Here is a 144,179-nt window from a genome sequence, read left to right as displayed (position 1 = left end):
TTAAGTGAAGACGTATAATTCCCCAGTACGTTTTCCCTGCACCGAAAGCGTATTCGTGACTGAAACGTTTTCTTTTTGTTTTATTAAAAAAAACAGATTTTGACCACAACTTTGACTGGCTATAACTTTTTAATTATAACTCCAAATGAATTGATTCTTTTTCCTACATCTCTCAAATTCTGTCTAGTTTATTTTAAGATTTATTTGAAAATTTTCCAAACACCTTTTTTGTACTGTTTTTGAAATATGTGTTATTTGCATATTTTTGAAAATAGGATTTTTGAAGAGAAGAAAGCTTTCAAAAGATTTGGAGTGCACCCTGCCTTTCCACACCATGAAGGCAAGCATCTTGAACCCTGGCATAATATTTTTGATGTGTTGGTTGACACGATTATAACACCACCTTATTTCGGAGAACTCGTTATTTTATGTGATGATGCGATCATTTGCATGAATGCATATTAGTGATTTCCTTGCTGTTGGAAATGAATATACATGTGATGGTAATCATCCTCATGTGCCTTGCATGCATGCCGGAAAGGAACCCGGGAAAGCCTCTGCCTTGGGTAGGCGTGAGCTTGTCGCCGGTCTCCGTCGGGACGGTTATGTCCGGTATGGCATAGTAAGGTATAATGGGTGGCGATTCTGTTGGTTGAAATATATTTGTTATACATGTCATGCAGGGAACTTATGAGCCTCCAGAGTCGGCCGTAGATCGAGTCTTGTTCCGGTAACCCCCATACTTGTTTCGTACTGCCACTGGTCCCTACTGTAGGTGGGGTATGGTTCAGTAAGTTGTTAACCCTTGTCTTGGCACACACCGTACAGAGAGGCCATGGTGGAAGATACCGGTTGTAGCCGGTAGGCATGCCACCTGGTCGGGGGCATGGGTGTATCCGGTTGGGACCGAGAGGGGGGCACCCCTTAGAGCGCGCGATAGAAATTTGATCCCATGCTACGCGAGGTTGTAGCCTCCCCACTTAGAGTTTTGCTTAACAGGTGTCATGGGTGATTCCAGACACGAGTAAAAGCTGGTGTGTGCAAGTCAGGTGTGTTTCAATTAAAAGACCGTAGACGGAATTAGTCCGATGGACTAAAGGAATCCGTTACTCGTGGGTAAAGAGTACACTCTCTGCAGAGATATTAAACCTATTCGAATAGCCGTGTCCATGGTTAAGGACTACAGTCTGGGATGGGTCAAGTGTCGGTCTTAGTGTCGGTCTTCGGAGGAGAAACTACTAAACCCGAATATTGATTATGACTTGTGATATATGATGGTTATGATTATTATCATCATGGACTAACCGTTTGCATTGTTTGAAATAATGAATATCCCTGGGACGGTACCACCCCCTGGATATTCACTATGATTATGTTTATATATATAGGCCCTTTATGTGGCGTCGCTCAGACGCCCGACTGTGGCAGGTTCGTTATTTCATTTACTTACAAGCCCTTTATGTGGCGTCGCTCAGACGCCCGACTGTGGCATGTTTGTTATTTCATTTTCTCATAAGCCCTTTATGTGGCGTCGCTCAGACGCCCGACTGTGGCATGTTTGTTATTTCATTTTCTCATAAGCCCTTTATGTGGCGTCGCTCAGACGCCCGACTGTGGCATGTTTGTTATTTCATTTTCTCATAAGCCCTTTATGTGGCGTCGCTCAGACGCCCGACTGTGGCATGTTTGTTATTTCATTTTCTCATAAGCCCTTTATGTGGCGTCGCTCAGACGCCCGACTGTGGCATGCTTGTTATTTTATTTACTTTATAAGCCCCTTATGTGGTGTCGCTAAGACGCCCGACTGAGGCATGCTCACTTTTACTATCCTTTCGAGACGTCGCTTCAGGCATCTGATCGGTGCATTTTATTTCTATTCTGTCATTGCATATTCCGGTTGCATATAAATAACCTGCTTGCATGCATCAAGATTTTATTTATGACTGACGATGTGATCATAGAATATTTCAGTGTATGTTGATCAATTATATTATACCTGTGTTCTTAATGTTTGCGAGCACATTCAAAGTACTCACTGGCTTGTCCCTGGCTATTGTCTTGGCCAGATTGCTTGCTTGGAGAAGAGCGTGGCGATGACAGCCTCGGGACCTAAGCAACCGTGATAGCAGCCTCGCGAAGATAGGAGTTAACCTGGTCAGCTGTTCCTGTGGGAAATGGAGTCCCATAGACCGTGGTGATCCACAAACCGCTTCCGCCCTCAACCACTAGAAACCATTTGATGTACTCATAGGCCACAATGGTCTTGTACTACACATTTTGTATTTTTGCTTGGAATTTCTGTATCAAGCTGGTGCCTCATCAGCTAACAGTAATCCTGGGGCTGGTGAGCACAACGGCCATTTTCTGGAAATTAATACCCGGAAAACCGGTCGTGACAATCAGCAGAGCCTAGAGAGAATCATGGAACAGAAGTTCTATGACTTGGATGTCAAGGTAACGGAAGTTCAGTCTGCAGTGGAGCAGCTCCAGGAGGACATGAATGAGAGGAGAGGTAGGACCACGACTCATGCTTTTTCTAGAGTGCCACGAGGCCCGAGGTCGTCTGCCGTGCCAGTTGCTGACACCAGAGCCACCACCTCAGCACCAGCTACAGCCTCAGCTCCAGCATCTACTTCAGCTCCAACTCCAGCGACTACTTCAACATCTACAGAAGCCTTCGTCCTTGGAGTGATCCGGACTCCACCACCACCTGAAGATCAAGCCTGAGCGTCGATCTAGTGCTATGCATTTTCTAGGAACTTTTTGGTAACTTGTTGCCAAAGGGGGAGAAGATGTATAGATCATAGGCTTCGAGAGAGAGAGAGAGAGTGTTGCTTTTCTCTCTTGCTTTATTTGGTGGTTTTTCGAACTTTGTTTGCTTGTGTTTATGCTTGTGAGACATCGATGATCATGTGTTTGATCATAAGCTACACTTAATGATTGCTTAATGCTTGCTTAAATATTATCATTCTATCTATCGTTTGTGACCATCCACTATTCTTGGTGATGAGTGCATGTAATTCATTCTTATCATTTTGAGCGCTCCACCAAGATGTATGTGACATGGAAGAGTAACCCATGACTCTAACTCTTTGTGCATTTGCAGTCCAAAGAAAATTTTAAATATGCACAAATTTAGGGGGAGCTCTTACTTATCACATACTTCTCAAAGCGACGATATATTTCATGCTTATTATCATTTGTCGAAGCTTTGATCTATATGTTGTCATCAATTACCAAAAAGGGGGAGATTGAAAGTGCAACTATCCCTAGGTGGTTTTGGTAATTCATAACAACATATAGCTCATTGAGCTAATGCTATTCCAAGATGATTATTTCAGGAAAGCTCAATGATTGGCATGGCATGGATATGAAAGTGGAACCCTCAAAATGCTAAGGACAAAGGATTGGCTAAAGCTTCAAGCTCAAGACTCTTCATTTCATATTTTAGTGATCCAAGATCACATTGAGTCTTTAGGAAAAGCCAATACTATTAAGGAGGGATGAGGTGTTGCTTAATGAGCCTCTTGCTTCATGTGCTTAGTGATATGCTCCAAAACCCTCAACTACTTTCCCATATCCACATATGACCTAAACTCTAAGCCAAACTCGGTCCTACCGATTCTTCCTATCCGGCGCCACCGAGTTTCACTTGTCATTAGCCACTGCCAAACCCTAGAAAATTCGGTTCTACCGATAAGGATCTCGGTCCCACCGAGATGGGGTTGCAAACTCTCTGTTTCCCTTTCGTAACTTTTCGGTCCCACCGAAAGAGCGAATCGGTCCCACCGAGATTGCAATGTAAACTCAGTGTTTCCCCTTTGTAACTTTTCGGTCTCACCGAGTTCCACTCGGTCTCACCGAAAGAGAAAATCGGTCCCACCGAGTTTGCCTGACCAACTCTCTGGTTAGCTAATTACCAAATTCGGTCTCACCGAGTTTGTGTAATCGGTCTCACCGAGATTACGTTATGCCCAAACCCTAACCGAATCGGTCCTACCGAGTTGCATGTCAGTCCCACCGAAATTCCTAACGGTCACTAGGTTTACTATTTCGGTCAGACCGAGTTTTCTGATTCGGTCCCACCGAGATTGGAAAACTGTGTAACGGTTGGATTTTGTGTGGAGGCTATATATACCCCTCCACCTCTTTCTCATTCAGTGAGAGAGCCATCAGAACACACACATCATTCCAACTCATATGCTCCGAGAGAGAACCACCTACTCATGTGTTGAGATCAAGACATTCCATTCCTACCATATGAATCTTGATCTCTAGCCTTCCCAAGTTGCTTTCCACTCAAATCTTCTTTCCACCAAAATCCAAATCCTATGAGAGAGAGTTGAGTGTTGGGGAGACTATCATTTGAAGCACAAGAGCAAGGAGTTCATTACCTACACACCATTTGTTACTTCTTGGAGAGTGGTGTCTCCTAGATTGGCTAGGTGTCACTTGGGAGCCTCCGACAAGATTGTGGAGTTGAACCAAGGAGTTTGTAAGGGCAAGGAGATCGCTTACTTCGTGAAGATCTACCGCTAGTGAGGCAAGTCCTTCGTGGGCGATGGCCATGGTGGGATAGACAAGGTTGCTTCTTCGTGGACCCTTTGTGGGTGGTTGCTTCTTCGTGGACCCTTCGTGGGTGGATCCCTCCGTGGACTCGCGCAACCGTTGCCCTTGGGTGGAGCCCTATGTGGACTCGCGCAACCGTTACCCTTCGTGGGTTGAAGTCTCTATCAACGTGGATGTAGGATAGCACCACCTATCCGAACCACGGGAAAAACATCCGTGTCTCCAATAGCGTTTGAATTCTCCAAACCCTTCCCTTTATATTCTTGCAAGTTGCATCCTTTACTTTCCGCTGCCCATAAACTCTTTGCATGCTTGCTTGAATTGTGTGATGATTGCTTGACTTGTCCTAAAATAGCTAAAATCTGCCAAGAACTAAAATTGGGAAAAGGTTAAGCTTTTATTTGGTCAAGTAGTCTAATCACCCCCCTCTAGACATACTTTCGATCCTACAAAGATCATAATCCTTGACTAACTCAAGCCATCTTCGTTGATGGAGATTTAAATCTGGCTGAGTAAATATATACTTGAGACTTTTCTGGTCGGTAAAAATTTGGCACCTCTTCCCGATGAGGTAGTGTCTCCAAATTTTTAGAGCATGAACCACCGCGGCCAATTTCAGATCATGAGTAGGATAATTTCCCTCGTGGGGTCGTAGCTATCGTGATGCATATGCTATGACCTTGCCATCTTGCATAAGTACGCATCCAAGTCCTTGTCTGGAGGCATCACAATACACATCAAAACTACGGTAGATATCTGGAAGAGTCAACACCGGTGCGGTTGTCAGCCGTATCTTTAGCTCATTGAAACTTTTCTCACAGTCCTTAGTCCATTCAAACTTCTTATCCTTTTTGAGCAGCTCCGTCATGGGTTTAGCAATCTTAGAAAACCCTTCAATGAAACGACGGTAGTACCCGGCTAATCCAAGAAAACTCCGGATCTGTGATACGGTTGTGGGAGGCAACCAATCGAGCACATCCTTTACCTTGCTCGGGTCCACGACTATACCTTCGGCGGATAGCACATGTCCAAGAAATCCAACTTGCTTGAGCCAAAACTCGCATTTACTGAATTTGGCGTATAGCTGATGGTCGCGGAGTCGTTGTAGCATTGCTCGGAGGTGTTCTTTGTGAGCTTCTTCACTTTCTGAGTAAATAAGTATGTCATCAATGAAAACTACCACGAACTTATCGAGGAAGTCCATGAATACTTTGTTCACCATATGCATGAAGAAGGCAGGGGCATTGGTGAGACCAAAGGACATAACTGTATATTCATAAAGACCGTATCAAGTGGTGAATGCGGTCTTAGGAATATCTTCCTTTTTAATCTTGAGTTGATGATATCCTGTTCGTAAATCAATCTTGGAGAATACCTTGGCCCCACTGAGCTGATCAAACAAGTCATCAATCCTTGGCAGCGGATATTTATTTTTGATGGTGACATCATTCAGCTGACGGTAATCCACACACATGTGGAGGCTGCCATCCTTTTTGTCCACAAATATAGCAGGTGATCCCCATGGTGAAGAGCTGGGACGGATATATCCTTTCTGGAGCATTTCATCAAGCTGTTTCTTTAGCTCCACTAATTCTGATGAGGGCATCCGGTAATACTTCTTGTATAACTGTGCGGTTCCGGGCACAAGATCTATTGCAAACTCGAGCTCTCGATCTGGTGGCATGCCTGGCAGTTCTTCTGGAAATACATCAGGAAACTCACTGACCACAAGAATTAATTCCAACTCAGCCACAGCGGTGAAGACCATTTCTTTCTTGGGTATGCTTTTGCGAGCATAAAATTTGGTAGTCTGCCCCTTCTAACTGGTCAAAGTGACTTCTCGAGTTGCGCAATTTATGCATACTTGACAGTGGGTCAACCAATTCATACCCAAGATAACATCCAACTTTACAGACTCGATGATTATTAAGGAAGTTGGAAAACACACTCCGTTGATATTGATTTCCAGATTACGGCAGACCAGATTGCTCTTGATTAAGGATCCCGGGGTTTGTACCAGCATATTCTTGCCCAAAAGCGAACAAGGAAATTTGTTTTGGGCAACAAAACTCTGAGAAATAAAAGAGTGGGAAGCCCCAGAGTCAAATAAAATTACTGCAGGTATGTTATTAACAGAAAACATACCAATGACGACTTCGTGGTTCTCTTGGGCTTCATCTGCGGAGAGGTGATGAACGTGCCCATTGATGTTTTGCTGGTTCGGGCATGACTCCATAAAGTTGACTTGTGGCCTGATTATTGCACTTGCCTTGCCATTATTGGGACATTGTCTGGCATAATGTCCGTTTTGCCCACAACTGAAGCAAGAATTGTTGCGCTGGCGCTCCTCGTGCATAGGGTTGGTCACGACATTCTTGACTTGGGTGGTGGTCTTGTTAACATTCTGTTGCCAATTGGGCTTGTATTCCATCTGAGTCTGCTGCCAGGTACGAGCCTTTTGCACGGGTTGCCCTTCCTTCCTTGGCTCAAACTTGCGCTTGTAGTCGTTGTTAGCAGGCCTCTTGTCCGATACGAGCTTGTGCTCCCGTTCAGCAATGAAAGCTTTGTTCACTAGAGTTTGGAAATCTGGGAAATCAAACATACTGAGGGTACACCGGAGTTGCGGGTTTAATCCCCCAAGAAATCTGTCAATCTTTCTTTCCTCGGTGGCCACATCATAAAGGGAGTAACGGGCGAGATGATTGAATTTTTGCAAATATTCACCCACAGACTGATTTCCTTGGAGGAGTTTGAGAAATTCACGCTGCTTAGTCTTCATAATTCCAGTAGGGATATGATATTTCCGAAACTGATCCTTGAATTTTGACCAGGTGATCTCCTCATCAGCAGGCCACATGGCTTTTGCATTTTCCCACCATATGGTAGCAGCGCCTTCAAGATAATGAGTTGCAAATGGAACTTTATCATCTTCTTCAGTATGAGAAATCTCAAGTTTCCTCTCAATGGTTCGCAACCAGTCGTCTGCATCCAAGGGATCAATAACCTGACTGAAATTGGGAGGCTTGGTCCTCTGAAACTCTGACAACTTGGAGTGATGACTGTTCTGATTTCCATTCTGTCCAAGCACAGCTTGCACACTTCTTAATATTTCAATCAGATCATTATTCCGCCTTTCCTCAAACATACGCAGAATTTGCTCAGTGGAGGGCGGATTTGGCGGTGGAGGCGGTGGTGGTATGTACGGCTCGGGAGAGGGTCCTGCCTGTCGTGTGGAACGACGAACAGGAGCATCCTCATGAGTGTTGCTACTGCTACCTCCCCGCGGCATCCTATTGTGGATTTTTCCCAAGACAACACAACCGAGATGAGAAACATCCAAAATAAATTTGGGGAAAAGCCAGCAACAAAGCCCGAGAAAACCCGAAATAACGAAGAAATTGCGGCGAATGAAATAGAGTTCCAACATAATTATACATAGACACATACATGAAAGGTAAACAACATGACAGGTTCAGCTACTCTCATACAAGAAACAAAACATCATGACTCGTACGACTACATCCGTACACCATCCGGACGACTGCGAATACTCAGAAGCTCTACTGCTCTGCTGGTGCTGCGGGGTCCTCTCCTGAAGCGGACTCGGATCCTGAACTGTCAAGGTTAACCGAGACCTCCGGGTTAAAGGTAACACGACGGCGCTGCCTCGAGGGCTCTCCCTCCGGGGCAGGTGTAGGGTGAAGCATCGGGCCTACATGAGTAGTGAGAAGTGAAACCCACTCAGCAGGAGCACTGAGAGGATTCACGGTCTAGGCGGCCGAGCTACTCGGAGTAGTAATCGGTGAAATAGGGGAGCTAGAACTGGCTGGAATATAAGGAGTAAATCCCAGGGAGGATGGAGCAGTGTCAGACCTAGCAGAGGCTAAAGGAGAGGCTAAAGCAGTACGAGCACGAGTCAGCTCTGGAGCCAGCTCGTGGATCATAAGATAGCTAGCAGTGATATAACGGGAAAGGTGGCTAGCAACACTATCAGACTCTGGATCAATGATAGGGAAATGGACACGACCATTGTCGTGCAGAGAAGGGTAGTAGTAGAAACCTGGGTGGTTCTGCATCCGGACCTCATTGTAACGAAGCTCGACAAGGACCTCGAATGCAACAAACTAGACAACCTGAGAAGCGGTAGAAGTGAAACCGCTCCGAGAGGTACGAGTGTAAGTGCTGGAATTGGAACTGGTGCGCAGAGTAACCACTGTGTGGTACTCATACACTAAGTCTGCTAGACGCTCCCGGTACACACGAGAGACTGGGTCATCATCGAGGGGGTACAACCGACGCCACACGTTACGAAGGAGATGCGGCGACGTGTACGGCATCAGCTGCAACTAGCACAGATACGGCACCGGAGCCATCTACACTCACAACCATTAGTAGGTTAGCATAAAAATAAAACAAACGCATGCAATGCAACAACCAGCTACGAATGCTACCGACACTCAACTTTAAACTCGTATCTAATGTCCAGTTACACGTCGTAGTCTAGCGTATCCTATAGTCAGCGCGGCTCTGATACCAATCGTTGTGGCACCCCGACTCAGAGCGACCGGTTTACCATGCATTGTTAGCCCAGAGATCATGTCTTCTGGCAACACACAACATATTGGTACAGAAAACAACCGCTTTATTGGTGCTAGCGGACCAAAGTTTATATTACAATAGGTGGCAAGGCCAAGCGGCACACACGGTGCGGCTGAACAATATGTACATTATTTAGTGAACATAAAGGGGCCTCGATCATAACAACTACGCGACAACGGGACAATGTCGTAGCAGAACTCCATAGCACAGGGACACCGATGTGGACACGATCTAGACGCGAACAACACTCCTTTCCAACGAGACTTTCCTGAAATCTGGCATGACACACCAGGTCAGTACATTGAATGTACTTGCAGGCTCACAACAAGCATAAACATAATGACAAACAATATCATGATAATTAACCAATTATTAATCATGCAACAATATATCCAACATGCTGTGATTATGCTCTTGTGAGAAAAATCCCTCGTACTATCTTACCAACGGTGATCTCTTGGATCACGAACATACCAGCATTGTGGTCTTAACTCAGGTTACCTCGTGATCTTACCGGTGATCATAGCCACGACCAACACTTGGTCTCAAACATCAAGATGGCCTTCCCGCCATCAGACATAGTGCAAAGTTCATGACTTACTGTGCAAAATTTATTAAACATTGACCCATGGTGTGACCTACTTTCGAGCGTGTCCGTAACCGTGGACTCGGCTATCGATAGATTAATACACTCTACAGAGGTAGTGCACTGTACCCACACCACGGAACCCATGGCCTCGCACTCCCATTCGGGTGGACCAACGACATTCAGACGAAACCCCTCCATTGCCATGACACTCTCCCGGCCGCTCCGACTCACTCCCCACTGGGCTAGTCCTGGGTGGCCCCGTGTCTACCAAAGACACCAACGATCACCGTCGTGGCCAAAACATAAACGTCCCACACGGGGACACGGTACCATAATCTCAACAACGGGCACACAAGGTTATGTATGCTTACCGGGCCAGGGTACCGCACGCCCATAACCTTCCCTCGTTGGAGGCATCGACCAGAGGCATGACAACGGACCGAATAAAGGCCTTCCCATAAAGGCAAATGTGGTTGCACTGGGAAAAACTCGATTCAGTGGAACCATGACCCGGTCAACGATATATTCAAGTTGGGTTATTAACAGGTTCAACTTAACGTGAAAGTAACTGGTGTCATAACATGCCATGCAAGTGCAACACAAACATATGCATCATATATCATCGGAAATAACTGGGTCAACTATATCCACACTAAGCATAAACATCAACAACTCATGACACTTCTCTGGTTAGAATTAAACCTCACGTTAAACAGAATCTTTTCTAGCAAATTTTATCATTTTTCTCATGCAAGAATAATAAATCCAAATAATTACTTATATTCATAACTATATTACTTCTTCATAACAAAATTTACTTCTGGCTACTTTACCAACTTAGTTAGCTTCAACCTTTCTGTAAACTAAGCATGACAACTTAAACAAACAACCAACCGAATATAAATAATATAATAGTGATTTAAATGCATGGATTAAATCATTCATTCAAGTTGTAAAATCACAAATATTGTAATGACACCATGAAAATGTTGTTGTGGCTTGCCTTAGTGCAGATGAGGTTCACAAGCCTCCTGGTGACCCTCAAGACAAGCTTCACTCTCTGAAAATATTTACAAACACCAAAAGAAAACATCAATAACCCTTCTGAAATTCACCAGAAAAATCTAGACAGCAGAGAAAAATCTCATTTTTGGTGAGCTGCTAGATTTCTTCACAAAGAAAACAATGCAAAAAGAATCAATTCATTTGGACTTATGGTTAAAGAGTTTCGCTTGTTTGAAGCTCTCTAGAAAAATGAAATTTGAATTTAAATAAAAGCATACTGGGGGGGGGGGTGGTGAGATCGAAGGCGTAAAGCGTCGTGGGCGCCACCACTCGTACTGCTTCGCGCGTGTACTGGGTGGCTGACTAGAGGACCCGACTAGTCAGGTGAGAGGGAGGGTGAGAGAGAAAAATAGGATGGCGCGGCTCCGCTAGAGCACACGCCGGCGAGGAGAGCTTCTTGGCCAGAACGAGAGGGAGGGATTGAAAGAGGAGACGGAAGCGCACCTGCCCGTACCCGTAGAGTAGCTAGGGGTGGTCGGACGGCGTCGGAAACAACCTCTCTAGCGGAGACAGAGAGCAGAGGTCGTCGGAGATGAAGACGACGACGACCAGAGGCGACTCCGGGGGCTCCAACCGGGCGGAACAGCACCACCGAGGCACGGCGGAGGCCCTGGACGGTAGGCCCGAGCCTGGGAGGGGCTGGAGCTACGGAGACGACCCGAGGGGATCGCCGGCGAGCTTGAGCTCGGGGACGGCAGCCCTCGGCTGATAACCCACAAGTACAGGGGATCACAACAGTTTTCGAGGGTAGAGTATTCAACCCAAATTTATTGATTCGACACAAGGGGAGCCAAAGAATATTTTCAAGTATTAGCAGCTGAGTTGTCAATTCAACCACACCTGGAAACTTAATATCTGCAGCAAGGTATTTAGTAGCAAAGCAATATGATAGTAGTGGTGACGGTGGTAAAAGGGTAATGGTAGCAAAAGTAATATTTTTGGTGTTTTATAATGATTGTAACAGTAGCAGCGGAAAAGTAAATAAGCGAAGAGCAATATATGGAAAGCTCGTAGGCAATGGATCGGTGATGGAGAATTATGCCGGATGCGATCGGTCATGTAACAGTCATAACCTAGGGTGACGCAGAACTAGCTCCAGTTCAGCAATGTAATGTAGGCATGTATTCCAAATATAGTCATACGTGCTTATGGAAAAGAACTTGCATGGCATCTTTTGTCCTACCCTCCCGTGGCACCGGGGTCCTATTGGAAACTAAGGGATATTAAGGCCTCCTTTTAATAGAGTACCGGACCAAAGCATTAACACATAGTGAATACATGGACTCCTCAAACTACGGTCATCACCAGGAGTGGTCCCGACTATTGTCACTTTGGGGTTGCCGGATCATAACACATAGTAGGTGACTATAGACTTGCAAGTAGGAACAAGAACTCTCATACATTGATTAAAACATAATAGGTTCAGATCTGAAATCATGGCACTCGGGCCCTAGTGATAAGCATTAAGCATAGCAAAGTCATAGCAAAATCAATCTCAGAACATAGTGGATACTAGGGATCAAACCCTAACAAAACTAACTCGATTACATGATAAATCTCATACAACCCATCACCGTCCAGCAAGCCTACGATGGAGTTACTCACGCACGGCGGTGAGCATCATGAAATTGGTGATGGAGGAAGGTTGATGATGACGATGGTGACCGATTCCCCTCTCCGGAGCCCCGAACGGACTCCAGATCAGCCCTCCCAAGAGAGTTTAGGGCTTGGCGGCGGCTCCATATCGTAAAACACAACGAATCCTTCTCCCTGGTTTTTCTCTCCCCGAAAGTGAATATATGGAGTCAGGGTTGAGGTCAGTGGAGCGTCAGGGGGGCCACGAGGCAGGGGGCGCGCCTAGGGGGGTAGGGCGCGCCCACACCCTCATGGACAGGTGGAGGCCCCCCTGACGTGGATCTTCCTTCCATTATTTTTTATATATTCCAAAATAATTCTCTGTTGATTTTCAGATCATTTCGAGAACTTTTATTTCTGCACAAAAATGACACCATGGCAATTCTACTGAAAACAACCTCAGTCCGGGTTAGTTCCATTGAAATCACGCAAGTTAGAGTCCAAAACAAGGGCAAAAGTGTTTGGAAAAGTAGATACGACAGAGACGTATCAACTCCCCCAAGCTTAAACCTTTGCTTGTCCTCAAGCAATTCAGTTGATAAACTGAAAGTGATAAAGAAAAACTTTTACAAACTCTGTTTGCTCTTGTTGTTGTAAATATGTAAAGCCAGCATTCAAGTTTTCAGCAAATATTATGAACTAACCATATTCACAATAACATTTAGGTCTCATGTTTACTCATATCAATGGCATAATCAACTAGCGAGCAATAATAATAAATCTCGGATGACAACACTTTCTCAAAACAATCATGATATGATATAACAAGATGGTATCTTGCTAGCCCTTTCTGATACCACAAAAACATAAATGCAGATCACCTTTAAATATCAAGGACTGACTAGACATTATAATTCATGGTAAAAGAGATCCAGTCAAGTCATACTCAATGTAAACTAACAGTAATGGATGCAAATGACAGCGGTGCTCTCCAACTGGTGCTTTTTAATAAGAGGATGATGACTTAGCATAAAAGTAAATAGATAGGCCCTTCGTAGAGGGAAGCAGGGATTTGTAGAGGTGCTAGAGCTCGGTTTTAAAATAGATATGAATAATATTTTGAGCGGTATACTTTCATTGTCAACATAACAACCAAGAGATCTCGATATCTTCCATGCTACACACATTATAGGCGGTTCCCAAATAGAATGGTAAAGTTTATACTCCCCCTCCACCAACAAGCATCAATCCATGGCTTGCTCGAAACAATGAGTGCCTCCAACTAACAAGAGTCCCGGGGGAGTTTTGTTTGCAGTTATTTTGATTTGATTTGCATAAAGCATGGGACTGGGCATCCCGGTGACCAGCCACTTTCTTGTGAGTGAGGAGCGGAGTCCACTCCTCTTGAGAATAACCTGCCTAGCATGGAAGATACAGACAACCCTAGTTGATACATGAGCTATTCGAGCATACAAAGCAGAATGTTTATTTGAAGGTTTAGAGTTTGGCACATACAAATTTACTTGGAACGGTAGGTAGATACCGTATATAGGTAGGTATGGTGGACTCATATGGAATAACTTTGGGGTTTATGGAATTGGATGCACAAGCAGTATTCCCGCTTAGTACAAGTGAAGGCTAGAAAAAGACTGGGAAGCGACCAGCTAGAGAGCGACAACAGTCATGAACATGCATTAAAATTAATCAACACCGAATGCAAGCATGAGTAGGATATAATGCACCATGAACATAAATATCATAGAGGCTATGTTGATTTTGTTTCAACTACATGCGTGAACATGTGCCAAGTCAAGCCACTCGAATCATTCAAAAGAGGATACCACCCTATCATACCACATCACAACCATTTTAATAGCATGTTGGAACGCAAGGTAAACCATTATAAGCTCCTAGCTAATTAAGCATGGCATAAGCAACTATAATCTCTAATTGTCATTGCAAACATGTTTCTTTCATAATAGGCTGAATCAGAACGATGGACTAATCATATTTACAGAAACAAGAGAGGTCGAGTTCGTTCATACCAGATTTTCTCATCTCAATAAGTTCATCATATAATCATCATTATTGCCTTTCACTTGCACGATCGAATAGTGTGGATAATAATAATAGTGTACGTGCATTGGAGTAAGCTGAACTGCAAGCATTCAATTCAAGAGAGAAGACAAGGTAATATGGGCTCTTTGTTAGATCAACAATAATGCATATAAGAGCCACTCAACATTTTCAATATGGTCTTCTCCTCTCGACCCCCAAAGAACAAGAAAAGAAATAAAACTATTTACACAGGAAAGCTCCCAACAAGCAAAAGAAGAACGAGAAATCTTTTTGGGTTTTCTTTTAATTACTACTACTACAGGCATGGAAAGTAAACTAACTAAAAGCTACAACTATTTTTTTTCTTAAGGTTTATCAAACACACAAGAAGAAAACATAAAAAGGAAAATAAACTAGCATGGATATTACAATGAAAAAGTATGAGCACCGACAACTAGCATGAGTGTGTGAACATGAATGTAATGTCGGTGAGAAATACGTACTCCCACAAGCTTAGGCTTTTGGCCTAAGTTGGTCTATGGCCACGGCTGGCCTAGCGGATATCCAAAGTTGTAGTTGGGGTCGTACTGAGATGCTGCGGCTATTGCATCTTGGGCTGCAGCGTGGAGGCGAGCTGTCTCAGTCCTCCTCTCATACTCGTTCGCCTCTTCCCTGGTTATGACATATCTCCCTTTTGCCTGAAAGTCAAAGAAAGTAGGAGTAGGGAGAGCGACGTGATGGGTGCGTCGTCTGTCAAAGATTAGTCAGTATTGGAGAAACTGATTGTTCCTCTCAACAAACTGATGATGAACCACAGCCTCATAATCTAAATAAACAGGAGGCAACTCAATATCATACCCACGTATGGGTATATCAAGAAAATTAGCTAGACGGGTTGCATAAATTCCACCAAAGAAATCTCCATTAAATCTATTATTATGCAACCTACGTGCAACAATGGCTCCCAAATTATAATGTTTATCTCCTAATACAGCACTCTTGGGAACACTGAGGTCAGGGACATACATGTGACATGCTTCATCCTTACCATTTATGCACCTACCTATGAAGAGAGCAAAATAATGTATAGCAGGAAAATGAATGCTCCCTATGGTAGCTTGTGTTATATCTCTAGATTCCCCCACAGTTATACTAGCAAGAAAATCTCCAAACTCAGATTTGCGAGGCTCACTAGTGCTGCCCCATTGTGGAAGTTTGCAAGCAGTATTAAAATCCTCTAAGTCCATAGTATAAGAATTTTCATAAAGATCAAATAGGACAGTTTGATAATTGCGTGATGATGAAAATTCAAACCTTCTCACAAAGGAATCAGTGAGATAGTGGTATTGTCGGCACTTATCTGCCTCGAAGCTCTCAAGATCGGCATTACGCACATACACGTTAAATTCTTCCTTGATTCCTGCTCGATCCATAAAGTCCTTTGGTGGCCATTCACAAGCCCGCACCTGAGCTTCCCTCAGCGGTTCATCGTCAACATCGCGTATTGCGAGCCTGGGTCCTTGCTTCCTTGAAGGACCACCTTGGTACATTTTCCTAAACATATTTCTTCCTCTGAAAAATTTCTGAATTTTTTAGTAACTTCAAAATAAAAGTGAACCAAACTCAACAAAATTGATAACAACTACTCCCACAAGTGCGTAGAGGATATATCATGCATTAAAACTACTTTTGACCATATAAATTTGACATGCAAGCTCAAGAAAAGGGTCACCTAAGCAGCAAAAATATGCAATGAATAAAGCACTAGAACAAAAACTAATTGGACCATTGGAGGAGTCACATACCAAAGAATAATCCCCCAAAGCAGTTTTGTGAATGGAGCTTCGAGCAAGGAGATCGAAAATGGCAGCAAGATGAGCTTGGACTCGGGTTTGAGCTGGCTAGTGATGTTTTTGGGAGGAAGAAGGAGTGTGTGGTAGCTGGAATAAGTGGAGGGGAGCCACCATGGGCCCATGAGGCAGGGGGCGCGCCCAGGGGGTGGGCGTGCCCTGGACCCTCATGGCCAGGTGCTTGCCCCCCTGTCGTGTTCTCAGTGCCAGATATTCTCAAATATTCCAGAAAAAATCATATTTAAATTTCAAGGCATTTGGAGAACTTTTATTGTCGGGGTATTTTTTATTGCATGGATAATTCAGGAAACAGACAGAAATTACTATTTTGCTTTATTTAATATAAATAACAGAAAGTAAAAAAAGGGTACAGAGAATTGTGTTTTCTAAATTCATCCATCTCATGCTCATCAAAAGGAATCCACTAACAAGGTTGATCAGGTCTTGTTAACAAACTCATTCCGAATAACATGGAATCGGAGAATTTTCGAATAACACTAGGTTACCTCAACGGGGAATCGGGATATGCATGTCCCCAACAATAAGAATATCATATTTCTTCTTGACAGTAGGAAGAGGAAATTCAAATCCTCCAATAGTAATAGTTGAAAATTTTCCAATAGAATTGATACTATGGACTTGAGGTTTTTTCCTCGGAAAGTGTACCGTATGCTCATTACCATTAACATGAAAAGTGACATTGCCTTTGGTGCAATCAATAACAGCCCCTGCAGTATTCAAAAAGGGTCTTCCAAGAATAATAGACATACTATCATCCTCGGGAATATCAAGAATAACAAAGTCCGTTAAAATAGTAACGTTTGCAACCACAACAGGCAGATCCTCACAAATACTGACAGGTATAGAAGTTGATTTATCAGCCATTTGCAAAGATATTTCAGTAGGTGTCAACTGATTCAAATTAAGTCTACGATATAAAGAGAGAGGCATAACACTAACACCGGCTCCAAGATCACATAAAGCGGTTTTAACATAGTTTCTTTTAATGGAGCATGGTATAGTTGGTACTCATGGATCTAGAAGTTTCTTTGGTATTCCACCCTTAAAAGTATAATTACCAAGCATGGTGGAAATTTCAGCTTCCGGTATCTTTCTTTTATTAGTAACAATATCTTTCATGTACTTAGCATAAGGATTCATTTTAAGCATATCAGTCAAACGCATACGCAAGAAGATAGGTCTAATCATTTCAGCAAAGCGCTCAAAATCCTCATCATCCTTTTTCTTGGATGGTTTAGGAGGAAAAGGCATGGGTTTCTGAACCCATGGTTCTCTTTCTTTACCGTGCTTCCTAGCAACAAAGTCTCTCTTATCATAACGTTGATTCTTTGATTGTGGGTTATCAAGATCAACAACAGGTTCAATCTCTACTTCATTATGATTACTAGGTTGAGCATCAATATGAACATCATTATTAACATTATCACTAGGTTCATGCTCATTACCAGATTGTGTTTTAGCATCAGAAATAGAAATATCATTGGGATTCTCAGGTGTGTCATCAACAGGTTCACTAGAAGCATGCAAAGTGCTATCATTTTTCTTTTTCTTCCTCTTAGAAGGACTAGGTGCATCAATATTATTTCTCTGAGAATCTTGCTCAATTCTCTTAGGATGGCCCTCAGGATACAAAGGTTCCCGAGTCATTTTACCACCTCTAGTCATAACTCTAACAGCATTATCATTTTTCTTACTATTTAATTCATTGAGCAAATCATTCTGAGCTTTAAGTACTTGTTCTACTTGAGTGGTAACCATAGAAGCATGTTTACTAATAAGTTTTAGTTCACCTTTAACATTAGCCATATAATCACTCAAGTGTTCAATCATATAAGCATTATGTTTCAATTGTCTACCAACATAAGCATTAAAATATTCTTACTTAACCATAAAGTTATCAAATTCATCCAAACATTGGCTAGCCAACTTAGCAGGAGGGATTTCAGCTTTATCATATCTATAGAGAGAATTTACCTTTACTACCTGTATCGGGTTATCAAGACCATGTATTTCTTCAACAGACGGTAAATTAAGACCATGTATTTCTTCAATAGGAGGTAAATTCTTAACATCTTCAGCTTTAATACCTTTTTCTTTCATAGATTTCTTTGCCTCTTGCATATCTTCAGGACTGAGAAATAGAATACCCTTTTCTTAGGAGTTGGCTCAGGAGTTGGTCCAGGAATTGGATCAGGGATTGGATCAGGAAGTGTCCAATTATTTTCATTAGTCAACATATTTTTCAATAGAATTTCAGCTTCATAAATAGTTCTTTCCCTGAAAACACAAGCAGCACAACTATCCAGGTGGTCTGTGGAAGCATCGGTTAGTCCATTATAAAAGATATCAAGTATCTCATTTTTCTTGAGAGGATGATCAGGCAAAGAATTAAGTAATTGGAGAAGCCTCCCCCAAGCTTATGGGAGACTCTCTTCTTCAATTTGCACAAAATTATATATTCCCCTTAAAGCAGCTTGTTTCTTATGAGCGGGGAAATATTTAGCAGAGAAGTAATAAATCATATCCTGGGGACTACGCACACAACCAGGATCAAGAGAATTAAACCATATCTTAGCATCACCCTTTAATGAGAAAGGAAATAATTTAAGGATATAATAATAGCGAGTTTTCTCATCATTAGTGAACAGGGTGGCTATATCATTTAATTTAGTAAGATGTGCCACAACAGTTTCAGATTCATAGCCATAGAAAGGATCAGATTCAACTAAAGTAATTATCTCAGGATCAACAGAGAAATCATAATATTTATCAGTAATAAAGATAGGTGAAGTAGCATAAGCAGGGTCATATTTCATTCTAGCTTTCAAAGACTTTTCTTTAAGCTTAGCTAATAATTTCTTAAGATCACTTCTATCATTGCAAGCAAGAAAGTCCCTAGCAGTTTCTTCATCCATAACATAACCCTCAGGAACAATAGGCAATTCATATCTAGGGGGAGAATCTTCATCATCACTTTCATCAATATTATCAGTTTCAATAATTTCATTCTCTCTATCCCTAGCAAGTTGTTCATCAAGAAATTCACCAAGTGGCACAGTAGTATCAAGGATAGAAGTAGTTTCATCATAAGTATCATGCATAGCAGAAGTGTCATCATCAATAACATGCGACATATCAGAATTAATAGCAGAAGCAGGCCTAGGTGTCGCAAGCTTACTCAAAATAGAAGGTGAATCAAGTGCAAAGCTAGATGTCAGTTCCTTACCTCCCCTCATAGTTGAGGGATAAATCTTGGTTCTTGGATCTTTCAAGTTCTTCATAGTGCTAAGCAGATATAAATCCCAAGTGACTCAAAGAATAGAGCTATGCTCCCCGGCAACAGCGCCAGAAAATAGTCTTGATAACCCACAAGTATAGGGGATCGCAACAGTTTTCGAGGGTAGAGTATTCAACCCAAATTTATTGATTCGACGCAAGGGGAGCAAAAGAATATTCTCAAGTATTAGCAGCTGAATTGTCAATTCAACCACACCTGGAAACTTAATATCTGCAGCAAGGTATTTAGTAGCAAAGTAATATGATAGTAGTGGTGATGGTGGTAAAAGGGTAACGGTAGCAAAAGTAATATTTTTGGTGTTTTATTGTGATTGTAACAGTAGCAGCGGAAAAGTAAATAAGCGAAGAACAATATATGGAAAGCTCGTAGGCAATGGATCGGTGATGGAGAATTATGCCGGATGCGACCGATCATGTAACAGTCATAACCTAGGGTGACACAGAACTAGCTCCAGTTCATCAATGTAATGTAGGCATGTATTCCAAATATAGTCACACGTGCTTATGGAAAAGAACTTGCATGACATCTTTTGTCCTACCCTCTCGTGGCAGCGGGGTCCTATTGGAAACTAAGGGATATTAAGGCCTCCTTTTAATAGAGTACCGGACCAAAGCATTAACACATAGTGAATACATGGACTCCTCAAACTACGGTCATCACCGGGAGTGGTCCTGACTATTGTCACTTCGGGGTTGCCGGATCATAACACATAGTAGGTGACTATCGACTTGCAAGATAGGATCAAGAACTCTCATATATTGATGAAAACATAATATGTTCAGATCTGAAATCATGGCACTCGGGCCCTAGTGACAAGTATTAAGCATAGCAAAGTCATAGCAACATCAATCTCAGAACATAGTGGATACTAGGGATCAAACCCTAACAAAACTAACTCGATTACATGATAAATCTCATCCAACCCATCACCGTCCAGCAAGGCTACGATGGAATTACTCACGCATGGCGGTGAGCATCATGAAATTGGTGATGGAGGAAGGTTGATGATGACGATGGCGACGGATTCCCCTCTCCGGAGCCCTGAACGGACTCCAGATCAGCTCTCCCGAGAAAGTTTAGGGCTTGGCGGCGGCTCCGTATCGTAAAACATGATGAATCCTTCTCCTCAGTTTTTTATCCCCGAAAGTGAATATATGGAGTTAGGGTTGAGGTCGGTGGAGTGTCAGGGGGCCCACGAGGCAGGGGGCGCACACAGGGGGGGGTAGGGCGCGCCCCCACCCTCGTGGACAGGTGGAGCCCTCCCCCTGACGTGGACCTTCCTTCCAGTAATTTTTATATATTCCAAAATAATTCTCCGTTGATTTTCAGGTGATTCTGAGAACTTTTATTTCTGCACAAAAATAACACCATGGCAATTCTGCTGAAAACAGCGTCAGTCCGGGTTAGTTCCATTCAAATCATGCAAGTTAGAGTCCAAAACATGGGTAAAAGTGTTTGTAAAAGTAGATACGACGGAGATGTAACAACGGCCTGCCCGACCGGGCTACGGCTTTCTACAAGATCGTGGAGTGTGTGGGAGGAGTGGATGGTGCTGGAGGAGGCTGGGGATGGCTCTATATATAGCCGAGCGTCGAGGGGGGGTCGGGCTCCGCCGGTGGACACCTGGACACGGCACACGACGACGAATGACGCCAGTGAGAGGGGGAGATGGCGACGCAGCTCATGCGAGAACTGTGGGAAAGCGGGGACGAGCACAGGGGCACAGGGGTGACGACGAGCACAGTGTGCAATGCACTGTTACGTTGGCTAGACCGCACCCGTGCTCGCTGTGGCGAGCTCCGGCGTCGGCGAGCGCCATGAGGGAGTTAAGAGGGTTTGGATGAAGATTGTGGCAAAGTTTGGCAAGCTTAGGCAGTCGGGGCAGCGAGCACGCGCGAAACAGAGCGCTCGGCGGCACTCAGAGCGCGGCGACATGCAGGTTGTCATCGTGTACACGCGTGGTCACCGTGTGAACTCTGACCTCAGGCCGACCTAAGCACAAACTTCTTGTCTGGCATGTTGTTTGTGGTAGTTTTAGTGGTTACCACACTTGGGTTTGATCACAGGCATAGTAGAATAGATTTCAACTGCCTGGTAAGTTTCTGGACAGTAACTTTGTGAGCTTACTATGGTCAAACTAATGGGAGTTGGGAGCTGGGCTTTGGAGGTTAGCAATCATCTACTAAGCTGATGATGCAGAAGAAAAATCAGCCACAATGGAGCAAGTAAATGGTAGTTGATGTAGAAACTACCATTTCTGTCCAGAACAGAAAATATTTTCTGTAGCAAAAATATTCCAAAAAGTGATGAAATATTTTTTCTCAGGAAGGTGCCCTAGGGTTCAAAGAATATTTGTGAATTTTCTCAGATTTTTGTGGGCAAGAAAAATTGGGGTTGCTTTGGAGCACATTGAGTTAGCTAGGGTTTAAGAGAGGGAAATGAATATTTTTCATTTAAGAAAAATATTCCAAATATTATTTTGAGGTGAACCAGAGAGGAAATGATAGTTAGAGAGGTGAAATAAGGCACTTGGGAGAAAGTCAAGGGGTACCCAAGTGTTTAAGTCCATTTGAAAAGATTCAAAACTCCAAATTTGAAAATCAAACCACTGAAAATCAGGCAAAGAGAAGAGGGCAAAAACCAGGCTGTCACATGCACATGGTTATAGTGAGAAGAGGTAGTATAAAAGTGCCAATGGTATAGAGATGTGAAATTTCTATGAATGAAGAACTGGCATAAACTCCATCATCGAAAACATCATAGAAGATGCACATGAACTCTTTTTTCAATGAACTCGAGCTTGTCATGAAGATGACCATAAGCTCTAAAACTCACAAAGAGAAACACCAAACAAGAACCAAGAAAGGTGATGCAAGGATGCAATGGTTTGAGCTCTCTATGAATGATACGACTAAGCTACTCACTCAAGAGCCCCCCTTGATAGTATAGCAATCGATCCTACAACCCGCCCCCAACTATCACCATGAGACCGGTAAAACAAAAACCTATCAAGGACAGACCTTTGCCTTGCACATAGTCCATTTGAGCTAGATGATGGCGATCTTGACTTCCTCAAGTTGGACCACCTTTCTTGATTGTGTTGGCTCGATGAAGACTAGTTGATTGCTCCCCATACTCCACTATGGATGAGCCACTCTTCGACACATCTTCACAAGTCCATTGTCACCACAATAGATGGCAAGCTTCAAGCATGATCTCTTCGTGATGCTCCACTTGAACTTGCACACCGCAATCTTGATGATGATCACCACTTGATGTCATCCTCCATGGGTTGTATGAGATCTTCCTCTTGACGCAAGCCCATGGAAACATGCCTAACCCCACATCAAACTCTCACTTAGACCTTGGGTTAGTACGCAAAGTGCAATGCATAATGCTTACTATACCATGGGATCACTTGATCCCTCTCGGTACATCTTGTACGCTTTATGTGTTGATCAACTTGATTCGCTCTTTGACTTAGTCTTGATCAACCTCTCACATGACCAATCTTTAGATAATTCCTTGAATAGCACCTTGGTCATCACATACTATCCTTGAAACCAATGAATGGAATTCAAGAAAAATCTATGGACAAACCCTTCAAATATAACTCAAGGCAACCATTAGTCCATATAGATTGTCATCAATTACCAAAACCAAACATGGGGGGCACCGCATGTTCTTTCACCTGGCACTTCTAGTGCATCATTTGTTTCGACAAGAGGTGCTTGATTTACTTCTGCAATCTTGATAGTGGGTGATGATACGTCTCCAACGTATCTATATTTTTTGATTGTTCCACGCTGTTGTTTGCTTGTTTTTGGTTTCACGAAATATTAGTACAAAACCAAGTCCAAATGCCATGAAACTTTTTGGAGATTCTTTTTTCTGGACAAAAGAGACAGTAGAAGCTTCGGGAGAAGACCAAATGATGAACTATGGGCCCACAATGCACCAAGACGCGCCCAGGGGGGTAGGCGCGCCCTGGTGGCTTGTGGGGCCCACATGGCTCCGTTTGACCTAAATCCACCTCTATAAATTCTCTAAAATTGTGAAACCAATAGAGGAGTCCACGAAATACTTTTTCCGCCGCCGAAAGTTCCATAACCATGAGATCCCATCTGGAGGCCTTTTCCGACACTCTGCCGGAGGGGGTTTTGATCATGGAGGGGGCTCTACATCACCCTTGCTGCCCTCCGATGATGCATGAGTAGTTTACCATGGACCTATGGGTCCATAATTAGTAGCTAGATGACTTCTTATCTCTATTTGATCTTCAATACAATGTTCTCCTTGGTGTTCTTGGAGATTTATTCGATGTAATGACTTTTTGCTGTGTGTTTGTTGGGATCCGATGAATTGTGACTTTATGATCAGATCTATCCATGAATATTATTTGATTTTTCTCTGAACTCTTTTATGCATGATTGTTATAGCCTCGTATTTATTCTCCGGTTTATTGGTTTGGTTTGGCCAACTAGATTGATTTATCTTGCCATGGGAAGAGGTGCTTTGTAATGGGTTCGATCTTGTGGTGCTCAATCCTAGTGACAGAATGTGACATGACACGCATGTATCTCTGCTATTAAGGGTAAAAAGATGGGGTTTATTCATATGTGACTTTATCTTGTCTACATCATGTCATCTTGTTTAAGGCGTTACTCCGTTTTCCATGAACTTAATACACTAGATGCATGCTGGATAACGGTTGATGTGTCGAGTAATAGTAGTAGATGCAAAATCATTTCAGTCTACTTGTCTCAGGCGTGATGCCTATATACATGATCATTGCCTTGGATATCGTCATAATTATTTGCTTTTCTATCAATTGCCCAACAGTAATTTGTTCACCCATCGTATCCTATTTTCAAGAGAGAAGCCTCTAGTGAAAACTATGGCCCCCGGGTCTATCTTTTACCATATATTAAAACCAAAAATACTTTGTTGCATTTTTCTTTTATTTATTTTATTTTGTATTTTTGTCCGATCTATCTGTCAAAAACTACACAATTTAATCTTGCTCGTAACCATCAAGGGATTGACTACCCCTTGTTCGTTTTGAGTTGCAACTATTTGTTGTTTGTGTGCAGGTGTTGTTTGATACGTCTCCATCATATCTACTTTTCCAAACACGTTTGCTCTTGTTCTGTACTCTAATTTCCATGATTTGAATGAAACTAACCCAGACTGATGCTGTTTTCAGCAGAACTACCATGGTATTGTTTTTGTGCAGAAATAAAAGTTCTCGAAATTGGACAAATTTTTTTGGAGATTTTTTTGTGGAATATATAAAAAATACTGGAGCCATGACCTACTGGAGGGGAGCCACCCTATGCCCACAAGGCACCAAGGCACGCCAACCCTCTAGGCGCACCTTGGTGTGTTGTGGGGCCCATGTGGCTCCGCTGACCCTAATCTCAGCACTATAAATTCCTATTTTCCTAGAAAAAATAGGAGAGGAAGTTTCATCATGTTTTACAATACGGAGCCGCCACCACCTCCCTTTCTTCATCGGGAGGCCAGATCTAGAGTCCGTTCGGGGCTCCAGAGAGGGGGGTCTTCCATCTTCGTCATCATAAACCATCCTGCATCACCAATTCCATGATGCTCACCATCGGGAGTGAGTAATTTCTTTGTAGGCTTGCTGGATGGTGATGGGTTGGATGAGATTCATCATATAATCAAGTTAGTTTTGTTAAGGCTTGATCCCTAGTAAGCACTATGTTTTGAGATTGATGTTGCTATGACTTTGCTATGCTTAATGCTTGTCGCTAGGGCTCGAGTGCCATGATTTCAGATCTGAACCCTTTATGTTTTCATGAATATATTTGTGTTCTTGATACGGTCTTGCAAATTGTATGCACCTGCTACGTGTTATGATCCGCATATCCCAACACTACAAAAAAAGACACATCCGTGACATTTTGGCCCGAACGAAATTTTTTCTATCATGCTTATGACACTTCTATGACAATAATTATGACAAAAACACGTATCATCAAAGATGTGGTGGGCTCCTACTTCTATGACAAAAAATTATGACAGAAAATGGGCTTTCCGCCCTGGGCGGGCCGGAGACGCACCTGCATGACATTATTTGGGCCGTCCATGATGGAAAAAATCATGGTAGAAGCAAGGGCGAGGAAAATATCAGGGAGTTCCCGGTTACGATGGGTGGTCGGGGCCGAGCTATGCACTGTGGTTTGCGCGTTTCCCTCATGTACGCGTGTGTGCGAGGCATTGGCTAACCGAACCCGAGCGACCGCACTAGCTACGTTACTGAACTCGAGCGATCGATCCCTTGGCTGCTGACTGAACCCGAGCGATTCATTCGCTGCCGACTGAACCCGAGCGATTCCTTTGCTGCTGCTGCTTACTGAACCCGATTGAGCCCCAGTGCGAGACGTAGCCAACCGGTGTTGGGTTGTCTCTTGATGAACAATGACCGTTGCTACCGTGCACGCCGTACGTAGAACGAGTCGAGACGTGGTGAGTCGAGCCGGTTGGTTGGCTATCGCTGAACAGTTCCCGATGGTGAAAGCACAAGTGCTCCCTGGGTGATTTTGGTAATTAATGTCAACATATATCTTGTTGGACTAATACTTTCATCTAGCATATTTCAGATAAGTCCAGCAGTGGAGTGGCATGGACTAGAGGATGTGGGACCCCTTCAAGATGATGAAGACAAATGATTGGCTCAAGCTCAAAGCTCAGGACTCTACATTTTTCATTTTAGTGATCCAAGATCACATTGAGTCCATAGGAAAGCCAATACTATTAAGAGGGGATGAGGTGTTGCTTAATGGCTTGCTTGCTCAAAGTTCTTAGTGATATGCTCCAAAGCCCTCAACCACTTTCTCATATCCACATTTGTCCCATACCAAAAGTCAAACTCGGCCCCACCGAAACTTTCTATCCGGCACCACCAAGTTCTCTTGACATAGCCATTGCCAGAAACCCTAATCAATTCGGTCTCACTGATGGGATCTCAGTCTCACTGAGATGGGCTTGCAAACTATCTGTTGCCTATTGCATTAATTTCGGTCTCACCGAAACATGACATTGGTCCCACCGAGTTTGCTTGCCCAACTCTTTGTTTAGCTTATTACCAAAATTGGTCCCACCGAATTTGTGTAATCGGTCCAACCGAGATGAGGCTTTACCCTAGCACATCGGTCCCACCGAGTTGATCAAGTCGGTCCCACCGAAAACCCTAATGGTCACATTATGAACTAAATCGATCTGACCGAGTTGTATGATTCGGTCCCACCGAGTTTGGTGATTTGTGTGTAACGGTTAGATTTTGTGTGGAGGCTATATATACCCCTCCACCCACTCTTCATTCATGGAGAAAGCTATTAGAACATGCCTATACTTCCAACATACATTTTCTGAGAGAGAACCACCTACACTTGTGTTGAGGTCAAGATACTTCATTCCAACCACATAAATCTTGATCTCTAGCCTTCCCCAAGTTGCTTTCCGCTCAAATCATCTTTCCACCAAATCCTATCCTATGAGAGAGAGTTGAGTGTTGCGGAGACTATCATTTGAAGCACAAGAGCAAGGAGTTCATCATCAACACACCATTTCTTACCTCTTGGAGAGTGGTGTCTCCTAGATTATTTAGGTGTCACTTGGGAGCCTCCGTCAAGATTGTGGAGTTGAACCAAGGAGTTTGTACGGGCAAGGAGATCGCCTACTTCATGAAGATCTACCCTAGTGAGGCAAGTCCTTCGTGGGCGATGGCCATGATGGGATAGATAAGGTTGCTTCTTCGTGGACCCTTCGTGGGTGGATCCCTCCATGGACTCGCGCAACTGTTACCATTCGTGGGTTGAAGTCTCCATCAACGTGGATGTACGATAGCACCACCTATCGGAACCATGCCAAAAACCTCCGTGTCTCCAATTGCATTTGCACACTCCAATCCCATCCCTTTACATTGTTGCAACTTGCATGATTTACTTTCCGCTGCTCATATACTCTTGTCATGCTTGCTTGATATGTATTGTGAATGTTCAAACTTGTGCCAAAACTCCACTTCAACTTAAAGAAATTAAAAACTGCAACTTTTCTTGCTAAGAGTCTATTCACCCCCTCTAGACACCTCTTCTCGATCCTTGCAGATGGGGGTTGGATGAATAGGACCCCGTGGTAGTAGGTGGTTGCTGCTGCATGAACATGACCCCGAGAGGAGGCCACTGCAGCCTAGCCGGTTGGGGGTGGATGAACAGGACCCCGTGGAAGCTGGATGAATAGTAGCCGATGGAGGCTGGATGAACAATAGCCCGTGGATGAACAGTAGCTGGTGGAGGCTGGAGGAAGTCGATGGTGGATGAACAGTAGCCCATGGAGGCTGGAGCGAGGTTGTAGACGGTGGATGAACATGACCCCATTTTGACCGTAGGCGCTCGAACAGAAGTCCGTTTCCTACGTTTTGTGGTATGCCACACACCTCCCGATCAACAGGACCCCGTTTTGACCATAGGCGCTCGAACAGAAGTCCTTTTCCTCCATTTTGCGGTACTCCAGACCCCTCCCGATGAACAGGATCCCATTTCGACCGTACGCAGTCGAACAAAAGGTCGTTTCCTCCGTTCTGCAGTACGCTAAACCTCGTTTCGGCTGTTTCGTCCAAGACGGTTGGCTCCCGATGAACACGACACATTCCTTTGCCTCCCGATGAACATGACGTAGTTTCTCCGTTCCGACCTAGCCGGTTGGCTGCCAATGAACAGTTGCCATCGCTGTACGCGTTCGAGACCCCGACCGTATGTATGTAGCTGTATTTACTTTCTTGTAGCGTGGCTGTACATACGTGTACACGATATAGAAGGGACTGTGTGACGGCAGTTCTACTACAACACGTGTTGCTCCTTACTCGGCCATAGTTCATCGCTGCAGAGAGACCGATCGACCGCTATGTATGTACACGTTCGTGACCAGAATAACGCTATGTACGCTTTGACATGGTGGGTCCCAGCTATCAGGGAGTAAGGAGGCACTTCATTCCGTGCGAAGATGTAGCTAGTTGGTCCCAGCTGTCAGGGGAAACATTTTTTCGCGCCTTCCGGTGGGTCCCCGCTGTTAGGTGGAGGAATCATTATTTTGCGCTTAATAAGGAGGCACTTCCCTGCGTGCGGTTGTGGACCCAGCTGTCAGCCTCTCCATGTATAATCCTCTTCCGATTGATGTCGTTCGTTGACTGATCACCCACAAATATATGTGATCAATTGTAGCTCTTTTCTATAAGTAAGAGTGTCAAATCCAACGAGGAGCAGAAGAAAATGAAAAGTGGTTTTCAGCAAGGTAATGTCTACAAGTGCTGAAATTGTAAGTAACAGAGTAGTTTGATAGCAAGATAATTTGTAATGAGCAAGTAATGATAATAGTAGCAAAAGTGCAGCAAGGTAGCCCAATCCTTTTGAGGCAAAGGACATGCCAAAACGATCTCTTATAATAAGCAAAGCGTTCTTGAGGGTACATGGGAATTTCATCTAGTCACTTTCATCATGTTGATTCGATTCGTGTTCGCTACTTTGATAATTTGATATGTGGGTGGACCGGTGCTTAGGTGCTGTTCTTACTTGAACAAACCTCCTACTTATGATTAACCCCCTCGCAAGCATCCGCAACTATGAGAAAAGTATTAAGGATAAATCCTAACCATAGCATTGAACTTTTGGATCCAATCGGTCCCTTACGGAATAGCGCATAAAATAGGGTTAATCTTCTGTCACTCTCGCAACCCATCATCTAATAACTACTCCACAATGCATTCCCTTAGGCCCAAATATGGTGAAGTTTCATGTAGTCGATGTTCACATGACACCACTAAGGGAATCACAACATACATACTATCAAAATATCGAACACATATCAAGGTCACATGATTACTTGCAACATGATTTCTCCCGTGACCTCAAGAACAAAACTAACTACTCACAAATGATAATCATGCTCAAGATCATAGGGGTATTAAATAGCATAATGGATCTGAACATAATCTTTCGCCAAATAAACCATATAGTAATCAACTACAAGATGTAATCAACACTACTAGTCACCCACAAGCACCAATCTATAGTTCCGCTACAAAGATTGAGCACAAGAGATGAACTAGGGTTTGAGAGGAGATGGTACTGTTGAAGATGTTGATGGAGATTGCCCTCCCCAAGATGGGAGAGTTTTTGGTGATGATGACGACATTGAACTTCCCCCTCCGGGAGGGAAGTTCCCTCGGCGAAACCGCTCCGCCGGAGAGCAAAAATGCTCCTGCCCAAGTTCCGCCTCGAGACGGCGGTGCTTCGTCCCGAAAGTTCTCTCCTTATTTTTCTAGGGAAAAATGACTTATATACCAGAAGATGGGCACCGGAGGTGGGCCTGAGTGAGCACAACCCACAAGGGCGCGCATGGGCTCCCTGGCGCGCCCAGGTGGGTTGTGCTCACTTGGTGGGCCCCTCTGGTACTTATTGGCTCCAATATTCCTCATATATTCCATAAAAAATCTCCGTAAAGTTTCAGCTTGTTTGGAGTTGTGTAGAATAGGTGGCCTGACGTAGCTTTTCCACGTCCAGATGTCCAGCTGCTAGAATTCTCCCTCTTTGTGTGTACCTTGCATATTATGAGAGAAAAGGCATTAGAATTACTCCAAAAACATTATTATGTATAAAAACATCATAAATAACAATAGGAAAACATGATGCAAAATGGACGTATCAGCTCCCCCAAGCTTAGACCTTGCTTGCCCTCAAGAGAAAACCGAAATCGGAAAAGATGTCCACATGCTTAGAGAGAGAGGTGTCGATAAAAACAAAATACGGACATAGAATCATCATGTTGATTATTATAACAACAACAAACTTAAACACAAAACTTTTATCATAGATCTTTCATCATAAACTTCTCATGAATAAGTAACAATTCATCACACTATCGAATTATAAAGCATAAACTCTATTAGAAACCAACAAACTATGTTCTCAGTCAACTTTGTAACTACAATTCATCATCTTTTAAGAAATGGTCATGTATCGGAGCCTTTAGGCAAGTACACATACTCAACCATCATATAGTCTTCTATAATTGCTAACACATGAGCAAAACATTTCAACCGGACACATAGAAAGATAGGGGCTTATAGTTTCGCCTCCCAATGTATTCATCTCAAGGGTGATGTCAACAATAATAACTCATGCCACCCATATTCAACTGGACATATGTGCCTAGATCTTTCCTCACCACATGATGCTTGCCAAAGGAGAAAAATAAAAGGGAATATATAGAAAAACTTTGACTCTTGCAAAAAAGTAAATACATAAAAGTAAAAGATAGGCCCTTCACAGAGGGAAGCAGAGGGCCATGCGCTTATTTGTTTGTATGCTCAACCCCTTAGTGCAAAAGAATGTCACGTTGTATTGCCCCTTGTGATGGCAACCTTTATTATGCAGTTTGTTGCTTTTATTCTTCACCATCACAAGTTCGTACAACGCTCAATTTTCTTTTACACTAAATGATCCACACTTTTAGAAGCAATTTTTATTGCCTTATTGCACCGATGACAAGTTACTTGAGGGATATTTCTCAATCCCTAGGTAGGTATATATGGTGGACTCTTTGAAAATAAGATTTGGGTTCAAGGGTTTTTGGATGCACAAGTAGTATCTCTACTTAGTGCGGAATTTTTGGCTAGCAAAGGTAGGGGCAAGCACCACATGTTGAAGGATCTATGACAATATAACTTCTATGTGAATATGAACAAATATAAATCATTAAGTTGTCTTCCTTGTCCAACGTCAACAATTTTGGCATATAATATTTTGATGGGGGCTCACAATCACAAAAGATTTCCAGGATAGTATATTTATATGCGAATCTTCTCTTCCCTCATTAATTCTTTCATGAGTTGCATCATTGACCAATGCTATGTTTGTCAGTCTCTAATGAAATTTTCTACTTATACTTTTCCTTATGTGGTGTCATCACCTACCATAAGATTAGCATATGATCCTTTTAATTTATTTCCTTTATTTTTATTGCAATATGAAAGTAAAGAAAGCAAAAACTCGAACTAAACTTTATTATATATCTCGCACACGATTACAAGGATAGATCACTAAGCAAACTCTCGAAAAGAAAGGATCAAACTAAACTTTTATTCATCTAAAGCAAAAGATCGAACTAAAATAAATAAAGGCAAATTATAGTGGGGTGATACGATACCGGGGCACCTCCCCCAAGCTTGGCGGAAGCCAAGGGGAGTTCCCATACCTGATACTCGGTTTTATTTTGGTGATGAAGAAGGAGGAGGTGGTGGAGTAGAGGGTTTGTCCTTCTTCCTCAGCTTATGCTTGAGGATGGATTTTCCACTTTCAGTTCACCAATCTCCTGCTCAAGATCCAATACCTTTTTTTTCATAAATCTTGTTTATTTTCCTGAAAAAGGCGGAAGGGTATAAACTGAACCTTAGGCCTCTTTGCTTTGTTTGGGAGCCTTGACTTCTTGAATTCCACATGCATGTCCCCAGGTTGAGGCAACGGGGTTTCATCCTCATCTGAGCTTGTCTCCTCCTTCTCCCAAGGATATGTTGGGGAAGGTAGCATGTAATTTCAAAAAATTCCTATGATCACGCAAGATCTATCTAGGAGATGCATAGCAATGAGACGAGGAGAGTGTGTCCACCTACCCTCATAGACCGAAAGCGGAAGCGTTAGATTAACGCAGTTGATGTAGTCGAACATCTTCACGATCCAACTGATCCAAGTACCGAACGTACAACACCTCCGTGTTCAGGACACGTTCAACTCGATGACGTCCCTCGAACTCTTGATCCAGTAGAGGGTCGACGTGGCGACGGTGATGTGATCCGCGCAGGGCTTCACCTAAGCACTACGACACTATGACCCGAGGAGTAAACTGTGGAGGGGGGCACCACACACGGCTAAGAGAATAACTGTTGTGCCATGGGGTGCCCCCTGACCCCGTATATAAAGGGGGAGAGGGAGGAGGCCGGCCAAGGGGCGCGCCATAGGGGGGAAACCGACTAGGACTCCTAGTCCTATTTGGCCCCCTTCCTTCCAATGGAGGGGGAACGAGGGAAGAAGAGGAGAGGAAGAGGGAAAGGGGGGCCGCGCCCCTCTCCTTCCTATCCGGACTCCCCTTGGGAGGGGGGGCGCCTCTCCCTTGTGGGCTGTCCCCTCTTCTCTCCCATGGCCCATGAGGCTCATGATTTCCCCCAGGGGGTTCTGGTAACCCCTCGGTACTCCGGAAAAATACCTGAATCACTCAGAACCATTCCAATGTCCGAACACAACCTTCCAATATATGAATCTTTACCCCTAGACCATTTCGAGACTCCTCGTCATGTTCGTGATCTCATCCGGGACTCCGAACAAACTTCGGTCACCAAAAACACATAACTCATAATACAAATCGTCATTGAATAATAAACATCATAATGCTAAGCTAATGGATGGGTCTTGTCCATCACATCATTCTCTAATGATGTGATCCCGTTCATCAAATGACAACACATGTCTATGGCTAGGAAACTTAACCATCTTTGATTAACGAGCTAGTCAAGTAGAGGCATACTAGGGATGCTCTGTTTTGTCTATGTATTCACACATGCACTAAGTTTCCGGTTAATGCAATTCTAGCATGGATAATAAACATTTATCTTGATACAAGGAAATATAAATAACAACTTTATTATTGCCTCTAGGGCATATTTCCTTCAATCTCCCACTTGCACTAGAGTCAATAATCTAGATTACATAGTAATGATTCTAACACCCATGGAGTCTTGGTGCTGATCATGTTTTTCTCATGGAAGAGGCTTAGTCAACGAGTCTGCAACATTCAGATCCGTATGTATCTTGCAAATTTATATTTCTCCCTCCTTGACTTGACCGCGGATGGAATTGAAGCGTCTCTTGATGTGTTTGGTTCTCTTGTGAAATCTGGATTCCTTCGCCAAGGCAAGTGCTCCAGTATTGTCACAAAATATTTTCATTGGACCCGATGCACTAGGTATTACATATAGATTGGATATGAACTCCTTCATCCAGACTCCTTCATTTGCTGCTTCCGAAGCAGCTATGTATTCTGCTTCACACGTAGATCCCGCCATGGCGCTCTGCTTGGAACTGCACCAACTTACAGATCCACCATTCAATATAAATACGTATACGGTTTGTGACTTAGAGTCATCCGGATCAGTGTCAAATCTTGAATCGATGTAACCATTTACGACAAGCTCTTTGTCACCTCCATAAACGTGAAACTTATCCTTAGTCCTTTTCAGGTATTTCAGGATGTTCTTGACCGCTATCCAGTGATCTACTCCTAGATTACTTTGGTACCTCCCTACTAAACTTATAGCAAGGCACACATCAGGTCTGGTACACAGCATTGCATACATGATAGAACCTATGGCTGAGGCATAGGGAATGACTTTCATTTTCTCTCTATCTTCTGTAGTGGTCGGGCATTGAGTCTGACTCAACTTCACACCTTGTAACACAGGCAAGAACCCTTTCTTTGACTGATCCATTTTGAACTTCTTCAAAACTTTATCAAGGTATGTGCTTTGTGAAAGTCCAATTAAGCGTCTTGATCTATCTCTATAGATCTTGATGCCCAATATATAAGCAGCTTCACCGAGGCCTTTCATTGAAAAATTCTTATTCAAGTATCCTTTTATGCTATCCAGAAATTCAGTATTATTTCCAATCAACAATATGTCATCCACATATAATATTAGAAATGCTATAGAGCTCCCACTCACTTTCTTGTAAATACAGGCTTCTCCAAAAGTCTGTATAAAACCATATGCTTTGATCACACTATCAAAGCGTATATTCCAACTCCGAGATGCTTGCACCAGTCCATAAATGGATCACTGGAGCTTGCACACTTTGTTAGCACCTTTAGGATCGACAAAACCTTCTGGTTGCATCATATACAACTCTTCTTTAAGATATCCATTAAGGAATGCAGTTTTGACATCCATTTGCCAAATTTCGTAATCATAAAATGCGGCAATTGCTAACATGATTCGGACATACTTAAGCATTGCTACGGGTGAGAAGGTCTCATCATAGTCAACTCCTTGAACTTCTCGAAAACCTTTCGCAACAAGTCGAGCTTTGTAGACAATAACATTACCGTCAGCGTCGGTCTTCTTTTTGAAGATCCATTTATTCTCTATGGCTTGCCGATCATCTGGCAAGTCAACCAAAGTCCATACTTTGTTCTCATACATGGATCCCATCTCAGATTTCATGGCCTTTCACGGAATCTGGGTTCATCATCGCTTCCTCATAGTTCCTAGGTTCGTCATGGTCTAGTAACATGACTTCCAGAACAGGATTACTGTACCACTCTAGTGCGGACCGTACTCTGGTTGACCTACGAGGTTCGATAGTAACTTGATCTGAAGTTTCATGTTCATCATCATTAACTTCCTCACTAATTGGTGTAGGAATCACTGGAACTAATTTATGTGATGAACTACTTTCCAATTCAGGAGAAGGTGCAATTACCTCATCAAGTTCTACTTTCCTCCCACTCACTTCTTTCGAGAGAAACTCCTTCTCTAGAAAGGATCCATTCTTAGCAGCGAACATCTTGCCTTCGAATCTATGATAGAAGGTCTACCCAACAGTTTCTGTTGGGTGTCCTATGATGACACATTTCTCCGATTTGGGTTCGAGCTTATCAGGTTGAAGCTTTTTCACATAAGCATCGCATCCCCAAACTTTAAGAAACGACAACTTAGGTTTCTTGCTAAACCATAGTTCATATAGTGTCGTCTCAACGGATTTAGATGGTGCCCTATTTAACGTGAATGCAACTGTCTCTAAAGCATAACCCCAAAACGATAGCGGTAAATCGCTAAGAGACATCATAGATCACACCATATCTAATAAAGTACGGTTACAATGTTCAGACGCACCATTACGCTCTGGTGTTCCAGGTGGCGTGAGTTGCGAAACTATTCCACATTGTTTCAAATTAAGACCAAACTCATAACTCAAATATTCACCTCCACGATCAGGTCGTAGAAATTTTATTTTCTTGTTACGATGATTTTCCACTTCATTCTGCAATTCTTTGAACTTTTCAAATGTTTTAGACTTATGTTTATTTAAGTAGATATACCCATATCTGCTCAAATCATCTGTGAAGGTTAGAAAATAACGATACCCGCCGTGAGCCTCAACACTCATGGGACCGCATACATCAGTATGTATTATTTCCAATAAGCTAGTTGCTCGCTCCATTGATCCGGAGAACGAAGTCTTAGTCATTTTGCCCATGAAGCATGGTTCGCAAGCATCAAGTGATTCATAATCAAGTGATTCCAAAAGCCCATCAGCATGGAGTTTCTTCATGCGCTTTACACCAATATGACCTAAACGGCAGTGTCACAAATACGTTGCACTATCATTATTAACTTTGCATATTTTGGCTTCAATATTATGAATATGTGTATCACTAGAATCAAGATTCAACAAAAATAGACCACTCATCAAGGGTGCATGACCATAAAAGATATTACTCATATAAATAGAACAACCATTATTCTCTGATTTAAATGAATAACCGTCTCACATCAAACAAGATCCAGATATAATGTTCATGCTCAACGCTGGCACCAAATAACAATTATTCAGGTCTAAAACTAATCCCGAAGGTAGATGTAGAGGTAGCGTGCCGACGGCGATCACATTGACTTTGGAACCATTTCCCACGCGCATCGTCATCTCATCCTTAGCCAATCTTTGTTTAATCCATAGCCCCTGTTTCGAGTTGCAAATATGAGCAACAGAACCAGTATCAAATACCGAGGCGCTACTACGAGCATTAGTAAGGTACACATCAATAACATGTATATCAAATATACCTTTTACTTTGCCATCCTTCTTATCCACCAAATACTTGGGATAGTTCCGCTTCCGCTGACCAGTTCCTTTGCAGTAGAAGCACTCATTTTCAGGCTTAGGTCCAGACTTGGGCTTCTTCCCTTGAGCAACAACTTGCTTGCTATTCTTCTTGAAGTTCCCCTTCTTTCCTTTGCCCTTTTTCTTGAAACTAATGGTCTTGTTAACCATCAACACTTGATGCTCCTTCTTGATTTCTACCTCTACAGCCTTTAGCATCACGAAGAGCTCAGGAATAGTCTTCTCCATCCCTTGCATATTATAGTTCATCACGAAGCCTTTATAGCTTGGTGGCAATGATTTAAGAACTTAGTCAATGACACTATCATCAGGAAGATTAACTCCCAGCTGAGTCAAGTGGTTATGAAACCCAAATATTTGGTGTACATGTTCACTGACAGAACTATTCTCCTCCATCTTGCAGCTATAGAACTTGTTGGAGACTTCATATCTCTCAACTCAGGCATTTTCTTGAAATATTAACTTCAACTCCTGGAACATCTCATATGATCCATGACATTCAAAACACCTTTGAAGTCCCGATTCTAAGCCGCAAAGCATGGCACACCGAACTATCGAGTAGTCATCAGCTTTGCTCTGCCAGACGTTCATAACGTCCGGAGTTGCTCCTGCAGCGGGTCTTGCACCTAGCGGTGCTTCCAAGACGTAATTCTTCTGTGTAGCAATGAGGATAATCCTCAAGTTATGGACCCAGTCCGTGTAGTTGCTACCATCATCTTTCAACTTAGCTTTCTCTAGGAACGCATTAAAATTCAAGGGAACGGTAGCATGGGCCATTGATCTACAACAACATAGATATGCAAAAACTATCAGGTACTAAGTTCATGATAAATTCAAGTTCAATTAATCATATTACTTAAGAACTCCCACTTAGATAGACATCCCTCTAGTCATCTAAATGATCACGTGATCCATATCAACTAAACCATGTCCGATCATCACGTGAGATGGAGTAGTTTTCAATGGTGAACATCACTATGTTGATCATATCTACTATATGATTCACATTCGACCTTTTGGTCTCAGTGTTTCGAGGCCATATCTGCATATGCTAGGCTCGTCAAGTTTAACCCGAGTATTCTTCACGTGCAAATCTGGCTTGCACCCGTTGTATGTGAACGTAGAGCTTATCACACCCGATCATCACGTGGTGTCTCGGCACGGCGAACTATAGCAACGGTGCATACTCAGGGAGAACACTTGTACCTTGAAATTTAGTGAGGCATCATCTTATAATGCTATCACCGTACTAAGCAAAATAAGATGCATAAAGGATAAAAATCACATGCAATCAAAATATGTGACATGATATGGCCATCATCATCTTGTGCCTTTGATCTCCACCCCAAAGCACCGTCATGATCTCCATCGTCACCGGCTTGACACCTTGATCTCCATCGTAGCGTCGTTGTCGTCTCGCCAACTATTGCTTCGAGGACTATCGCTACCGCTTAGTGATAAAATAAAGAAATTACATGTCGATTGCATTTCATACAATAAAGCGACAACCATAAGGCTCCTGCCAGTTGCTGATAACTTCTACAAAACATGATCATCTCATACAACAATTTATATCTCATCACGTCTTGACCATATCACATCATAACATGCCTGCAAAAACAAGTTAGACGTCCTCTACTTTGTTGTTGCAAGTTTTACGTGGCTGCTACGGGCTTCTAGCAAGAACCGTTCTTACCTACGCATCAAAACCACAACGATTTTTCGTCAAGTGTGTTGTTTTAACCTTCAACATGGATCGACCGTAGTCAAACTCGATTCAACTAAAGTTGGAGAAACAGACACCCGCCAGCCACCTTTGTGCAAAGCATGTCGGTAGAACCAGTCTCATGAACACGGTCATGTAATGTCGGTCCGGGCTGCTTCATCCAACAATACCGCCGAATCAAAGTAAGACGTTGGTGGTAAGCAGTATGACTATTATCGCCCACAACTCTTTGTGTTCTACTTGTGCATATCATCTACGCATAGACCTGGCTCGGATGCCACTATTGGGGAACGTAGCATGTAATTTCAAAAAATTTCCTACGATCATGCAAGACCTATCTAGGAGATGCATAGCAATGAGACGGGGAGAGTGTGTCCATGTACCCTCGTAGACCGAAAGCGGAAGCGTTAGATTAACGCGGTTGATGTAGTCGAACGTCTTCATGATCCAACCGATCCAAGTACGGAACGTACGACACCTCCATATTCAGCACATGTTCAGCATGATGACGTCCCTCGAACTCTTGATCTAGTAGAGGGTCGAGGGAGAGTTCCGTCAACACGATGGCGTGGTGACGGTGATGGTGATGTGATCTGCATAGGGCTTCGCCTAAGCACTACGATACTATGACCGGAGGAGTAAACTGTGGAGGGGGCACCGCACACAACTAAGAGAATAACTGTTGTGCCATGGGGTGCCCCTGCCCCCGTATATAAAGGCGGATAGGGAGGAGGCCGGCCAAGGGGCGCGCCATAGGGGGGAAACCGACTAGGACTCCTAGTCCTATTCGCCCCCTTCCTTCCAACGGAGGGGGAAAGGGGAAAGGAGAGGAGAGGAAGAGGGAAAGGGGGGTCGCACCCCTCCCCTTCTTATTTGGACTTCCCTTGGGGGGGGCGCCTCCCCCTTTTGGGTTGTCCCCTCTTCTCTCCCATGGCCCATGAGGCCCATGATTTCCCCTAGGGGGTTCCGGTAACCCCTCGGTACTCTGAAAATATCCGAATCACTCAGAACCATTCCGATGTCCAAATACAACCTTCCAATATATGAATCTTTACCGCACGACCATTTAGAGACTCCTCGTCATGTCCGTGATCTCATCCGGGACTCCGAACAAACTTCGGTCACCAAAAACACATAACTCATAGTACAAATCATCATCGAACGTTAAGCGTGTGGACCCTACGGGTTCGAGAACTATGTAGACATGACCGAGACACATCTCCGGTCAATAACCATTAGCGAAACATGTATGCTCATATTGGTTCCTACATATTCTACGAAGATCTTTATCGGTCAAACCGCATAATAACATACGTCATTCCCTTTGTCATCGGTATGTTACTTGCCCGAGGTTCGATCGTCGGTATCATCATACTTAGTTCAATCTCGTTACCGGCAAGTCTCTTTACTCGTTCCGTAATGCATCATCCCACAACTAACTCATTAGTCACATTGCTTGCAAGGCTTATAGTGATGTGCATTACCGAGAGGGCCCAGAGATACCTCTTCGATACACGGAGTGACAAATCCTAATCTTGATCTATGCCAACTAAACAAATGTAAGTGCATCTAGTGCCCCTTAGTGATTTTGGTGTATTGAAGAATTATAGGTTAAGGGACTAATGTGTTTTTGAGTGTACACATGTCTATAAGTCTATGAGGAGTTTGATATTTACAGAGAAAGTCGACCCCTAAAAATGAGTTCCTTCGACTGAAGACTTTGGATTTCTGAAGACTTTGAAAGTGAAGAAATTGGTGCAATCCTGAAGACTTGGTATTCATTCGAGGAACATGAAGCATGAAGAAATTTGTTTTCGTAGTTTCATTTTCTCTTTCTTGAGTCATAGGAAACACCGTACTGTTAAAGGGGGTCGAGGAAATACTAAGGAAAAATTTCCATGTGATGCTCAACTCAAAATCCTACACCTACCAATCCCTTTGAGTGAAGCCATTGGAAATCTCATACAGTTCAGTCATATTCTTCAATGACAGAGACGAAGTTCTTTTGGTCTCTAAGGAATTTGTTCTGACTAAGGAGTTAGGAATTCGCCAGTGCGGATTGCCTACACAGTGAGGAACATGATAGCCCTGAGGAATTTGATACTCAAATTTCCAACCGTTGCTGTGCTATGCGCCAGTTGTCCCAAAATATCTACCCACCTAATGGTCATATCATTGAAGGGCATTTATGTATTATCATGTTGGGTTGCTCCCTAGGCTATAAATAGCCGCCCCCCTACAACCACTAGCTGGTTGGCTGCTCCGAGAGAAACCGACACTTGTCATTTGAGAGCATCCCATCCTCCGAGGACTTTGAGCGAAAATCATCAAGTGAGGAAAACCCAAACCCAAACACCTACAAACCCAAAGTGATTGAGCATCACTGAAGAGATTGATCCTTCATGGATCCGACACTTGTTACCTTTGAAGACTGTGCTTCTTCCAGATGGTTAGGCGTCAAGGTCTAGAGCATCCAAGAGGAATTGTGGATCTCCGAGTGACCAAGTTTGTGAATGTTCGGAAGTCACCTGAAGACTTACCACGAGTGATTGGGCGAGGTCTGTGTGACCTTAGCTCAAGGATAATATGGTGAGGACTGTGTGTCCGGGACTGTGTGTCCTCAGGTTTAAATCCCTAGCCGCTCCAACCAGATGTACAACTGAGACAGCAGTTGGAACTGGTCTACCAAATCATTGTCTTCACCAAGCTCTGTGGTTCTATTTCCTCAACTCTTTCATTTCCTCATAATTGTGTTGAGTGCTTGTTCGTATCTGTGTTTGAAGACTTTGACTAAAGACTTTCTCAATTTCCTTAGTTCAATTTCTTCAGTCTGTTTGTCTTCATCTTGTGCTATCCTGTGTTTATGCTTTTTGTACTCTGTGCTTGTCTTCATTTCATCATGATGACTATGCTTGTGTTCTGTTATGTTTACTTTTGAGTACTTATTCCGCTGCTAGTAGTTCTTCTCTAAGGAATTTCCTCTCCTGCAAATTCCTCAGTGAAGAATTCATAAAAATTGCCTATTCACCCCCCTGTAGTCAATATAACACACTTTCAATTGGTATCAGGGTAAGGTACTCCCTTGTTCTGTGTGATTTTGGTTTAACCGCCTGGAGTTTTAGTTATGTCGACCACAGGAATGAAGACCGTGTCATGCCCCATCTTTGACGGTCATGAGTATCCCAAGTGGAAGGCCATGATGAAGAAGCGCCTCATGGCGATGAACAGTGAGCTGTGGACCATCACTGAGATTGGTCTGACCGATCTGTGCAAGATGGCGGAAGCTGATGACATTCGCAAGTACACTCTTCTCGACCTCATGACGAAGGATGTCATCTGCTCCTGTCTATTTCAAAATCAGTTCAGGAATATCATGCATCTCGATCATGCGAAGCTTATCTGGGACCATCTCTCTGAGGTCTATGAAGGTCATCGAACCCATCATGATCCTTGGTTTGAGGACTTCAAGGAATCACTCAAAGCGATGACATTCGAATCAGAATCATCATCTTCTGCATCATGCCTTATGGCAAAAGATGCTAAGGTAACTGAATGCTATCTATCTGAATCCAGTGATGATGAATCTGGTGATGAATTTGGACCCACCTATGTCAAACTTGCTTCCCTTGCGACTAAACAACAAAGAGCTTTGGAAAAAGTTCAATACATGCTAAATAAGAGTGATGATATGTTGGGAGAAGAAATGGATCAGTCCAAAGCTTTGGCTGAGAGTCTTCAGGGCCTTCAGTCTAAGTTTGACACCCTTCAAGGTCATCATAACACTCTCTTATCTGATCATGAGAAGCTTTCATATGAATTTCTTCAAAGAAAGCAAGATCTTGAAAAGCTAAGAGTGAGTTATGAATATCTTCAGAAGGAGCGTGATTCATTACTTGCTCAACAAATCAGCGCTTCTCAGGAAGAATTTGTTCCTCCATGCTTGAAGTGCATTGAACGTGAATCTGCTAATTCTTCACCTGAATGTTCAAATGCTGCTAATGTTTCAAATTCTTCACCCGCCTCTGCTATCACTAATTCCTCATCTGAGGACATTGCTAGTATCACTGAAGATGCAGGGCTGAAGGAATTGTACATGACAAGCATATACAAAAGCCTCAAAGGGCATCAGACTCTTTGTGATGTGCTTAAAAAGCAGATCCTCAATAGGAACCCTAGGAAAGAGGGTATTGCCTTTGAGAGGAAACTCAATGCTGATGGTACATATTAGAAGCCTGAGCAGTACCCCAAAACCTCATGGGTTGCTTCAAAGGGACCTCTAGTTGATCCATCTAACTTATCTGGCTTTGCATGTGAATCTCCCCGTTCTGATGATGAGTCATTTGACTCCAACTATAAACTGTTCAAAAATCAGAATGGTGAAATATTTGCTAGATATGTTGGCACTAACTGCAGGAACGGTCCTCCCATGAAGAAAATATGGGTTCCCAAAAGGTGCCTTGAAAGTCTTCAGGTGAATGTCCTCAGGACACCACCTGTGAAGAATAGGAACCCCAGATCAAATTCTTCATATGGACCAAATTCCTCAAAAGGATCAAAGTCCTCATATGAATATCATCGTGCTAACAACTCTGTTTCGCGGGGAAGAGCTAAGGGCTATGAATATGAGCATTATTCTTCTAATCATTATGTTCATAAGCCCTTGAAGAATTTCTCTGCTTATTCATATGCTTATCCTAACCCCTCTTATGTGAAACGAAATGGACTGGCTTCTATGCCACCTTTCTTGTATGGAGCTCGCAGAGTGATGAACTCTTTGCCACCCCTTCAGATGTGGGTGGTGAAGAAAAAGAACTAATCTCTTCTGCAAGGTCAGGTCTCCAGATGTACGTAATCGTCTGAAGAATTTGCTGGAGACCTGAATGTGCCTGAAAGGACGCAGGCTAATCATGAAGAAATGAACTTTCATTTCTCACGTCCTCATACTGCTTTATCTGTTCTCTTGCTTGATGAAATTGATCTGATGAATTGATGTCATATTCTTCACTGATGAAGTATATGAGTTCGTAAGTTGCACTAATTCATCAGCAGGATGATCAACCCAAAGCCACTGAGTGGGTCCTCGATAGTGGATGTACAAATCACATGACTGGTGACAAGAATCTATTGATGGATGCTCCCTTATCACCATCGCATCTGAAGCATATCATCTTCGCTGACAAAGGCAAAAGTCAGGTATTGGGTCTAGGTAAGGTTGCGATCACAAAGGATCGATGCATGGACAAAGTCATGCTTGTCGAGTCCTTAGGATACAACCTCATGTCTGTCTCAATGCTTTGCGATCTTGATATGGTAGTTGTCTTTGGCAAGTACCGTTGTGTTGTGGTTATGGAAGCTGACAATTCCAAAGTCTTCGAAGGCTTTAGGAGAGGAGACCTGTATATTGTTGATTTCTCTACAGGACCGCAACCAGCCGTGTGTCTACTTGTAAAAGCTTCAGAGGGCTGGCTCTGGCATCGACGACTTGGTCATGCAGGCATGAGGAATTTGCACATGCTTGTGAAGAAGAAGCATGTCATTGGCATCGAGAATGTCAAATTCCTCAAGGATCACTTATGCAGAGCCTGTGAAGCTTGGAATATGACAAAGGCTAAGCATCCAGCGAAGACTATCATGACCACCACTCATCCATTTGAATTGCTTCACATGGATCTCTTCGGTCCTAACCATTATTCTGCAGTCTCAAATGATGCATCTCAATATGGCTTTGTTATTGTTGATGATTACTCTCGATACACATGGGTACACATTGTTACTTACAAACATGAAGTGCAGGAAGTCTTCAAACGATTTTCCTCGAGGGCTTCAACCAACTTTGGTGTGAAGATCAAGCACATCAGAAGTGACAATGGAACTGAGTTCAAGAATTCTGGTCTTGATGACTATCTTGATGAACTTGGTATTACTCATGAGTTATCTGCTCCTTATACTCCTCAGCAGAATGGTGTCGTGGAGCGCAAGAACAGGACTCTTGCTAAGATGGCTCGCACTATGCTTGATGAATACAAAACGCCTCGTCGTTTCTAGATTGAGGCAATTGATACTGTGTGCCACATCATCAACAGAGTATATCTTCACAAATTCTTCAAGAAGACTGCCTATGAACTCCTCACTGATAAGAAACCCAATGTAAGTTATTTCAAAGTCTTCGGTGCTAAATGTTGGATTAGAGATTGTAGGATCTAGAAGTAGATGTGTCTAGAGGGGGGGGACTAGACACTTAGTGCTAAAGTTGCAATTTTTAAGCTTTTTCGGTTTAAGTGGAGTTTAGGCACAATTTCAACACACACAATACATATCAAGCAAGCATGCAAAAAGTATATGAGCAGCGGAATGTAAAGCATGCAACTTGCAAGAATGTAAAGAGAAGGGTTTGGAGAAATCAGACGCAATTGGAGACACGGATGTTTTTCCTGTGGTTCGGATAGGTGGTGCTATCCTACATCCACGTTGATGGAGACTTCAACCAACGAAGGGTAACGGTTGCGCGAGTCCACACAGGGCTCCACCCAAGGGTAACGGTTGCGCGAGTCCACACAGGGCTCCACCCACGAAGGGTCCACGAAGAAGCAACCACCCACAAAGGGTCCACGAAGAAGCAACCTTGTCTATCCCACCATGGCCATCGCCCACGAAGGACTTGCCTCACTAGCGGTAGATCTTCACGAAGTAGGCGATCTCCTTGCCCTTACAAACTCCTTGGTTCAACTCCACAATCTTGTCGAAGGCTCCCAAGTGACACCTAGCCAATCTAGGAGACACCACTCTCCAAGAAGTAACAAATGGTGTGTAGGTAATGAACTCCTTGCTCTTGTGCTTCAAATGATAGTCTCCCCAACACTCAACTCTCTCTCATAGGATTTGGATTTGGTGGAAAGAAGATTTGAGTGGAAAGCAACTTGGGAAGGCTAGAGATCAATATTCATATGGTAGGAATGGAATGTCTTGGTCTCAACACATGAGTAGGTGGTTCTCTCTCAGAACATATGAGTTGGAATGGTGTGTGTGTTCTGATGGCTCTCTCCTCGAATGAGAAGGAGGTGGAGGGGTATATATAGCCTCCACACAAAATCCAACCGTTACATAGTTTTCCAATCTCGGTGGGACCGAATCAATAAACTCGGTCGGACCGAAAATGTAAACCTAGTGACCGTTAGTGATTTCGGTGGGACCGACTGGATCAACTCGGTGGGACCGATGTGCTAGGGTTAGGGTAAATCCAAAACTCGGTTTGACCGATTACTCAAACTCGGTGGGACCGATGTGGGTAATAAGTGAAACTGAGATTTGGTCAAGCAAAACTCGGTGGACCGATTGCATATCTCGGTGGACCGAGAATATTGCAATGGGTAACAGAGAGTTTGCAAGCCCATCTCGGTGAGACCGAGATCCCATCGGTGAGACCGAATGATTAGGGTTTGGCAGTGGCTTATGACAAGTGAAACTCGGTGGCGCCGGATAGGAAGAATCGGTAGGACCGAGTTTGGCTTAGGGTTTAGGTCATATGTGGAAGTGGGAAAGTAGCTGAGGATTTTGGAGCATATCATTAAGCACATGAAGCAAGAGGCTCATTAAGCAACACCTCATCCCTCCTTGATAGTATTGGCTTTTCCTATGGACTCAATGTGATCTTGGATCACTAAAATGTAAAATGAAGAGTCTTGAGCTTGAAGCTTTAGCCAATCCTTTGTCCTTAGCATCTTGAAGGAGTTCCCACAACCTTTAGTCCATGCCACTCCATTGTTGAACTTATCTGAATATGCTAGATAGAGATGTTAGTCCAACAAGAGATATGTTGTCATCAATTATCAAAACCACCTAGGGAGCACTTGTGCTTTCAATCTCCCCCTTTTTGGTAATTGATGGCAACATACATCAAAGCTTTAGATAAAGATATAAAGAACAGCAAGTAAAGCTTTGGAAGGACATGTAACAAGCATAGGCTCCCCCTACATGTATGCACTCATGTAAATATGAAATATAGAGCATGTGAGAGCATAACCATGACAGAGTAGGCAATGTGTTACATGTATCTTGGCCATATGCATCATAGCAAAATATTATCAAGGAAAATACCTCCATGCTCATGAGTCCTTCTTGCAAACAGTATGTACATAAGCAAGAACTCCTCATACTCATGATTATGATGCATATACTTACCTTGTGGTCTTGAGTTGGCTTAGGATGGAATGAACCTGCACAAACAAAGTTAGATAACAGGTACATCCACTAGCCAGAGCAAACAAAAACACAAGAATACCAGACTGGGATGACATGTAGAGAGTGAGTACAAGGTACCACATTGGATTCAACATGTCCCCAAGAATAAAGATATGCAATGAATTTGACTGATTTCTTTCCCTTAGGTGTCTTGCTCCCCCTGAATCTTACATGGGATATTGGGAGAAGATAGGAAACAGAAAATCAGAGCTGAAAGATATGAATAGAACTTAATTCAAATGAGTTCATATGAACATGTCTTTCCCCAAAAGACATGTGGCATCTCTCCTATTGAACATCAAGCATCTGGGATCCTTGAGTATTTCTCTCCCCCTTGAGGTCTCTCTATCCCCCTTAATATTTTCTCTTGTAGGTTTGGTCCTTGAGACTGTTTCTCTCCATTGATGTGATCTCTCTCTCCTACAAGCTTTGATGTGATCTCTCTCTCTCTCCCCCTTTGACATCAATTTCCAAGAAGGTTTCTCCTGGAATCCGTCGAATGGGTTTGGTCCTTGAGATTCAGCACAAGGCAAAGGATAAAATTGTGATGCTTGTGGAGGACAAGATTCATTGAGTGGAGCTGGATCAGAAGAAATGTAGAACAAGTGGCAAACTATTTTTCTGATTGCAAAGTCGGTGGCACCGAGTGGCATATTTCGGTGGTACCGAAAAGATTCGGTTGGACCGAAATTTGCAAGTCGGTGAAACCGAGTTTACACAGAGAAAAACACTTGTCACCTCAGCTCACTAGACAAGTAAGATCTCACAAAGATTTGCAATGAATTAGCTGAAAGATTTGCAAGGAATTTGATGCAGAAATATGCAGAACAAAAATCAAAGAGAAAAGAGTGAAAGGTTCTAGATGAAGTTTTTTTTGTGTGTGAAAAAGAAGGAAACAACTATGCAAGAGACAAATACAATAACTCAGAAAAGAACACAAGAGAACTTCATCTAGAATTGGGCGGTGACATAGTCACCTATGTTAGAGTATATTGACTTAGGAGTCAAGTGAGAAACTTGATCATAGGTCATACTCATCGTTTAAGCTCAAAATGGGGTTACCATTTTTCGTTTAAGCATCTTGATGTATTCACATCTTGTTGAGTTGCTTTGACTCATGTCTTGGAGTAAAGCTTCTCTAAGATGGAATAACATACCTTGGGTGGTGTGTTCTTGCTCATGTAGTTGAACTTGTGTGGGTGCTCAAGGTTGATGTAGTTCATCAAGAGTTGGGAGCACCACTTGGAGTTTGAGTTCATCTACCTACATGGGTTAGTTCTTGCAAGGAAGAGCACTTGTGTATCCAAAAATGACAATCATGAAGCTTAATATAGAATTTGTCAAAGGATATGTTTGAATGGTTTTGTGCTTCCTTGTCTTCAACACTATTGTGTAGAGTCTTGGTGGTAGAGATTGCTCAAGATGTGAGTGAGTCGCAATCTCATGGAATTAGATTCAACCAAGCACCTACATGGGTTAGACAACATGCAAGGTGCAAATATATCCAAGACATAAGATAGTTATCATAAGAGATACATCATGGATTAGTCATAAGCTCATGTCTTGCATGTATCCAATGGAGTTTCTACTCCAAGTTCGAAGCATCAATGATGTTCAATTCTCCTCTCAACCTGCAAAACACTTTCTCATCAAGTTTAGTGAATATATCCGCTAATTGCTTATCGGTGCGAACATGCTTAAGATTGATGTCACCCTTAGCAACATGATCTCGAATGAAATGATGACGAACTTCAATATGCTTAGTTCGAGAATGTTGTACAGGATTATGACCAATTTTGATAGCACTTTCATTGTCACAAAGCAGTGGAACATGTTTCACATAAATCCCATAATCTTTAAGAGTTTGGGTCATCCAAAGTAATTGAGCACAACATGAACCAGCGGCAATGTATTCCGCTTCGGCGGTGGATAAGGATACCGAGTTTTGTTTCTTGGAAGACCAAGACACAAGAGATCTACCAAGAAATTGACAAGTACCCAAAGTGGACTTTCTATCAACCTTGTCTCCGGCATAATCCGAGTCGGAATAGCCAACAAGATCAAAAGAAGACCTCTTAGGATACCAAATGCCAAAATTTGGTGTATGGATTAAATATCTCACTATCCTTTTCACAGCCTTAAGATGACAATCTTTAGGAGCAGCTTGATATCGTGCACACATGCACACACTTAGCATAATATCGGGACGTGAAGCACATAGGTATAACAATGAACCAATCATAGAGCGATAAACCTTTTGATCAACAGGTTCACCATCTTTGGTCAAATCATTATGTCCACTAGTAGGCATGGGTGTAGACATACCTTTGCATTCTTGCATATTGAACTTCTTGAATAAGTCCTTGGTGTACTTTGTTTGAGAGACAAATGTACCTTCCTTAGTTTGCTTGATTTGCAACCGAGAAAGAATTTGAGTTCACTCATCATAGACATCTCAAACTTCTCTGACATTAGCTTTCCAAACTTTTCACTAAAGAGAGGGTTAGTTGAACCAAATATGATATCATCAACATAAATTTGGCATACAAATAGTTCTCCATTAACCCTTTTAGTAAAAAGAGTAGAATCAATTTTACCAATTTCAAAACCACTTGTAGTAAGGAACTTGGTCAAGCATTTATACCATGCTCTAGGAGCTTGTTTAAGACCATAAAGAGCTTTGTGAAGTTTGTAAACATGATTTGGTTTCTTAGGATTGAATAAAGCCGGGAGGTTGTTTGACATAAACTTCCTCCTCTATTTCACCATTTAGAAAAGCACTTTTAATTCCATTTGGTACAAGGTGATATTATGGTGATTAGCATAGGCAAGTAAGATGCGAATGGACTCAAGTCTAGCAACGGGAGCATATGTCTCACCATAGTCCATACCTTCGACTTGTGTGTAACCTTGGGCGACGAGACGTGCTTTGTTGCGAACCACTTGTCCATCTTCATCTTGCTTGTTGCGAAACACCCATTTGGTACCAATGATGTTGTGGTTGTTGTCGGGCTTCTCGACCAATGTCCAAACTTGGTTTCTCTCAAAATTATGTAGCTCTTCATGCATAGCGTTTATCCAATCCGGATCTTCCAATGCTTCTTCAACCTTCATAGGTTCAATGCTAGAGATGAATGAATAGTTTTCACAAAAGTTAGCTAAACGAGTTTTTGAGCGAGTGATTCTCCCGGTTTGTATATCATTGAGGATTTGCTCGACGGGATGATCTTTGGCAATTCTTGCTCGAACTCGTGAGAGCTTTTGCTTGGGTCTTTGTTGAGCATCTTCTTCATCTTGTTCTTCTTCTTGGCCTTCTTCATTGTTGACGTCGTCGTTCTCTTGTCGTGGTGGAGAAGGAGGTTGTTGATGTTCATCTTGACGTACTTCCTCGTTTTCTTCATCTTGGTGTGTCCCACTTGTGGATGCTTCCGTGTCGATTCTTGGTTCACCTTGTCGTGAAGTAGAAGCTTCCACTTGGACGGATGAAGTACTCTCCTTCACCTCCGTTGGACGAATTTTGCCAATGGACAAGTCTTGGATTGCTTCTGAAGGGTCTTTGTCTCCTACATCAATTGGCAATTGCTCTACTTGCGAGCCATTAGATTCATCAAACTTCACATCTACCGTCTCTTCAACCTTTCGGGTGAAATTGTTGTAGACACGGTAAGTGTGAGAGTTTGAGCCATAACCAAGTAGAAAACCTTCATGAGATTTAGGAGCAAACTTTGAACGACGATGCTTATCAAGAATGTAGCACTTTGAGCCGAATACTCGAAAGTATCCACTTGAGGCTTGTTACCGGTGAGGAGCTCGTATGCCGTCTTTCCGAGTAGCTTGTGAAAATATAAGCGATTTGTTGCATGACAAGATGTCTCAACCGCTTCTGCCCAAAAGTGCTTTGGCGTCTTGTATTCATCAAGCATCGTTCTTGCCATTTCGATGAGCGTCCGGTTCTTCCTCTCAACAACTCCATTTTGTTGAGGTGTGTACGTAGCCGAGAACTCGTGTGAAATCCCTTCTTCGTCAAGAAAGGTGTCCACATTTGCGTTCTTGAACTCCGTTCCATTGTCACTCCGAACCTTCTTGATCTTCACATCAAACTGATTTTGGGCCTTCCTAGCGAAGCTTCTGAAGATCTTCTGGACCTGCGATTTGTCATTAAGAAAGAACACCCACGTAAATCTTGAAAAATCATCAACTATAACTAGACCAAAAGAATTTCCACCGAGACTCTTGTAGGCGTTGGGACCAAAAAGATCCATGTGAAGTAGCTCTAGTGGCCTCCTGTGGTCATGATGTTCTTCACGGGATGTCTTCCTCCAACCTGTTTACCTGCTTGACAAGCACTGCAAAGTCTATCCTTATCAAATATGACATCGTTAACTCCAAGGATATGATTTCCTTTAATAAGCTTGTCAAGGTTTCTCATGCCAACGTGACCTAGTCGTCTATGCCACAACCAACCTTTTGAGGATTTAGCAACAAAGCAAGTTTTAGGTTGTGCCTTTTTAGAGAAATCGACAATGTAAAGATCACCTCTACGCATACCCGTAAAGACCATTTTATGATTGTCTCGACGAAATACTTGGCAATCTACCTCAGTAAATAGGACATTCAAACCGAAATCAGCAAGTCTAGATACTGAAAGTAAGTTGTAGCCAAGAGATTCAACGAGCATGACATTTTGAATGGAACTATCATGTGAGATGGCCACCTTACCAAGGCCAACCACTTTACCCTTTGAATTATCACCAAGGTGACATATTTTCGAGGGCCGTTGTTTTCAGCAAGCTCACGAAACATCTCTTCATCTCCGGTCATATGATCAGTACATCCACTATCAAGAACCCATTCCTTTCCTCCTGATTCATATCCCCAAAGATTTGCCATAAGACCAAAATGTCTCATTGCATCATCAAGATCGAAGTCACTATCATCATCATCATAATATTCATGTTCATCATGATCTTGTGACTCATCATTTCCTAGAGAGGGTAATTCATTAGATAAATGATCAAAGTTGGTTACTTTTATGATTCTTATAGCTTTGAGTATGATATCATTAATGATTCCAACATCTCCTTTAGCATGCTTAAGATTGGCAAGTTCAAAAAGACATTTACCAAAACTAGGATCACTAGAGTTCATCTTACTCAAGGCTAATAGATTTATGGAGAATTTCATCCAAAGTTTTCAAGGAATAATCGGGAAATCGTTCCTCAAGAAATTTACATATGGTATAGGCACAATTGTGAGTAGGCAAACTAGCAATCAAATTTTTGGGCAATCCTCTAATGATGAGCTCAATAGTTCTAAGATTGCGAATCATGTCAATATCTTCATCTACGGTAGGATGCAAGGGATCAATACGGGGTGCACAAGGGCTAGCAATATACTTGTTCAAATGATATTGATTGAAGATAACAAGCATCTCATTTTTCCACTCATGAAAATACTCTCCCTCAAGAATAGGCACTCTATGACTAAGACTCCCTAATGTAGACACGTCCATCTTCCTCCAATGGTGATTAAACCAAGGCAATGGAGACCAAAGCTCTGATACCACTTGTAGGATCTAGAAGTAGATGTGTCTAGAGGGGGGGATTAGACACTTAGTGCTAAGTTGCAATTTTAAGCTTTTCGGTTTAAGTGGAGTTTAGGCACATTTCAACAACACAATACATATCAAGCAAGCATGAAAAAGTATAGTGAGCAGCGAAATGTAAAGCATGCAACTGCAAGAATGTAAGAGAAGGGTTTGGAGAATTCAAACGCAATTGAAGACACGGATGTTTTTCCCGTGGTTCGGATAGGTGGTGCTATCCTACATCCACGTTGATGGAGACTTCAACCCATGAAGGGTAACGGTTGCGCGAGTCCACACAGGGCTCCACCCAAGGGTAACGGTTGCGCGAGTTCACACAGGGCTCCACCCACGAAGGGTCCACGAAGAAGCAACCACCCACAAAGGGTCCACGAAGAAACAACCTTGTCTATCCCACCATGGCCATCGCCCACACAGGACTTGCCTCACTAGCGGTAGATCTTCACGAAGTAGGCGATCTCCTTGCCCTTACAAACTCCTTGGTTCAACTCCACAATCTTGTCGGAGGCTCCCAAGTGACACCTAGCCAATCTAGGAGACACCACTCTCCAAGAAGTAACAAATGGTGTGTAGGTAATGAACTCCTTGCTCTTGTGCTTCAAATGATAGTCTCCCCAACACTCAACTCTCTCTCATAGGATTTGGATTTGGTGGAAAGAAGATGTGAGTGGAAAGCAACTTGGGAAGGCTAGAGATCAAGATTCATATGGTAGGAATGGAATATCTTGGTCTCAACACATGAGTAGGTGGTTCTCTCTCAGAACATATGAGTTGGAATAGTGTATGTGTTCTGATGGCTCTCTCCACGAATGAAGAGGAGGTGGAGGGGTATATATAGCCTCCACACAAAATCCAACCGTTACACAGTTTTCCAATCTCGGTGGGACCGAATCAATAAACTCGGTCGGACCGAAAATGTAAACCTAGTGACCGTTAGTGATTTCGGTGGGACCGACTGGATCAACTCGGTGGGACCGATGTGCTAGGGTTAGGGTAAATCCAAAACTCGGTTTGACCGATTACTCAAACTCGGTGGGACCGATTTGGGTAATAAGTGAAACTGAGATTTGGTCAAGCAAACTCGGTGGGACCGATTGCATATCTCGGTGGGACCGAGAATATTGCAATGGGTAACAGAGAGTTTGCAAGCCCATCTCGGTGAGACCGAGATCCCATTGGTGAGACCGAACTGATTAGGGTTTGGCAGTGGCTTATGACGAGTGAAACTCGGTGGCGCCGGATAGGAAGAATTGGTAGGACCGAGTTTGGCTTAGGGTTTAGGTCATATGTGGACATGGGAAAGTAGTTGAGGATTTTTGGAGCATATCATTAAGCACATGAAGCAAGAGGCTCATTAAGCAACACCTCATCCCTCCTTGATAGTATTGGCTTTTCCTATGGACTCAATGTGATCTTGGATCACTAAAATGTAAAATGAAGAGTCTTGAGCTTGAAGCTTTAGCCAATCCTTTGTCCTTAGCATCTTGAAGGAGTTCCCACAACCTTTAGTCCATGCCACTCCATTGTTGAACTTATCTGAAATATGCTAGATAGAGATGTTAGTCCAACAAGAGATATGTTGTCATCAATTATCAAAACCACCTAGGGAGCACTTGTGCTTTCAGAGATCCTCATCACAACTCAAAATTTGCACTGAAAGCACATGAAGGTTTTATGCTTGGTTTCGGAAAGGACTCGCACACCTACAAAGTTTTCAAAAACATTCTTCACAAGGTTGTTGAAACTATAGATGTGCGGTTCGATGAAACTAATGGCTCGCAAAGAGAGCACCTACCTTCTGTGATAGATGAACCAGCACCTGAGGAAACTATCAAGTTCAAGGCTACTGAGGATGTCATTCCTACTGAAGAATCTGCTGAAGAATTCATTCCAAAACATGAAGAACATCGAGCTAATGCACCTGAAGAAAATACAGAAGAAAATGGTGCTGAAGAAAATGCTGATCAAATTCCTCAACGACAACCAGCTCATCCTCGCGTTGCAAAAGAAGTGCAAGTTGAAAAGATCATCAATGACATTAAAGCGCCATGTCCTCTCACACGCTCAAAAGCTTCACACTTATCTAACTTTTGTGGGCACTATGCTTTTGTCTCTATCACAGAGCCCACTAAGGTAGATGAAGCATTTCTGGAGCCTGAGTGGATTCAAGCCATGCAAGAAGAATTACATCAGTTCGAGCTCAACAACGTCTGGGAACTGGTCAAACGTCCAGATCCTCGCAAGCACAATATCATTGGCACAAAATGGATCTATCGCAACAAGCAAGATGAAAATGGCCTTGTGGTAAGGAATAAGGCACAAGTTGTAGCTCAAGGCTACACACAGGTTGAAGGTATTGATTTCGATGAAACTTTTGCACCTGTTGCTAGACTTGAGGCTATTCACATATTACTTGCTTATGCTAACCATCATGATATCACTCTATATCAAACGGATGTGAAAAGTGCATTCCTCAATGGTAATCTTGAGGAAGAAGTATATGTTGCTCAACCCCTAGGTTTTGAAGATCCAAAGCATCCTAACAAAGTCTTCAAACTCAATAAGGCCCTCTATGGCGTCAAGCAGGCCCCATGGGCGTGGTATGATACTTTGAAGGAATTCCTTATGAAGAAAGGCTTCAAACCCAGTTCACTCGACCCTACTCTTTTCACTAAATCTTATGATGGTGAATTGTTTGTGTGCCAAATATATGTTGATGATATTATCTTTGGCTGTACTGACCAACGTTATAGTGATGAATTTTCCTATATGATGAGTGAAGAATATCAAATGTCTATGATGGGAGAATTGAAATTCTTCTTAGGTCTTCAAATTCGTCAACAACGCAATGGCATATTCATATATAAAGAGAAATACCTCAAGGATGTACTGAGGAAATTCGGCATGCAAGATTGCAAAGGCATCAAAATTCCTATGCCCACAAATGGCCATCTGTGCACTGATGAAAATGGTATCGACTTTGATCATAAGGTATACCGCTCCATGATTGGTTCTTTATTGTACTTATGTGCATCTAGGCCAGATATTATGCTTAGTGTTTGCATGTGTGCCTGATTTCAAGCTACACTGAAGGAATCACACCATAAGGCTGTGAAGCATATTCTTCGATATCTAGCTCACACACCAACACTTGGATTATGGTACCCCAAGGGCTCGGCTTTTGATCTCATTGGATATTCTGACTCTGACTATGCTGGTGATCGTGTGGATCGCAAGTCAACATCTGGTACATGTCATTTCCTTGGACGATCTTTGGTCTGTTGGTCCTCGAAGAAATAGAACTGCGTATCACTATCTACTGCTGAAGCTGAGTACATTGCCGCTGGTTCTTGCTGTGCTCAATTGCTATGGATGAAGCAAACTCTCAAGGACTACGACGTCAACATGAAGAATGTGCCTCTCTTCTGTGACAATGAGAGTGCCATCAAGATTGCTCACAACCTAGTTCAACACTCGAAGACAAAGCACATTCAGATTCGTCATCATTTTCTTCGTGATCATGTGTTGAAGGGCGACATTTCTATTGAGCATGTGAAGACTGAAGAACAGCTAGCCGATATCTTCACAAAGCCCTTGGATGAGAAGAGATTTAGCAAGTTGCGGTGTGAGCTAAATATCTTAGAATCTTCGAATGTTCTTTGAAAAGGACACTCATCCTAACACTTATGCAAAATTGATGACTTAGATGTGCAACACATGAAGAAACGTTTTTCTTCAATCAATGAAGAATAACACTCTAAGTGTGAAGAAATTAACGAAGAATTTGATTCTCAGAACCCTATGACAATTGTACGCGGTGTCTGAAATCATCATTCTTATACGGTGGGTCACGCCACCCAAAAGTTGAAAATCCTCAATTTGAGTTTTTTTGTGTTGAAATTCCTCAGTTGTTCAAGTTCTTCAACTTTGCATTGTCTTCACTGTTTCCGTCGTTTATCTTCATTGGCTATATATATACGAGTTTATGTCCTCTACAACATTCACTTATGGCTATTTCTTCAAGTTGGTTTTTCTGCTAAGTGAATGTGATCGGACCCTTCCCCCTCTATGCTATACTCAACCCAATCTGTTCACAAATTCTTCATGTGCGTTCTATTTGAAACTCGTTCAAAATCTTCACTGTGTCCTTGTCAGCTGAAGAAATTGCGAACGGAACTTTAAAACCTATCTTATCTAAATTTTCGGCTTTGCCGCTCAAACTGTTCCGCATCCCACGATATACTTATCTATTCACCCATGATCGCACACGATCTCCACTTCTCAGTACGTGGGTGACACATGTCAAGCGAATGAGAAGGGTCAGGGGCACGTTCGTCCAAATTCTTCGGGCGAACAGTTTTTCACCGTGGCTATAAATCCCCCTTCCCCTTCCTCACTTCCTTTACTCTGCTCGACCTCTCTCCAGCTCGAGCTTCTCAAACCCTAGCGCCGCCGCTACATCATCGTCGCCGGTGCTTCACTTCCTCGACCTCATCGCCGTCGTACTCGCGCCGGTCGCGGAAATCTTCACTCTGCCGCCGCCGTAGCTGTCTTCCTCCACCAAGTTAGGGCGTGGAAGATCTGCACCGACGAACTTTACATCTCCACATACCAGTTTGTCGTGTTCTTCGTCCAGGGTAATTAAAAGTTACTTTTACTGCCCTATTTGATTCAAATGATTTCTACAAAATCCTCAAAGGTGTTTTTCTTCATATCTCCACACACTAAAACACCTCACATGTCATATGTTCTTGATTCATTTCTCTAAGCTATGTTTTTCTTCAAGATTCCTCAAATGTGTGGATTTTCCATCTATACATCTCTGGAACCTAAGACAAAGAACGCTTAGTGAAATTCTTCAAGACTCATCTGGTCAAATTCCTCAAACTTGTTCTTTATAAAAAAACCTTCTGAGAACGCATATGACCTCTCCAAATTCCTCGCAACTATACTCTGTTCACATGTACTCATGTCAGCTGCTGAATCACTAGGTTCTCATCAACTTAACTCATTTGCAGCGTTCCTTGAAGAAAATTTGCATACCTCTTCAGAGAATTCAATTGTTCAAATTCCTCAACTGAAGAAAATGGCTGATGGTAAGAAGCCACAGAAAGTAGGAAAGAGGCCTGAGGTCAACACTGCCTTTGAAATACCTGAGGACATCTATGCTGGGTACTGCACACCCCCCGAGGAAGATAAAAATCAGCGCAAGGTGCGCATTCAAAAGATTGAGAGGAGATGGGCAAGAGAGTGGAGGGAGTATAGATATGTCACTCCCAAATATATGAAGAAATTTGCACTAAATCCTCCATGCCCAAGACCTCCGTTGGCACATGGTCAAATAGCTAATCCCACCAGCCTTAAGCGTGGTGAGGATTATCCTAATGAATGGGCCAAGCGCCAGGCCAAATTGTCCAAACAAGCAAAAGATGCAGTGAGGAAATTCAATGAAGACTCTGCTGCCGCTGCTGCTGTTGAGGCCTCTGTAAAGCCGAAGAAGGCCATGCCAAAGAAGCCTCCTCACAAGCCCAGTGCTTCACCAGCAATGCCCTCACGGCCAAGTTCCTCAGCTATGCCCTCACGGCTAATTCCTCACGCTGCTCCTGCTTCTACAAAATCCTCAGCTCCTCCGCCAAAGTCTTCGGGTGCTCCGACCAAATCCTCAGCACCTGTGCATCTCGCCACGTGCCAAAGGACCACAGACATATCTATTGCCTCAGGAGCCTCTGCAAGTTCCTTAGCTGCTCCAAGTTCCTCAGCTGCTCCCACTCTTCTGAAGAAGAAGACCTCTGCTGGACGAGGTCCTCGACTAAGTCCTCACAAGAAACAAGTTGCTTTCCAAGTGCCCTCTGATGATGATGAGGCTGATGATGAAGAACTTGCTGAAATCATCAGGGACAAGCAACTCAGGGCCGCTAGAGCCAAAGGCAGTAATGTGCCATTAATGCTGGATCCGAAGTTGATCCTAGACTTCATTGACTTGTGGCACAAGGACCCCAATACACCTCTGCCTGAGCTGAACCTCACTCCTGGTCAAAGTCATGTACTGACTCACTTCATTGATGAAGAGAAATGGAAATTTGAACAGGGAAGAAGGGTGAAGAAAGCGCAATACAAGAAAGAGCGCTTTCTGAAGCAAAACGTTCTGAAGCTTTCACATGAAGAACTTGTTGCTCTTCAATCTGAAATCAAGAAACCGAGTGATGAATTTGATTGCTATTATGCTGACTGGCTAGGAGCCAAAGTCAGATTTGTAAAGATAACTGAATAGTTCACTTCCAATGTTGTAGCCCCAAGGCAACAGGAAATTCCTCAGGCTGAAGCATCTGCTCAGCCGACTGACGAAAATGCCAGCACCGCTGATGACAATCAGGTTGCTGAAGAAAATGTGAGTTCCAGGGCTGATGACTGCATCCCATCCGCTGATGAAATTGGCAGGGCATCCACTAGTGGTGCGCCTGAAGAAAATGAACAAGTCAGGGAAACTGCATCAGTTGCGCCTGAAGAAATACAACTCAATTCCTCTGCTCCTGTGCCTACACCAACTCTGATCCTTCCATCTGCATCAGATGTGAAGAGGACCAAGGCTGCAGAACGTGCATCGGTGAAGAAAAGGAAGGCATCAACTGCATCAGATTCTTCAGCTCAGAAGAAGATGAAGCCATTGACTAGCTCGTTTGCAAATCCCATTGATGCTGTTCCTATCTCAACCATGCCATCAAAGGACCTTGTTCCTTTTGATGAAGAATATGTGATTCCAAGTGAATCTGATGAAGAGAATCCCTCTGCTGCTTCGTCAGAGCAGATGGATGAATAAATTGAAGTGGATACAATCCCTTCAACACCAGTTGTCTCCTCGCCTATGCCTCAGTTTACTGCTGAAGAGGCCAGCGTTGAAGAAATGGGAGATGAAGATGTGGACATTGGCTATACCACACCCGTGCTAAGTGATGAATTTTGGGAAAGTCAGCACCCCAACTCTCCACTCTTCACACCATTGCAACAAATTCCTCAGTCCCCAGTAACTACTGTACAAATGGGATCTGATGAACCACATGCCACACCATCTTCCCATGAAGAAATTCCAGCCACTAGTGCTGAAGATCATGTAAATGAAGAATTGAAGTCCCAGGCTGCCACTGAAGCAACACCTGAAATTCCTCAGCCTGTGGAACCTGAGATCGAGATCCTGGAGGTTGTGATGCAATTGACTGACACTCCTCACCCCAAGCCAAAGGATCCATTCTCAAAGAAGCAGAAATTCAAGGCTGATGATTTCTTCAGCGAGCATGTGTTCTTCACTAACTACAATCCTTATGACTCTGCTCGTCTAAGGAGGAAGTGTTTCTGGACTGCAAGCCAGGACAACTTCTATTCTTCACTGCTTTTCAACAAAGACAAAATCTTCTACCATGAGCATATTCCTCATGTGGACATGGAATCATTACCGTGCTTCTCTCCTATGCTCAGTGTTCTTCATGATGCAGGCCTCCTCAACTTTTGCTATGACATTGTTGATTGGAATGAAGAGCTTATTCTTTAGTTCTATGCTACATTGCATATCACAGGTGATCTTGAAGATATCAACACCTGGGTCTTGGACTGAATGACCAAAAATACTCACTATAAGGCACCGACCTCTGAATTGCTTCACGCCCTACCCATCAGTCCACCCAGTGAAGGAGCTCGCTGCCTGTATCATGAACCAGAACTCATAGCTCATTACATGCAAGTGTTAATGAAGCCTTTGAAGCCCGGTCAAGCCCCAAGGACCAAATTCCTCATGAAGGATTTACTCTATGTGCCCAGTATCGTCTATCGCATTCTGACGAGGACAATGAGTCCCATCAAAGGCCAAGACTCATCTGATGAGGAAATAGTTGGCATCATGAAGAATCTGCTATTCAACATCATTCATAGCATTCCTATCAACTATCACGATTTCTTCATGAGGACTCTGGCAAATGCTGCACTTTCTCCGTTTGAGCTGAAACCTTATGCACCTTGGATTATGAGATTCCTCAGGACAAGGTCTTCACTCAACTACAAGGCTGATTTTCAGAATCACCTTAGCTATCTGCCCCCGATTGAAGTCCTCAAGCAGGCTTTTACTTCAACTGATGAAAAGGCAAGGCTCCTACAGTCATTGATGAAGGCATTCGTCCATTGGATGGTCAGTTTCGCAAAGCTACATCTTATTCCACCAATGATGACTCTGCCACACATGACTCTGCTGCCAATGCACCCAAGTCTACTCCTCAAGCCACTTCTCCTCGTGTGATGACTGACCGTGAGCTTTTGCTTAGTCTTCACCAGAAGGTGGATCGAAACCATAAATGGGTTAAGCGTCAGTTTGGTTCATTTCTTCACAACATGACCGCTACACACAATGTAGTGAAGAAAAACCATTACTACCTCCATGAAGTCTTCGGTCGCACCTGGGCCATTCTATCACATCTGTATGGTGAAGAAGATCTGAAGAAAATGGGTCTCAAGGAAGATTTTGACTGGTCTACACCTCCACCGAAGAAATTCAAGAAGGTCAAGGTTCCTTCTTTGGTGTCCAGCTCATATTCTTCATCACGCGGTACCGACGAGTACGAATACTTGGACGACACTGCGGCAGGCCCTTCCACGACAAACGACCCCAACAACGCAGGTGCTCCTTCATCAACTTGATATTCTTCATGGGCGTTAGTCCTCATTTTCGATCCTTTTGGTCATTCGATGACAAAGGGGGAGAATTTTGAGTTAGTCTTCAAACGGGTCTGTCTATATGGGCGTTTTTTTTCCTAAGTTACAACTCTCGTTCTTCTGAAACTTTATTGGATCGAGTTGTAAACTTAAACCCGATGGTGCTCTGATACTCTTGATGCGTTTTTTTGCATGCTTATTCCTCATATATGTTAATGCATGCATGCTGCATTACATCAGTCACCATATTTCATCATGCATTTCAAATTCTTCATTATGATATGTCAAATGCGTGTATGAATTACAAGATATAGGGGGAGATCTCCATGATTCTATTCTTCAAAGTGTGCAATGCTTCAAAAGAAAATTCCTCACTATGCACATCTTTAGGGGGGGTTCTTCTATATCTTGCAATCAAATTCCTCAATATCAGTATTTACACTTCATAGGTTTATCCCCGTTGAAAACTTAACCTATATTGTCATCAATCACCAAAAAGGGGGAGATTGTAAGTGCATCTAGTGCCCCTTAGTCATTTTGGTGTATTGAAGACTTATAGGTTAAGGGACTAATGTGTTTTTGAGTGTACACATGTCTATAAGTCTATGAGGAGTTTGATATTTACAGAGAAAGTCGATCCCTAAAAATGAGTTCCTTCGACTGAAGACTTTCTGAAGACTTTGAAAGTGAAGAAATTGGTGCAATCCTGAAGACTTGGTATTCATTCGAGGAACATGAAGCATGAAGACTTTTGTTTTCGTAGTTTCATTTTCTCTTTCTTGAGTCATAGGAAACACTGTACTGTTAAAGGGGGTCGAGGAAATACTAAGGAAAAATTTCCATGTGATGCTCAACTCAAAATCCTACACCTACCAATCCCTTTGAGTGAAGCCATTGGAAATCTCATACAGTTCAGTCATATTCTTCAATGATAGAGACAAAGTTCTTCTAGTCTCTAAGGAATTTGTTCTGACTGAGGAGTTAGGAATTCGCCAGTGTGGATTGCTTACACAGTGAGGAACATGATAGCCTTGAGGAATTTGATACTCAAATTTCCGACCGTTGCTGTGCTATGCGCCAGCTGTCCCAAAATATCTACCCACCTAACGGTCATATCATTGAAGGGCATTTATGTCTTATCATGTCGGGTTGCTCCCTAGGCTATAAATAGCTGACCCCTACAACCACTAGCTGGTTGGCTGCTTCGAGAGAAACTGACACTTGTCATTTGAGAGCATCCCATCCTCCGAGGACTTTGAGCGAAAATCATCAAGTGAGGAAAACCCAAACCCAAACACCTACAAACCCAAAGTGATTGAGCATCACTGAAGAGATTGATCCTGCGTGGATCCGATGCTTGTTTCCTTTGAAGACTGTGCTTCTTCCAGGCGGTTAGGCGTCAAGGTCTAGAGCATCCAAGAGGAATTCTGGATCGCCGAGTGACCAAGTTTGTGAAGGTTCGGAAGTCACCTGAAGACTTACCACGAGTGATTGGGCGAGGTCTGTGTAACCTTAGCTCAAGGAGAATACGGTGAGGACTGTGTGTCCGGGACTGTGTGTCCTCAGGTTTAAATACCTAGCCGCTCCAACCAGATGTACAACTGAGACAACAATTGGAATTGGTCTACCAAATCATTGTCTTCACCAAGCTCTCTGGTTCTATTTCCTCAACTCTTTCATTTCCTCATAACTGTGTTGAGTGCTTGTTCATATCTGTGTTTGAAGACTTTGACTGAAGACTTTCTCAATTTCCTCAGTTCAATTTCTTCAGTCTGTTTGTCTTCATCTTGTGCTATCCTGTGTTTACGCTTTCTGTACTCTGTGCTTGTCTTCATTTCATCATGATGACTATGCTTCTGTTCTGTTATGTTTACTTTTGAGTACTTATTCCGCTTCTAGTAGTTCTTTGCTAAGGAATTTCCTCTCCTGCAAATTCCTGAGTGAAGAATTCATAAAAATCGCATATTCACCCCCCTCTAGTCGATATAACGCACTTTCAACAAACACCTTCGGAGACACCTGTAGAGCATCTTTATAATCACCCAGTTACGTTGTGACATTTGATAGCACACAAAGTGCTCCTCCGGTATTCGGGAGTTTCATAATCTCATAGTTAGAGGAATATGTATAAGACATGAAGAAAACAATATCAATAAAACTAAACGATCATAATGCTAAGCTAACGGATGGGTATTGTCCATCACATTATTCTCTAATGATGTGATCCTGTTCATCAAATGACAACACATGTCTATGGTTAGGAAACTTGACCATCTTTGATTAACGAGCTAGTCAAGTAGAGGCATACTATATAGGGACACTCTGTTTTGTCTATGTATTAACACATGTACTAAGTTTCCGGTTAATACAATTCTAGCATGAATAATAAACATTTATAATGATATAAGGAAATATAAATAACAACTTTATTATTGCCTCTAGGGCATATTTCCTTCAGGATAATAGTCTTCCTCCTCCTCCAAGGTCTAGCCATAGTACTCCACATCCCCATAGGACTTGGGATTTGCGACAAAATCAACAACATAGTTCTCACCCTCGGAGTCTTGGGATGACATATTTTCAAATCTATCACAAAAACAGTAAGAGAAGAAAACAGAGGATTTATCCATGATACGGTGGCCAATAGGTTTGAGGGGTATATAAAGATTTTTTATCTTCGGAAATAAGCAAGATGTAGAAAAACAGAGTCCGAAAGGTACCGAAGGTGGGCACATCCCACCTGGGCGTGCCTGGCAAGCCAGACACGCCCTGGTGTCTTGCGCCCACCAGGGTATGCTTCCCGGTAGTTTCTTATTTTCCTAATTTTTGTTATAGTCCAAAACTGACAAAAAATATTTTTGCGGATTTTTCGGAGTCCGTTTACTTACCGTATCACGTACCTCCTCTTTTTAACGATTCTGGAGTGTTACGGAAGGACTCTCTTATGTGTTCTTTCGGTGTCATAGTTTGGATAATATTACTTTCAACGTTGGGCGTACCTGAGATATAATGTTTTATTCGTTGCCCATTAACAACCTTTAGGTTAGTACCTTCAGAATTATTTATTTTGATAATCCAGACCGATAAACCTCCTCGATAACATAGGGTCCTTCCCATTAGGAGAGGAGTTTTCCTACAAAGAATCTGAAACGAGAGTTGTACAAAGGAACATATTCTCCAACTTTAAACTCATGCTTTTGGATTCTTTATCATGCCATCTTTTAATCCTTTCTTTAAATAACTTGGCATTTTCATAAGCTTGGGTTCTCCATTCATCTAATGATCTAATATCAAATAACCTCTTTTAATTGGCAAGTTTGAAGTCATAGTTGAGTTCTTTGATTTCCCAATATGCTTTATGTTCTAACTCAAGAGGCAAATGACAAGCTTTTCCACAAACCATTTTGTAGGGAGACATACCCATAGGATTTTTATATGCTGTTCTATAAGCCCAAAGTGCATCATCTAACTTCTTAGACCAATTCTTCTGGGGCCTATTGATAGTATTTTGCAAAATTAATTATATTTATCTATTGCTAAGTTCAGCTTGACCACTAGACTGAGAATGATAAGGTGATGTAATTCTATGGTTAACATCATACTTGGCAAGCATTTTACGGAAAGCACCATGAATAAAGTGTGAACCACCATTAGTCATTAAATATCTAGGGACTCTAAACCTTGGGAAAATAACTTCCTTAAGCATTTTAATAGAGGAGTTGTGATCAACACTACTGGTTGGAATAGCTTCTACCCATTTACATAATCAATAGCAAAAAAAATATGTGTATACCCATTAGAGGAAGGAAAAGGTCCCATGTAATCAAGTCCCCAAACATCAAATGGTTCAACAGCAAGTGAATAATTCATAGGAATTTCTTGACGCTTACCGATATTACCTATTCTTTGACATTCATCAGAAGATAAGACGAACTTACATGCATCCTTGAAGAGAGTAGGCCAATAAATCCAGATTGCAATACCTTATGAGCAGTTCTGTCTCCAGCATGATGCCCTCCATAAGCTTCGGAGTGACATTTCCGTAGGATTTGTCCCTGTTCATGCTCAGGTACACAACATCTAATAATACCATCTACTCCTTTTTATAAAGATGTGGGTCATCCCAAAAGTAATGTCTTAAATCATAGAAGAATTTTTTCTTTTGTTGGTAAGTAAAGCTAGGCGGTAAATATTTAGCAACAATGTAATTAGCATAGTCAGCATACCAAGGAGTGTTATGAGAAACATTTATTGCAGCTAACTGCTCATCAGGAAAACTGTCATCAATAGGTAGTGGATCATCAAGCACATTTTCAAGCCTAGACAAGTTATCAGCTATAGGGTTCTCAGCTCCTTTTCTATCAGTGATATGCAAATCAAATTCTTGTAGCAAGAGAACCCATCGAATAAGTCTAGGTTTAGCATCTTTCTTTTCCATAAGATATTTTATAGCAGCATGATTGGTGTGAACAATTACTTTTGAATCTACAATGTAAGATCTAAATTTATCACAAGCAAACACCACTGCTAGGAATTCTTTTTCAGTAGTACATAATTTCTTTGAGCACTGTCTAGAGTTTTACTACCATAATGAATAACATTTAGTTTCTTATCAACTCTTTATCCTAGAATAGCACCAACATCATAATCACTAGCATCACACATAATTTCAAAAGGAAAGTTCCAATCAGGTAGTTGAACAATAGGTGCAAAAATTAAGGCCTTCTTGAGCGTTTTGAAGGCTTCTAAACAATCATCATCAAAAACAAAAGGAACATCCTTTTGCAAAAGATTTGTAAGAGGCCTAGAAATTTCAGAAAAGTCTTTGATAAATCTCCTATAGAAACCAGCATGACCTAAGAAACTACGAATACCTTTGATATCCTTAGGACATGGCATTTTCTCAATTGCATCAACCTTAGCTTTGTCCACTTCAATACCTCTTTCAAAAAATTTATGGCCCAAAACAATACCTTCATTAACCATAAAGTGGCACTTCTCCAAATTCAAGACAAGATTTGTTTGTTCACATCTCTGAAAAACTCGATCAAGATTGCTTAAACAATCATCAAAAGACTTCCCATAAACGGAGAAGTCATCCATGAAAACCTCAACAATCTTTTCACAAAAGTCATAGAATATAGCATTCATACATCTTTGAAAGGTAGCAGGTGCATTGCATAAACCAAAAGGCATACGTTTATAAGCATAAGTTCCAAAAGGGCAGAGGGTTGTGACGCCCCCGATTCGACCGTACACTAATCATACACGCAAACGTGTACGATCAAGATCAGGGAGTCACGGGAAGATATCACAACACAACTCTACAAATAAAAATAGGTCATACAAGCATCATATTACAAGCCAGGGGCCTCGAGGGCTCGAATACAAGAGCTTGATCATAGATGAGTTAGCGGAAGCAACAATATCTGAGTACAGACATAAGTTAAACAAGTTTGCCTTAAGAAGGCTAGCACAAACTGGGGTACAGATCGAAAGAGGCGCATGCCTCCTGCCTGGGATCCTCCTAAACTACTCCTGGTTGCCGTCAGCGGGCTGCACGTAGTAGTAGGCAGCTCCCGAGTAGTAGTAGTCGTCATCGACAGTGGCGTCTGGCTCCTGGGCTCCAATGTATGGTCGCAGCAATCGAGTATAGAAATGGGAAAAAGAGGGAGCAAAGCAACCGTGAGTACTCATCCAAAGTACTCGCAAGCAAGGAGCTACACTACATATGTATGCATTGGTATCAAATGGATTAAGGGTATCATATGTGGACTGAACTGCAGAATGCCAGAATAAGAGGGGGATAGCTATTCCTTTCGAAGACTATGCTTCTGGCCACCTCCATCTTGCAGCATGTAGAAGAGAGTAGATGGCAAGTTCACCAAGTAGCATTGCATAGCATAATCCTAACCGATGATCCTCCCCTCGTCGCCCTGTGAGAGAGCAACCACCGGTTGTATCTGGCACTTGGAAGGGTGTGTTTTATTAAGTATCTGGTTCTAGTTGTCATAAGGTCAAGGTACAACTCTGGGTCGTCCTTTTACCGAGGGACACGGCTATTCGAATAGATCAACTTCCCTGCAGGGGTGCACCACATTTCCCAACACGCTCGACCCCCTTTGTCCAGACACACTTTCCTGGGTCATGCCCGGCCTCGGAAGATCAACACGTCGCAGCCCTACCTAGGCACAACAGAGAGGTCAGCACGCCGGTCTACATCCTATGGCGCAGGGGTCTGGGCCCATCGCCCATTGCACACCTGCACGTTGCGAGGGCGGCCGGAGAGCAGACCTAGCAACCTCCATTACAAAGCAAGTTGCGTTACGCGGTCCAACCCGGCGCGCGCCGCTCAGTCGCTGACGTCACGAAGGCTTTGGCTGATACCACGACGTTGAGTGCCCATAACTGTCCCCGTGTAGATGGTTAGTGTGTATAGGCCAGTGGCCAGACTCAGATCAAATACCAAGATCTCGTTAAACGTGTTAAGTATCTGCGAACGCCGACCAGGGCCAGGCCCACCTCTCTCCTAGGTGGTCTCAACCTGCCCTGTCGCTCCGCCAGAAAGTAATAGTCGGGGCCATCGGGAACCCAGGCCCACCTCTACCGGGATGGAGCCACCTGCCCCTTCAGCCCCCATCTCCGAAACAGTATCATAAGTAATGTAATAGTATAAAGTATATAACATATGCCCGTAATCACCTCCCGAGTGATCACGGCCCAGTAGTATAGCATGGCAGACGGACAAGAGTGTAGGGCCACTGATGAAGTGCTAGCAACCTATACTAAGCATGTAGGATCGCAGGTAAGGTATCAACAGTTGTAGCAACAATGGCAGGCTATGCATCAGGATAGGATTAACAGAAAGCAGTAACATGCTACACTACTCTAATGCAAGCAGTATAGAGAAGAATAGGCAATATCGGGTGATCAAGGGGGGGGGGGCTTGCCTGGTTGCTCAGACAAGAAGGAGGGGTCGTCGATGACGTAGTCGACCACAGGGGCATCATCATCGTCACGGGGTCTACCGAAGAGAAGAGGGGGGAGAAACAGTAAATAAATATCAAGCAAGTGCATAACAGGACAACATGCAGAGCTAGACGTGTTCTAACGCGGTATGAGGTGATACCGGTGAAGGGGGAAACATCCGGGAAAATATCCCCGGTGTTTCGCGTTTTCGGACAGATGAATCGAAGGGGAAAAGTTGCATGTTCGCTATGCTAGGGATGCATGGCGGACGAACGGGCTGCGTAACCGGATTCATCTCGTCGTTCTGAGCAACTTTCATGTACAAAGTATTTTCATCCGAGCTACGGTTTATTCTATAGTAATTTTTAAAGATTTAATCAATTTTTTGAATTTATTTATCTATTTAATTCTAACATTATCCAAAATAGTGTATGATGACATCATCATGACGTTAGCAGTCAACAAGGCGTTGACTGGGTCAATCTGACGTGTGGGTCTCGCATGTCATACTCTGCTTATTCTAATTAAGGTTTAACTAATCTAATTATTGTTTAATTAATTAACAATAGTTAATTAGGTTAACAAAACATGATTAATTAGGTTAATTGTTTAATTAATTAATATTATTATTCTTTTTTTAATCTCTTTTTTTAATGTTCCAGGGGCGGGCCCCATGTGCCATAGGCACAAGGGCCATAGTGGATTCGGGCAGTGGTTAACGGGGTGGGCGCTGGTTGTGGGCGCTCGTGCCCGAGGCCACCAGGGGCGGGGAACAACCGCGCGCCCAGGAGGGCGAGCGCCGGCGGCCACGGCGCGGCTGGAGTCGCGGGGGGGGGGGGGGGGGGGGGGGTGCGGGGGGGGGGGGGGGGGGGGGGGGGGGGGGGGACCGGTGGCCGGAGGCGACGCAGAGGGGCGAGGTGGGACTGGCGGCAGAGGTAGGCAAGGGTGAGGCGCAGGTAGCGTGCGGGCCGCAGCAGTAGGGCGGTGCGGTCACGGGCGGCGCGTGGGCGTGCGCGGCTACGGGGAGCCGCGACCAGGGAGGCTGCGCGGGGGGGGGGGTGCAGGGGAGCGCCCGGGCGATGGCGGCCATGGGCGTGGGCGGAGGGCGACTGCGGCTACGGTCGCGGCGGCGACGACATCTATGAAACGGCGGTGAGGGTGCTCGAGCTCGAATCCGAGCTCGGGAATAAACGGGGAAGTGGCGGAGCTCACATTGAGCCTGCAGATGTGCTTAGTGGGCTCGGGGAAGGCTCGGAGGTGCCGGAATCGACGGCGAAGCTCGACGAGGCGGACGAAGAACAAGGCGGTGCGGGGCTTGACGCGGTGGCTTCCGGGAGAGAGATTGCGTCCGCGAGGTGGTGGTGGGACGGGGCGGTGATGCAACAGCGGTAGTTGGCGTCGGTGCAACGAGCATGATGTCCTGCGGAGCTCGGGGAAGACGGGCGCAGTGCCGGAGGGTGAGGAAGGAGGCCGGGAGAGGGCGGCAAGGACGAGCCGTTCGGCGAGGTCCGGCGACGGGGCCGGGGCGGCACCAGGCGGCGGCGTTGGGGGCGAGTGCGATGGCGCCGGGGACGCGTCGGGGGCAGGCGTGAGCACCCCGATCCCGATCTGGATCGGGGGATGGAGGGAGAGAGACGTGGGAGAGAGTGGGGGGATTGTGCGGGGTGAGTGGGGGGTGTGCGCTAGGGTTCCTGTGGGTGGGGGCATGTAGGCCAGGCGCGGGGTGGGCCGGCTGGTCAGCTGGGCCGGCCGACTGGGCTGAGGTCCAGTTGACCATAGGGGGCTGTTGTTTCCTTTTTTACCTTGCTTTGACTTTTCAATTTACTTTTCCTTATTTTCCTTTTGCTGGTTTAATTTTATTTTGGTTTAGTAAAATATGATGATAGCTCCTAGAATAATGTTTCAGAATAACCCACTACCACAAAAGGTTTTAACCCAAAATAAAATAGTTTAGTATTTGAGAAAATACCAAAGGCATTTAAATAATGTTTTTGGCTACCGTTTAAATCATTTTAGTACATTTATACATTATATAATAATGTGGATTCTTCATCATAATCACGTATGCATTATCTGGCACAACTCGAACATTTTGGTTTTAACATTTGAAAACTTTTGAGGTTTTCCTTTATTTTAAATTTGAATTTGAATCATTTTTGAACCATCGCGAGATTAACAATAGTAACCGAGGTGATGTGGCATCATTAACGTGTGATTACTGTAGCCTAATTATCCGGGCGTCACAATTCTCCTCCACTACAAGAAATCTCGTCCCGAGATTTAAGAGGTGGTGTAAGGGGGGAAGTTGTGGTTGCGAAATTCTAACGGATCTTCTCGGTCTTGGTTGCTCTCCTCGAAGAGGTCGATCCATTACGTTGATGTCTCCATTTCTCTGCTTCAGTTCCTCATGATGAAGTCGTCATCCTTTCTTCGGGAACTCCATCGTACCTATGAAAGGCATAAGGGTATCTATGAAAGAACAGACCTCTACAAGGTTGCTTATCCGGATAATAATATCAAGGAAGGTGGTGGGAAGTAACTCTCGAATTTGAAACTTAAGAAAATATCGAGAGCAAAGTAAGGAGGTATCATGGGAAGTTTTTGAGCGGGCAGGCAATCGTTCGATGCCTGAAACAAAGTGTGAAAGGGGTCCAGAGCAACCAGAATAAGTATTGCGACTGATACCAGAATAGATCATCTCTAGGAAGCTGACTCGTGAATTACATACGAAGTCAACGTGAGAAATAACTTTAGCAACAGGGGTGTACAGGAGAGTCAGGTTTCGATCCTATGGAGCTGAGGGTTATGGGCCCACCATGTGGGTTTAAAAAAATTAAGGAGGGCATTGTGATCATGCACGATCATGATAGCAATGCAGGTCAGAGGAAAGCCTGTTAGTTATGTCGACGTCAACATCGGTACCAAGGGCGAGGGACGAAGAGAACAATTTTCCTACTCGTTGAACGAGGCGGACCAATAGGCAAAGTTCTCGTCCGTCGGTGGTTACCGGAATGCTATCGACAAATGCAACAGGGTCTTAGTGACACGGTTGTACACCAAGGTGTTTACATAAGCAGAAGAATATTACTGCTTAGATCATATGGATCACAAGGAAGGTTAAACAAATCAATGGAAAGGAGAATGTGATCATCAGATCAAACGGAACAATGGAAAGGAAAATGTGTTTGACACATATTTCAGGGTATACCTTCTCAAGGACAAACAGAGCACGATACCCATGACAGGATATAATGTAGAAAACTCTTTAGGTAAGGGGAGAGAAATTTCAGGACATTACCCATACAGCGGTGTTTGGATAATTGAGCAGGAAACATTTAACATTAGTCTTTAAATGTTCTTGTTGAAAATTGGAGTAACATATATATGCTTTGAGATAGCATTGACATGGTCTTCAGGCAAAGGTCGGACTTTGGAAACACAAAGGATCCATCAGGAATAACTTGTAGAATAAGTCTTACAATTTCCTCATGGAAGAATGGATAACCTTTCTGAAATGGAATCTATAACCATAGGGCCTCCGGCCAGGTGTGTTAGGCACGACATCCCCTTACCAGGTCACATAAAGACCAATGTTATAACTATTGGAAATATGTTCCAACCATTATATCTGACCGAGATTCAGATCTGATTGGTGTCAGGATAACTCAGACTCAGTATGCCTGAGGAGAAAAGGTGCAACACAAATTGACGAGATGTCATTATAGGATTATTGGAAAATGAACTATGGAAACGAGTTCCGAACAAGGGTTCATCATTAAGCCAAGGAGAGGATGAGGAGGTGGCTGATGGACTCAGCGACATATCATCGAGATTTCCAAAGGATGGATTTCTACAATTATGTGAACAAGGAGATAACACTTGTCAGATCAACTGATATAATGAGGTATGCTCGAGGAAAACATACACAGTTAAACATCGGTTGAAAAGTGCACCCAAAATAAGGGCTTAGGTAGCATGATCAATGTTAGAATGGTGATTCAATAATCAATAGTCTAAGAATGAACTATTGACCATTAACTCCAAAGCAATAGGATTGCTAGAAGTTTTGAATTCACGCATCATAGTTCAATTGTCAGTATTCAGGGTAGAAACAACACGGGGATCAGAAAACGAATGGAGATGGCAAGAAGTATTACTATATCAAGAATCCTCAAGAGGTGGAGCAATTCTCACAACATCCTTGACAAAAAGGCAGTAATACTTCAAGGTCGATCATAATACGAGCTGGATAGCAAGTTGCACCCATAACATGAACAAGTTTGTGATGAAAGGAAGGTAAGGATGTTGTTGATGGTAACTCAAATTACCAAGGAACGAGGATGTCACTTATCATCAAGAATTACATTGATATCCTGGAAGAACTCAGAATGTTGATGATGATCATGACAAATTTTGTCGAGAGGTTTCATGAAGATGTAATCGGTCGGTGATGACATCAAGTCAAAGGAATGATGAAGCGAAAGGTTATTGGAACCCTGGGTAGAATCAAGCTTGTTGTTCGAGGTGGAACGATAGGACAAGGAAATCGACGTAAGCTCATCACCGAAAGTTGTGCTCCGGGATTAAGGACTAGGTAGCATAGTTAAAATTAGCACGATAATGATGTAGCCGATCAGGCTAGGAGTGACATGATGGAGTATTAAACTTCTCAACAACAAAGTATTGGGAGTACTGAATCTCAGTGTTGATTCGATTCACAAATCGGTGTTCTCGGTTGACGACAACCCAGAACCCGTGGAGTGACTATGACGGGGAAAGGTACTACATCATAAATTCATAAGATGAAGTGCAATGGGTTGATATCCTCAAGATATCAGGGGGTAATACTCGAAGGTAGAACAAAATAGAAGTTGGGAAGGCATACTGATCTACAAAAGGAAAGTACTTTAACTTGTCTGAGAAATAGAATCAAAGGAGAACAATCATGGTCGGAACCACGGTTGCAAAGGATCAATTCACAGATACCAGATGATATTTATCAAGGAAATAGTTACTATTACAAGAAGTTTCCATGATAGGATCTACATCATGTCCATGGGCATGAACACAAAGTTCAAGGTCGACTCCCACTTCTCTAATGCATAACCTTTCATTCACTTCTCGCCTTCGACGAAGTTGTAGGTGTTGAAGTTTTATCTGACATAACAACAGTAGATTATGACCCGTAGTAGTTTCCGAGTTCACACAGATTAGAAAAGGCATAGGTTCAACCCATCAGGGCCTCTTAGGAACATATACCACAAACTTTGGGAGTAATTTATACAAGCTCGAAAGTAGATCAAGGTTGAGAAAGTAGATGGTACAATTTACCAAAGGCATTATGTATCCGAGGGAAGGCTCACAAGGTTATTGAATATGAAGGAAGCTGTCGGATAAAATCCATTACAGGGTCTGCCGGTCCATAACAGAGCTGATGTGAGCATCGGTACACAACCAGAGGAAGTAACAATGCAAAGGCATTGGATTATAGAAACAACTGACTAATCCAGAGCTCAAATGCAAAGGAATTATGATTTTCAAATCAAGGGATCAGAAGCAATGTTCTGATTAGGGATGGATAAGTTGAATAGCCTTAGGGGTACAATCGACGGCAATTGGATTAGTTGAGAACCAGCTCATGCTTAAAATGACGTCTGAGCCAAAAATATAATTTAAAAGGATCAACTGATGATTGCGTGCATTCGCACTCATGTTGAACCAAAAGGATCAAAATGACGGTGCCTAAGGATACTATATTGCCAGACATATGGAAAGCATCCATCATGCAAGCAGGCAAGTATTGCAGAGCAATAAGCTACTAAGGATTTTTGGAGGATCGAATAGTATTTCGAAGACCATTGTGAAACACATGAACAACTAGGGGATGAGTGGATACTCGATAAGTGCGAGAATTATCCACAGGGGTATTCAGGTGACAAAGAACAGCAAGGCAATAAGCTCAAAGGATTATCGAAACAACGAAGAGTATTTCGGGGTATCTTGTAATAACAAGACCACCTGGGGATGAATGTAAGAATAACAACTGCAAGTAGTTATCCATAAGGGTTGACGGTGGAAGGGGAATTGCAAACGCGATGAACACAAGTTCTCGGGTTAACAACGAAGAGTATCTTCAGGGTCTTCACGTGCAGCAGATGATCATCGGTAATAAGGGGCTCTCCGGGTGAAAGTGATAACGAGATCCTAATGTTAGATTTAGCAAAATTCATTTAACCCAAATAGAAGAGAGATCAGAGTCCGAGAGTATAGACAAGGAGTAAAAGATCCTAATTCCACCCAATGGCGACGTGGGCCCATAGGCCACACAGCCATGTTAGTAAAGGTTTTACAATGACTAGACTCAACTTCGGCCAGGGAGTTGGAAATGGGGATTCCTACAGGCAGTCGACTCTGATACCAACTTGTGATGCCCCCGATTCGACCGTACACTAATCATACACGCAAATGTGTACGAGCAAGATCAGGGACTCACGGGAAGATATCACAACACAACTCTACAAATAAAAATAAGTCATACAAGCATCATATTACAAGCCAGGGGCCTCAAGGGCTCGAATACAAGAGCTCGATCATAGACGAGTCAGCGGAAGCAACAATATCTGAGTACAGACATAAGTTAAACAAGTTTGCCTTAAGAAGGCTATCACAAACTGGGATACAGATCGAAAGAGGCGCATGCCTCCTGCCTAGGATCCTCCTAAACTACTCCTGGTCGCCGTCAGTGGGCTGCACGTAGTAGTAGGCACCTCCTGAGTAGTAGTAGTCATCATCGACAGGGGCGTCTGGCTCCTGGGCTCCAACGTCTGGTCGCAACAATCGAGTATAGAAAGGGGAAAAAGAGGGGGCAAAGCAACCGTGAGTACTCATCCAAATTACTCGCAAGCAAGGAGCTACACTACATATGTATGCATTGGTATCAAATGGATTAAGGGTATCATATGTGGACTGAACTGCAGAATGCCGGAATAAGAGGGGGATAGCTAGTCCTTTTGAAGACTACGCTTCTGGCCACCTCCATCTTGCAGCATGTAGAAGAGAGTAGATGGTAAGTTCACCAAGTAGCATCGCATAGCATAATCCTAACCGATGATCCTCCCCTCATCGCCCTGTGAGAGAGTGACCACCGGTTGTATCTGGCACTTGGAAGGGTGTGTTTTATTAAGTATCCGGTTCTAGTTGTCATAAGGTCAAGGTACAACTCCGGGTCATCCTTTTACCGAGGGACACGGCTATTCGAATAGATCAACTTCCCTACAGGGGTGCACCACATTTCCCAACACGCTCGATCCCCTTTGTCCGGACACACTTTCCTGGGTCATGCCCGGCCTCGGAAGATCAACACGTCGAAGCCCTACCTAGGCACAACAGAGAGGTCCGCACGCCGGTCTAAATCCTATGGCGCAGGGGTCTGGACCCATCGCCCATTGCACACCTGCATGTTGTGAGGGCGGCTGGAGAGCAGACCTAGCAACCTCCATTAGAAAGGAAGTTGCGTTACGCAGTCCAACCCGGCGCGCGCCGCTCAGTCGTTGACGTCATGAAGGCTTCGGCTGATACCACGACATCGAGTGCCCATAACTGTCCCCGCATAGATGGTTAGTGCGTATAGGCCAGTGGCCAGACTCGGATCAAATACCAAGATCTCGTTAAACATGTTAAGTATTCGCGAACGCCAACCAGGGCCAGGCCCACCTCTCTCCTAGGTGGTCTCAACCTGCCCTGTCGCTCCGCCACAATGTAACAGTTGGGGGCCGTCGGAAACCCAGGCCCACCTCTATCGGGATGGACCCACCTGCCCCTTCAGCCCCCATCTCCGAAACAATATCATAAGTAATGTAACAGTATAGAGTATATAACATATGCCCGTGATCACCTCCCGAGTGATCACGACCCAGTAGTATAGCATGGCAGACGGACAAGAGTGTAGGGCCACTGATGAAGTGCTAGCAACCTATACTAAGCATGTAGGATCGCAGGTAAGGTATCAGCAGTTGTAGCAACAATGAAAGGCTATGCATCAGGATAGGATTAACGGAAAGTAGTAACATGCTACACTACTCTAATGCAAGCAGTATAGAGAAGAATAGGCGATATTTGGTGATCAAGGGGGGGGGGCTTGCCTGGTTGCTCAGAAAAGAAGGAGGAGTCGTCGGTGACATAGTCGACCACAGGGGCATCAGCATCGTCACGGGGTCTACCGAAGAGAAGAGGGGGGCGAAATAGTAAATACATAGCAAGCAAGTGCATAACAGGACAACACGCAGAGCTAGACGTGTTCTAACGCGGTTTGAGGTGATACCGGTGAAGGGGGAAACATCCGGGAAAATATCCCCTGTGTTTCGCGTTTTCGGATAGATGAATCGAAGGGGAAAAGTTGCATGTTCGCTATACTAGGGATGTGTGGCAGACAAACGGGCTACGTAACCGGATTCGTCTCGTCGTTCTGAGCAACTTTCATGTACAAAGTATTTTCATCCGAGCTATGGTTTATTTTATATTACTTTTTAAAGATTTAATCAATTTTCTGAATTTATTTATCTATTTAATTCTAACATTATCTAGAATAGTGTATGATGATGTCATCATGATGTCAGCAGTCAACAGGGCGTTGACTGGGTCAATCTGACGTGTGGGCCCCGCATGTCATACTCTGCTTATTCTAATTAAGGTTTAAATAATCTAATTATTGTTTAATTAATTAACAATAGTTAATTAGGTTAACAAAACATGATTAATTAGGTTAATTGTTTAATTAATTAATTTTATTCTTCTTCTTTTTTTAATCTCCTTTTTTTAATGTTCTAGGGGCGGGCCCCATGTGCCATAGCACAAGGGCCATAGTGGATTCGGGCAGCGGTTAACGGGGCGGGCGCTGGTTGCGGGCGCTCGTGCCCGAGGCCACCAGGGGCGGGGAACAACCGCGCGCCCAGGAGGGCGAGCGCCGGCGGCCACACCGTGACTGGAGCCGCGGGGGGGGGGGGCGGTGGCCGGAGGCGGCGCAGAGGGGCGAGGTGGGACTGGCGGCAGAGGTAGGCGAGGGTGAGGCGCAGGTAGCGCGCGGGCCGCAGCAGCAGAGGCGGTGCGGTCACGGGCGGCGCATGGGCGTGCGCGGCTGCGGGGAGCCGCGACCAGGGAGGCTGCGTGGGGGGTGCAGGGGAGTGCCCGGGTGAGGACGGCCATGGGCGTCTGCGGAGGGCGACTGCGGCTTCGGTCGCGGCGGCGACAACAGCTACGAAACGGTGGCGAGGGTGCTCGAGCTCGAATCCGAGCTTGGGAATAAACAGGGAAGTGGCGGAGCTCACATTGAGCCTGCAGATGTGCTTAGTGGGCTCGGGGAAGGCTCGGAGGTGCCGGAATCGACGGCGAAGCTCGACGAGGCGGACGAAGAGCAAGGCGGTGCGGGGCTCGATGCAGTGGCTTCCGGGAGAGAGATGGCTTCCGCGAGGTGGTGGTGGGACGAGGTGGTGACGCAGCGGCGGCGGTTGGCGTCGGTGCGACGAGCACGATGTCCTGCGGAGCTCGGGGAAGACGGGCGCGATGCCGGAGGGTGAGGAGCAGGCCGGGAGAGGGCGGTGAGGACGAGGCGTTCGACGAGGTCCGGCGACGGGGCCGGGGCGGCACCAGGCATTAGGGACGAGTGCGATGGCGCCGGGGACGCGTCGGGGGCGGGCGTGAGCACCCCGATCCCGATCTGGATCGGGGGAGGGAGGGAGAGAGACGTGGGAGAGAGTGGGGGGATCGTGCGGGGTGAGTGGGGGGTGTGCGCTAGGGTTCCTGGGGTGGGGGCATGTAGGCCAGGGGCGGGGTGGGCCGGCTGGTCAGCTGGGCCGGCCGACTGGGCTGAGGTCCAGTTGACCATAGGGGGCTGTTGTTTCTTTTTTTACCTTGCTTTGACTTTTCAATTTACTTTTCCTTATTTTTTTTACTGGTTTAATTTTATTTTGGTTTAGTAAAATATGATGATAGCTCCTAGAATAATGTTTCAGAATAACCCACTACCACAAAAGGGTTTAACCCAAAATAAAATAGTTTAGTATTTGAGAAAATACCAAAGGCATTTAAATATGTTTTTGGCTACCGTTTAAATCATTTTAGTACATTTATACATTATATAATAATGTGGATTCTTCATGATAATCACGTATGCATTATCTGGCACAACCCGAACATTTTGGTTTTAACATTTGAAAATTTTGAGGTTTTCCTTTATTTTAAATTTGAATTTGAATCATTTTTGAACCATCGCGAGATTAACAACAGTAACCGAGGTGACGTGGCATCATTAACGTGTGATTATTGTAGCCTAATTTCCGGGCGTCACAAGGGTAATGATAAGTAGTCTTTTCTTGATCAGGTTGAGAGACATGTATTTATGAAAAACCAGAGTATCCATCAAGGAAGCAAAAATGTGTGTGCTTAGATAACCTTTCTAGCATTTGGTTAATAAAAGGCAGAGGGTAATGATCTTTTCTAGTTGCTTTGTTTAATTTTCTAAAATCAATTACCACTCTATAGCCAGTAACAATTCTTTGTGGAATAAGTTCATTCTTATCATTAGGAACAACAGTAATACCTCCTTTCTTAGGGACACAATGAATAGGACTTACCCATCTACTATCAGCTATAGGATAGATTATACCTGCTTTCAGAAGTTTTAATATTTCCATTCTTACCACTTCTTTCATCTTCGGATTTAACCGATGTTGGTGATCAACAATGGGTTTAGCACCAGGTTCCATATTAATCTTGTGCTGACATAGAGTGGGACTAATGCCCTTTAAATCATCAAGAGTATACCCAATAGCAGCTCGGTGCTTCCTTAGAACTTTCAATAATCTTTCTTCTTCATGTTCTTAGAGGTTAGCACTGATAATAGCACTAATAATAACAGGATATATCTTCTTTTCATCAAGATAAGCACATTTCAAAGTGTGTGGCAATTGTTTTAATTCAAACACAGGATGACCTTTAGGTGGAGGAGGACCTCCTAGAGTTTCAATAGGGAAATTGTGTATAAGCAGAGGACGTTTTTCAAAGAAAATCTAATCTATTTCATTTCTTTCATGCATATGTAAATCATTTTCATGGTCTAGAAAATATTGTTCTAATGGATCAGTAGGAGGCACATCAATAGAAGCAAGACCAACTATTTCATCCTTAGTAGGCAATTCTTTTTCATGAAGCTTTCTACTAAACTTGGAAAAATTAAACTCATGAGACTCATCACCAAAGCTAACACCGACAGTTTGTTTCTCACAATCAATTTTGGCATTAACGGTGTTCAAGAAAGGTCTACCAAAGATAATGGGACAAAAGTCATCTTGTGGGAACCAAGAACAAGAAAATCAGTAGTGTACTTTATTTTCCCACACAAGACTTCAACATCTCTAACAATCCCATTTGGTGACATATTATCTCTATTAGCAAGTTTAATAGTAACATCATTGACTTCTATCTCTGTGGGTGCTATGTCATTCATAATTTATTGGTATAAGGTATAGGGAATAACACTCATGATAGCACCTATGTCACATAAACCATGATAACAGTGATCTTCTATTTTAACTGAGACAACATGCATGCCAACAACAGGTCTATGATTATCCATTCTATCGGGTTTGACAACTCTAGTAGCTTCATTACATAAGTAAATAACATGCCCATCTATATTTTCTTCCAAGAGATCCTTAACAATAGCAACACTAGGATCTACTTTAATTTTTTCATCAGGTTTAGGTGTTCTAATATGACTTTTGTTAACCATAGTTGAAACTTTAGCATGTTCCTTTATCCTAACAGGGAAAGGTGGTTTCTCAATATAAGTAGTAGGAACAACTGGATCAACATTATAAATAATAGTTTCCTCTTTAGCTAGTTCTGGTTCTTTAATTTCTTCTTTAATAGGTGGGTGATATTTAAACCACTTCTCCTTAGAGAGATCAACATGAGTAGCAAATGATTCACAAAAGGAGGCTACTATCTCAGAGTCAAGTCCATATTTAGTGTTAAACTTTTGAAAAGCATCGGTATTCGTAAAAGATTTAACACAATCATATTTAAGTTTAATACCTGACTATTTACCTTCGTCGAGTTCTCAGTCTTCAGAGTTGTGTTTAATTCGTTCCAAAAGATCCCACCGGAATTCAATTGTCTTCTTTATAAAAGAACCAACACAAGAAGTATCAAGCATGGATCGATCATTATGAGAAAGCCGAGCATAATTTTTTTGGATAATAATTTCTCTTGAGAGCTCATGATTGGGCCATGAATATAACATTGACTTAAGCCTCACCCAAGCTAGAGCGATACTTTCTCCTTCACGAGGCCAAAAAATATATATGTAATTCCACTCAAGATGAACTAGATGCATAGGATAAAATTTTTGGTGGCACTCCAATTTCAATCGATTCCAATTCAAGACCAATATCATCGTATAGCCTATACCATGACAATGCTTTTCCCTTCAAAGATAAAGGGAAAAGCTTCTTCTTAACATCATCTCCGGGTAAACCTGCAAGCTTAAACAATCCACAAATTTGTTCCACATATATCAAATGCATACCAGGATGTTCGGTTCCATCTCCTGCAAAAGGATTAGCTAGCAGTTGTTCTATCATACCTGAAGGAATTTTATATTCAATATTTTCGGTAGGTGCAGTAGGTTGAGGGGTAGCTAATTGTGGTTCCGGTCGAGGTGAAGATACCCCGAACAAACCCCTCAAAGGATTGTTCTCCATAGTAACAAGTGACAATAAATTTCAGCACACTATATAAATGTTTCCTTACAAATTTCCACTTACCAAAGGTGCTTCACTCCCCGGCAACGGTGCCAGAAAATAGCCTTGATGACCCACAAGTATATGGGATCAATTTTAGCTCTTTTCGATAAGTAAGTGTGTTGAACCCAACGAGGAGAAGAAGGAAATGACAAGTGGTTTTCAGCAAGGTAATGTCTACAAGTGCTGAAATTGTAAGTAACGGAGTAGTTTGATAGCAAGATAATTTATAACGAGCAAGTAATGATAATAGTAGCAAAAGTACAGCAAGGTAGCCTAATCCTTTTGAGGAAAAGGAGAGGCCAAAACGGTCTCTTATAATAAGCAAAGCGTTCTTGAGGGTACACGGGAATTTCATCTAGTCACTTTCATCATGTTGATTCGATTCATGTTCGCTACTTTGATAATCTGATATGTGGGTGGACCGGTGCTTAGGTGCTGTTCTTACTTGAAAAAACCTCCTACTTATGATTAACCCCCTCGCAAGCATCTGCAACTACGAGAAACGTATTAAGGATAAATCCTAACCATAGCATTGAACTTTTGGATCCAATCGGCCCCTTACGAAATAGCGCATAAACTAGGCATTAAGCTTCTGTCACTCTCGCAACCCATCATCTAATAACTACCCCACAATGCATTCCGTTAGGCCCAAATATGGTGAAGTGTCATGTAGTCGGCGTTCACATGACACTACTAAGGGAATCACAACATACATACTATCAAAATATCGAACACATATCAAGTTCACATGATTACTTGCAACATGATTTCTCCCATGACCTCAAGAACAAAAGTAACTACTCACAAATGATAAGCATGCTCAAGATCAGAGGGGTATTAAATAGCATAATGGATCTGAACATAATCTTCCACCAAATAAACCATGTAGTAATCAACTACAAGATGTAATCAACACTACTAGTCACCCACAAGCACCAATCTATAGTTCCGGTACAAATATTGAACACAAGAGATGAACTAGGGTTTGAGAGTAGATGGTGCTGTTGAAGATGTTGATGGAGATTGCCCTCCCCAAGATGGGAGAGTTGTTGGTGATGATGATGACAATGATTTCCCCCTACGGGAGGGAAGTTACCCCGGCGGAATCGCTCCACCGGAGGGCAAAAGTGCTCCTGCCCAAGTTCCGCCTCGAGACGGCGGCGCTCCATCCCGAAAATCCTATTCTTATTTTTCTAGGTCAAAATGACTTATATACCAGAAGATGGGCACCTGAGGTGGGCCTGGGTGAGCACAACCCACCAGGGCGCGCCTGGGCTCCCTGGCGCGCCTAGGTGGGTTGTGCCCACCTGGTGGCCCCCTCTGGTACTTATTGGCTCCAATATTCCTCATATATTCCATAAAAAATCTCCGTAATGTTCCAGCTTGTTTGGAGTTGTGCAGAATAGGTGGCCTGATGTAGCTTTCTACGTCCAAATTTCCAGCTGCTGGAATTTTCCCTCTTTGTGTGTACCTTGCATATTATGAGAGAAAAGGCAATAGAATTACTCCAAAAACATTATTATGTATAAGAACATCATAAATAACAGTAGGAAAATATGATGCAAAATGGACGTATCATTGACCTTGTTGACCACGACGAGTCGAGAGCACCAAGGCGGTGGACGACGGCGAGGCCTAGGAAGGGAACGACACGGAGCCGGGGAAGACTCAATAGTTGTTTCCCACACGGAGGGGAGTACGAGGGTTTACCGGTTCATTTGCCGTCGTCGGAGAATAACAGGTGGTGTGGGTGAGTAGAGGGATGGCCAGGCCAGCGGTGGGAGTAGGGCGGGGTGGTGAGGCCTGCGCGGCAGCATTGCCGCCCATGGAACACAGGAGCAAGATCATAGGTTGAAGAAGCAGCACGGCTGTTGGATTAACATCCAATGATCGAGCTGCTAGAATCATTTGTTGATTAAGTTGACAAAGCCCTACATACGCGTCAGCTTAGTAGGCCCACAAGTCAGCCAACAAATCTGTCGGGTCCCAGCTGTCATTGGGAGGAATAGTTTTTTTGCATAACAAGGAGGCACTTCCTTCCATGAGAAGATATAGCTGGTGGGTCCCAGTTGTCAGCAGGAGCAATCATTTTTTCGCGTAATAAGGAAGTAGTTGCTGGTGTAGGTCCCTACTGTCAGCTCTCTACTTACACCCCTCGTCCAATGGTTGTTGTTTGTTGACCATGTTGACCACGCTCAGGAGAGTATGAGGGCTGATTGGTCGGCTGCGGGGTGAGGCTAACATCGCTAGAAAATAACAAGAGGTGCGGGTGGGTAGAGGGATGGCCTGGCAGTAGCACAACTGACTACGGGAGGAGGGAGCAGGCAATCCCGCCGAGGCTGGTATGGGTGGCTGGAGCAGGAAGATCGGAGATTCAAGAAGCACGACCACCGTTGGATGGACATCCAACAGTCACTGCTCTGTGTTGACTAAGTTGACAAAGCCTTGCGTATGCGTCCAATTTTTTAGGACAACGTCATCGTCAACCTAGTTGGCCCACAAGTCAACCTCCAAATCTGTGGAAAATAGCATACAACCCATTTCCATTATTTTCAATAATTTACAGTCCATTTGCTAATCTTAAGGATATTTTGAAGCCCATGTTCTTTTTATTAGCATTACGGACCATATTCTAGCCACTCCTAAAAATTCAGCGGAATTTTGCATATTTCAGTGGGGTCTGAACTCTTTTAATCACGAAATTTCGAGCCGCATTAAAAATAAATTTGAAAAATTATATCAAAATAAAATACAAAGAAATTTTCTTCGCAAAAAAATCAATGAAATTTAAGATCTTGAAATCCAGAAAAAACAAAATTTGAATCTAATTGCCAGTTGGCTTTGGTTATAAATTTACAACCCATTTCTTACTACTTATAGCCCATTTTCTAGGAAGCTGAATATATCCCTCCCCGTCTTGAAAGATTTGCAGCCCAGCGGGGCTAAGAAAAGCAAGTAGGCCTCGGTTGGGTATTCTTCAAAAAAAAATAGAACTAGGCTAGCCATTTTCAGAAAGAAAAAAGATATCAACTGGGTTCGTCATGTGCTTAAATAAAAGAGTGGGCTAGACGGGCCACAGCCTCCCCACAACGCGCAGTTGAGCTCCCTCTCTAAAACTAAAAAACAACTAGGAGAGCTGCTGGGTCCGTGGTTGTCGGTGTCGAAACCGGCGGATCTCGGGTAGTGGGTCCCGAACTGTGCGTCTAGGCCGGATGGTAATAGGAGGCAGGGGACACAATGTTTTACCCAGGTTAGGGCCCTCTTGATGGAGGTAAAACCCTACGTCCTGCTCGATTAATATTGATGATATGGGTAGTACAAGAGTAGATCTACCACGAGATCAAGGAGGCTAAACCCTAGAAGCTAGCCTATGGTATGATTGTTGTATATATTGTCTATCTATCGACTAGCCCGGCCTCGGTTTATATAATGCACCAGAGGCCTAGGATAACAAGAGTCCTAGCCGAATATGCCGGTGGGGAGGAGTCCTTGTCTTGATCGCCAAGTCTTGTGGAATGTTCCTTGTATGCGGCAGCTATCCGAACTGGCCATGAGTATACGGCCATGGGGGGTCCTCGGCCCAATCTAATAGATCGGGAGATGACGTGGTGAGTACCCCCTAGTCCAGGACACCGTCAGTAGCCCCCTGAACCGGTCTTCAAGTTAGGGATGCTCCTCGATTCTTCCGAACTGTTCTTCATCTTCGGTTGACAGTCTTGAAAACTGGTTCAACAAATCTTCTCATCTTCGATCTTGAGGATCGCCAAAATGCATTCGGCGAGTTTACACGTCGGGTATCCGAGGAGCCCCTTTAAGTTTCTGGCCTTTATCAATGCCTTGTTATTTTTATGCCACACCTCGGGTTTGAAATTGTTCCCGGGCGGCAGCGTCCTCTTGCGTCCGAGCTCCAACGCCGGACTGCATTCGAGGTATCTTTTGCAGGCGAGCACCAACATCGGACCGCTTCCCAGCTCCAACGCCGGAATGTATCCGAGCTCCAACGCCGGACTATGTATCCGAACTCCAACGCCGGACTATATCTGAGCTCCAACGCCGGACAGTGTCCCAGCTCCAACGCCGGACTATATCCGAGGTGTCATATCACCTTGGTTCAAAAAAGTTGAAGGAGTTTAGCCGAGCTTAATGCCGGAAATGCCCTCTATGGAGCCAGCCACTAGCGCCCGAGCTTTATGCTGGACTGCTTCCGAGGTGGTGCACCACCCCGACTGTGGGCCGATTTTTTGTCAATATTTTTTATTATTGCAATTTATTCTCTGTCGAGATATATGGCCAGTAGCCCTCAAGGTGTGTGTCGGTCTAAAACCCGAGATGCACCTGAAGGATGACGTAAGACCGCTGATCCCAGTAGCTGCTAAGACTCAGGTTGATTTGCAAAATCGGCCTGAGGATCAAGTCCAAGCTCGGCAGAATACTTCGGGACACTAAAAGCGGCGTGCTCAGTCCTCGAGACTCAGGTTGTGTGCGGCCGACCAACCTGAGGATCAAAATCTCCTCGGAAACTATATTGCACATAAAATTTTCTGCATTGGACAAGCAATGCAATAGCCCCCAAGACACTGGTCGGGTGGCAACACCAGATCAGGGGATCGATGTGCCCCTTTAATATTTGTAAATAATAAGCCCAAAGCCCAGTAGCCCCCGAGCCTTAATGCGGGCACGAGTGGCCGAATTAAGGATCAATATCCATAGTAAAATCACAAATTATGTGTAATGACTCTATGTATCCAAGTACTTTACGTCATTAATGCTCGGATCGCATTGTACAAAACTTTGTTGACCGACCATCGCCTTCCACCTCCTCGGCCGGTAGCCGAGGAGTGTTTTTCCTACTTTATAAAGCCTTTATGAGGGCAAAGATTTACGACAAACAAGGCAATCTGGCCATACGGTTTTATAAACAAAGGTACGTAGAGAGATATGTTATATTACAGTTTAACATAAGAAATGTCTTCCAAAGAAAATAGTCCCGCTATTGGTTTCTTTCTTTGGGTTGTCATGCTAAGCATGATCATGAAACCTCAGCTCTAATGTAAGAGAAAATATCGAGGATTTAGTTTGGGAGGCCAGTTAATAGCCCCCGGTAGTGTTCGGCGACAGTCGAGGTCAAGCCGTAAACACTTTGGCCAATGTTATGAACGGCCCATCATTTAACATAGTCATCGGATCGCTGACCAGTTTACGCTTATTTGTGAAAGTCAGTTTTCGGCTTTCTCCACTGAGGTGCTTAACCATGTGAGCTGGCAGCACAATCGCAGTGGTTCTCCCTTTGCACGCCTAGCCAAACAAAATGGAACGTAGGAAGTAAGTGCAGGAGTCGGGCAACCCAACTATTGACCGAAGACACAATTCGAAACCGATGCATATATAGCAATATCTGAGAATGTTTTTGCCGAATCCCTAAAGGTGTCCGGCGTTGCACTGCGAGACTAATGCTGGAAAAGCACAAATAGTTTAAAAGTGCCAAAAAGCTTGGAAAACCAAGAAACGTCAGTAAAAACATGACGTCCGAACAATATCAAGTGTTCGGTGCCAATCCGAAAGTTGGTCTTAGAAAAAAGAAGTGCTTCTGTCGTGCTTTAACATGATATATCCTATCTCAAGACTTCGAGCGGGTCAGCCTACGGCTTCAACCTCCTATCCCGAGGGCGGAGTACTTCTCATCAGGCCAGTTTAGCAAACTAAACTCTAGCGGCTTTGAGAGAGAAATTAGGCTCCCCGGCTAGTGACCGCACACCCGTGTCAAAAATAGGAGTGATAAATAATAATAATAAAACTTTGGAACGACTAAGAAGAAGAACACTTATTATAAAGCGGCTCAAATAAACTTAAGAGCCCCTAAGTGACTTGGGTAGAAGAATGATTGCATGTACCGAAGTACTTATACCGAAGTACTTATAAACGCGTCTTAACTGACCGTCAGCTTCTCCCTCTTCGGTCAAGGACCAAAAAGTGCTATGTACTCCATCGGTCGAGAATATCGACGGTGTTTCCAATAACCAGGCAATCAGGCCATAAGGCTGTAACAGACAAAGCGCGCTCAGGGAACTTATGCTATATTACCGTGAAGTGTAAGAAGCATCTTCGAAGAAAATAGTACCCCCACCGATACCTTTCTTCGGTGCTCATTGTTATTATGAGACTTGTGCAATAGATTTTTTGTACTCATGAGTTCCGTTGTGTGCCGACCATCATTGAAAACTATAAGAGCGCTAGCTTTCGGCTTCACCCAGTCTGAGGTCCGGCTCGGGTGACCCGATCGTGACAATCGCAGAGGTGCTCCCTTTACTCCCTAGCCGAACAATCGGGAACGTAGGGGTAAACACAGGAGCGAGGCAACCCAGCTTGCAAATCGCTTAAGTCAATATGGTGCATATTGTGGCGTAATACACGAACAAGGAACGAAGCCGTACAAGTATAATCATATGCAAGTGGAAAAGCTTCATGAAGGAAGCCCCCAAATGAAGGTATTTGAATTTATGCGTCACAAACAAAGTTTGGACAAGGAAATTTTTTACAAGCAAGTTCTTTCCAAAAAAGTATAATGCTTGGTCGAACCGAACGCAAGTTAGAAATTAAAGCTTTGAGCATGAAAGCGACTTAGCTGGTTAATGTGTTCGGTATTGATGACGCGGTCCGAGCTTGATGCGGGGCAAGGTTCCATCCCCCAAGCTGGTCCCGAGGTGGCGGAGCGGAGAGCTCGACACACCGAAGTGGTGACATAGCACGGTCAATGCAGATCGGCAGAGTGACGCCGAAGTCCCCGGATCATTTTCCTGTGCACAAAAAATAGTGCAAACCGGAGATAATAGTAATAATGATAATTAAAAAATGTTGCATAATAAATAATTTATGCAAAGTGAGGAATAGAAGAAATATGGCCTGGCGCCGAAGTCAATGTCAATGCAGGGCGTCGGCGTGATGTAGTAAAGGCGTGGCAAAGCCTGAATTCACAGGTCGGTCCGAGCTCCGGATGCGGCGTTCGCCGGACTATGTACGGAAACTGATCGAACCACCACGCGACCGTCGTTAATGCGGTCACCATTTGATAGACCTATGTACATATCATGGACAAACCAGAGTAATAATTCCTTGGGAAAAATGAACCCAAACAAGCAAAAAATACTGGGATTGATAGCACCTGGTTTATTTGTTGTAGCAATCCGAAGGAAGGTGATTCCCAAAATTGGGACTCCCTCCGCACACCCATTGCCTGATGGGCGATAAAATGACGGCATGTCAATACTGGTAAAGGTTGACTCGCCGAGGCAAAGCCCTCGGCCCGGCTAACGTGACGGAGCTGGTCGGCTAGTGACGCCGAAGTGTCCGGAGTAGGTTGATGAAGATATGGCGAAGCCCCCGGTCCAGCCAAGATGTCAAAGCCTCGACGTCAGCCGATGAGTAGAAGTAGGTCAGCGTGATGGACACCAGGTTGAAGAAGCAATAGTGCAGCCCTGTCGATGCAGGTCGTGACGTGGTCGATGCCAGCTTGATGAAGCGACCGTGCGGCGATGCCGGTATGCCCGCTCCGTGTAATCCATGGGGCGGCGATGTTGATGATTATTTATCCTTCGCGATGCCGGACTTTTGTTCGGCCTGCCGAGATGATGATCCGAAGAAGTTGAGCTCGGCTAAAGTGACGACGTGTCTAGCGCAGGTCGGCAGCCGTGGAGTAATATTGCCGGACTGGTTTGACACCAGCATGATGTTGAAGATCATGTTCAAAAGATCTTAAAGTTAGTGGGATGTGTTCGGAAACAAAACACAATACCACATACAAAACTTTAAAAGGGATGTCCGAAATCCCGTTCATAAAAAAGATGAACTCGGGTCGGATTCGTTTTCGTGCAAAAAACAGATCCGAAAAGTGATGCACTAATTGGAAGGTTCCTGGAGTTTGGACGGTCGGATCGAGCTGAAATTTTGAGAGGTGGTAGATATAGGAATTACGCAGCCGATCAATGGTTGGATCTTCCAAAGGACGTCCGAGCTAGAAGCTGGACACCACGCCCTAAACTCATCCAAATTCCCATCCATATTTGACAGGGCTCCGGTATATCGTGGATTCCAGAGATTCCTCCATTGGAACTCGACAAAATTTTCCAGGGTTGTTATAGAGTCAATTCCGCACAATTCCACCAAAGCGATCGTCAAAGCGATACTCGAGGAGGTGGTGGCGGCAGATACGAGTTTGCTGTCCAAAAAAAACAGCAAGGTCGCTTGAGGGCAATGTTGATGTTGAGCCCCCGAGCTCCATAGATGATTCCTCCGTGATCTTGATAGAGATCAGAGTTGATGTTTGATGAAGGCCCTCATCCGAACATGGTGATCCGAACATGGGGCGCAATTCTTTGTCGAACCAAGGTGACCAGTCGAACTGGTGACGAAGACGCCGAAGTCGCAGTTGATCTGCAGGCGAGCCATCGATCCTTTTGTCGATCACACAGCGGAACTCTCAATGAAAGCACCAATGTCGGTGTCAAAACCGGTGTCAAAACCGGCGGATCTCGGGTAGTGGGTCCCGAACAATGTTTTACCCAGGTTCGGGCCCTCTTGATGGAGGTAAAACCCTAAGTCCTGCTCGATTAATATTGATGATATGGGTAGTACAAGAGTAGATCTACCACGAGATCAAGGAGGCTAAACCTAGAAGCTAGCCTATGGTATGATTGTTGTATATATTGTCTATCTATCGACTAGCCTGGCCTCGGTTTATATAATGCAGCGGAGGCCTAGGATAACAAGAGTCCTAGCCGAATACGCCGGTGGGGAGGAGTCCTTGTCTTGATCGCCAAGTCTTGTGGAATATTCCTTGTATGCGGCAGCTGTCCGAACTGGCCCATGAGTATACGGCCATGGGGGGTCCTCGGCCCAATCTAATAGATCAGGAGATGACGTGGTGAGTACCCCCTAGTCCAGGACACTGTCAGTGGTGTTAGCCGCCCGTTGTGTATTTTTGTCGTTTATTGACTACATTGACAATGGCCTGGGACCTAGATGTCAAACCATGAAGAGGAAGTATCTTTTTGGCTTGTAGTAACGAGGCACCTGCTTACATAATGCCATGACCCTGGTGGGTCCCTACTGTCAGCCTCTCCACTAATAGTCATCTCCTGATTCCTCTCGGTTGTTGACCATGTTGACAACGCCAGACGGTGGCAGGCACACCGTGAGAGAACCAAGGCGGAGAATGACGGCGAGGCCTCACGGGAACGAACAAGAGCCGTGGAATATGTGGCAGTGTAGTGGCAGTGTAACATCCCAAATTTGCAATTTGGAATGTTATACACTAGATCATCATGCATAACATATTTTTCTTGCATTTTGGTTGATCCTAGAAATTTCACGCAACTCAAGGACCCTCGGAGAGAGTTGGAGATTTCGTTATTTTCATATTTGAGAGTTTTCTCGAATTTGAAAAGAGGATCATTTGATTTATTTATTTCATCTTCAATAATTTTTCCGATATCAAAAATATAAGAGAGGGAATAATATGACTTTCCCAAAATTGAGGAAAAATGAAGATTTAATAAATAGATCAAATTTTGTTTTCCGGAGTTTTGTTTGCATTTTATTTGGATAGGGAAAAATGCGTGTTTTCGAAAATTGCATTTTAGGTCCGGAGTAAAGTTTATTTTGTTCGACTCATTTTTAGGAGTCGGAGAAAATTTACTTTAGAATTTTTGGAGTTCATTTAGTTTTCTTTTTCTTTGTTTTCCTGCGCGCGGAACTATTTAAAAAAAAAGCGAGCCAGCGCCCGCCTGGGCCAAGGCCCAGCCAGTGGCCAGGCCGCCCCGAGCGCCAGGCGCCAGCCGCCCTCCCGCCGCCAAGCCGAGTCCGGCTAGGACTCTAGGCCGGCGCCCCCCTTGCCCCTTGCCCCTTGCCCAAGCATCTACCCCCTCCCCCTCCTAGTATATATACCCCCAAACCCCCCCCTCTCTCCACCCCAAACAGCAGCAGCAGCAGCCCCGCCGCCTCTAGCCGCGCCGCCGCCGCCCTTAGCCGCCGCCGCCGCCTAGCCGCCGCCGCCGCCCTTAGCCGCCGCCGCCGGAGCCTCTCGCCGGAGCCTCGTCGAGGTAGCCGCGCCTCTCTTTTTCTTCCCCGGTTCGGTTTTTCCTAAAAGAACCGTTCCGTTTTCTCTCCGTTTCTTTTCTTTTCTTCCTGTTTTTGTTTCAGTTTTCTTCCGAAACCCTAGATCGGTTTTCCGTTTCTTTTTTGATTTCTTTTCCGAAAACCCTAGATCGGCTTTCGTTCTTCTTTCGGACCGTTCGTCTCAACGAACGTGATAACCGATTCTTCCCCCGGTTAACGACGTCCGTTCGTTTAACCGTTCTTCGTTTTCTTTCTCGTCGGATTTATTCCGCGATCGTGATCTCAGATCCGATCTTCGTTCTAGTCTTTCTTCTCGCTCGTTTGTCGGAATCAGGTGATTCAAGCGCCTGGAGTTTCGTTTGGAAACCGCCGTTCCGTCTAATCAACTTAAACAAGTTTTTGCCCCAGTAAAATTTGACCTAGTTTCAACTTGCTAGAACCGAGTTGTTTTCTTCCGCCGTTTGTTTTCCGTTTCTTTGTTCGGTTCGTTCTTTCTTTGCAACCGGAGTTCTTAAGTTGAACTTTCTGGTTCGTTCTCTCGTTCGAGTTTTACCTGTGCATTAGATGAGTACTCATTGTATGCTTGTCTGTGATAGATCACCCGGATTGCGCCGCCTGTTACTTCGAAACCCTAGGTCTCGCGGATCATCAGCAAGGCAAGTAACACTTTGATCATACCTTTTCTACAACCCATGTTTTATGGCATTAGATCAATCCTCACACATTGCATGATTAGGATCTAATTAAATTGTGGGATGGGAAGTAGATGAGGTAGTACCTATTACCTGTATTATTATGAAACCCTTGGGAGTTACTTCTTCGTTTGCTTATTATGCCATGCTATGCTAGTAGACGTGGATTGGGTGAGTGATATCCATGACAGATGTGAGTTTGTTAATTTTAATGGTTTATCTAAGGTGGCAACTTAAACACACATCTGGGTGGATTGAGGCACCTGATGTCTATCAGGACTTGCCTGTTTTTTTGGACCGCCACCCAGGCTCAAAGGGATCATAAGATAATTCATGCTAGAAACTTCCGTATGCAGCCACATGCTACTATGGGCTCTGGCATAGTTGACTAAGTTGTGCGAACTCTTACGGGGTGGACTAGCAGATGTAGGGGTTGTAGGTGGTACGGTCTACCCCACATGTAAGGTGCTAGTGCTTCTGAAAGACTATGTCTCGATCATCCGTCTTCTCAAACACCATTTAGTGCGAGAAAACAAACGAAGGCGATCGAGTCATGTGGGGAAAAGTGCGCAAACCTCTGCAGAGTGTACAAACTAATCATGATTAGCCGTGTCCCCGGTTATGGAACTTGCCAGCATATTCCATGTGCTGACCCGTTTTCGGGCTGCAACTTCTCATGTTGCAGACTTTTCAGACGACGAGTAAGGTGCTTTTAGGTCGTGGTTCTATACTCAGTGATGCCGTTGGAGTTGATGGACCCATTTATCTTCCGAGTCTTCCGCTATTATCGACATTAGATGGCCTTAAGCCATTCTTATTGTAATAAGTTCTCTTTGAGACAACGATGTAATAAGTGTGTGATTGCCACTCTGCTATAAATCCTTCGATGTACTGTGTGGTGTCAGCATTACTGATCCAGGGATGACACCCGAGCACAGTAGACTTGATCCATTCGGGTCGGGTCGCCACAGAGATGGTATCAGAGCACACGCTGACTGTAGGACACGACCACTAAGTTAAAGCCATAGATCAACATTCTCTTCTCATTTTCTAACTCCTCATATTTTCTACTCTTTTAGGATGACGCACGCGAAGATTAAGTACGCTCAACCGGATGAAGGCACACCATTTGGGTTTCACCTGAAGGAAGTCACCAAGTACCTGAACATTGGATTACCAAGCTTCACGGGAACCTTCAACGCCACTCTGCCTGAAGAGGAGCACTGGAAGATTCAAGCTCACGTTCCGGGAAGGACATTCGCGCCAGTCACGAAGCCTATAGATAGTGTTTTCAATGCACCAACCTGGAGTCTGGGAAGGAGCATGGCAGCTCATATCACCATAGGACGCATTGGAGAAGTTTATCAAGAAGACCTCAAGGACACTATCTACCAGATTTGCGGACGCCGAGATGAACAATGGGAGTTAGTCAGCACCAAGAAGGATAGATCTATTGCATCTTTCATCCAGGAGTTAAACCAACACATTCGACGCCACGAGAACCAGATGTGCAATGATATGATAGAGTTGAAGAATGCGAAGGCAAGGATCATCGAGCTAGAAGGAGAACTGAAGTCTACACGCAAGGACTACATGGATGAGATCGTAGCTCTAGCAAGACACAATGGCGATCTTAAGAGGAGATTGAAGAACTCAAGGAGAAGTTAGCATCCAGGAAGGAAGACAAGTACGTCGCATGTCCGAACAACTACATCATCATCGACGACACTGATTTGGACCCAAGTGAACCCGACTTTGAAGACGAAGCTGGAGCAGATATCATGGAGTCTTCCACCGGTTCAAATTTCTAGATGACCACCAGATAGTAGTAGTATTCCCCCATGTAAACACAATAGTTCGAGAACTTTTGCGATAGTTAGACCGTTTGTAAGCCCTTGTTTGATTGAATGAAGTGATTTTGTGTGCATTTGCTCATGTTCATTGGGGTGGTGTTTTCCCTTTAGACCTCACTCTATTCTCAATTCTCGTCTTTTCTAAACCCTCAGATGCCTCCGAGACGTGACAATGGATTTCCACCGGAGCTTACTCAGTTGATCCAGCAGCAGAATCAATTGATGCAGATGTTAGTCCAGAACCAGCAGAACAACAACAACCCACCACCACCACCACCACCACCTGTTGACCACTTAGCCCGTTTCCTTAGGCTGAATCCGCCGGTGTTTTCCAGTAGCACCGAGCCAATAGTAGCAGGTGATTGGCTCCGCAAGATAGGAAGGGAGTTGACCACTGTAGGATGCACGGATGGTGAGAAAGTGAAGTTTGCCACACCAGCTTGACGGACCCGCGGCAGCATGGTGGGAGAATTTCACAGCCACTTACCCAGTTGACACTGTCACATGGGATCAGTTTAGCAAGCTTTCCGCACTGCCCATGTTTCAGCACGAGCTATGGCCATGAAGAAGCGTGAGTTTCGCAACTTACGCCAAGGAGGAAGGATAGTTGGCCAGTACGTTGATGATTTCAGCAAGTTAGCACGTTATGCCCCAGATGACGTTGCTACGGATGCAGCTAAGCAGGAGAAGTTTCTGGAAGGGCTGAATGATGAACTAAGCATGAAGTTGATAGTAGCGAGTTTCAACAACTACCAGGAGTTGGTAGATCGTGTCATCATGATTGAAGGGAACCAACAGCAGATTGAGAACCGTAAGAGGAAGTATGGACAGGGGAAGTATAACTCTGGAGCCCAGCAGAAGCCCCGTTTTACCCCTAAACCGGGATTTCAGTTTCAGCACACCCATGGAGGAGGTAGCTCGCACAACCATAATGGCCACAAGAATGGTAATGGGAATGGAGGAAGCAACGGCCAGAACCGGACCACCCCATCGACCCCAACCAAGAGAGACCTGAGTCAAGTCACTTGTTTCAAGTGTTCCAAGACCGGACATTATGCCAATGAATGTCCTGAAGGCCAGAATGGAAATGGCAATGGAAGCTCTGGGAAGAAGCCGAACTCTTTCAATAGAGGACAGGTGAACCACGTTAATGTGGAGGAGGTTGAAGATCAGCCCGATGCAGTAATAGGTAAGTTTTTGGTTAAGTCATTTACTGCACTCGTTCTTTTTGATACTGGTGCATCGCATTCATACATCTCAAGGGGATTTGTGGATAAGTATAACCTACCAACCCAAGCCCTTAGGTCACCTATGCTAGTAAGCTCACCAGGAGCAGAGTACATGGCCAGACAAGGATGTTTTCAAGTGCCATTAAGTATAGGAAGGCATGTTTTCCCAACGGATTTAATTATTCTGGAATCCCAAGGTTTGGATGTGATTCTTGGTATGGATTGGCTGTCGATGTATGGAGGAAACATCGATTGCGCCAGTAAGACAATTTTTCTTACCACACCAGAAGGAAGAAGGATCAAGTATGTATCCCGGCATGTGCCAAACAGGACACAGGTGAATTGCCTAACAGGAGTTGTGCAGGAGGAAGTACCAGTGGTAAAGGATTTCCTGATGTATTTCCTGAGGAATTACCAGGCATGCCACCGGATAGAGACATTGAGTTTTTGATTGAGTTATTGCCAGGAACAGGCCCAATATCGAAGAGACCATATAGGATGCCAGCAAAAGATTTGGTGGAAATTAAGAATCAGATTAAGGAGTTACTGGATAAGGGTTACATTCGCCCAAGTTCTTCGCCTTGGGGATCACCCGTACTTCTAGTGGAAAAGAAGGATGGATCATTAAGGATGGTTGTAGATTATCGGGGATTGAATGAAGTAACCATCAAGAATAAGTACCCACTGCCAATGATCAATGATCTGTTTGATCGGTTGCAAGGAGCTAAAGTGTTTTCCAAGATCGATTTGCAATCAGGGTACCATCAATTGAAGATTCGGGAGCAGGACATACCTAAGACAGCATTCACCACGAGATATGGACTGTATGAGTATACCGTTATGTCATTTGGATTGACTAACGCACCTGCCTATTTCATGAACCTGATGAACAAAGTGTTTATGGAGTTTTTGGATAAGTTCGTCGTAGTGTTCATTGATGACATCCTGGTTTATTCAAAGGATGAAGAGGAACATAAGGAACATTTGCGTTTGGTTTTGGAGAAACTAAGGGAACATTAGTTATACGCCAAATTCAGCAAATGTGAGTTTTGGTTGAAGGAAGTTGGATTCCTCGGACACGTTATATCCGGGGAAGGTATAGCAGTTGACCCCACAAAGGTTGAGACCGTAACCGAATGGGAAGCACCAACGACCGTTGGAGAGATCCGGAGTTTTCTTGGACTCGCAGGATACTACCGGAGATTCATTGAGAACTTTTCAAAGATTGCAAAGCCTATGACTGAATTGTTGAAGAAGGATACTAAGTTCAAATGGACTGAGGAGTGTGAGGCTAGTTTCCAGGAGTTGAAGAAACGTTTGGTTACCTCACCAGTATTGATTTTGCCAGATCAGACCAAGGATTATGAGGTGTATTGCGATGCTTCACGTCGAGGACTTGGAGCAGTGCTTATGCAGGAAGGAAGAGTTGTTTCGTATGCTTCACGGCAACTGAAGCCTCATGAGTTGAATTATGCCTCGCATGATTTGGAGTTAGCAGCCGTAGTGCATGCATTGAAGACGTGGAGACATTTCCTCATTGGAAATCATTGTGAGGTGTACACGGATCACAAGAGTTTGAAGTACATTTTCACACAGAAGGAGTTGAACCTCAGACAAAGGAGATGGTTGGAGCTCATCAAGGATTATGACATGAGATTGCATTACCATCCCGGAAAAGCTAATGTAGTAGCTGACGCATTGAGCCGTAAGATCCATGTCAATACGTTAATGACGGGGAAAATACCCAAGGAGTTAGCAGAAAACCTTCGTGAGCTATGTTTGGAGATAGTTCCGAGAGGCTATGTAGCAGCATTGGAGATTCAGTTAACATTGATGGATAAGATCAGAGAAGCTCAGAAATCTGACAAGGAGATTGCTGCTATAAAAGAGATATTGAGCGAAGGAAAAGCAAAGGGATTTCGTGAGGATGAGCACGATACCCTATGGTTTGAGGACCGTGTTTATGTGCCAAATGACCCGGAGATCAGGAAGTTGATTTTGCAGGAGGCACATGATTCACCGTATTCGATTCACCCAGGGAATACCAAGATGTATTTGGATTTGAAGGAAACATTCTGGTGGACCGGAATGAAGAAGGATATTGCAGCATATGTAGCAGTTTGTGACGTATGTCAGAGAGTAAAGGCAGAGCATCAGAAGCCAGCAGGATTGTTACAACCATTGCCAATACCCGAATGGAAGTGGGAAAGGATAGGCATGGATTTTATCACAAGACTACCCAGGACGAAAGCAGGCTATGACTTGATATGGGTAGTAGTTGATCGTTTGACAAAGGTAGCACATTTCATTCCAGTTAAGACCACTTACACCAGTGCTAAGTTGGCAAAGATATACATGACTAGGATCATTTGTTTGCATGGAGTTCCGAGGAGTATCGTATCAGATAGAGGAACCCAATTTACCTCAAAGTTTTGGAATCAGTTGCATGAAACTTTAGGAACCAAACTAGAGTTCAGCACAGCTTTTCATCCGCAGACGGATGGACAGACCGAGAGAGTCAATCAGATTTTGGAAGATATGCTGAGAGCTTGTGCACTAGATTATGGATCTAGTTGGGACGATAACTTGCCATATGCGGAGTTTTCTTATAACAACAGCTATCAGACCAGTTTGAAGATGGCACCTTTTGAAGCTTTATACGGAAGGAGGTGCAGGACACCGTTGTCATGGGACGAAGTTGGAGACCGTCAGTTCTTTGGACCAGATTTGATTAAGGAGTCTGAACGGAAAGTTAAGTTGATTCGCGATAGGCTCAAGGTAGCCCAGTCCAGGCAGAAGAGCTACGCAGATTCAAAACGCAAGGAGACAATTTACGAAATTGGAGACAGAGTTTATCTTCGAGTATCCCCACTTCGAGGAGTTAAGCGCTTTGGAGTTAAGGGAAAGTTAGCACCGCGTTTCGTTGGACCGTATAAGATCTTGCAACGTATGGGAGAAGTCGCTTATAAGTTGGAATTACCAGAGGGACTGTCAGGAGTTCATGATGTATTCCATGTTTCTCAGCTGAAGAAATGTCACGCCGAGATGGCGGAAGTACCGCTAAGAGATACCGTGCCACTCGAAGCGATTCAGTTGAAGGACGACTTAACGTATGAGGAGAAGCCAGTCAAGATTCTCGATTATGCCAGTAGAGTTACCCACAGCAAGGTTATCAAGTTTTGCAAAGTTCAGTGGAACCACCACACAGAGGATGAAGCCACCTGGGAAAGAGAAGAAGATTTGCTCAAGGACCACCCTCACCTATTTTCTAGCCAACCCGAATCTCGAGGGCGAGATTCATCTTAAGGGGGGTAGGTTTGTAACATCCCAAATTTGCAATTTGGAATGTTATACACTAGATCATCATGCATACCATATTTTTCTTGCATTTTGGTTGATCCTAGAAATTTCACGCAACTCAAGGACCCTCGGAGGGAGTTGGAGATTTTGTTATTTTCATATTTGAGAGTTTTCTCGAATTTGAAAAGAGGATCATTTGATTTATTTATTTCATCTTCAATAATTTTTCCGATATCAAAAATATAAGAGAGGGAATAATATGACTTCCCAAAACTGAGGAAAAATGAAGATTTAATAAATAGATCAAATTTTGTTTTCCGGAGTTTTGTTTGCATTTTATTTGGATAGGGAAAAATGCATGTTTTCGAAAATTGCATTTTAGGTCCGGAGTAAAGTTTATTTTGTTCGACTCATTTTTAGGAGTCGGAGAAAATTTACTTTAGCATTTTTGGAGTTCGTTTAGTTTTCTTTTTCTTTGTTTTCCTGCGCGCGGAACTATTTAAAAAAAAGCGAGCCAGCTCCCGCCTGGGCCAAGGCCCAGCCAGCGGCCAGGCCGCCCCGAGCACCAGGCGCCAGCCGCCCTCCCGCCGCCAAGCCGAGTCCGGCTAGGACTCTAGGCCGGCGCCCCCCTTGCCCCTTGCCCCTTGCCCAAGCATCTACCCCCTCCCCCTCCTAGTATATATACCCCCCAAAACCCCCCCTCTCTCCACCCCAAACAGCAGCAGCCCGCCGCCTCTAGCCACGCCGCCGCCGCCCTTAGCCGCCGCCGCCTAGCCGCCGCCGCCGCCTAGCCACCGCCGCCGCCCTTAGCAGCCGCCGCCGGAGCCTCTCGCCGGAGCCTCGTCGAGGTAGCCGCACCTCTCTTTTTCTTCCCCGGTTCGGTTTTTCCTAAAAGAACCGTTCCGTTTTCTCTCCGTTTCTTTTCTTTTCTTCCGGTTTTTGTTTCGGTTTTCTTCCGAAACCCTAGATCGGTTTTCCGTTTCTTTTTCGATTTCTTTTCCGAAAACCCTAGATCGGCTTTCGTTCTTCTTTCGGACCGTTCGTCTCAACGAACGTGATCACCGATTCTTCCCCCGGTTAACGACGTCCGTTCGTTTAACCGTTCTTCGTTTTCTTTCTCGTCGGATTTATTCCGCGATCGTGATCTCAGATCCAATCTTCGTTCTAGTCTTTCTTCTCGCTCGTTTGTCGGAATCAGGTGATTCAAGCGCCTGGAGTTTCGTTTCGAAACCGCCATTCTGTCTAATCAACTTAAACAAGTTTTTGCCCCGGTAAAATTTGACCTAGTTTCAACTTGCTAGAACCGAGTTGTTTTCTTCCGCCGTTTGTTTTCCGTTTCTTTGTTCGGTTCGTTCTTTCTTTGCAACCGGAGTTCTTAAGTTGAACTTTCTGGTTCGTTCTCTCGTTCGAGTTTTACCTGTGCATTAGATGATTACTCATTGTATGCCTGTCTGCGATAGATCACCCGGATTGCGCCGCCTGTTACTTCGAAACCCTAGGTCTCGCGGATCATTAGCAAGGCAAGTAACACTTTGATCATACCTTTTCTACAACCCATGTTTTATTGCATTAGATCAATCCTCACACATTGCATGATTAGGATCTAATTAAATTGTGGGATGGGATGTAGATGAGGTAGTACCTATTACCTGTATTATTATGAAACCCTTGGGAGTTACTTCTATGTTTGCTTATTATGCCATGCTATGCTAGTAGACGTGGATTGGGTGAGTGATATCCATGACAGATGTGAGTTTGTTAATTTTAATGGTTTATCTAAGGTGGCAACTTAAACACACATCTGGGTGGATTGAGGCACCTGATGTCTATCACGACTTGCCTGTTTTTTTTGGACCGCCACCCAGGCTCAAAGGGATCATAAGATAATTCATGCTAGAAACTTCCGTGTGCAGCCACATGCTACTATGGGATCTGGCATAGTTGACTAAGTTGTGCGAACTCTTACGGGGTGGACTAGCAGATGTAGGGGTTGTAGGTGGTACGGTCTACCCCACATGTAAGGTGCTAGTGCTTCTGAAAGACTATGTCTCGATCATCCGTCTTCTCAAACACCATTTAGTGCGAGAAAACAAACGGAGGCGATCGAGTCATGTGGGGAAAAGTGCGCAAACCTCTGCAGAGTGTACAAACTAATCATGATTAGCTTAATGGTTTATCTAAGGTGGCAACTTAAACACACATCTGGGTGGATTGAGGCACCTGATGTCTATCAGGACTTGCCTGTTTTTTTGGACCGCCACCCAGGCTCAAAGGGATCATAAGATAATTCATGCTAGAAACTTCCGTGTGCAGCCACATGCTACTATGGGATCTGGCATAGTTGACTAAGTTGTGCGAACTCTTACGGGGTGGACTAGCAGATGTAGGGGTTGTAGGTGGTACGGTCTACCCCACATGTAAGGTGCTAGTGCTTCTGAAAGACTATGTCTCGATCATCCGTCTTCTCAAACACCATTTAGTGCGAGAAAACAAACGAAGGCGATCGAGTCATGTGGGGAAAAGTGCGCAAACCTCTGCAGAGTGTACAAACTAATCATGATTAGCCGTGTCCCCGGTTATGGACATCTTGAGTATCTAGTACTTGAATATCATGTGAATCTCATCATGTTACTTCTAATTAATGTTGTTGGGTTTTAATTGTTCACTTAATTGGGATCGGAATGCTGTCAACCATTCTCGATGTTTCACAACCACCATGGTAGTTAAATAAATTTATTCCTTTGCAGTAGGGAAAAACTGGCTTTACGCAAAACAGTAACCATAGAGCTTTCCACCAGCCATATATGCATGTAGTATAGCCGTTTCATTCCATTACTCTCTATGTGTTACCTTGCCAGCATATTCCATGTGCTGACCCGTTTTCGGGCTGCAACTTCTCATGTTGCAGACTTTTCAGATGACGAGTAAGGTGCTTTTAGGTCGTGGTTCTATACTCAGTGATGCCGTTGGAGTTGATGGACCCATTTATCTTCCGAGTCTTCCGCTGTTATCGACATTAGATGGCCTTAAGCCATTCTTATTGTAATAAGTTCTCTTTGAGACAACGATGTAATAAGTGTGTGATTGCCACTCTGCTATAAATCCTTCGATGTACTGTGTGGTGTCAGCATTACTGATCCAGGGATGACACCCGAGCACAGTAGACTTGATCCATTCGGGTCGGGTCGCCACAGGCAGGCAGAGGGGGAGTACAAGGGTAACAACATCTAACTCAAGCTTACAAATGGTACAAAAGCCCAATGATTAATTGTTCATCAAATCTAGACAAAACCCAGATTGAACATGGCAATAACATCTAACCCAACCACTGTTTTTGGCAGTCACAAACAAATGGATCGGTCTGATCCATAAAATCAACATCCTGTGCCAAAAAATTTACTGGGACATGACCACAAGTTGTTGTAAATAGAAGCGGGGCACGTTCAGAAGCTCATTTGTCCACCTGAAACTTCTTTTTTTGCTGTTCAACATATCCGTCCGTGAGAAATTTCTTGTTGAAAAACTTAAGCCTCATGGACAATAGTAACCTCGCATTCAACAACAAGAATGTGACAAAGCTTCTGTTTGCCTGGTTGGATGCATATCCTTCCATTATTGTTGTCCTCAAACGAATGTCATGAGAACTGAGAAAATCCCAGTGCTTCTTACGCCACCGATTGGTTATGTGTTTTTCTCCATGTGTTAGTACCTAAGTAGACATGAAGATTGAAAACAGTTAAGGTATAAAAAAAGAGTATGTCGAAAGAGCGACAACTGAACGGTTAATTCTAGTACAATATATACGGGCTTTCAATGTGCATGAAATCATCACCTTTATATATAAATTGTCTAGACATGGAAAGCATCGCAGCAAGCCAATAATTATGTTCAGATCATAACTAAACATTCTGATATATAAGATCTTGATAGAATCTAGCACCATTGATAGGCTATCCATGGATGAACTCTTCATTGAGCATATAACATAATATTAGTACCCAAAGTGTACTCCAAGATGATATAAAACTTATGCGCACAAATGAAAAATGCAGCTTATGATTACAAATGTGTAGATGATAATATACGGTACCTGAATAAGTGTGGAGCCAAACACCAACTTGTGATAATTAAATGGATCATGAATTACACCCAAGGTCTCCAGTTTAGGCGCAAAGACGATAGTTATTTGCGAAGGTATATAACAATAATGAAGGAGCAACCTTTGAAGTGAAGGGGCATTTTCGATGATGAGCTGCTATCCTTCAAAACAAATTCCAATGCTTTTAAGGTGAGGTGACTTTATTTGGAGATAACTGATACAGATTTCTATTCCCAAAACAATCAGCAAACGCTCTAGGGCAGGGCAACTAGAGTGGATGATGCTGTGTAGTGAGGCCTCAGACAGATAAACCACTGTAAGCGAAAGTACTTTTTAGTAGTGGGAGTCGAAGCATTTGTACCAGATCGTCTGGTAGATGGCACCGGGCGAATGTGGCGATGTGGAGAGAGGAGGAAAACCATGAGATGGACAACGGTGGCGTGGGCACAAATTCTTGGTGTTCAGTTCGTGGTATGTAATTTCTGTGGTAATGGTAGAAATCAAACTGCTGTAGTTTTTTGAATTCAGGGGATGTCAGCCAGGCGTCCACCGTGTAGGGTATGGACAACAGGTAGCGTGTCAGGTTGTAGAGGCATTGAACGGAGTCCTAGTGGAAGGAGATGATGGCTCTAAGGAGTTCAAAATCATGAACGACAGATAGCTAACGACAACCAAGATTAATGGGCGTGGTGTGCCATAGAGGGCACCACCGAGTTGAGAGGACTTGGGTGCGGGAGGAATCCTTGATGGGGAGAAGCGAGATGATATTCCCAAGGATGGCGTCCGGGAGATCACTGATGTGGTCCACCCGGGATTCTACAGGTTCCTCAGATTCGATGGGCGGCCTGCCGCTTCTCCCCGCGCTGCCGGGTGCGGGGTCTACAATTGGTGTCGCCGGTGGCGGGAGCCTCATCTTCTTGGCGCTAGGGGCAGCCTACTCCATTTTACTTATGAGCGTCGTGCCGAGCTCAGGGGTTTGAGCAGAGTATCCAGAGACGAGCCTAGTGGCAGTGCGAGTGGGGAAGAAGGAGGGCTGGGGTTTTCTATAGGAGCGAGGAAGAAGAGGACTAGAGGAGCATGCATTTTCTATACGAGTGAGGAAGAAGGTGACGAGGGTTTTCTATACGAGTGAGGAAGATGGGGAGCAGGGGGAATTGGGGGGGGGGGGGGGGGGGGGGGGGGGGGGGGGGGGGGGGGGGGGGGGGGACGGAAGCGGGAGAGTCCAGCGAGCTGCAGTATAAGTGGGAACGAGGAGGAAGGAGGGATTTTTTGGGATCGCCCCCTCTTCAAGAAATATTGGCTTTTCCTCACAAAAAAACAAATGGGCTTTAAGATGGATAGGCTTTTGTATCGGCCTAGTCGGCTGCCCGTGTTTCGTACTGGATGGCCTTAACACTAGAGGTAGCCCATTAGACACTCTCCAGCTCTCCAGCTTATCGCCCATTTGAAAGAAAGAAAAAGAGACGCCTCCAGCTTATTGCTCCTTATTGGTAACATTTTTCAACTTGAAAAAAAGTTATAGCTCCTTCACGGGACGGCTTAGCATCCACTAAATTAGAGGATGCAGTACTACATGCAGACACTCACACTGGTCACAGCGCGGAAAAATGAGGGTCAAATAACATGCCCACAATATACATAGATTGTAAAGGTTGACACACTAGTCAACATTCACACTAAACTAAGCTACACAAGATACGGTATGCATACTAGCTAACATTCACAAGCACTCAAGCTCAACATGTTTACGCATCTAAATGATTCACAAGACTATAACCAAGACAAAGTTGTGAGAAGGTGTAGAAATAAAGAAAAAATGACCGATGCTTCTCTGAGCAAAGGGCCTCCCTACGCACGCATTAATTTCCTGGGCATGCTTCTTTCTGCTCAATGTTGTGTGCACTTTGAGCATGTTGGCAACTCCACAACTAGATTGATGGCTCATCTTGCAATTCACACTAACACATTGCAGCAAACAGAGGAGGCAATAGAGATCACTCAACATCAGACCATTTTGTGTAGTTCCAGTGAAATCATCTTCATTGTCCAGAATGTGAAAAGATACGAATGCACAGTACTTAAATGGTGTAGCAAAACAGTAGCACATATCAATAGCTTGGCATGAGAAAACATTATCATCTGGACAAAGGGGATACTGACTTGCGTGAGGAAGATTATGCATAATTTTATAGGTGGTTAGTTGATTTCCACCTTGGGATCTCCTATGATGGCATGAAGGAAATTCTGTGTAATCGATGATGATGACATGTACCTAGGGTAGGGTCATAGGCCTGACCTAGACGCCCTACCCAAGGACACTACCCCAGAGTCCAAGACATTCAAAGTACAACCAAAGATACCGACTGAAATCACCTTGGAGTGCAATCCAGTCGACCAGATAAACCACTCGGATATCCCAATTCCACTCGACTAAGATAGAGTCACTCGACCTTACGAAGAAATCACTTGGGGTACAGAAGATCTAAAGCCACCTCTTGATGGCAACGGTCAGTCATTCACTCCGTAGCCTTAAAGGTCAATAATAGTCATTATAGCAGGCATTACCAGTAACGTCTCCGTCTTAATCTACATTAACCCCTATGTAACAGAGGCCTGTGAAGGGGTGGCGTTCTCTATATAAGCCATCCCTCCCCTCTGGAATAAGGGTTCACCCCCCTGTAACTCTCACGCATAATCCAGTCGACCAAGGCTCCGGGCACCGAGACGTAGGGCTATTACTTCCACCGAGAAGGGACTGAACTCCTAAACCTTGCGTGCACAACCTCGTCGTAGCTAGGACCTTGCCTCCTCCTATGTACCCCCTATTCATACTGTTAGACTTACTCCCACGACAGTTGGCACCCACCGTGGGGTCAGCATCTTAGCAACTTCCGGTGAGGTTGCAGTTTTTCCGTTCTTCATCAACATGGTTTCTGGCGGTGGTTTGGCTTCGGGCCGCAAGATCCGTCTCGGCGCGCTTGTTTTCATCGCCGACGACTCCGCCTGGCTCCAAGAGGCCCCCCTCGATGTCGAGGCCCTTCCCATCAGAGGGGCGACACACTTACGTGCGAGTGCCTGCGGCGTCCTCCTGCGGCAGCCGTCGATCCAGTATTGGTCGGCTCCCGTGTCATCCACTGTCCCTGCTATACGCCGCCGCAAGCGATCTGATCGGTCGTGGCTTCAGCGGTGGGTGAAGCATGCGGTGGCCCGCCAGTCGGTCACCCCTCAAGTCACGGCAATCGATCCCGATGAGGGAGTCCTGGATTACTGGGTCCTCGCGCGTCCGGGCTATGTGACATGGGCCGGACAGACGGGCCATGAAGATACAATATGGAAGGCTTTTTCCCTTGTCCGGATGGGACTCTCCTTGGCATGGAAGGCAAGCTTAGCGTGCGGATATGAAGATTCCTTTTTCTATAAACCAACTCTATACAACCCTAGCCCCCTCCGGTGTCTATATAAACTGGAGGGTTTAGTCTGTAGAGGCAATCATAATCATATAGGCTAGACATCTAGGGTTTAGCCATTACGATCTCGTGGTAGATCAACTCTTGTAACCCCTATACTCATCAAAGTCAATCAAGCAGGAAGTAGGGTTTTACCTCCATCAAGAGGGCCCGAACCTGGGTAAACATCGTGTCCCCTGCCTCCTATTACCATCAATCCTTAGACGCACAGCTCGGGACCCCCTACCCGAGATCTGCCGGTTTTGACACCGACATTGGTGCTTTCATTGAGAGTTCCTCTGTGGCGTGAACTGAAGGACCGATGACTCGCCTTGTCACCAATGACAATATCACTTCCGAAGGAGCCCTAATTCCGGGGCAAACCCTTCGGCTTGGCGACTTCACGGTGGGTGCCCATCCGGCCATTAAGCCAAAGGCAACCCCCCAAGTCACCGAAAATCCCCTCCGTATCAGCCCCGAATATTCCAACAAGATGGATCTGGCGGATCTATCATCTTTGAACGAGCTGCTAGATCATATCGCCGCCCTGGGAGTCTCAACTAACTATGATCGGATCAGGCTTAAACACGATCAGAGAGAAATTAAGTCTCCGCCGGTCACCCATTAGGTAGCGGTTGGGGAGGAACAAGCTGACAATAACTCCTCTCCTACGTTGAGAACCAACTATGTTCGAATTTCCAAACCCGAAGAACCGGATACCTACCCTCGAGAGGACACTCCCTGTCCTTCGAACACAAAATTGGGTGTTAAGCCTGAGAATTCCCTGGACACTCCGGATCCTGGGCTGGTAACCTCGGAAATTCTTCAAGCTCCAGATTCCACAGTGGGTCAAGGTGCGAATTTGAGCCCACCCACCGACCACAAGCAATATTCTCCAAGCAACGCCGGACCTCCTGACATATGTGACCTAATGTATGTGCGGTAGCAGCCTCAGGAAATAGTCCATCACTTCTGGGCTAGATTCCTCCTTGTCAAAAACAAGATAAAAGACTACTGCGACGACGACGCAATTTCAGTATTTCGCAACAACTGTACGGACGAGGGAATCCTTAATTGTCGGCATTCTGGGAACAGGGGTCCCCAGACTTGCCTTCTTGTGGTCCGCAAACATTCAAGACCAGTGGCCCTGTACGACCCATCTTCACCAGCAAACATTCAAGACCCTCACGAGGGGCCAAGCCTCGTGAGGCGGACAATGCAAGACCTCCTCAGGGGCGGCCTCGCCAGGCTAGCTCGCGAGGGGCGGAGAGATCAAGGCGACGGGCACCTCGCGAGGTTTCTGTGACGCAAGCCATGACGACTGAACCAGGCAGGCGCTAGCACACGCAGTGTCCTCGTTTCCTCTTTGGTGCTAAAGGGGCAAGCACAGGCGAGGAGTCCCGAGGCATCAGGCAAAGGTTTCCATATCGGTGCAACAAGACCAAGACCAGCAGGACGGCAGGACGGAGGTCACCGTGGAGACCAAGACAGCGTCACTGATAACCGACAAGTATAGGGGATCGCAACAGCTTTCGAGGGTAGAGTATTCAACCCAAATTTATTGATTCGACACAAGGGGAGCCAAATAATATTCTCAAGTATTAGCAGCTGAGTTGTCAATTCAACCACACTTGGAAACTTAGTATCTGCAGCAGAGTGTTTAGTAGCAAAGTAATATGATAGTGATGGTAACGGTAACAAAAGAGTAACGAAAGCAAAGTAATGTTTTTGGTATTTTGTAGTGATAGTGGTGGTAGCGGCAACAAAAGTAAAGACAACAAAAGTAATGTTTTTGGTATTTTATAGTGATTGTAACAGTAGCAGCGGGAAAGTAAATAAGCGTAAACCAGTATATGGAAAACTCGTAGGCATCGGATCAGTGATGGATAATTATGCCGGATGCGGTTCATCATGTAACAGTCATAACATAGGGTGACACAGAACTAGCTCCAATTCATCAATGTAATGTATGCATGTATTCCGTATATAGTCATACGTGCTTATGGAAAAGAACTTGCATGACATCTTTTGTCCTACCCTCCCGTGGCAACGGGGTCCTATTGGAAACTAAGGGATATTAAGGCCTCCTTTTAATAGAGAACCGGAACAAAGCATTAGCACATATAGTGAATACATGAACTCCTCAAACTATGGTCATCACCGGGAGTGGTCCCGATTATTGTCACTTCGGGGTTGCCGGATCATAACACACAGTAGGTGACTATAGACTTGCAAGATAGGATCAAGAACTCACATATATTCATGAAAGGATAATAGGTTCAGATATGAAATCATGGCACTCGGGCCCTAGTGACAAGCATTAAGCATAGCAAAGTCATAGCAACATCAATCTCAGAACATAATGGATACTAGGGATCAAACCCTAACAAAACTAGCTCGATTACATGATAAATCTCATCCAACTCATCACCGCCCAGCAAGCCTATGATGCAATTACTCATGCACGGCGGTGAGCATCATGAAATTGGTGATGGAGGATGGTTGATGATGACGACGGCGACGAATCCCCCTCTCCGGAGCCCCGAACGGACTCCAGATCAGCCCCCCGAGAGGTTTTAGGGCTTGGCAGCGGCTCCATATCGTAAAACGTGATGATTTCTTCTCTCTGATTTTTCTCTCTCCGAAATCAAATATATAGAGTTGGAGTTGGCGTCGGAGGGTTTCCAGGGGGGGCATGAGGTAGGGGGGCGCGCCCTAGGGGGGGGCGCCCCCACCCTTGTGAGAAGGGTGTGGCCCCCTAGTCTTCATCTTTGGCGAGGATTTTTTATTATTTTTTCTAAGATGTTCCATGGAGTTTCAAGTCATTCCGAGAATATTTGTTTTCTGCACATAAAACAACACCATCGTAATTCTGCTGAAAACAACGTCAGTCCAGGTTAGTTCCATTCAAATCATACAAGTTAGAGTCCAAAACAAGGGCAAAAGTGTTTGGAAAAGTAGATACGACGGAGACGTATCAACTCCCCCAAGCTTAAAATCTTGCTTGTCCTCAAGCAATTCAGTTGACAAACTGAAAGAAAGAAATAAAAACTTTTACAAACTCTTTTTGCTCTTGTTGTTGTAACTATGTCAAGCCAGCATTCATGTTTTGAGCATAGATCATAACTAACCACATTTGCAATAATTCTCAGGTCTCACAATTACTCATATCAATAGCATAATCAACTAGCAAGCCATAATAATAAATCTCGGATGACAACACTTTCTCAAAACAATCATAATATGATATAACAAGATGGTATCTCGCTAGACCTTTCTGAGACCGCAAAACATAAATGCAGAGCACCTTTAAAGATCAAGGACTGAGTAGACATTGTAATTCATGGTAAAAGAGATACAATCATAGTCATACCCAATATAAATTAACAGTGATGAATGCAAATGACAGCTGTGCTCTCCAGCTAGTGCTTTTTAATAAGAGGGTGATGACTCAACATAAAAGTAAATGGATAGGCCCTTCGCAGAGGGAAGCGAGGATTTGTAGAGGTGCCAGAGCTCAGTTTTGAAATAGAGATAAATTGTATTTTGAGCGGTATACTTTCATTGTCAACGTAACAACTAAGAGATGGTGATATCTTCCATGCTAAACACATTATAGGCGGTTCCCAAATAGAATGGTAAAGTTTATACTCCCCCTCCACCAACAAGCATCAATCCATGGCTTGCTCGAAACAACGAGTGCCTCCAACATACATCAGGTCCCAGGGGGAGTTTTGTTTGCAATTAATTTTGATTTAGTTTGCATAAAGCATGGGACTGGGCATCCCGGTGACCAGCCATTTTCTCGTGAGTGAGTAGCGGAGTCCACTCCTCTTGAGAATAACCCGCCTAACACGGAAGATAAGGACAGCCTTTGTTGATACATGAGCTGCTCGAGCATACAAAACAGAATGTTTATTTGAAGGTTTAGAGTTTGGCGCATACAAATTTACTTGGAACGGCAGGTAGATACCACATATAGGAAGGTATGGTGGACTCATCTGGAATAACTTTGGGGTTTAAGGGATTGGATGCACAAGCAGTATTCTCGCTTAGTACAAGTGAATGCTAGCAAAAGACTGGGAAGCGACCAACTAGAGAGCGACAACAGCCATGTACATGCATTAAAATTAATAAACATTGGATGCAAGCATGAGTAGGATATAATCCACCATGAACATAAATATCGTGAAGGCTATGTTGATTTTGTTTCAACTACATGCGTGAACATGTGCCAAGTCAAGTCACTTAAATCATTCAAAGGAGGATACCACCCCATCATACCACATCATAATCATCTCAATAGCATGTTGGCACACAAGGTAAACCATTATAACTCATAGCTAATCAAGCATGGCACAAGCAACTATGATCTCTAATTGTCATTGCAAACATGTTTATTTATAATAAGCTGAATCAAGAACGAGGGACTCATCATATTTACAAAAACAAAAGAGGTCGAGTTCGTACCAGCTTTTCTCATCTCAGTCAGTCCATCATATATCATCATAATTTCCTTTCACTTGCACGACCGAACGGTGTGAATAATAATAAGAGTGTACGTGCATTGGACTAAGCTGGAATCTGCGAGCATTCAATAAACAGGAGAAGACAAGGCAATATGGGCTCTGGGTTAAATCAACAATAATGCATATAAGAGCCACTTCAACAATTTAATTATGGTCTTCTCCTACCGACCCCCAAATAAAATAAAAGAAATAAAACTATTTACACGGGAAAGCTCCCAACAAGCAAAAGAAGAATGGGAAATATTTTTGGGTTTTCTTTTTAATTATTACTACTACAGCAGAAAAATAAACTACTACTAATTTTTTGGTTTTTCTTAAGGTTTAACAAACACACAAGAAGAAAACAGGAAAAAGAAAATAAACAAGCATGGGTATTACAGTGAAAAAGTATGAGCACCGATATCTAGCAATGAGTGTGTGTGAACATAAATGTAATGTCAGTGAGAAATACGTACTCCCCCAAGCTTAGGCTTTTGGCCTAAGTTGGTCTATGGCCACGGCTGGCCTGGCGGATATCCATAATAATAGTTGGGGTCATACTGTGATGAGGAGGAATAGTTGGGATCATACTGATGTGCAGCGGTTATCTCCTGCTGAGCTGCAGCGTGGAGTCGAGCTGCCTCCGCTCTCCTCTCGTACTCTTTTGCCTCCTCTCTGGTAATAACATATCTTCCTTTTGTCTGTGAATCAAAGAAGGCAGGAGCAGGGAGAGTAATACGGAAAACACTTCGTTTATCAAAAATTAAACGATATAAGAGAGGTGATTCAGGCCTCTCAACAAACTGGTGCGAAGCCATAGAGTCATAATCTAAATATGCAGGAGGCAACTCCATATCACCCTCACGAATGTCTATCTCAAGAAAATGAGCTAAGCGGGTTGCATAAATTCCTCCAAAGAAATCTCCATTATGTCTATTATGATGCAACCTACGAGCTACAATGGCTCCCATATGATAAGATTGGTCTCCTAACACATCACTCCTAAGAATGCTGAGATCAGGGACACACATGTGACATGCTTCATCCTTAGCATTTATGCATCTACCGATGAAGAGAGCAAAATAATGTATAGCAGGAAAGTGAATGCTCCCTATGGTAGCCTGCGTTATATCTCTAGATTCCCCCACAGTTATACTAGCAAGAAAGTTTCTAAATTCAGATTTAGGGGGATCCCTAACACTTCCCCATGATGGAAGTTCGCATGCAGAAGTGAAATCCTCTAGGTCCATGGTATAAGATTTGTCATAAAGATCAAACATGACTGAAGGAGAATTACGCGAAGATGAATACTCAAACCTCCTCAAAAATGAACTTGTGAGATCATGATACTGGGGTCATTTGTTAGCCTCAAAATCCTCAAGACCGGCATTGCGCACATATGCTTTGACTTCTTCTTTAATTCCTCCATGGTCCATAAAATTTCCCGACGGCCATTCGCAAGGCCGTACTGGAGCGTCTCTTGGTGGATCCTTGTCAGCATCGCACATAGCAATCCTGGGTCCTTGCTTCTTAGAGGAACCACCTTGGAACATCTTCCTAAGCATATTGTTTTTCTCTGAAAAATTCTGAAATATTTAGTAACTTCAAACAAAAGTGAACCAACTTCAATAAAACTGATAGCAACTACTCCTACAAGTGCGTAGAGCCTATATCAAGCATTAGAACTACTTGGAACCATATAAATTTGACATGCAAGCTCAAGAACATGGTCACCTATGCAGCACAAATTTGCAAAGAATAAAGCACTAGAACAAAAACTAATTGGACCAATGGAGGAGTCACATACCAAGGAACAATTTCCCCAAGCAGTTTTGCGAGAGGTGCTTTGAGCAAGGAGATCGAAAATCACACCAAAAGTGGCTGGAACTCGTGCTTGAGTTGGTTTTTCGGGTTTGTGTAAGATAGAGGAAGAAGATGGGTGCTGGGATAAGTGGAGGAGGGCCACCGTGGGCCCACGAGGCAGGGGGCGCGCCCTATAGGGGGCGGGGGGCGCCCACCACCATCGTGGCCAGGTGGCAGCTCCTCCCACGGTAATTTTTACATAGTAAATCCTCAAATATTCCCGAAAAAATCATATTAAATTGGCATGTCTTTCCAAGGACTTTTATTTTCGGGATATTTTTATATTGAACGGATAAGTCAGGAAACAGACAGAAAATACTATTTTTACTTTATTTAATGTAAATAACAGAAAGTACAAGTGGGGTACAGAAGTTTGTGCTTCTAGTTTCATCCATCTCATGCTCATAAAAAAGAATCCACTAACAAGGTTGATCAAGTCTTGTTAACAAACTCGTTCCGATAATCATGAAACCGGAGAAATTTTGAATAACACTAAGTTACCTCAACGGGGATATGCACATCCCCAATAATAAGAATATCATATTTCTTCTTGACAGTAGGAAGGGGAAATTCAAATCCTCCAAATATAATCGATGGAATTTTTCCAATAGAGTTGATACTATGAACTTGGGGTTGTTTCCTCGGAAAGTGTACCGTATGCTCATTACCATTAACATGAAAAGTGACATTGCCTTTGTTGCAATCAATAACAGTCCCTGCAGTATTAAGAAAAGGTCTTCCAAGAATAATAGACATACTATCATCCTCGGGAATATCAAGAATAACAAAGTCCGTTAAAATAGTAACGTTTGCAACCACAACAGGCACATCCTCACAAATACCGACAGGTATAGCAGTTGATTTATCAGCCATTTGCAAAGATATTTTAGTAGGTGTCAGCTTATTCAAGTCAAGTCTATGATATAAAGAGAGAGGCATAACACTAACACCGACTCCAAGATCACATAAAGCAGTTTTAATATAATTTCTTTTAATGGAGCAAGGTATAGTAGGTACTCCAGGGTCTCCAAGTTTCTTTGGTATTCCACCCTTAAAAGTATAATTAGCAAGCATGGTGGAAATCTCAGCTTCCGGTATCTTTCTTTTATTAGTAATGATATCCTTCATATATTTAGCATAAGGATTTATTTTGAGCACATTAGTTAATCTCATACGCAAGAAGATAGGCCTAATCATTTCAGCAAAGCGCTCAAAATCCTCATCATCCTTTTTCTTAGATGGTTTCGGAGGAAAAGGCATGGGTTTCTGAACCCAAGTTCCTTTTCTTTACCATGTTTCCTAGCAACAAAGTCTCTTTTATCATAACATTGATTCTTTGATTGTGGGTTATCAAGATCAACAACAGGTTCAATTTCTACATCATTATCATTACTAGGTTGAGCATCATCATGAACATCATCATTAATAATTTTACTAGGTTCATGTTCATTACCAGATTGTGTTTCAGCATCAGACATAGAAATATCATTTGTATTATCAGGTGGTTCAGCAATAGGTTCACTAGAAGTTTCCACAGTTCTATCATTTTTCTTCTTCTTCTTTTTAGAAGAACTAGGAACATCAATATTATTTCTTTGAGAATCTTGCTCGATTCTCTTAGGGTGGCCTTCAGGATACAAAGGTTCCTGAGTCATTCTACCAGTTCTAGTAGCCACTCTAACAGCATAATCATTTTTCTTACTATTCATTTCATCAAGCACTTATTTTTGAGCCTTAAGTACTTGTTCTACTTGAGTGGTAACCATAGAAGCATGTTTGCTAATAAGTCTAAGTTCACCTTTAATATTAGCCATATAATCACCCAAGTATTTAAGCATATCGGAATCATATTTCAATTGTCTACCAAAATAAGCATTGAAATTTTCTTGTTTGACAATAAAATTATCAAACTCATCAAAGCGTTGCCTAGCAGGCTTAGAGTGAGGGATATCACCTTCATCAAATCTATAGAGAGAATTTACCTTTACTACCTGTGTCAGGATATCGGGATCAGGAGGTTCTTCAGTAAATAAATAATTAAGATCATACGTTTCTTCAACAGGCGGTATATTAAGACCATGTATTTCTTCAATAGGAGGTAAATTCTTAACATCTTCAGCTTTAATAGCTTTTTCTTTCATAGATTTCTTTGCCTCTTGCATATCTTCGGGACTGAGAAATAGAACACCTCTCTTCTTCGGAGTTGGTTTAGGAATAGGCTCAGTAACTGGAGCAAGAGATGGCTCAGGAGGTGCCCAATTATTTTTATTTGTCAACATATTATTCAATAGAATTTCAGCTTCATCCGGTGTTCTTTCCCTGAAAAGAGAACCAGCACAACTATACAGGTAATCTCTGGAAGCATCGATTAGTCCATTATAAAAGATATCAAGTATTTCAGGTTTCTTAAGAGGATGATCAGGCAAAGCATTAAGTAACTTGAGAAGCCTCCCCCAAGCTTGTGGGAGACTCTCTTCTTTAATTTGCACGAAGTTGTATATTTCCCTCAAAGCAGCTTGTTTCTTATGTGCAGGGAAATATTTAGCAGAGAAGTAATAAATCATATCCTGGGGACTACGCACACCACCAGGATCAAGAGAATTAAACCATATCTTAGCATCACCCTTTAATGAGAACGGAAATATTTTGAGTATATAGAAGTAACGCGATCTCTCATCATTAGTAAACAGGGAAGCTATATCATTTAATTTAGTAAGATGTGCCACAACAGTTTCAGATTCATAGCCATAAAACGGATCAGATTCAACCAAAGTAATTATATCAGGATCAACAGAGAATTCATAATCCTTATCAGGAAAACATATAGGTGAAGTAGCAAAAGCAGGGTCGGGCCTCATTTTATCTCTAAGTGATTCTTTGTTCCATTTAATTAATAACCTCTTAAGCTCATATCTATCTTTGCAAGCTAAAATAGCGGCAGAAGATTCCATATCAAAAAGATAGCCCTCAGGAATAACAGGCATATTTTCATCATCACTATCATCATCGTATTCAGATTCAATAATTTCTTTTTCTCTAGCCCTAGCAATTTGTTCATCAAGAAATTCAGTAAGGGGCACAGTAGTATCAGGCATAGAAGCAGTTTCATCATAAGTATCATGCATAGCAGAAGTGGCATCATCAATAACATGCGACATATCAGAACGAATAGCAGAAGCAGGTGTAGGTGTCGCTAGCTTACTCATAACAGAAGGTGAATCAAGTGCAGAGCTAGATGGCAGTTCCTTACCTCCCCTCGTAGTTGAGGGATAGATCTTGGTTTTTGGATCTCTCAAGTTCTTCATAGTGTCCAGCAGATATAAATGACAAGTGACTCAAAGAATAGAGCTATGTTCCCCGGCAACGGCGCCAGTAATTAGTCTTGATAACCCACAAGTATAGGGGATCACAACAGCTTTCGAGGGTAGAGTATTCAACCCAAATTTATTGATTCGACACAAGGGGAGCCAAAGAATATTCTCAAGTATTAGCAGCTGAGTTGTCAATTCAACCACACCTGGAAACTTAGTATCTGCAGCAAAGTGTTTAGTAGCAAAGTAATATGATAGTGGTGGTAGCGGCAACAAAAGTAAAGACAGCAAAAGTAATGTTTTTGGTATTTTGTAGTGATTGTAACAGTAGCGGGAAAGTAAATAAACGTAAACCAGTATATGGAAAAGTCGTAGGCACCGGATCAGTGATGGATAATTATGCCAGATGCGGTTCATCATGTAACAGTCATAACATAGGGTGACACAGAACTAGCTCCAATTCATCAATGTAATGTAGGCATGTATTCCGTATATAGTCATACGTGCTTATGGAAAAGAACTTGCATGACATCTTTTGTCCTACCCTCCCGTGGCAGCGGGGTCCTATTGGAAACTAAGGGATATTAAGGCCTCCTTTTAATAGAGAACCGAAACAAAGCATTAGCACATAGTGAATACATGAACTCCTCAAACTATGGTCATCACCGGGAGTGGTCCCGATTATTGTCACTTCGGGGTTGCCGGATCATAACACATAGTAGGTGACTATAGACTTGCAAGATAGGATCAAGAACTCACATATATTCATGAAAACATAATAGGTTCAGATCTGAAATCATGGCACTCGGGCCCTAGTGACAAGCATTAAGCGTAGCAAAGTCATAGCAACATCAATCTCAGAACATAATGGATACTAGGGATCAAACCCTAACAAAATTAACTCGATTACATGATAAATCTCATCCAACCCATCACCGTCCAGCAAGCCTACGATGGAATTACTCACGCACGGCAGTGAGCATCATGAAATTGGTGATGGAGGAAGGTTGATGATGACGATGGCGACGGATTCCCCTCTCCGGAGCCCCGAACGGACTCCAGATCAGCCCTCTCGAGAGGTTTTAGGGCTTGGTAGCGGCTCCGTATAGTAAAACGCGATGATTTCTTCTCTCTGATTTTTTCTCTCCGAAAGCAAATATATAGAGTTGGAGTTGGCGTCAGAGGGTTTCCAAGGGGCCCACGAGGTAGGGGGGCGCGCCCTAGGGGGGGCGCCCCCACCCTCATGAGAAGGATGTGGGCCCTCTGGTCTTCATCTTTGGCGAGGATTTTTTTTATTTTTTCTAAGATGTTCCGTGGAGTTTCAGGTCATTCTGAGAATATTTGTTTTCTGCACATAAAACAACACCATGCTAATTCTGCTGAAAACAGCGTCAGTCCGGGTTAGTTCCATTCAAATCATACAAGTTAGAGTCCAAAACAAGGGCAAAAGTGTTTGGAAAAGTAGATACGACGGAGACGTATCAGTCACCACCAGAGCCTTTGGCAGGCGAAGACTACTTTTGTCAGGATATCTTGTACTAGTTGTCTCCCTTCGAATTTGGCCGTTGTGGGATCACTTCCCACTCAATATTTGGGAAGAGGACTAGGGCCTCTATAAATTGGACTAACCACCACCATAGGGGGAGAGATCTCATCTTGGACCGGATGCATTCCACCAAGGTAACTGAAGGAGTCCTGGATTAGGGGGTCTCCGGACAGCCGGACTATATCCTTTGGCTGGACTGTTGGACTATGAAGATACAAGATTGAAGACTTTGTCCCGTGTCCGGATGGGACTCTCCTTGGCATGGAAGGCAAGCTAGGCAATACGAATGTGTATATCTCCTCCCTTGTTACCGACCGTGTGTAACCCTAGCCCCCTCTGGTGTCTATATAAACCGGAGGGTTTAGTCCGTAGGATGACAAACAATCATACCATAGGCTAGCTTCTAGGGTTTAGCCTCTACGATCTCGTGGTAGATCAACTCTTGTAATACTCATATCATCAAGAACAATCAAGCAGGACGTAGGGTATTACCTCCATCAAGAGGGCCCGAACCTGGGTAAACATCGTGTCCCCTACTTCCTGTTACCATCCTCCTTAGACGCACAGTTTGGGACCCCCTACCCGAGATCCGCCGGTTTTGACACTGACATTGGTGCTTTCATTGAGAGTTCCACCGTGTCGTCACCATAAGGCTTGATGGCTCCTTCGATCAACCGTTGCGATGCGGTCCAGGGTGAGGTTTTCCTCCCCATAAAGATCCTTGTATTCGGCGACTCCGCACTGCGGGCCAATTCGCTTGGCCATCTAGAGCAGATCGAGAGCTATGCCCCTGGCCATCAGGTCAGATTCGGAAACTCGAACTACACTACCGACATCCGCGGAGACTTGATCTTCGACGGATTCGAGCCCGTGTCAGGTGCGCCGCACAGTCACGACGAGCACGACATAACTCTATTGTCGGACAATATTCGGGAGATCGCATATGCATCTACTCCGACCATCAATCCAGAGCAAACCGCGCCATCCGAGAGCGGATGGATAGACCCCGCCACGGAGGCCGCTAGAGCCAGATGTTGACTTTACCCTTACGAGAGCCGTGTCGCTGAACTACTGGATTCATCTCCAGCCATGGACTCCGAGCCGCTTACATCCATGCCCGTCGAACCCGACTGGGCGCCGATCATGGATTTCACCTCCACGGATATCTTTCAGCACTTGCCTTTCGGCGATCTACTAAATACATTAAGGTCTCTCTCCCTGTCAGGAGAACCTTGGCCGAACTATGTTCGGCTAGAATGGGATGCGGACGACGAAGAAATTTGCTGCCCACACACCACCCACTTGGTAGCCACTGTCGACGACTTAACCGACATGCTTAACTTCGACTCCGAAGACATCGACGGCATGAACGAAGATGCAGGAGACGAACAGGAACCAGCGCCCACAGGGCGCTGGACAACCACTTCATCACATGACATATACATGGTGGATACACCCAAAGAGGGCAATGGCGAAGAGACAGCGGAGGATGCCCCCTCCAAGCAACCCAAGTGCCGACGTTAGCGGCGCCGCTCTAAGTCCCGCCATAGCAAAAACAGCGATAACATCGCAAGAGGAAATAACAGTCCAGTCGACTCCACAAGAAACGACGACTGCACCGCCCCGGTGGCAGAGCACGATCAAGATGCAAACGATGAACATAGTGCGGATCCGGCGTCCGAACACGGCGACGCCAAGGATAAACCTTATGAAACCCCGTCTGGGGAGGAAAACAGTCCGGACGAAGATGCACACATCATCCCGGAAACGCACTTGGAGCAAGAGAACCTCCGCAGAAGGCTTATTGCCACAGCGAAGAGCCTGAAGAAGCATAAGCAAAGGCTTAAGGCCGCACAAGATATGCTCAACAGCAGGTGGAACAAAGTGCTCGACAACGAAACAAAGTATGGTGGAAGTTACCACACAAATAGCTATCCAAAGCGCAAGCTATTACCTTAATTCGACGATGAGGCCTTAGAGCCCCACACAGCCGGAAAATGATACGGCCAACCGGCCGGATCCACCACCTTGTGACCGCAATAGAGCGGCTAACAAAGTCGCACATAAGTCAACACATAATCTACGTGAGAACTTGCGCCAAAAATCCAGCGCGACCAGATCCATCTATGGATCTAGGAAGCGTGCTCCAGCACAAAATCAAAACTGAATACTAAAATCGTTCGAACACCATGGCATATCCCAATACAGGGGTGCCGCACACCCCCTATGTTTCACCGATGAGGTGCTGGATCACGAATTCCCAGAAGGATTCAAACCAGTGAACATAGAGGCGTATGACGGGACCACAGACCCTGGAGTCTGGATCGAGGACTTTATCCTCCATATTCATATGGCTCACGGAGACGATCTCCATGCCATTAAATACTTGCCCCTCAAGCTTAAAGGGCCAGCACGGCACTGGCTGAAAAGCCTCCCCGAAAACTCAATTGGAAGTTGGGAGGAGCTCGAGGATGCTTTTCGGGATAATTTTCAAGGGACTTATGTATGACCTCCGGATGCAGAGATTTAAGTCATATAATCCAACAGTCCGGAGAGTCCGCCCAAAAGCTTTGGAACAGGTTCCTCACCAAGAAGAACCAAATCATCGACTGTCCGGACACCGAAGCCTTAGTAGCTTTTAAACACGGTGTCCGAGACGAATGGCTCACCAGACACCTCGGCCAAGAAAAACCGAGAACAATGGCAGCCCTAACAAGCCTCATGACCCGCTTTTGCGCGGGCGAAGACAGCTAGTTGGCCTGTAGCAGCACCAGCGACCCAAGGACATCCAAAGTCAGGGATGGCAATGGAAAACCACGACGCAACAAAAACAAGCGTCGAAATAAAGAAGGTAGCCCAGATAATACGGCGGTAAACGCCGGATTCAAGGGCTCTCGACCAGGTCAGTGGAAAAAGCCTTTCAAAGGAAGCAGAGAAGGACCATCTGGCCTAAACAAGATTCTTGACAAGCTCTGTCAGATTCACAGCACCCCCGACAATCCTGCAAATCACGCCCACAGAGAATGTTGGGTCTTCAAGGAGGCCGGTAAGCTAAACACCGAACACAAAGGGGAAGAGACTCCAAGTGAAGACGAGGATGAACCTTGCTGGCAAAGCACCGGAGGACAGAAGAAGTTCCCACCAGAGGTTGAAACGGTAAACGTGATCCATGTGACGAAGAGGAGAAGTAGGCATGCACTCCGAGACACATGCGCCATAGAGCCCGTCACCCCTAGGTTCAACCCCTGATTGGCCTGCCCGATCACTTTTGATCGTAGGGATCACGCGACAAGTATCCGACACGAAGGACTGAGGCCTTGGTGTTAGACCCAATAATAAACGGGTACCATTTCACACGAGTCCTCATGGACGGCGGCAGTGATCTAAATCTGATATATCAGGACACAGTCCGCAAAATGGGGATAGACCCGACACAAATAAGCCACATTAATACTACCTTCAAGGGAGTAATACCAGGCCAAGAGGCCCACTATACGGGCTCTCTATTGCTAGAGGTTGTATTCGGTTCTCCCGATAACTTCCGAAGCGAAAGGTTAACTTTCCATGTCGCTCCATTCCGAAGTGGTTATCAAGCACTACTCGGAAGAACGGCTTTCACTCGTTTTAATGCAATACCGCATTATGCTTTGCTCAAGCTTAAAATGCCCGGTCCACATGGCATCATCATAGTTAGCGGAAATACCGAACATTTTTTACGCGCGGAAGAGGATGCGGCGGCTTTAACAACCGCGAACTAGACGGCCTCACCAACCAGAAAAAATGACAGGCCGTCAAGGCCACGGACACGGTTAGACGAGTCCGGCGCTCCACCACATATACATGAGATTGGATTGATGATCAAACCCTCATAGACGATACCAGGGGCTTCCCGCGTGTAATCAGGGCCAACCCGGCTCAACTTGACTTCTTTTGAATTTTTATAGTTCATTGATAATAACCAATTCTTCTTTTTGGCATGGCAACTTTCACCTAAGTTCTTTCCTTTTACAGATGACAATCGTGCTACACCCGTCCAGGACACGGCACAATGGAGACACAGGCGCAGACATGCAGTAGGGACCCGCCCAAAGGTTTCTTTTTAGATTAAGACCCTGCGTAAACCTTTTTTACTATCTCTTGTTGCTCACATCCTCCGGATACTCCACACAACCGAGAAGGATGTTGACGTTATTGGCATGTGGCCACGTTAGGATATTGCACGTACCTGGACACATGGGGTTTATTATTAAGGGCATTGTTTAGCCCGGTATATGTTATAAAGACCGAACACCTTAGGGAGTGTTCAGCGTCATGAGTTTGGCCCTATATGCATCAGCTCCGAATCATGTCTTTGGTCAAATGTTGGGTTTGACTGGCTCCCACGTTTTGGTACCTTACGTTCCATTATATCGGCTAAGGTAGCACTGGGAGAACTACTTCGATTGTGCCCTGGTTCATCCGGATGAGCACCTCAGTAGAGAAAGCCGAAAACTGACTGTCATGATATAGCGAGAGACTGGTCAACCACTCGATGACTCAGCGGAATCTTCGGGATTCCTCGGCATTAACGAAGGGCCGTTTCCCGGTCATGTACGTACGCGCCCCGTATTCGGACGAGCGCAGAAGTACCTGGGGCTATATAGTAGCCCCACCGTCAAACTCCTATGGCTAAGTGAAAGTGTTAAAGCAATATAGTCTGATTGCCTCGTTCGCTGTGCTACCACCTCCTTAATGGACCAAGACATTGGATCAAGTGTGGATACACATTTTCTGCGAACACCGCGCATTATATGCGTGGGGGCGGAAGCCGACGACTGCAAACTTTCAGGTTATATACATATATACATAAACGGCCGCACATGAGGCATCATAGTACTTTCAGGCAAAAGTATAAATACAGCCTTGATAACTCAATAAAACATTGTTTTTACAATGGAAGTACATGTCACTAGAACATAATATTCTTCGAGCGCTGAGCCTCTATCGAACAAGTGCCTTTAAGAACTTCTTCAAAGTAGTGCTTGGCAGCCACTCGGCCTATGGACGAATCCTGTGTCGCAATAGTGGTGGCCTCCATCTCCGCCCAGTATGTCTTGACACGGGCAAAGGCCATCCACGCACCCTCTATGCACGCCGATCTCTTCATAGCATCGATGCGCGACACAACACCAAGGAATTGTTGCACTAAACTAAAATAGCTATTCGGCCTTGGCCCTCCCGGCCACAGATGATCCACAACGGACCTCATGGCAAGTCCAGACAACCTATGGAGCTCGGCCCACTCAGCCATTCAATCATTCAATAGCAACGGATGGACGGGAGCATGAAACTGTGACCAGAACTGCTTTTCCACTTCGTGATCTTTCTGATCCTTGAAGTACTCGGCCGCATCAGCAGCACTTGCAGCCAAATCAACGTAGGCGTCCGCAGAACTCCATAGTCAGTCAAGAGGAGCATACTTCGGATCTCCGAATTTAGTCCGCAGCAAGAAGGGCTTCCCAGACACAATATCCGCAGCTTGATGCAGCTCCTCCTTTGTCGCTCTAATTTTGGAGCGGGCTTCCTTGGCAGCTACCAGGGCCTTCTCCAGGTCTGTCGCCCTCGCTCGGCTTTCTTCTTCAAGAAGCTGGTAACGGTCAGCGGCATCTTTTAACTCTACAACCATTTTGGCCATTCTTTCCTTGCTCTCGCAATGCGCGGCCTGTTCGGCCCTCAACTCTTCGGCCGCCTTTAGAGCGGCCGCATTGCTACTCCTTGCTTGTTCCTTGGCTCGGGCAAGCTCTGCCCGAAGGGTCTTCACGGTGGCAGCTCCATCTGCAGTCACAACATATTAAAGACACTGGCATCATGCTCCTCTTATTATGTGACGATCACCAGGGAAATCACTTACCCTGTGCCTCGTCAAGCCGTTGGTTGACAAGCACAATATCGGCATCGGCCGCATCAAGTTGCCACTTTAGTTCGGTAAACCCATCAGTTCGGCTAGGCACCGGAGCCTCAGCCACCTGCACATAATCACAGTCGGGTTATTACCTGGGAATATGATCCTCAGGTTGCCGCCATTCTCGACGACAACCAGAGTCTCAGGGCTACTATCCGCATAGGGCATACCTAACGTGTGCGGTACTATAAAAAACATACACTATTTCACGTACCTCAAAGCCTTTCAGCAGACTCATAAAGGCTTCGTGCAATCCGCTTTCAGCGGATGAAATCCTTTCAATTACCGTACCCATCAGCGTACGATGCGCTTTCGAGACGGTCGCTTGCCCCAGAAGATCCTTCGGTGCGTCCAACCGCACAATGTACGGTTCCGGACTCTTGCTGTTGCTCTCCTTAGGAGCCGGATACTGGGGATTCCAGGTAGCCAAAGGGTTATCCTCTAGCCTTGGTGGATCCGGAGATACCCTCCGCGACGACACTTCAGGGTTGCCCGCCTCATGAGGCGGGGTGTCAGGGGGAGGCGTTTCACTCTCCATCATCTTCGGAAGAGACGAACTCTGTCGAGAAGGGCTATGATCCGGACTACAATTTATAAGCATCGATTATTGTCTTTGGAAGTAAGGTAGGATATTTTCACTATTAAGTACCTTTTGATTACTTACAGCTCGGTAGAGGGCTGATCCCCGCGCGGACATTGTGTGGCAAGAATACCCTCCGAGGCAGGACCCTCTGGCGAAGATTTTTCTCCCGTCTGGAAACCTTAGTTTCCGGATCTTCAGAGGTAGTCCTCTTCCTTCCCAGGGAGAGAGAATGTCAGATTCTTCCCCCTGGTTATCCTCCCTCGTGGAGTCGCTCATTCCCCTGGTTGGAATGAGTAGCGAGTGAGGCCCGCTTTCGCAATCTTTATTCCCCCCTTCATCTTCCTTTGAGGGCACTAGATAAGGCGCCGGCTCAAGCACCTTGTCCAGTACCGGATTGTCCAAGCCCTCAGGAAGGGGTGGCGAACACCTAATCATCTTCGCCTTTGTTATCCAGTCTTGGTCAAAGAGCGACTCTTTAGAATGATGCCGTGATAAATAAAAGGACAGCGGGTTCGGCCATGGGATTACTTACTTGGGTAGCAGGGCGGTTGCAGCTCAAACCCACATCCTCGGTGGTGTCCGGACACTCTATTTGGGGTCCGAAGAACGATTTGTACATCTCTTCGAACGTCATGCCGAGGAAATGCTGAATAGCTCACGATCCTTCCGGGTTGAATTCCCACATACGGAGGGGCCGATGTTTGCAAGGCTGGACTCGACGAACTAGCATAACTTGCATTGCCATAACCAGACTGAAATCTCTCTCAAAGAGATCTCGGATACGGCTCTGCAATATTGGCACGTCCTTTGCTGGACCCCAGCTCAGCCCCCTACTGATCCATGACATCATTATGATGGGGGGCCCGAGCGAAAGGTGGGGCAGCTACCCACTTGGCACTTCGGGGAGCTATGATGTAAAACCACTCCCGCTGCCACAATCTGGACACCTCTGGGAAGGAACCCTCTGGCCATGGATCATCAATGATTTTGCTTATTAAGGCACCTCCGCACTCTGCGTGCCGCCCCTCGATCATCTTCGGCTTCACATCAAAGGTCTTGAGCCACAGGCCGAAGTGAGGGGCAATGCGGAGGAAGGCCTCACATACGACAATAAATGATGAGATGTGAAGAAGCGAATCCGGGGCCAGATCATGGAAATCCAGCCCATAATAGAACATAAGACCCCCAACAAAGGGATCCAGAGCGAGGCCTAGTCCTCGGAGGAAGTGGGAGATGAACACGACACTCTCGGTGGGTTCGGGAGTAGGGATGACCTGCCCTCGGGCAGGCAGCCTATGCAAAATTTCGGTGGTCAGATATCTGGCCTCTCTCAGCTTCTTGATGTCCTCCTCTGTGATAGAGGAAGGCATCCACCGACCTTGAAGGTTGGATCCGTACACAGTTGAAGGTCCGAAGCGCCTGACCTGAGCTTCGGGTGTTAGAACTCGAGGCAGGGGAAGGATTCGATTGAGCACGAGAGGGAAAAAAAGAAAAAGCCTCGTCCTCTTTATAAAGAGGGTGAATATCAAGCGTCCTCCTCGTGGCCGTTTTGGACTTGCCTAAGATCTAGGAGTCATACCAACAGGCACGATTGGGTTACCCACGTTCGTATTGATGAGAATCCTGTAATAAGGGGGACATGATCTCTGCTTTGACAAGACGTGACAGAAAAACCGCCTCGCAATATGCGCAACGCTGGTTGAGAAAAACGATTCAGATAAGGACCGGGCTGTGACGTGATGTTGCTAAACGTGTCAGCAGATTAGATTTGTGGAAATATTATTCTCTCTACGGTGGGGTGTGGAACTTTTTTTGCAGAGCCGGACACTATCCTTGTGTTCAAAAATCTTCCAGGGAGTATTTGGAGAAGAACCCGCCTTACAATGCCGAAGACAATACTGTGCGCAGGACCCATCGTCATTGAAGCCTGGTTCAGGGGTTACTGAGGGAGTCCTGGATTAGGGGGTCTCCAGACAGCCGGACTATATCCTTTGGTCGGACTATTGGACTATGAAGATACAAGATTGAAGACTTCGTTCCGTGTCCGGATGGGACTCTCCTTGGCATGGAAGCCAAGCTAGGCAATACGGATGTGTATATCTCCTCCCTTGTAACCGACCTTGTGTAACCCTAGCCCCCTCCGGTGTCTATATAAACCGGAGGGTTTAGTCCATAGGTCGACAGACAATCATACCATAGGCTAGCTTCTAGGGTTTAGCCTCTACAATCTCGTGGTAGATCAACTCTTGTAATACTCATATCATGAAGAACAATCAAGCAGGACGTAGGGTATTACCTCCATCAAGAGGGCCCGAACCTGGGTAAACATCATGTCCCCTGCTTCCTGTTATCATCCGCCTTAGACGCATAGTTCGGGACCCCCTACCCGAGATCTGCCGGTTTTGACACCGACAGCAACCACACAAGCACACCAAGCACAAGAACACCTCTCCTCGCGAGGTTGTTCTTCCCTTGTAACTGTTCATCCTCAGCCCGAGAGGCAATCCACCACACCACACTGGAGTAGGGTATTACACCACCACGGTGGCCCGAACCAGTATAAATCTTGTATCTCATGTTCTTTGGGTTTGTCGAGCTAGGCCGTGAAATTGTAGAGTGTGCGAGCTAGGGAGGGGGGAAAGATCTTCGTGCACACCCCAGTGTTTGAACCTCGAGGATTTTGCTGGGACCCAAAATCCTACATTTGTCATGCTAGGTAGGGGTGCGCCGAAGCTTTCCTCTTCGTCGACCCGTGCTTTGCCACCCCGCCAAGTTCATGGCTGACGCTCGCCGGGCCCGCGTCGAGCGCTGGGCCGCTCTCGCCACCCATATCGCTCAGACCGCCCCTAGCGACGAACCTCCCCGTCGTTCTCCATCACCCACCAGCAACACCGGCTCTTCTCCAACTAGATCGACGGGCGCCCTTCGCAGCACCGTTGTCACAGCCCTAGAATTAGTTTTAACTAGTTGCACAAGCATTCATGCATCATGTATATATTTATGAAAGTTGAATTGGGGAAAGTGGAAAGCCTCAGAAATCTTTTCTAAAAATGATCAACATTAAAAATAGCTTCAAATAAACCCAAGAAAATGTTCCTGTTCATTTCTGGAAATATTGGCAAGAGGTAAAATTCAAACCAATATTTTTGGAATCACAGAAATATTTATTTGGGCCTTTGAATTAAGTCAATACTTATTTGAATTGGAGCTACTAATTCCTATAAAATATTTGGTAGCTCCAAATATTCTGAAACTTGGTGAGGGCTCTCTGGTTTAAATCAGATAGTGCCCATAAAAGTTTGCAGAATTTTATAAAGTGTTTTAATATTTAAACTAAGTCAAAACATACTGCAAAAAAATAGAAAACAGAAAATAGGAAAGAGAGTGAGAGAAGAACTCACCTGCCTCACCCACTTGGGCCTCCTTACCCGGCGGCCTAGCTAACCGGCCCAGCCCACCAGGGGCATACCTGTCTTCAACCTCTGCCTACTGGCAGAGGCGAGGTTGAGCACGGCGCCCGCGCGGGCTGGCACGCAGCTGCCTGCCTGCTCCTCGCTGGCCAACGCGACGCCGCGGATGACCACCCCGTTGCCGTACAAATCCGCCCGACCTCTCACTTGCCCCCACCCCGCTCTCTGCCTCGCTCCCCCCTCGGACCCGAGAACGCCGGAGCGCAGCCATCGCCACCGCTCGCTGCTGTCGCGGCCACCAGCCACCCCACGCCACCCCGATGCGCCCAGAAGCTCCGCCACTTCGTCCTCGACCTCCTCACCGAGCCATGCCCCGCCGGACGCCCTCGAACACCAGCCACGCCGTCTTCTTCAACCTCGGTCCGCCGAAATCTCCAACGCCACCCCGCTTGCTCCGGCCCCTCCCCGAGCTCGCCGACCAGCCCTACATGATCCCCGTGAGCTTCTGCACCGTGTCCCCCTTGTCTCCGCGATGTTTGCTAGCTCTAGTCGCCGTTTCGCCGATGACCGAAACCCGCCGCCGCCGTGCCTCCGGCCACCTAGCGGCCCGGCCGTCGTGCTTAGCTCCCTCCCCGCGCTGCGTAGAGCAGGTAGGTGCCTCGCACGAGCCTCCCCGGCCACCGTAGCGTCGACCCCGAGCTCGCCCGAGCTCTGGCGACCGCCAAGGTCAACGCCGGTGGCGACTCTGGCCATCTCAGGCCCAGCCGCTGCCATTACTCGACGCGGATGAGTGCCCGCGTCATGTAGACGCCCTCCGCCGGCCATTTGGTCCCCGGAGGAGGAAACCCGCAGCTCTCCGCCGTGTCTCGCCTCGCCGGCGTCAAGTCGCCGGCAGGTGTTGACCTAGTTGACCCGGGTTTGACCCCGCTAACCAGGGGGTTTGACCTCCCCTGACTCACTGACTTGTGGGACCCAGGCCGCTAACTAAACTCGGTTAATGTTAGTTTAATGCTAACTAAATTTAGTTAGCTTAACTAACCACTGACAGACGGGACCCACAGGTCAGGGTTGACCAGGACCGTCGCCTTTGACCTGCTGACGTCGCCACGACATCATGCTGACGCAGTAAATTATTTTCTGGATTTATTCTTTTACAGGAAATTCCAAAAATTAGTATAAACTTCTAAAATTCATAGAAATTCAACCGTAACTCCAAATGAAATAAATTATATATGAAAAATGATCAGAAAAATCCAAGGAATCTGAATATGGCATTTTCATGCATGTTTGAACAACTAAACCTCACTGTCTAGTCCAAAACATGATAATGCACTATTTGAATTCATAGTTTGAATTTGAATTTGAACCTAGTGTTCAAACCAACTCCATTTAACTTGTTGCTAGTTGCATTAGCTCAATCAACGGCATATTTCCATGTCATGATCATGCATCATATTTTTGCATCGCATTGATTGTGTTCTTCCTTGTTTGCCGGTAAATGTCCCCTCTCCGTAGACGCTGCTCCGACGCTGTGATCGTTGACACTGATGAAGACTCAATGTTATCTTCAGAAGTGCCAGGCAAGCAAAACCCCCTTGTTCATTCTGATACAAACCCACTCTTTTGCTCCTGCTCTCTTTTACTGCATTAGGACAACAACGATTCAACTGTTACATGCTGTGGTAGTTGAACCCCTTTCCTTTGCATGACCTGTCATTGCCACAATAAATAGATGAAACCCACTAGCATGAGTAGGAGTTGTTTGAGCCCTGATGTGCCTACTCATTCATGTTTGCTTGTCATGCCTGCTATTGCATAGAGTCATGTCAGATCTGGTTCATCGGGGATGAATCGGAGGTGTGTAAACATGTCCTACGGTGTGTGAGCTAAGTGTGTGAACACGATTTGGTAAAGGTAGCGGTGAGAGGCCATGTAGGAGTACATGGTGGGTTGTCTCACTGAAACCGTCCTCAGGAACTGAGTTATGTGTTTGTGATCCATGAAACAGCTACTACCACACATTGGGCCCTAAAATATGACCCCACTCGACTTACTGACCCATCTCGTCCTCTGTCCAGGAGTTGCAACTAGTTTCTGGTGTTTGTAGGTTATGTGTTGGCGGCCGTGCGTAGCGCTGACCCTAGGGGTGGGCTATGATGCGGTAGATACACAGTGGCACGGTGTACCGAGTCTCCCCTTTGGTGTCTCGGGAACCCTGCACACATCGTTTGGGGCCGTTGAGGACACCCCGGCCGGATTTCCTTGCGGATGGAACCTGAATAGGCGATAAACTTGGACTAGAGACTTGTGTGGTTAGTCAGGTCATGGTCTACACCCATGTTGGTTTTCGCTTGAAGTCTGCCGAGCACATGTCGTGTGCAGACGCTAAGTGGTGGAAACATGTGTGACGAAGTACACCCCTGCAGGGTTATAAATGATCTATTTGAATAGCCGTGTCTACGGTAAAGGACTTCTGGGTTGCCTATAACAGTTCATAGACAAGTGAAAGTGGATACTCTAAAACTCGCAAAATAAGTGTGAGTGCTATGGATGGCGTTCTCGTAGGGAGACGGGAGCGGATCCATAGTGGTGTATTGAATGGTGAATATGTGGACTCGTGTGCGCCAGCTCAAAAGAGTTGCTTGCAGTCGTAGTTCAGGTTAGCCACTGAGTCAAAGCTGGCTTGCTGCAGTTAAACTCCACCACCCCCCTTGTTGATACCGATGCATATGTAGCTAGTTCTGATGTAAGTCTTGCTGAGTACCTTTGTACTCACGTTTGTTTAATTTATGTTTTGTAGAGAGACTTCAGTCTCGCTAGTAGTTCCGCGTGGACTTCGACATTTAGATTGATACCTCAGCTACGATCTTGTGCCCTCGGCAGGATCTGGTAGATAGTCAGGCCTCTTAGCCTTTTTCATTTGTAAATGTCTGTACTCAGACATGTTAAGCTTCCGCTTGTGCCTTGATTTGTATTCTATGATTGTTGGGTCATGAGACCCATGTTTGTAATATATTGCTCCTCGGAGCCTAATGAATGAATACTTGAGTTGTAGAGTTATGTTGTGATGCCATGTTGTATTTACACATATCGAGCATATTGTGTGTATGATTGAAATGCTTGGTATGTGTGGGATCCGACAATCTAGTTGTTTATCCTTGGCAGCCTCTCTTATGGGGAAATGTAGTCTAGTGCTTCCATGAGCCATAGTAGTCCGCTACAGCCCGGTTCACTAGAGTCCTGCTAGCCCAGCACTACTGCTCAGGACACTTGACTGGCCAGCATGTGCTTCACTTCGTTCCTGTGTCTGTCCCTTCGGGGAAATGTCACGCGGTGACATCCGGAGTCCTGCCTAGCCTGCTACAGCCCGGGTTCCCGGAGTCCTGTTAGCCCAGTGCTACAGCCCGGATTCACATGCTGCTGACCGACATGCTCGATGTGATTCATGTATGCCTGTCCCCATAGGTTAGTGCCGCTTTGGGTTCACGACTAGCCATGTCGGCCCGGGTTCTCTGTCATATGGATGCTAGCGACACTATCATATACGTGAGCCAAAAGGCGCAAACGGTCCCGGGCCATGGTAAGGCGACACCCGTGGGAACACCGTGCGTGAGGCCGCAAAGTGATATGAGGTGTTACCGGCTAGATCGATGTGACTTGGAATCGGGGTCCTGACAGTTTTGGTATTAGAGCCTGACTGCCTGTAGGATTACCAAGCCAAACCGGTCGAAGTCAAGTCTAGAAATGCTTTAGTTATGTAAGGGAATTGATTGTGGAAGGGAACATAAGGCTCTTTTTACTCCTTTACCTTATGCCCTTCTGATCTGAGTCAACCTCTTCTTTTCCACGGGGTTAAGAAACTAGGCCTTCTCATCTATCTATCAGGATGACGTGTTACTAACCCGTTGACTTATAGGATTGATGGATTCATGCCGCAGTTCAGTTGCCAGTACTTCCGTGTGTTCATAATTGGTCTCGGAACCTTGGTATTGTGATGTTGAGTGGTTATGCCACCATTTTGCAGGATGTCTCAAATCTTTTTGAGCATTTACAGCCGTTATGCTGTCCGAGTCATTCCAGGTTTCCAAGTAGTCTGATGCATTTGCAAACCCCTTCCTCCTGTTCCTGATGCCCATTTGGGCCAGATTAATCACACTAATCGGTGAGTTGAGGTACTCTGTTGTCTCGACATATATGTTGAAGCTATCATTATGACCCTAGGTGTTTTAGGGAGTCACCTAGTAATATAGCCATGTTTTGTGTTCCGGTGTGATGATTCTGGCCACCATTCTCGAAAGCATCCCGTGATGCCATGTAGTGGTAGGTATTCTATTCATGGGTTCTTGAACCCGAGATTCACCCTACTTATCTCATGTTGATAGTGTTTCTAGTTCCTTTAGGATATTAGTAACCTTTGCGATAGTCCTCGAGGTTCGTGGTACATCCTTCTTCCAATTATCATGGACCATTCTTGGCAGGAGTTCTTTTGAACCAAAAGGTCACGACAGAGTGCTCCTGATGACTTCTCCATTCTATGTTGTGACTCTGCCAACCCTACCTTCCTGCATCGGTTATCCGGAAGAAATATGTTGAACTCGTTCGACATACTAACCTATGTATCCACAACTCAGAAAGATATATGTTCCCTTGAGTTGTCCCTCTTCATTTGTATTCCGACCATCTTCTATCAATTGTTGGTCAAGAGTAGTTGTGCATTGGTGTTATCGATGCCTATTATTCATGTGATCCGTCAAGCCATTCCATTCCAGAATGACTAGGAGAAACAAACTCCAGTACCTCATCCATATCCAGGATTGGGTCAAAGCAGTTGTATTCCGCAGATAAAAGTGCCAATCCAGCTTTTGATTCTGTTCAACCCTTAAGTATTGCCCTCTTTATGTCAGGTATATCATAGGAATTGCACAACCTCCTATGAACTCTTAATACAGTGATACTTCTCGCCATCATTATTCATTCCTCGGTTCCGTGTTGATGTAACTGGAATGCCGACAAGTGAATTGTGATGTGTGGAATCAATACTCCAAACAACCCGTTGCTTTGTAGTAATTGGACAATATTCTTATTCCTAGCGTGTTGGTTTTTGAGCTACCATTCTAAGATTGATCGTGCTACCTAGTCCATATCTCCGGGTGCACTCATTGACCAATGAGTTAGGATTGTGACAATCCCTCGCTCCTTGATCATATCGTCTTGCCCTGAAAAGCAAGATTGTTCTCGAGCTTAATAACATATCGGTGGTTCGTGATTTTCCGAATATCTTCTCGGAAGTATTACTAGGTTGTTCCCTGATCGCTATGTTGAGTTCGTGATCATGTTGGCTTTGGCTTTTCTATAAACCACCCTTTCTCCAAGTATCTGTGTTGGATACCCCCGAGCTAGTTGGTTAAGCTAAACAACAACTTGGAGAGTTGGAAGATAAAAGCTTGTCTGACTTAATTCATGTTAAGGGATATCTTTTGTGTGTGTGTGTGTTGAAGAAAGATGGTATTGTCATCAGTTGACCATCGTGATCAGTTAATGGACCTATCATCTTATCCAATCTTTGATTTGAGTATGGGCTATCATCCCTGAAAGCAAGATTGTTCTCGAGCTTAATAACATATCGGTGGTTCGTCGATTTTCCGAATATCTTCTCGGAAGTATTACTAGGTTGTTCCCTGATCGCTATGTTGAGTTCGTGATCATGTTGGCTTTGGCTTTTCTATAAACCACCCTTTCTCCAAGTATCTGTGTTGGATACCCCCGAGCTAGTTGGTTAAGCTAAACAACAACTTGGAGAGTTGGAAGATAAAAGCTTGTCTGACTTAATTCATGTTAAGGGATATCTTGTGTGTGTGTGTGTTGAAGAAAGATGGTATTGTCATCCAGGTTGACCATCGTGATCAGTTTAATGGACCTATCATCTTATCCAATCTTTGATTTGAGTATGGGCTATCATCAAATCAAGTTAGAACCAGCGATATTCGTAATGTTGTCTTACTCGTGGTTGATTCCTCGAGCATACACCATTACATCCTTTGGTCTGACCAATGCTATCACCGTGTTCACATGATGCTGGAAGTTCCAGTGATATGGAAATCCCGATGAGTTGCTGTAAGCCCATTTAGCAGCATGTTTGTCTCCCCCGTGATTCATGTTGACATCAACATCTAGTGTGTTGAAAACTTTGTAACAATGCCTTCATGTTCCGTTCATGAAGCTTATGCTTGGATGAAAGAAGTGACTTTCTCCAAGTTCACGTGCACTAGGTGTAAGTTGCCGCCATGAATTTGAGAAAGGTTTGTTTTGTTTCCCTTGGAATCATCCCAAATCAGTCATGCATATGTGCGAAGTATTCTATGGTTTGGTAGATTAATTACCTCCACTCCATATGTGTTCCTAGCACACCAAGCCACTGATTGGTTTGTTCAAGGAGAAGAAGTTTCTTCTTAGGAGCTAGACTTACGCAAGGACTTCAATATCCTCGTTGATGGTTCCCTCCTGAACTCGGTAGTGTTCCGTTGTAAGACTACCAGGTGGCCGTCTAGGATAGCGTGTTCATGTGTGTTTAGCAGAACCAGCTCATGTTTTAGAGCTTACTACCATAGTCCATTTCCTGAGAATCTCGCAATGTCATCTCGTCGATTTGTGTTGCAGACTTTCATTTTGTTTCTTGACTCGATGAGTCTGGAATATCCTGACACCAACCAGATCTGAATCTCAGGCAGATGTGATGGTTGGGACGTTTTCCCAAGAGCTATAATATTGGTCTCTCTCTAACCCGGTAAGTGGATGTCGTGGCCAACACACCGAGCTAGAAGACCTATTATTGTAGTATCTTGATTGAGTAAGTTGGCCACCTCCCCATAAGGATTACGTAGAATTTATTCCAATAGTAGTTCCTTATGGATTTTTGAGTTCCCGAAGTCTGACCTTTTACTTGATGTCCTAGATACCAAACCATATCAATAAATGGGTTATGCTAGCACATCAAGGAGAACATTAGAAGCAGAGTGCTAAATGTCTCTCGGTCGATCATCCAGATTTTGATCCCTCGGCCTCGCTAAGGTGAAATCTGAGAAGGTGTTATCTCCCTTTACATCTGCATCGTCCACCGTTATTCATCATGGTAGCATGTTGTGTTGCCAGGATCCTTGACACGGATATTGGTAAAACCCTGATGAATACGGAAATGCTCAAGTTCTTGAGAGCATGCGCAAGCACTAGGATTTATCGTCGGCATTAGCTGGGGTCCGTTCCCGGTTTCTTCGATTATGCCATAACCTTTCAAACAGTGGAATCTCTCTCTAGTGTTGGGGTTCTCCCCAGTTACTAAAATCATTCCCAACATTTTGCATTTTGTTCCCAGCTTGCACCGCCATTGTGTCATCCTACTACGGACTACCCTTCTCAGTAATTACTGAGCAGGATCATCTTCAAAGTGGTCCTACCATGGGTTCCATCCATTTTCGATGATAAGCAAATCATCCATCGCGTTTTCTTCAACAAGGTAGTCCATATCATCCATTCTAGCCCGAGTATGTCGTTCTCTCGAACTCTGTCAAAGGATCGTTTGTGAATTGCCTTAGGTTGGTATAGAGAGTCTCAATGATCTATGGATCAAAAGTAATTCTTTTTGCCACTTAAGGGAATATTTCTGCGAGTCACCTTCCTTAAGGTGTCTCATTGTGGCATCTTGGCAACCTAAATCCTCGCTACGTTGACACCGTTCACCACCCTCTTAGGTGTGGAATTTTTGTCTACCAATTTGAACCCTTGTCATCCACTTCTTTCCATCACCCCTGATGTGTGTTTTGTCTCTCAGCTCAAGAGATGTTTCAACGTCTCACTCCCTGAGTTGATCCTGAGTACTCGATCTTCGAGGAGATCGATTCCTGTAGAGTTTCTTTCTGACATCATCGTGCTGGATGGAGATCTCGAAAGCAAAGACGTCAAGATCAAATTGAAGCAATGAATCGACATCTTTGAGAAGGACAGTTGGATCGTAAAGATCGTGTTAGCTTTGTGTCCCCTCTGTCAACTTACCTCGCGTGTTGAATCTCAGGACGAGATTCCTGTTTAGTGGGGGTGAGTTGTCAGAGCCATAGAATTGGTTGTAACTAGTTGCACAAGCATTCATGCATCATGTATATATTTATGAAAGTTGAATTGGGGAAAGTGGAAAGCCTCAGAAATATTTTCTAAAAATGATCAACATTAAAAATTGCTTCAAATAAACCCAAGAAAATGTTCCTGTTCATTTCTGGAAATATTGGCAAGAGGTAAAATTCAAACCAATATTTTTGGAATCACAGAAATATTTATTTGGGCCTTTGAATTAAGTCAATACTTATTTGAATTGGAGCTACTAATTCCTATAAAATATTTGGTAGCTCCAAATATTCTGAAACTTGGTGAGGGCCTCTGGTCTAAATCAGATAGTGCCCATAAAAGTTTGCAGAATTTTATAAAGTGTTTTAGTATTTAAACTAAGTCAAAACATACTGCAAAAAAATAGAAAACAGAAAATAGGAAAGAGAGAGAGAGAAGAACTCACCTGCCTCACCCACTTGGGCCTCCTTACCCGGCGGCCCAGCTAACCGGCCCAGCCCACCAGGGGCATACCTGTCTTCAACCTCTGCCTACTGGCAGAGGCGAGCCCGAGCACGGCGCCCGCGCGGGCTGGCACGCAGCTGCCTGCCTGGCCCTCGCTGGCCAGCGCGACGCCGCGGATGACCACCCCGTTGCCGTATGGATCCGCCCGACCTCTCACTTGCCCCCACCCCGCTCTCTGCCTCGCTCCCCCCTCGGACCCGAGAACGCCGGAGCGTAGCCGTCGCCACCGCTCGCTGCTGCCGCGGCCACCGGCCACCCCACGCCTCACCGATGCGCCCAGAAGCTCCGCCACTTCGTCCTCGACCTCCTCACCGAGCCACGCCCCGCCGGACGCCCTTGAACGCCGGCCACGCCGTCTTTTTCAACCTCGGTCCGCCGAAATCGCCATCGCCGCCCCGCTTGCTCCGGCCCCTCCCCGAGCTCGCTGATCAGCCCTACACGATCCCCGTGAGCTTCTACACTGTGGCCCCCTTGTCTCTGCGACGTTTGCTAGCTCTAGTCGCCGTTTCGCCGATGACCGAAACCCGCCGCCGCTTGTGACCGCCGCCGCCGTGCCTCCGGCCACCTAGCGGCCCGGCCGTCGTGCTTAGCTCCCTCCCCGCGCTGCGTAGAGCACCTAGGTGCCTCGCACAAGCCTCCCCGGCCACCGTAGCGTCGACCCCGAGCTCGCCCGAGCTCCGGCGACCGCCAAGGTCAACGCCGGTGACGACTCCGGCCATCTCAGGCCCGGCCGCTGCCATTACTCGATGCGGACGAGTGCCCACGTCACGTAGACGCCCTCCGCCGACCATTTGGTCCCCGGAGGAGGAAACCCGCAGCTCTCCGCCGCGTCTCGCCTCGCCGACGTCAAGTTGCCGACAGGTGTTGACCTAGTTGACCCGGGTTTGACCCCGCTAACCAGGGGGTTTGACCTCCCCTGACTCACTGACTTGTGGGACCCAGGCCGCTAACTAAACTAGGTTAATGTTAGTTTAATGCTAACTAAATTTAGTTAGCTTAACTAACCACTGACAGACGGGACCCACAGGTCAGGGTTGACCAGGACCATCGCCTTTGACCTGCTGACATCGCCACGACATCATGCTGACACAGTAACTTATTTTCTGGATTTATTCTTTTACAGGAAATTCCAGAAGTTAGTATAAACTTCTAAAATTCATAGAAATTCAACCGTAACTCCAAATGAAATAAATTATATATGAAAAATGATCAGAAAAAACCAAGGAATCTGAATATGTTATTTTCATGCATGTTTGAACAACTTAACCTCACTATCTAGTCCAAAACATGATAATGCACTATTTGAATTCATAGTTTGAATTTGAATTTGAACCTAGTGTTCAAACCAACTCCATTTAACTTGTTGCTAGTTGCATTAGCTCAATCAATGGCATATTGCCATGTCATGATCATGCATCATATTGTTGCATCGCATTGATTGTGTTCTTCCTTGTTTGCCGGTAAATGTCCCCTCTCGGTAGACGCTGCTCCGACGTTGTGATCGTTGACACTGATGAAGACTCAATGTTATCTTCAGAAGTGCCAGGCAAGCAAAACCCCCTTGTTCATTCCGATACAAACCCACTCTTTCTCTCCTACTCTCTTTTACTGCATTAGGACAACAACGATTCAACTGTTACATGCTGCGGTAGTTGAACCCCTTTCCTTTGCATGACCTGTCATTGCCACAGTAAATAGATGAAACCCACTAGCATGAGTAGGAGTTGTTTGAGCCCTGATGTGCCTACTCATTCATGTTTGCTTGTCATGCCTGCTATTGCATAGAGTCGTGTCAGGTCTGGTTCATCGGGGATGAATCGGAGGTGTGTAAACATGTCCTACGGTGTGTGAGCTAAGTGTGTGAACACAATTTGGTAAAGGTAGCGGTGAGAGGCCATGTAGGAGTACATGGTGGGTTGTCTCACTGAAACCGTCCTCGGGAACTCAGTTTTGTGTTTGTGATCCATGAAACAGCTACTACCACACATTGGGCCCTGAAATATGACCCCGCTCGACTTACTGACCCATCTCGTCCTCTGTCCAGGAGTTGCAACTAGTTTCTGGTGTTTGTAGGTTATGTGTTGGCGGCCGTGCGTAGCGCTGACCCTAGGGGTGAGCTATGATGCGGTAGATACACAGTGGCACGGTGTACCGAGTCGCCCGTTTGGTGTCTCGGGAACCCTGCACACATCGTTTGGGGCCGTTGAGGACACCCCGGCCGGATTTCCTTGCGGATGGAACCTGAATAGGCGATAAACCTGGACTAGAGACTTGTGTGGTTAGTCAGGTCGTGGTCTACACCCACGTCGGTTTTCGCTTGAAGTCTGCCGAGCACATGTCGTGTGCAGACGCTAAGTGGTGGAAACATGTGTGACGAAGTACACCCCTGCAGGGTTATAAACGATCTATTCGAATAGCCGTGTCCGCGGTAAAGGACTTCTGGGTTGCCTATAACAGTTCATAGACAAGTGAAAGTGGATACTCTAAAACTCGCAAAATAAGTGTGAGTGCTATGGATAGTGTTCTCGTAGGGAGACGGGAGCGGATCCATAGTGGTGTATTGAATGGTGAATATGTGGACTCGTGTGCGCCACCTCAAAAGAGTTTCTTGCAGTCGTAGTTCAGGTTAGCCACTGAGTCAAAGCTAGCTTGCTGCAGTTAAACTCCACCACCCCCCCTTGTTGATACCGATGCATATGTAGCTAGTTCTGATGTAAGTCTTGCTAAGTACCTTTGTACTCAAGTTTGTTTAATTTATGTTTTGTAGAGAGACTTCAGTCTCGCTAGTAGTTCTGCATGGACTTCGACGTTTAGCTCGATACCTCAGCTACGATCTTGTGCCCTCGGCAGGATCTGGTAGATAGTCAGGCTTCTTAGCCTTTTTCATTTGTAAATGTCTGTACTCAGACATGTTAAGCTTCCGCTTGTGCCTTGATTTGTATTCTATGATTGTTGGGTCATGAGACCCATGTTTGTAATATCTCGCTCCTCGGAGCCTAATGAATGAATACTTGAGTTGTAGAGTTATGTTGTGATGCCATGTTGTATTTACACATATCGAGCATATTGTGTGTATGATTGAAATGCTTGGTATGTGTGGGATCTGACAATCTAGTTGTTTATCCTTGGCAGCCTCTCTTATGGGGAAATGTAGTCTAGTGCTTCCATGAGCCATAGTAGTCCGCTACAGCCCGGTTCACCAGAGTCCTGCTAGCCCAGCACTACTGCTCAGGACACTTGACTGGCCAGCATGTGCTTCACTTCGTTCCTGTGTCTGTCCCTTTGGGGAAATGTCACGCGGTGACATCCGGAGTCCTGCCTAGCCTGCTACAGCCCGGGTTCCCGGAGTCCTGTTAGCCCAGTGCTACAGCTCGGATTCACATGCTGCTGACCGACATGCTCGATGTGATTCATGTATGCCTGTCCCCATAGGTTAGTGCCGCTTTGGGTTCACGACTAGCCATGTCGGCCCGGGTTCTCTATCATATGGATGCTAGAGACACTATCATATACGTGAGCCAAAAGGCGCAAACGGTCCCGGGCCATGGTAAGGCGACACCTGTGGGAACACCGTGCGTGAGGCCGCAAAGTGATATGAGGTGTTACCGGCTAGATCGATGTGACTTGGAATCGGGGTCCTGACAGCCGTGGGGCTTCGGGCCTTCACCCCCGCCTTGCGGCGGGTGCAATGGACGCACAAGTACAAGCCGGAGATGCCGCCCCATTACGATGGTGCGGCGGATCCGGCAGCCTTCTTGCTGGCATACGAGGAGGCCGTCTTGGAGGCCGGGGGTGATGGTAAGGTCATGGCCAACTGGCTTCCGATGGCCCTGGCTGGCGTGCCGCGCGCCTGGCTCCTCCATCTGCCGGAGTCTTCCGTGGCCTCCTAGCAAGAGTCGCGTGACCTCTTCATCGCGCGCTTCAAAGGACCAGCACCCCCTGTCGTCGCGGCTCTCCTCGGTGGCTCTCAGACGCCACCCTCGGATAGTCACGCCAAGCCGTTCTTTCGCCAGATCAGCACCGTCTCCATGCGGCAGGGGGCTCCCCCAGGTTGGGTGGTGCCCAAGGCGGACCTGATCTTCAACTCGGGGGATCACACAGTCACCACCGTCGGCTCGGGCGTACTTCAGATGCTTTGCACGCCTACCATCTGCAGAGTAGCCGTTACCAAGACCCTCATCAACGTTGGCGCCGGCCTCAACGTGCTCTCCGTGGAGGCTTTCAGCCTCCTTCACGTACCACTCGAGTGGCTCCGCCCCAGCAAGTCTTTTTTCGGGATCGGCGGCAGCTTCTCCGACCCCCTGGGGCAGATCCGTCTCCCCATGACTTTCGGCACACGCGACAACTACCGCACGGAGCTGATCGACTTTGACATCGCCCGCATCGGCTTGCCGTACAACGCCATCCTTGGGTATCCGGCGTTGGCCCAGTTCATGGCGGCCACTCATCCTGCCTACAACCTCATGAAGATGCCAGGAAGCAAGGACATCCTCACTGTGCTTGGAGACACCAAGGAGGCCGTGGCGGCCCTCAAGCTCGCCTTCCGGGCCACGGCGGCAGCTTGCCCGACCAACAAGGCGATATCCAGAACCAAGGGGGCTACGCTAACCAAGAAGAAGCAGCTGTTCACTCAGGGCCAAGCCAAGACGAAGCAGATATCGGTCGACGAGGACGAGGCCTCTGGCGCTACCTTTACCATAGGCGCCGACCTCGCCCCTGACCGGGAAAAGGAGTTGGTGGACTTCTTGAGGGCGAACAGGGAAGTATTCGCCTGGGAACCCAAGCAGCTGGCTGGGGTCCCGAGAAGAGTGATCGAGCATCATCTGAGGGTATGCCCCAATGTGCGCCCTATGAAGCAGAGGGCAAGGCGGAAATCCACGGAGAAGCAGTCCTTCATTATTTAGGAAACCCGCAAGCTGGAAGCAGCGGGTGTCATTTGTGAAGTCCGGTACCCAGAGTGCCTGGCGAATCCGGTCGTCGTGCCGAAGAAAGGAGGGAAGGAGCGCATGTGTGTCGACTTCACCAACCTCAACAAGGCTTGCCCTCAAGACCCGTTCCCGCTGCCGCGCATCGACCAGATTGTCGACTCCACCGCCGAGTGCGACCTGCTATGTTTCCTGGATGCGTTCTCAGGCTACCACCAGATCAAGATGGTGGTGGAAGATGAGGAGAAAACAACCTTTTTGACCCCATGCAGGGTGTACTGCTACAGTTGCATGCCATTCGGACTGCGCAACGTAGGAGCAACCTTCCAGCGACTGATGCACATCGCCTTGGGGCAGCAGCTCGAGAGAAACGCTGAGCCCTACGTCAATGACATTGTGGTGAAGTCTCAGGAGGCAAGAACTCTGACTCGGGACCTGGAGGAGACCTTCACGAGCCTGCGCCAGGTGGACCTGCGGCTCAACCCGGAGAAGTGCATGTTTGGTGTCCCTTCGGGCAAGCTGCTGGGCTTCCTCGTGTCTCACAGGGGGATCGAGGCCAACCCGGAGAAGGTCAAGGCAATTGAAGACATGAGCCCGCCACAAAACCTCAAGGAGATGCAGAAGCTTGCAGGCTGCGTGACTTCATTGGGGCGCTTCATCTCCAAGTTAGGGGAGCACGCATTGCCGTTCTTCAAGCTGATGAAGAAGAAGGGTCCGTTCGAGTGGACCCCCGAGGCCGACCTGGCATTTCAAGACCTCAAGAGATACTTGACCAGTCCGTCGGTGATGGTGGCGCCTCATCCTCGTGAGCCCTTGGTACTCTACCTGTCCGCCACACCCCACTCCGCCAGCGCGGCATTGGTGGCCGTCAGGGAGGGGCCCGAGGTCAAGGACCCGCCAAGTGGAGTCGCCAAGCCGGATGAGGAAGCTCAGCACCAAGGCGATGCTCCTGAGACATCGGCTGCCCCGATAGGTCACCAAGCCCCAGCAGCTGGAAACCCGTAGGAAACACCTCAGTCCCCAGGAGCCAAAAACTCCGTCAGCTCTCCCACCCTTGTCGAGCACCCAGTGTACTTCATCAGCACGGTCCTACGAGATGCGAGGGTGCGATACCCCATGCCTCAGAAGCTCTTGCTCGCGCTCCTGGTGGCCTCGCACAAGCTGCGCCATTACTTCCAAGGTCACCCCATCGAGGTCGTTTCAGCTTACCCATTGGAGAGAGTGCTCAGAAGCCCCAATGCTGCGGGAAGGGTCGCCGAATGGAACATCGAGCTGCAAGCGTTTGACCTGAAGTTCAGCACAACCAGAGTCATCAAGGGGGCTACACTCGCCGACTTTGTGGCAGAATGGACCGACACCCCGGAGCTCGAAGCAGGTGAGAACCGATCCCTCTCGCTAGGAAGTGAAGCACCACATGGTTGGGTCATGTACTTCGATGGCGCGTTCGCATGGCAGGGCGGGGGGGGGGGGGCTGGAGCCATGCTCATCTCGCCCACTCAGGACAAGCTTTACTACGCCGTGCAGCTCTGCTTCCAGCGGGACGAGAAGGTCTCCAACAACATCGCAGAGTACGGAGGTCTCATCGCCGGCCTCAAAGCGGCGGTGGCCCTAGGGGTAAAGCGCCTCACTGTCAAGGGAGACTCGCAACTCCTCATCAACTTCTCCAACAAGGTGCACGAGCCAAAGGATGAGCACATGGAGGCATACCTCGCAGAGGTGCGCAAAATGGAGAAGCAGTTACTGGGCCTGGAACTACAGCATGTGCCTCGTGGCACCAACAAAGAAGCCGATGACATCGCCACAAGAGCATCCAAGCGGCTGCCCCAAGAGTCTGGCGTCTTCAAGGAGCGGCTCTTCAAGCCTTCAGCCGCACCCCCGCCTGCTGAGCCGGTGCCATCTCAGGAGGAACTCCCCCAGCCTCTAGGCTCGGGAGCCCCCGCCTGCGGCCCGACCTCAGGAGCGCGCCTCCTCTTAGCGCTCGAGCCTCAGGAGGGGTGCTGGACCGAGGAGTTCAAGGCGTACCTGACGCAAGGCACGTTGCCGGAGAAGGAGGAAGACGCGGAGTGTGTGGCCCGACAGGCTACGGCGTACTGCATTCAGGATGGTGAGCTATATAGGAAGCGTCCAAATGATGTTTCTCTGCGATGCATTTCCAGGGAACAGGGGAAAGAGTTGCTGGCTGACATACATGGCGGAGACTGTGGGCACCACTTGTCGTCACGCACCCTGGTCAGCAAGGCCTTTTGCTGCAGGTTCTACTGGCCCACGACACTCAATGATGCGGCCGAGCTGGTGAAATCTTGCGAGGCCTTTTAGTTCCATGCCAAGCAGATCCACCAGCCTGCTCAGGACCTCCAGACTATCCTGCTCTCATGGCCGTTCGCAGTCTGGGGGCTGAATATCCTCGGTCCGTTCCCTCGAGCGCCTGGAGGCTAACGCTACCTCTACGTCGCCATTGACAAATTCACCAAGTGGGCGGAAGTGGAAGCCGTCCACACCATCCACGCCGGGTCAGCAGTCAAGTTCATCAAGGGCCTCGTAAGCCGATTTGGGGTCCCTAATCGCATCATCACCGACAATGGCTCGTAGTTCACTAGCAATCTCTTCAAAACATATTGTGCTAACCTTGGAACGTGGATCTGCTACACCTCAATGGCACACCCCAGGAGCAACGGCCAGGTCGAATGCGCCAACGCGGAGGTCTTGAGGGGTCTCAAGACAAGGACCTTCAAGAAGAAGCTCGAGGCCTGCGGCAAGGGCTGGCACGATGAGCTCCAATCTGTGTTGTGGTCCATCCGCACCACCGCCACCAGGCCAACAGGCGAGACCCTGTTCTTCCTCGTCTACGGAGCAGAAGCGGTTCTCCCACACGAGGTCAGGCATCGCTCCGCGCGGGTCCTGGCGCTTGATGAAACGCAGCAGGACGCCTGACACATCTCAGTCGTATCTACTTTTCCAAACACTTTTGCCCTTGTTTTGGACTCTAACTTGCATGATTTGAATGGAACTAACCCGGACTGGCGCTGTTTTCAGCAGAATTGCCATGGGGTTATTTTTGTGCAGAAATAAAAGTTCTCGGAATGACCTGAAAATCAACGAAGATTATTTTTGGAATATATAAAAAATACCGGAAGAAGAATCCACGTCAGGGGCCCACACCCTGTCCACGAGGGTGGGGGGCGCCTACCCCCCTGGGCGCGCCCCCTGCCTCGTGGGCCCCCTGACGCTCCACCAACCTCAACTCCAACTCCATATATTCGTGTCTAGGGAGAAAAAATCAGAGAGAAGGATTCATCGCGTTTTACGATACGGAGCCGCCGCCAAGCCCTAAACTCTTGCGGGAGGGCTGATCTGGAGTCTGTTTGGGGCTCCAGAGAGGGGAATCCGTCGCCATCGTCATCATCAACCTTCCTCCATCACCAATTTCATGATGCTGACTGCCGTGCGTGAGTAATTCCATCGTAGGCTTGTTGGACGGTGATGGGTTGGATGAGATTTATCATGTAATCGAGTTAGTTTTGTTAGGGTTTGATCCCTAGTATCCACTATGTTCTGAGATTGATGTTGCTATGACTTTGCTACGCTTAATGCTTGTCACTAGGGCCCGAGTGCCATGATTTCAGATATGAACCTATTATGTTTTCATCAATATATGAGAGTTCTTGATCCTATCTTGCAAGTCTATAGTCACCTATTACGTGTTATGATTCGTTAACCCCGAAGTGACAATAATCGAGATCATTACCGGTGATAAGCGTAGTTTGAGGAGTTCATGTATTCACTATGTGTTAATGCTTTGGTCCGATACTCTATTAAAAGGAGGCCTTAATATCCCTTAGTTTCCAATAGGACCCTGCTGCCACGGGAGGGTAGGACAAAAGATGTCATGCAAGTTCTTTTACATAAGCACGTATGACTATATTCGGAATACATGCCTACATTACATTGATGAACTGGAGCTAGTTCTGTGTCACCCTATGTTATGACTGTTACATGATCGATCACATCCGACATAATTCTCCATCGCCGATCCGTTGCCTACGAGCTTTTCCATATATTGTCCTTCCCTTATTTACTTTTCCGCTGCTACTGTTACAATCACTACAAAACCCAAAAAT

This window comes from Triticum urartu, chromosome 1, assembly GCF_003073215.2.
Source record: "Triticum urartu cultivar G1812 chromosome 1, Tu2.1, whole genome shotgun sequence".
Classification (NCBI taxonomy): domain Eukaryota; kingdom Viridiplantae; phylum Streptophyta; class Magnoliopsida; order Poales; family Poaceae; genus Triticum; species Triticum urartu.
This window is presented reverse-complemented; position numbering follows the sequence as displayed.